Genomic DNA, 143636 nt, shown 5'->3' with positions numbered 1-143636 from the left:
GTTCTGGGTTCACTCTCTCCCACTGTCTAGGCATAAAATACCCTCCTGGGCTCTATGACCAATAGGGCCTATGAATTAGCCCCTCCCCCAGTCTGGCTTTGTGTCCACTTTTTCTTTTAAAGAAAAAAATATAAAGCATGTGCTTTAGGAGCTGGCAAGATGGCTCAGTCCATAAAGAACTTGCCACACAGGCATGAGCCCTTGAGTTCGGGTCCCCAACACCCAGGTAAGAGCCAGGCATGGTAGGGCCACCTGTAAGCCCGGCCCTGGGAAGTCAGGAAAAGGAGGACCCCCAGGATTTTCTGGCTAGCTCAGCTAGCTTCTGTGAGCTCTGGGGTCCGTGAGAGAAAATGGAGTGGAGTGTGGTGAAGGAGATTCCCTATGTCCACCTCTAACCTCCACAGCACACACCGTGCCCACACCCATGCACACATGCGCATGCGTGCTACAAATATATGCATGTATATGCAAAAATACCTGTTTAGTTTGAAATAACTATAGTTATAAGAAATGTGACAAAGATTGGTAACTCGTTTTCCCAGAGGGGACAGAAGCACAGCACAATGTCACAGCGAGGAAATCGTCACCGAGGCTCATGGTCTCAGGAAGAAGTCCCCGTGAGGACGGTGACAGCTTGTGGCGATTGGCTCGAGCGGTCCTAGGAGAACCAAAGCGTCCTGGTTGCTGCTGTGGACGCATTTTGGGGTGCACTCGCCTGTGCGTGACCTGTGTGTTTCATCCTCTACACATGCCACAGCTGGAGAGATGTAGCTTAGGCGAGGAAGGGTTTGTTTTGGCGCACAGTGAAGGGGATATGGTTTATCATGGTGGGGAAGCCACGAAGGTGGAAATGTGAGGCAGCTGGTCACAGTGTGTCTGCAGTCAGGAAGGAAAGAGAGAGAGAGAGAGTGAGAGAGAGGAATGTTGGTGATCAGCTGGCTTCCTCCCTTTCCCCTTTGTATTCAGGGTGAGCCCCCAGCCCATGCAACGGTTTCATCCATGTTCAGAGTAGGTTTTCTCTCCTCAGCCAGGCTTCTCTAGAAACATCCTCACAGACAGTCTCCTAGATGATTCTAGAGCCAGTCAAGTTGGCAGTGAAGACTAACTGCCACATTGTCTATCTCCACTATCCTATCATCGCAGGTATGCTAGGGAGACATATTCGGGCTTACGTGGTATATGGCTTGGACCACACTTTCATTGACGGAGACCCTTTCAGGTCCTGGATGTGGAAGGTGTCCAGTTTGTCCTTCTTGCCTCTGAGTAGTAGTCCATGGTCCTGTGTTTACCGCTCACCTGGGAGGGGTTATTTTGGGTGTCTTCACTTTTTGGCTACTATAAAAATAAATGTCTATTACACATCTACAGAGAGCTTTGTTTGTTTGGTTTGGGTTTTGCAAGGTAGGGTTTCGCTGTAGTCCAGGGTTACCTGAAATTCACCATGTAGTCTCAGGGTGGCCTTGAATTCATGGCAATCCTCTTACCTCTGCCTCCCAAGTGCTGTGACTAAAGGCATGCGCCACCACGTCTGGCTACAGAGTGCTTTTTGTATGAAGAATTTGATCACTCTGGGTCAAATGGTGAAGAGTGCCATCAGTGGACCCAATGACAAGCATACGTTGGGTTCTATAAGAATGGCACAGAGCTGGGCATGGTGGCTCACCCAGTCCTAGCACTTGGGAGGCAGAGGCAGGAGGATCAGGAGTTTGAGGTACACAGTGAGTTCAAGGCCAGCCTGGGCTACATGAATAGCCTGTATTTAAAAAAGAAAAATAGGAGAGAGAGTGGGTTGGAGAGATTGCTTAGTGGTTAAGGCACTTGCCTGCAAAGCCTAACGACTCAGGTTTGGCTCCCCAGTACCCACATAAAGCCAGATGCACAGTGGCGCCTGTGTTTAGAGTTTGTTTACAGGGGTTAGAGGCACCAGCATGCCTACTTTTTCTCTCTCTCTCTCCCTCTCTCCCCTCCCTCCTTGTAAATAAATAAATAAATAAATAAATAAATAAATAAATAAATAAAGTTAAAAAATGTAAAAAAGAAAGAAAAAGGGAAGAAGGGAAGGACTGGGGAGAAGCCATAAACTTGTCCAGGGTGGTTGACTATTTCACACCCCACCAGGAGTACACCAGTGAGGTGACCTGGGTTCTTCCCCCGTTGGTCAGCATGTTGTGTAGTCCTTGCTGTTTACTTTATCCATTCTGGTAGGCTGTAGTCTCCATCATGGCGCATGTTTCTGGTATAGCTGTCACTCACATTTGCACTGTGAAATATGCACATCTTCTGCACAATGGGCTTTACTAAGGTGCTCTGCAAGTTCTTATATTCTAGAAGCAGGACCTCTACTGGATGCGTAGTTGCAAATATTCCCCCTGGTTGGCAGTTTGTCTATTCTGTCCCCTAACCAGATCTTTTACACCTGCAGTTGATCCATTTGCCCCTTTTTGATTCTGTGTTGCGTGTTGGATCTAAGACCTCTGCCTAACTAGGCCTCAAAGTTTTCTCCTTCACTTGATCTAAAAGATGAGTTTCAAGTCTTATCTCTAAGCCCATGATCTACTTGAGTTGATTGTGGTGTGAGGTTTGAGGCAAAATCCCCTCTATTTTTTTATTTTCCTATGGATTCTTGCAGTTTCACTGTGCTCTGTGTGTATATGCATTCATGTGTGTGTATGCAGTTGTGTATGTACAGTACGTGTGTGTGTGGTCTGTGTGTGTGTACAGCATATGTGTGTATGTATAGTACATACATGTGTGTGTGGTCTGTGTATGTATAATATATATATGTGTGTGTTGTGGTCTGTGTATGTATAGATATGTGCATGTGTGTGTACACGTGTGTGTGTGTGCATGCACGTGTGGAGGTCAGAGGAGAGAACACTCTCTGGCTTATTATTGCCTTGAGCCTCAATCTCTCATTGAACCCAGAGTTGACATTTTTTTTTTCAGTCAGGCTGACTGACCAGTGAGCCCAGCAATTTTCCTGTCACTGTCCCCTTTCACAGGACTCAGGGATCAGACTCAGCCCGCCCGAGGCCCTCGTGCTCATGAGGCAAGTGCTGTGACCTGCTACGCCACTTCCAGCCTGGGGCTTTCAGTCCCTGATGCCCAGGGTTGGCTCTGAGGAACCGATACCCAGGCAGGACTTCTGGTCTTGCTCATCTATTTGCTTCCTCAGGAGCCCCACGCTATCACGGGGGTTTGGCTGATCAGAAGTGAGACATTCTTGGATCACATAACTCAGTAACGGAACACTCTCGCTGTAATTCCTGCCTGGCCCCACTAACAGGGTTCAGAGGATAAGGTGAAAACGTTTGAGAAATCAATTTATGGTTGGAGAGCCCACAAAGAAGAGTGCGTGCTTATTTTGACACAAGCCATGCCTATGTGTGGCCATGCGAGATTGGAATCCCACGAGGTAATTTTCACTCTCTATATTTACACAGATCTTTTTCCCAGAGTGTTTTCTCAGCCTGCCTTCCCCCTCCTAGGTGTTTATTATCTTCCATCAAAAGCATTGAACCTCTTAGCCTTCTATCCACTTACCAAATAAATTAGCACTTACGAAACATTTTATTTGTGCACACAGTGAAAATAAAAGGGGGAAGCAAGGTAAAAATCACAGATATTGCCGGGCGTGGCTGCGCACAACTTTAATCCCAGCACTCGGGAACTCGGGAGGCAGAGGTAGGAGGATCGCTGTGAGTTCGAGGCCACCCTGAGACTACATAGTGAGTTCCAGGTCAGCCTGGACCAGAGTGAGACCCTACCTTAAAAAACAAAAAAAAATAAAAATAAGCACAGATATTAACAAAAAGAGTTAGAAATGGGATCAGCCATTCTTGAACAATTCTTCTGTAACTGCATACATGTCCCAGAGCTAAGCAGGTCACATAGCAAGTGCTTGTGGGGACCCTAACCTGCCTGGTAAGTACTCTGCAGTTCAGACTGACTTTTCCAAACCCTCCTTTCAATCTCCCTGCATTGGCTCTGCTTCTGAAGACAGACACAGCTTGGTTAGATTCACAGTTACTGACTGTGTGTGTGTGTGTGTGTGTGTGTGTGTGTGTGTATTCTCTGATGCTGATTAATGCATTACAAGTCTGAAGCTGCAGGTCAGTGGTGGAGCTCTGGCCTCCTTGCACATGTGAGGCCCTGGTTGCATTCTTAGCACCACACAAACAATCAATGGTTGGGTTAATGCATTAATAAGGAGAGAGGAGCTTGTTGGAGGGACAGGATGGTGTGACAGGGCTTCATGGCACATTCCTCCCCATAGGGTAGCTTTGGGACACCAAATATTCGTAGAAGGTTCCCGATGGGATGTGCCTCTGAGCTCAGGTAGCACAGCGTGTCTCCCATCTTTTGGGGAGTAGCCCGAAGCATCTGACTACTGGAACCCCCTTAGTCACACTTTTCCACTCCAGGAAACTAGCATGGACCCTGGCTATGCGTGCGTCTCGTCTCTGTGCCCCCAACATCTACTCCCAACATGGCCTCGCCCAGCTGATTGGGATTCTGCTGACTGAGTTACCACCTCAGCCCCCATGGCATGTCCAGCTGGTGTTGGTGTGTACCCATATTCTGCATCCAGCTCACCGCTGGGGGACCTTTGGAGGTCCCTAAAGTTTGCTGTCTCGGTGGCTAGTTATGTCTTGGGGATTTACCAGCTCTGCTCCAGTCTCTTACAAAACCTGTCAGTGCACCCCCCGTGCCTGGCACAGACGGACAACTGTTTCTATGGGTGCTGGTGTAGTAGGCTTTCTGAAATGGAAAGTTAAGACTGTGAAGAGAGAAAGCTGGTTGTGCTTATGAAACTTTCACTATTTCGGGCTTGATGGATTTCCAGGGGTTCACACAAATACCCTGGCCTTGGCAGTGGGGCAGCAGCAGAAAGAAACCCAGGCCAAGAGGAGAGCAGCATGGCCAGTCCTCCCCAGCAGCCAGCCGTGACTTGGAGCACACCACCTTCCCTTGCCCGTGCAGACCCCAGCTTCAACATGGAGTGTGACCCTGGAACCAAATGTGGGGGAGTCACAGAAAAACTGGTAACACTAAAAAGCTTCTGAACACATGATAACTAAGAGAAAAATTAAAAATCCAATGTGTAACGAATCTAGGACTAGGGAAGCACCCATCCATCTTGCATGGTGAAAGCTCACTGCAGCCTTGGTTGTGAACACACAGTGAGCTCACTTTGCACTGCATGTGCTGACACACCACACCACCAACCAGTGCCGTCTGAAACACACTGGTTCTCATTTAAGACTCGCATGGCATCAGCTGCCGTGTTTTTACTCTATATATACCAAGTTCCCTGCTTTTATAGAAACAGAGCTGTTTAGTCACACAACAAAGACTTTTAATACGTTCCTGCTATCATTCCTCAGTATGTGACAAATTAGCACATCTTTGAATTGCGCTATAAAGTTTGTTTTCATATGTAGAACGTATGGTGTGCATTGCTATGCATGTTCACGTGCATGTGGGCACATGTATGTTCACACAGGTATGCACATGTGTGTGGCGGACAGAGGTCCATGCTGGGTGTCTCCTTTGGTGGCTCCTCACCTTATTTACTGAGACAGGGTCTCTCCATGAATCTGGCTAGCCTGGCTGGTCGACAAGCCCAGGGCTCTTCCTGGCCAGCATCCCCAGAGCCACTTGGGAGGCAAGGGCTTCACCCATCTTCCCTGCCCTCAGGAAGTTTATGTCAAAGTTGCCATTTGAGTTGCTGACTTTAGTTTCATTAAAAAAAATAATCTGTCTTGAGAGTAGGACAGAATTCTAAGTACTTCCAAAGTGTCCCTAAACATGATCCTGCCATTTGTCACTGTGTGCTCATGCAAAGTAGCGTTCTCAGCGTAGGTGGGTATGACCTCAGAACAGCCATCGGGTCTAAGGGCTGGAGAAATAGCTTGGCAGTTAAGGCACCTGCCTGCAAAGCCTAAGGACCATGGTTCAATTCCCCAGGACCCACATAAGCCAGATGCACAAAGTGGTGCATGCATCTGGAGTTCATTTGCAGCAGCTGGAGGCCCTGGCATGCTCATTCTCTCTCTCTCTTTCTCTCAAATAAATAAACAAATAAATAACTATTCTTTAAAAAAAAAATAACAGTCATTGGGTCTGAAGGAAATCAAGGATGCTCTAGTCCTGCAGGACAAAATACTGAACTAGGTTTTCTGTTCTTTTTTTTGTTTTTTAAGGTTTAGAAAGATTTTGTTAGATGGAGAGAAGGGAAGAAGAGGCAGTACCAAGTGATCTCCCATGAGGGACAAGAGAGGGGTGAAGCCCACATGGGAGCAGGAGCCCCCTCCCCTCCATCTCAGCCCAGGAGAGGTTCACCAGAGCTGGGACCTGGAGGTTTAGGAGATTGGAACAGCCAAAAAGAGCTCAGCTAGGCTAGGGTGGTATAGACATGAGCCACCACATTCCAGTTTAAAATAACTTTTTATGATCTTTATAATTAATTATCAGTACATGATTTATTTGCATATTTGTATACCTATATTATTACCTATAACTTGGGATCCCATAAAAAAAATCTGTAGGTTGCAAAAGGGTTGGGAGTGAAGAGGTTTAAGAGGCTCTGTTGCCATTGCTGAGGCTCTTTGTTTCCCACCAGGAATAGATGGTAAGACCCTATTGCTAAAGATTCCACATATTTGGCCTGCACAGTTATTGAGAAATCCTACTGAAGCTGAGCTGAAAACCTCCTCCATGTTGGCCAGCTGACAGGAAGCTGGAAAAAAAGCTATGCTCTCCCATGCATGCAGCTCCATGGGAGAGAAAGAAATCACCAGAGGAGATAAACAGCAGTGGACACTGCAAGCCTTAAGTTTGGCCAGCCAGGCCAAATGAACCAATGGGTGCAATAGTGGCATGTCTGTTATGGGGAAAACCAACCACTCTCTCATTTGACTGGAGGCCCGCTCCATGGGAGGGAATACATCCCTAATACTGAAAACCTACAACTGGGATAGTCAGGAGCCCTAGGGGTATAATGTCTGCTGGTGTCTGACTAAATGTATATACTATGCTCACCCAACTGCCCGGTAAGCACTTCTCTTAAGGTTCATACCCACATATTAATGCTACTCTCACTTTTGGTTAGAGAAGCTTCTCTTTTCAGATGAGGTGACCTTGGGATGACTCAGAAGGCAAAAGAAGTGACAGAGGAGTGCTCAGCACTGAAACATCTCTATCACACCTTTCCGAGGCTCAGGATCCATTGCGGAAGACGTGGCAGAAAGAATGTAAGAGCCAAAGGAAGGGTAGGCCTCCTTACAATGTGCTCTTCCAGACACAAAATGGCCTGGATATCCATGATCTCATAGTGCCTGACACTACCTACCCAAGACCATCGTAAGAGGAAGAAAAAAGAGCATGACACCAAAATAAAAGCAAGACTGATTGAGAGGCAGAAGGGGTATGATGGAGAGTGGAGTTGCAAAGGGGAAAGTCGGGGAGGAGAGGAAATTACCATGGCTTATTGTCTGTAATTATAGAAGTTGTCAATAAAGAAAAAATTTTTAAGTTGCTCAAAAACAATAAATTTTTTAAAAAAGCTCTGCTGCAGAGCACTGAAGTGGGGAAAGTTAACACCCGCCCTGCAGTAGCAACACCAGGTATCCAGCAAGCCTTTCTTCAGTGGATTGGTCTTTGGTCCACCTGGCTATTTCAAACTCACAAGCCTCTTGGTTCGATGTTCAGCATCTCCCCATAGGGCCCACAGCAGCCTCCAGGCTGCACAAGAAAGAGCCCAGCAACTCAATAAAGGCTTCAAGGTAGCTCAGGAGGGTACGCTGTTCTCCAGGGCAAGCCAACCTCCTTGTGGCCTGAGGGCTCCATGGCTCTCAACTTCCTGACCTTATGACTAGGAGCAAATGTCATAGCCTGGCCTTGCAAGCAAGGCCTTGAGGGAGAAGAAGGAATGCCTCAGTGACCGCAGCTGGGATGGACCCACAGCAGCTTAAGGAGCACCCGGGGACGTCTGTGCTGCCTGTGGCTTTGGTAAGAATGGACTCTGAAGTAAGCACAGGGTTCCACTGGGCCTAAAGAACTCCTGCTGTGGACTCCTGATTCACGATGGGGATGTTCATGGTGGCCCTGCAGGACAGACCAGGGGTTTCAGAGCCTCTCATGTTGTCTTTATGTCTGAGGTTTTCAGAGTCCAGAGCAGGCTCAGGAGGAGTCCTGCGCCCCATAATTTGGCTTGCATTGGACTTATTTCCTCATGGTAGTCTTCCAGCAGGACTCCCCCCACCCCACAGATGGAGCCATGCAGAGATGCAGATCCCCAGCCAGAGCTCCCTCCCCCCCAGACAAGTGTAAAGTACGTTACTGCTGCTAATACCATTGCTCCTATAAATGATCTATCTGGCAAGCAATCTGGGGTGACCTTTTGAGACCACAGGAATATCCTGTTCCCAACAGCCTGCCTTTACTCAAGCTTCAGTGGGACCCTCACCCACATGGATCATTCACCAGTGGACCACATGGTGACTGTCAATCCAATTTGTCTTTCTTTCTCCTTAGTTGACCCTGTCCCATAAAGGAGACCTGCATCCCATCCCGTTTTTAAAGTATTTTGCATTTCACATCATCCCAAATTTGGGTGCTGGGAGTCCTTATTAAAGCTATCATTCTGAATGTCTCGGTGTTTGGCACACCTCTCTTTCTGAGACAATTTTCAGATGTTTTCCACTGATTTTATCATTTCTATGCTCTGGACCTGGAATCACCATGTACCCTTTGGTGGAGATTGGCATTTAGAACCCCAAATCTGGGTGTGAGGTGGGTCTAGAGTTCTTCCCCCTCCCAAGTTGTTTATTCAGACATTTTGTCACAGCAATGAAAACTACCAGTGCACAGTGTAGTCTGTTTTCTGTTGTTATAACAAAATCCTTGAAACAAGTACTTCATTCAGAAATGGGGTTTCTTTGGTCACAACTCTGAAGCCTCAAGAACCTAGACCAGCGGCTGACCTGCTATAAGCAAGGGCCTTGGGACAGATGGCCTCACAGTGATGGGGCGGCACCTTGAACAGGGATTCAGGGCAGGTGCCAGACCCGATTACAACTCATTCTCCCTAGAACTAATCCAGACTTAATCCATTCATGAGGTGAGAGACCCCATGACCTAATTACCTTCTATGGGGGCCCCATCTCTCAGAGGTCTTCCCACCTCAGCCACCACACTAGGGACAAAGCCCGGGCTCACACACCTCTCAGGGACATCCCACATCCAAGCTATGGCAAAGCCGGCATCTGCTGGGTGTTCAAACTCGCCGGGCATTTGTGACTGGTGAGTAGGGATGGGGGTGACTAGCGAGGAGCTTCACGAGGGTGGGCAGCTAAAAGCATCTGGGGTGTGGCCATTTCCCTCCGGTTGCTTTGCCATTTCTCCTGAGGAATTGAGTTGCAAACTTTGGACCAGCATTTGTCAGCTCAGTTGTTAGTTTAATGTTTATTTTTCCTCAAGTGTAATCATACATATTAAACTAATGCCTAGCAAATTCCCCATTTTTAAACATTGTAAAAAGTTTCTTTAGTTGCGATTCAAATAATGCTGACCTCTCTGAGGAGTTTCTGTCCAGAAAAGCTGAACGGGCAATCAGATTAAAATGTCAGAGCGAGTGAAAACACCTTCCCTGCCTCCAATACTCAACTCTGCTCCCGGTGCTGCTGTTTAAACCTACCTAGCAAGGCCTCTATTCATCACCCTGTGTTTCCCTGGAAACCATTGATAAGATTTCAAAACACTTCAAAACAATATAACCGTTCTCCAGAGATGTTTCCTCAGTTGCCCAGGAAACCACAATCTCTTTTTGGCTTCGGGAATGAAGAGAATGGGGCAACTCCCACACTGCAGGCGAAACTGAATCCTCAGGACCAGCTCACCTCCAGGATGTGGGATTCCCAGCTTGGGGCCCTGGCATTTGTACTACAGCGTCTTGTTACTCACTGCACGGGACAGAGACCAGAGCCCTGTTTGCAATGTCCCCCAGCACAGCTGGAGATGAAACTTCTAGAAAATGCATGGCCTCGCACCTGTCCCCCCCCATCTTTCCCTCTCTCCCTCTCTCTTTCCTCACTGTCTTCCTCTCTCTCTTCAATTTCCTCTTTCTCCTCAGTTTCTTGCAGTTGTCCAGATAACCTCTCGAACCACACATGCAGGTCTCCACGGCTCCATCGCACGTCCTGGCTACGGGAGAGGGGGTGGGTGAGAGTCAGGGGAAGGGCTATACAACTGGGGATAGAGAGTAAATTCAGGGGTGGCCTCTGGGTAAGAAGCGTGCCAAAGCCACTCAGAGTTGACTCTTCCCGGGGCTGGAGTTATTTGGCTTCTGGGCTCCAGTTCTACTTGGCTGGTGCAGCTGGAGATGCCAGGATGGGTCCTGGGCCCAGATCACTGAGGAGCGGCCCATAAGCCCGGCTGGGGGAGGCTGGAGCTAAAGACCTGGATGGGGAGGGGGCCAGGGGTGAGTGGAACAAGCCCTCGGAAGGTGCCTGGTTACTGGCAGGAGTGGGAAGAGTCCAGCCAGCATTATGGGAGGCTCCTCTGGGAAAGAAGCTACTAGCATGGGTGCTCCTGGGATGGACTCAAGAAGAACATTCCAGAAGGAGTGGGAGGCTTTGGTTTGCATCCAGAAGGTGAACCGGCCCCTGTAACGGATGATCACACTGGTTAGAGAATGTGCAAAGGGGAAGGGGGAAGAAAGCTGCAGGCGTAACTCAGCCTTCGTCTGTTCTGATGAGTTGGACTCGGCTGGGCTGTTCCCTCCAACCTCTCCCTAAGGGTCAGCCATCAGTGTGTTAGGAAGCGGGGACTTTGCTGCCTGGGAGTGTGGGGCTGCTGGGCACCGACAGGACCAGGAGGCCACCTGCCCAGAGAAGGAGAGATCGCTTAGAAATGTCCAGGTGACATGTGTTTAGTTTCTTGCAAACAGAAGGAAGGAAGGGAGGAAGGCCCTGTGAGCTGGAACGACAGCTGTCTGGAGTGCAGCCTGGACTTCAGGCTATGGAAGCTGCGTGGGTCCCCGGGTTAATGGACTGGGTCTCTCTCTGCTGGCCAGGGGAGCTTCCTGTGGGGAGCAGCAGGGCCCCCACACCCAGGAGGAGTTGGCTTAACAGTTCTTGAATGTGGCTCTTTCCTTTGGAAAAAAGGCGGTACCTCTCTTCCACCAGGGGTTCAGGGAGAAAGGCCCAGGGTGTAGTTTGGGCTGTCTTTTCCACATCTCTGCACATGAAAACATGTTTCCCGGGGGCACAAATATGGACTTGTAAGATGAGCCACGTGCCAGGCTCAGGTAACAAACATGGGCACCCACCTTCTCTTATTTCACAAATTTTGTGGATCTTTCTTTCTTTCTTTCTTTCTTTCTTTCTTTCTTTCTTTCTTTCTTTCTTTCTTTCTTTTCTTTCTTTCTTTTCTTTTCTTTTCTTTCTTTCTTTCTTTCTTTCTTTCTTTCTTTCTTTCTTTCTTTCTTTCTTTCTTTCTTTCTTTCTTTCTTTCTTTCTTTCTTTCTTTCTTTCTTTCTTTCTTTCTTGTGCAGCCAAACCTGTAGGTCACGGCTCCTTAGAGGCAGCTGCGTTTCTCTGCATGGAAAAGGAGAGAATTTTTGCCCTAAAACGAGAAGCTTGTGTGGCAGCAGGTCACACGACCTATGGCCTCCTCACAATGTCAGTCCTGAAATCTCCCCTTTCCTAGGCCTCCTCCCACCCCCGCCAGCTCTCAGACTATCTCCATTTACAAATAAGCTAAAACCTAACAGAAAACGGCTGGACCCCATCTACTTCTCTGACAGCTGGCTTTCCGCGCTTCCCCTCCCTACTCGACTTTGCGAGGAGACCTCTCCACCTTCCCCATTCACATTCCTTCTTCCTCCCGGGTTGGACCGTGTGGCAATCAGCCTCGGGTGCGCTGAGATGAACTTCCAGACCAGGCACAGTTATGGAGGAAGGGATTCAATTGAAGCTTACAGATCCAGGGCAAGTTCCATAATGGCAGAAAAAGTTGGCCCGCTCCTAAAAAAGGCCAGGCCGACAGAGAGAAGCCACAAGCCTAAAGGCCAAAAGCCACATAGCACAGCCCACTTCAGGCACACTTGGCATATCTTTAGATTGAAATCTGAAACCTACCTCCTCACCTTAAGATCCGCCCAGTGACCCCAGGTGTGGCTGCAGAGGTAAACTACAAACTAATGAAACACTGAATATATTGGGGGTGGGGGATCTATCCAATAGATTTAAAGCCATCGCACACTGTAAACTGTATTTACTGGAATTTCAGAGGTCCCCACAGTCTTGACCAACTTAAGATAGTAAGTTCTATAAAATCAGTTTAGTTAAATACTTCCAACATATAAAGGCACAGAATAAGCATTTTTAACAGGTATAATATATAGCAAGGAGAGACTAAAACAGTGCAAGCTCAGCCACCATCAAACATCAAACTTCTGTAGTTCAAGTTCAATATAATCAGAGACTGATAGTCTTCAGAGTCTGGTACCAATTTCTGTTGCAGACAGCTTCAGGTTTGCTGAGATGAACTTCCAGACCAGACACAGTTGTGGAGGAAGGAATACCTATTGAAACTTACAGACCCAGGAGAATTTTCATAATGGCAGAAGTTGGCCCCTTCCTAAAAAGCCACACGGCACAGCACACTTCAGGAACTCCAGCTAGGCACACTTTGCATATCTTTAGATTGAAATCTCAAACCCACCACCTCACCTTCAGCTCTGCCCAGAACCACCATCTCCAGCCAGGTGGCTGCAGATACAAACTACAAGCGAATAAAACACTGACTATATCGGGGGCCATCTGTTCAAAGTACCACAGACCCCAACTGCTGTTGTGAACACACTGTGTCAGAAATGTAAACAAACACTGTGACTTTCCACAGTATCTGAACTTAATGAACTAGCAATAAGTTCACAAGGTTTAGTGGTTCTGATGGCCACAATGTGCCTGATCCTTCCACTTTCCTCGTTGACCCTGGCTGAGGCATACTGGTGGCTTTCTTCCAAACTTAATTACTAATGTCAACTCCAGGTCACAGAGAAAATACATTTTTATGTATGCCTCTGTGTAAGTTATACAGTGACTACCGAGGGTTAAAAAAAGCAGTTCCAAAGAGGCCAGAGAAGCGAGAGTGGGAAATCTGAGAGAAATGTAAAAGCCCCGTATGGACAAGATAACCTGCTTCTGGAGAAGCTATGACCGCTGGCCTCGGAGAACCATCTGGTGGCAGGATCAGACCTGAGCTGCAGGAGAGGCAAAAGGAAGGGCAGGACGGACACAGATAAACGGATGGATGGGCAGACGGATGGCAGGTCCGGATGTGAGGACAGGCAGACAGGCAGTGAGTAGGCAGTGCCAACCATAGAGACGAACCTGGCTGAAGCCGCCAGGGCAGTGGAGAGTTCCTCAGAGGACAGCTTGGCAGGGGCCATCCCAGTGCTGTGTCCACGTCTCTATGGGGTCCAGCTGAGGGAGTTATACCATCTCTCCAGTCGCCTGTGTCCGGTAAGTTCTGGGGCTTCATTTTTCTCATATGATTTTATACAGCTGTGTGTCCTACAGCCCCAATTCAGTCTCATAAATTTATAAGAGTCATTTATCAGCCATATGGGTGTTGCCAAACAGATGGTGCCATTAATGTGTCCACTCTCAAAATGGGGTGTGGCAAAAAGCTGCTTGTAAAATGGAGTGCCTGTGGCCGAGGAGTCTAGAGAAACCCTGCTGTCCATGATATGGACTTATAGCAGGATCCTGCCCGGCCTCCACGGCTCCCTTGAGCTGGACGAAGCAGTCCTTGAGCCCAGCACACCCTGGCCAGTGGTCCATGGATGACCCATGTTGGCCATTTCTTAGTTACTTGCTTTCAAGCACTTGAGAAGTCACCACCCAAAGTGGCTCCTCCCCTATGTCTGCCGTCTTCAGCCCGCACGTCACCATCACCTTAGTTCCAGGTCTGCCGTCCTCTCACTTTCCTGTGTATATCACGTTTATTACCTTGATATGTAATCCTGAGGTGTGTTCATGCGTCCATCCTTCCGTGACTGGCATGAGCAGTGTGTGTGTGTGTGTATGTATGTGTGTGTGTGTGTGTGTGTGTGTGTGTGTGTGTGTTAAGGTCACAGTGCAGTGGTGAACACTCCAAGGTATGTCTCCTGAGTCTGTGTCTCTTCTTTTTTTTTTTTTTTTGGTTTTTGAAGGTAGGTTCTCTCTAGCCCAGGCTGACCTGGAATTAACTCTGTAGTCTCAGGGTGGCCTTGAACTCACCTCCTACCTCTGCCTCCCAAGTGCTGGGAGTAAAGGCGGGCGCCACCACGCCTGGCATTTTTTTTTCCTTTTTAAAATTACTTTATCTGGATCTACTTTCAGAGCACACATACTCATTGTCCTCAGGAAATGCCCAGCACCGCATCTCCTCCACCTGTAGTCCTCAGTGCCATTTTTGTGAGGCGCACACTCCGTCACATGGGTGAAATCGTTTCCCTACGTCCTACTACCGAACATGTCCTTTCTTCCAAAACGGAGTCTCGCAATCTACTAGACGTTGCAGACGCTGGCACTGTTGAGGGACTCAGAGGTCTCACTGACCAGTGACTTGTAGGGAGGTAGTCTTCCCCTGGTGCTGGCATTTTAAGTTTAATTTAACCACTTATGGCATCTGGAATGGTTTTATCCATCCATGTACAATAAATTCTATTTAACTTCTTTTTTCTTTTTTGTTTTTTTTTGAGGTAGGGTCTCACTCTAGCCCAGGCTGACCTGGAGTTCACTATGGTGTCTCAGGGTAGCCTCGAACTCACAGTGATCCTCCTACCTCTGCCTCCCAAGTGCTGGGGTTAAAGGCGTGCGCCACCACGCCCGGCTTATTTAACTTTTTAATTAACTTACCCATTGCTAGGTTTCCTTATGGCTTTCTCTTATACCTGAGTCTTGGTTGATGTCCCCCCCACCCCTCAATGAAGCCATTTACCCAAGCTTACTACCTGACGCAGGGCGATACACACAATTTTACCATGGGGTTCTGGTGCCTCACTGCCTCAGTACGCAGGCCCATGTCCCCTTTCTTTCTACCTGCCTGCAGCTCACTGGGAACTCAACAAGTGAAGCCATGGTTAAGCCTGGTCCCCACTACCTCCACTGCATTGGTGCCTCTGTGGGCTCCTGGCTAGACAGATCTGTAAACAATGAGTTGTTGAAAGACAGCTGTTTTTTTCTAGAAGGGGTCAGATAGTTCAGGATTTCTCCCCACATAATAGATACCAGATGAGGTCAAGCATGGTGCTACATTCCTGTAATACCAGCATGCAAGAGGCAGAGGCAAAAAGGTTTTGAGTTCTATCTATCAAGTTTGAGTCCAGGCAAGACTATATAGAAAGACCCCGTCTCAAAAAAAAAAAAAAAAGTCAGTTGAGAGAAGAAATATGAAGAAAAAAAAATCAAAGTGGAGCTCTCCAGATGTTTGTTGCTCAGAACAAAACTTCTCAGAGGAGCAACACCCACCATTTTACTATGCTCATGGATTTTGTGGGTGAGGAAGTTGGGCAGGCAAGAACTGGTGACATCTCTGTGTATGAAAGGCCTTGAATGACTAGAATCTTCTGGAAGCTTCTTCACTTATATCTGGTGCGTAAGCTAGGGTGACTAATTGTCTGGGCTCAGCTGGGGTTCCAAATGGCTTTCCTGGGAGTTGTGGTCCTCTCACAGTAATCAGATGCTTATGGGAAATCAGGATTTCAAGAGCGATTGTCCCAGTGAGCCAGACACCACATGACTGTCTTCCTGCCAACGTCAGATGTTGCTTGGCATTCCTTGTCTTAAAGCTTAATTATTTACGTGTGTGTGTGGGGGGGAGCATAAGTGTGTCATGTAGAGGTCTGCCCTCTCCTTCCACCTTTTTTTAAAATATTTTATTTATTTATATATTTATTATGAGAGAGAGAATGGGTGTGCCAGAGCTTTCAGCCACTGCAAGTGAACTCCAGACACATACACCACCTTGTGCATCTGGCTGTATGTGGGTACTAGAGAATCAAACCCCAGTCCTTAGGCTTTTCAGGCAAGTACCTTAACTACTAAGCCTTCTCTCCAGCCCCTCCTACCCTCTTTGAATCAAGATGTTTTTTGTTGTTTTGGCTGCTGCAAATACCAGTGTAGCTGGCCCATAAGCCTTAGGGTTGTCCTGACTAAATCTCCCACTGATGTAGGTACCGTGAGATCATGGACATGTGTGCCACTTTCCATCTGGCTTTATGTGGTTGGTGGGGGTGGGGGGGGTCAGGCTTGGGTTGGCAGGCTTTCCAAGCAAACATCTTTAACCACTGAGCAATGTCCCTAGCCCCTGGCCTCACTTTTGCTGGAGTCCATGAATAAAGCCATCAGGACTTGGGTTCAAAATGAAGGTCCACAAATGCATGACCAGATGAGAGAATAGCTAAGTGTCATTTTTCCCAAGCCAGTGAAAGTCATGGTGGGGCCCTAGTGAAGTGGAGGTGGGTGGAGCAGTGGCCCAGCCTGGAAATCTCTGAGGCCTTGGAGGCCATAGTTATGCTCTCACAAGAACTGGATCCCACATCTCTATTCTGGCCACATGAGGACAGAAGTACCACGCTTTGAGTGTGTCCATCAGAGTTTTGTGTGTTCACACCTTGGTCCCCAGCGCAACAGAACACAGGTTATAAGGCCTTTAAAAATGAGTAGCTAGAGTAAGGTCGTCAAGTCACTGTGGCACCATGATCATAGGAGATCAAGACAGTTCTTACAGGACGACAGAGAACTCTCCGTAGAGTGGGTCACAGCTGGGACTGGTGACACAGGCCTGTGATCCCAGCTGGTCAGGGGCTGAAGCAGGAGGACAGGCCTGTCTGGGCTACAGAGTGAGTTTAGGTCAGCCTGGAAAACCCTCTTAAACTTTTAAAAGATAAACACAAGGGCTGGTGATACAGCACAGTGGTATATAGCTCCTGCTTATCATGTGAGGAGACTCGGGTTAAAACCCCAGCACCACAAGTTGAGAGAGAAAGAGAGAGAGAGCAAGAAATGATGAGTGCTGTGAGGTCATACACATGCGTGGACTCCTTCTCTATTATCCATTTCCCCTTCCTGTTTTATGCCACGTTGGGAGGCAGCTAGATGGCCCTCACCAGAGGCCAGACAGACAGGGCTGCCCGATCTTGGTCGTTCAGCCTCCAGAACTGTGCGTGAATGAGCCTCATTTCTTTATAAAGTGCTTAGCCTTGGATAATTTTCACAGCAATGTAAAATGAACTAATACATGCAGAGAAAGTTGTTAAGTGACCCCATGGCTCATTCTTCAGTATTGTCACAAAGTGTCATTCGGCCTTAGGAGTTCCTTCCTTCCTAAAACTTTAGCCAGCAACAACCTATTCTAATGGGAAGGAAGAATATCTTCACAGTGATGGTAAATAGCATTTGGGATCCCCTGGCTTCTTAGCTGGAGAGAAGAAAACCTCTTGGGGAGCGGGCTGAGGACAGGCACGGGAGAGGGAAGAGCAGGTGGGACCTTGAGTCCCGGAGCAGGAACAGTTCAGGGTTTAGTTGTGCTCTTTCTTTCTGTCTTTCTTTTTTGGTGGTGGTGGGGGGAGAGTTCTTCAAGGTAGGGTCTCACTCTAGCCCAGACTGACCTGGAATTCACTATGTAGTCTCAGGGTGGCCTCGAACTCACCATGACTACCTCCTACCTTTGCCTCCAGAGTGCTGGGATTTAAGGCATGTGCCACCATGCCCGGCTCCAGTTGTGCTCCTCTTGAGAGCCGTGTCTGGATACAGACCCAGTGTTGGGGACAGTCCCCACCTTCTTAGCATCTCAGTCTCCCCATGACCCCCTCCCCACCACTACCCGGTGCTTCTGCCTGTGAACGTCCACGCATCACTGCCATGATCTATGGTGGCTCCATCCCTGGCCACTCACCACCAGAAAATCAGGTGATTCTCTTCAAATCAGTGGATCAAGTAAGCCCAAAACACATCAGCTAGCCTGGTGTAGCTGCACATGCCTGTTGCCCCAGCACTCAGGAAGCGTATCCCAATCCATAGACACATGGATCCCAAGTTTGAGGCCAGCATGAAATGCATAGCAAGTTCAAGACCACCCTGGGGTACATAGTAACATGCTCTTACAAAAAATAAAATCCCTTGACCACAATTTGGCATGTGAAGCACCTCTCTGAAAGAGAAACAGATGTGATGACTTTCTCAAATCCTCCAAGTCCTTAGGAGATACCATGGCATATTCTTCTTTCCTTCCTATGGAATTTCTTTCTTTCTTTTTTTTATTTTAGAGAAAGAGAAACAGAGACAGAGCATGAGAGAGACAGAGAGAGAGAATTGGTGCGCCAGGGCCTCGACCATTGAAATTGAACTCCAGATGCTTGTGCCACCTAGTGGGCACGTGTGACCTTGCACTTGCCTCACTTTTGTGTATCTGGCTTATATGGGATCTGGAGAGTTGAACATGGGTCCTTAGGCTTCTTAGGCAAGTGCCTTAACCACTAAACCATCTCTCCATCCCATCCTATGGAATTTCCAGGGGGATTTTTTCAACATTTTCTCCAAGAAAACATACATGATTTACTAAAACACTTTAATATAAAAATATTCTGATGGCTGGAAAGATGGCTTAGCAGTTGAGGTGTTTACTAGCAAAGCCTAAGAATTCAGGTTCAATTCCCCAGTACCTATGTAAAGCCAGATGCACAAGTTGACACATGCATCTGTAGTTCTTTTGCAGTATCAAAAGGCTCTGGCATACCCATTCTCTCTCCTCCCTCCCTTTCTCTGTAACTGCTTCTCTCTCTCTCTCTCTCTCTCTCTGAAATAAATAAATAAATAATAATAATAAAAATATTTTGAAACAAATGTCCCTTTGTTGACATGTAATTCTCTCTCCAGATGTTCCCACCTCCCTGGTCTATGCTACTCTCTAGGCAGGGCCAGGGTTCCACCTCCCTGGTCTATGCTACTCTCTAGGCAGGGCCAGGGTTCCACCTCCCTGGTCGATGCTACTCTCTAGGCAGGGCCAGGGTTCCACCTCCCTGGTCTATGCTACTCTCTAGGCAGGGCCAGGGTTCCACCTCCCTGGTCGATGCTACTCTCTAGGCAGGGCCAGGGTTCCACCTCACTGGTCTATGCTACTCTCTAGGCAGGGCCAGATTATGCTACTCGTTAAGTCATGCTGGGGTTCCAGCTGGCTGTGCTTGCCTGTGTTCATTTCAGACAGCCAGGGATATGTCTCTATGTCTTGTCAGTATGGCCACAGGTTGGCCGCTCCAAGGAGATATTAAGACACATTTGCTTTAAGGCTTTTCACTCTAAAAAGGAGCATGGAGGAGCAGAAGTGCCTCAAGCCAGTAAACCAACTTGGAAGGGGACATTTTCTTTTAGGTCAGTTTTCTCACAAACGTCCCCTGTGCCATCACAACTCTTATCCTGTCCTAGAGAAAGGATCCCATAATGGCAACGTGGATAGAGACAAGCTCACATAGTGCCACTAAACTTGCCCTCCCCGTCTGGTGTGTGAAGCTTTTCCCCTCAGGAGACGTGAACACAGATCTGTTCACCCAAGGCAGGGCACAGACAGCAGCTTGACGTATGATTGCCCCAAAGCCGGCTTAAGGAGTTTAATAAGGGTACTTACAGGAATGTGGAGGACACCCACCCCCCAGAGCAGACGTACGCCCAGGCCGTCTCCAACCTCCTCATGGCTGCTTCAAGGAGCTCTCTGTGTCTCCCTTGGGGTCCGAGTGAGGGTCTACTTACAGAGCACGGAGACCCCAAAGCAGCCATCCCACCAAGAAGCCTCATTCCAGTGTGTGACAACTCTCCATGACCACACAGGGGGAGCTCATTGTCCCTTGATCTTTTACTATCTATATAACTCTATCTCCCCTGAGGCCACCAGACCTCCAGTACCATTGAATACAGGCTGGCACAGGGCATGCCTGAGATCGCAGGCAGGGTTCTGGCATTTTTCCCCACGCCCTTCTTTCTATGGAGGAACATCACCAGGCCCAGCCTTCCCTCTCTCTTCTCATGAGTTGCCCCAGATACTTATGATAAAGCTAGAAACAGTTGTTTACTGCCTTTAACGTGGAGACATTTGCCATGCAACACTGCGATATCGATGGTGGCAGGTGGGAAATGTATATCGATTTGGTGGCTTTGCAGCCAGCTCCTGCTTTTGTTATGACTTTAGCAAGTGGCATGCAGAACCATGATTTTGAAAGTGTCATCTTGACTTCGAAAGCAGACCTCTCAGCAAGGAACTGGGGCCTAGGGTGGGTATCCTGTACCTACCTGCAGCCTGGCATGTGGGGACAGTTTCTCAGAGCCATGTGTGAAATGTTTCCTGCCTGACATCATCCAAAGGGATGATGGGAAGGTGTTGCAGTCCAGGTTTGCATTGCTGGTAGAAATCACCCAACCAAGAGCAGCTTCTGGGAAAAAGAGATTTATTTTGGCTTACAGGCCCGAGGGGAAGCTCCACGATGGCAGGGGAAAATGACGGCATGAGCAGAGGATGGACATCACCCCCTGGCTAACGTAAGGTGGGACACAGCAACAGGAGGGTGTGACAAACACTGGCATGGGGAAACTGGCTATAAAGCCCATAAGCCCGCCCCCAACAATACACTCCCTCCAGGAGGACTTAATTCCCAAATATCCATCAGCTGGGAACCTAGCATTGAGAACACCTAAGTTTATGGGGGACACCTGAATCAAAGCACCACATTCCAACGCTGGCCCCCATAAACTGATATCCATACATGATGTAAAATACAATGCATTCAGTCTGACTTTAAAAGTCCCCATAATTTTTATCAATCCCAATGATGTTCATACATCCCCATAGTCCAAGATCTTTTAACTGAGCCGTAATACCAAAAAATAACCTCAAAAAAACCAATAATGGCACAAAATAAATATTCACACTGCAATAGATGGCATTGGGCATAGCAAAGAAACATTCAACCAATACAAGATTTAAACAACTGGGAAAACATCAAACTCTGTAAGCTTCAAGTCCAGCAACTCTAGCCAGTGACAAATCTTCAAGTCTGATAATTCTAACCAGCAACAAGTCTCTGGCATTCCAATTCCGCCCCTCCAGCTAGGCTACTCACAGTCCTGGGAAACTTCATCGGGGCCGGCAGCTCCTCGGCAGCCATCTCATGGTCCCAGCAACTCCTCTGGGTCTCCACTGCAAGCCACGGTTCATCCTCATGGCCCCATGGGGTCTCTATGCAGGCAACCAGCAAACCTGCTTCACACTGCCCATAGCCATTTCCAAAACACAAGACTGTGTTGCAAACTCAATGACCCTCTTTCCAGCATTTCTTATACTCCACGATACCAGGTAGGTGCCAATTTGTTAATCCAGGGGGGGATTAAAGCAGACTTTGAAGAACAGGACTCCTTGAGCACTCAGGCCCCTTCAAAAGAGTCTACACTCTTCTTGTTGCCCCAGCGCAGGTCAGCTAGCCCAGTCTCATAGGTTGTAATCTCTCAGTTGCAGCTGAACAGGCAACAGTTCACCCAAAATTTTTTCTTTCTGTGCCATGTCCCTCTGCTCACACCAGTTCATTTCTACACAAAGCAACCCTGCACAACTTCTCAGGACATGGGCACAAGAGCAAGCTTCTCACACAAACTGCTAGCCCAGTCCAGGCATAGCTTTTTCTCACCCTCATAAGCCAAACCTCACAGTCCATAGTTCTTACTGCCTTCAGGTCTTGCAGCTCAGACCAGAATAGTCCATCAAGCTGTACTTACAGCACTGCAAGGCATCTCTTAGGCCAAGGTTTCAAATCCTCCCACAGTCCTCTTGAAAATCAGCTCCAAAAGGCCGAAGCCACATAGTCAGGTTTCTAGCAGCAATCCCACTCCTTGGTACCACTTTACTGTTGCAGTCCGGTTCGTATTGCTGTTAGAAATCACCCAACCAAGAGCAGCTTCTGGGAAAAAGAGATTTATTTTGGCTTATAGGCTCGAGGGGAAGCTCCATGATGGCAAGGAAAAACAATGGCATGAGCAGAGGATGGACATCACCCTCTGGCCAACATAAGGTGGACCACAGCAACAGGAGGGTGTGCCAAACACTGGCATGGGGAAACTGGCTATAAAGCCCATAAGCCCGCCCCCAACAATACACTCCCTCCAGGAGGCCTTAATTCCCAAATATCCATCAGCTGGGAACCTAGCATTGAGAACACCTAAGATTATGGGGGACACCTGAATCAAACCACCACAGAAGGGAAGCTGAGGAGCCACCAGAGACCAAAATGCCAAGAAGAGGCTTGGTGAGGAGGATGGTGGAGGAATCCTCTGGACTAACAAGCCAGCCCCTGAGAGACATTTACCAACCAGTCAGCCAACTATGTCCTTTTTACAGCTATCAGATATCAGCAAAGACAGTTTAATGTTATTCTGAGGAAAGCTTAAACCATTAGGTGAGAAGCTGATAGGAAATTAATAGATGGATCTGGCTGACAGCCACCAATCTTGCTCATTAATCTTTGCATCGCTGCCGTGCTTTGAATGTGGCTTGCGTTTCCACTGTGGTTAAAGGCTTGGCCTCCAGAGTGGCGCTGTGGGAGGTGGGCAGGTAGGAGGCACTTAGGTCACTGCGGGTATGACATATTTCTTGTGCAACTTATGGCTGTGCTTCTGAGAAGCTTGCTATGAAAACCTCATCTGAGTTATCTCTATCCCCCCTTCAAGGTTTGGGGGACAATGGGGAAGAGTGAGCAGAAGCAACGTGAGAGCCAGAGGATGGGGAGGTGTGCTGTGGAGCACTCTGATTCAGGAACAACGTGGCTCTTGCATTCATGGGCTCAGTGACTAATGTAACCTGTGTAACACACATACAATATTGGGCCCATCAATATTCTGTCACAGGCAATGGGAGAGAACACAAGGTCCCTATCCTTATCTAAGGAGTTATTTATTGGCAGTAATGGTGACTGGCAAGTGGGAGACTTTCTGCATTAGTAGGAAGCATATGTTCTGGTCAGTGCCCATGCATGCACCGGTGGGTCACACTCACATAAGAAAAATAAAAGACTTCAAAGTAGAAGAGAAGCTGGTTGGGAAGAAAGGATTCCGTGGAAGGGGGACAGGAACTGGTTTAAGAGAAAGTAATGGGAGGGGGTTTTGATGAAAATACATTATATTCTGGCATAAAATTGTCAACAAATGTAAAAAACCTTGCCCATCCTGTCTCTTCTCTGCTGTTTGAAATGCGACATGCCCTATTTGTACTGCCGCTGGTGACGTGCCTTGACCAGACAGAAACCAAAGCAGTCACCAGTCTTGGACTCCTAACCTCCAAAGCTGTGTGCTCTAAGTAAACCACGTTTCCTTCATAAGTATCCTGAATCGGGGATTTCGTGACAGTGACAAAAAGCTGGCAAGCGCAGCCAGCAAAGGTGGGACGGCCAGACAACGTGTCTCCTCACAGCTGGCAGAAGGAGCGTCACAAGGCCATCTGTGAAGCACTGCCTTCTCTCACTGAGCCTGAGCCTGAGCCTGCACAAGATTCTCGGTTCACCACAGGACACGGTATGGACAGAGCAAGCCTAAAAACTTCCTCAGTCACTTGTCCAGCCAAAGCCAGTGGTGTGACTAAGGACTTGGAAGTGGCCAGATTGTTTCTAACAATTACTGGCGAGGATAATCCAGAACGTGGGAATGGAACTGTTAAGATGACAAGAGAATTGGAAGACATGACTGCAGAAAATTCAATGATACATTAGAGGCAATCAGGAAAATAATGATCAAAGTTGGTCATTAGGTAATACTAAGGAATTATTACTAATGTTTAAATGTGACAGTAGGGTGTGTGTGTATAATTCTTTTGTTTTGTTTTTTTCAAGGTAGGGTCTCACTGTAGCCCAGGCTGACTTGGAATTCACTATGGAGTCTCAGGGTGGCCTCGAACTAACAGTGATCCTCCTACCTCTGCCTCCCAAGTGCTGGGATTAAAAGCGTGAACCACCACGCCTGGCTATGTGTAAGGGTGGCCTTGAACTGATGGCAATCCTCCTATCTCTGGCTCCTGAGTGCTGGGATTAAAGGTGTGCACCACCACACCAGGCTAAAACATTTATCATTATACATTTGTAAATTTCCTACAATGAGCATTACTATGATTGAGCAAATATTATTAATGATTCCTGGACAATATTTGTTTTTAATTGGACAGTCTATCCGGGCAAGATGAGAGCAGGGCTAGCTCATGGTGCTGACATGGAACCTTGACATGGGCACCAAAGTGCAAAAAGGTTCTGGAAACACAATCTGGTATGTGGCTTCGCAGTCATGTGCCTTCACCACTACACCATCTCTCCAGCCCATGTGGCTTGTATCTTTGAAATCCTGACACACTTAATGAAAATGAGGGGCATGTGGAGTGAGAGAAAAATGCTTCTGTTTGGACATGATTAGATGGGTGTGCCAACAGTTCTTCAAAATTGTGAACACGAACCACTTCACTCCACTGAGGTGACTAGAAGGAAAGCCATCATGTAAATGTCGGCAGCACATGAAGCTGTAGCCTGTGTGCACGTGTGATGGGAAAGGGAGACATTCCATAACACAGGTGTCGGCAGCACAGGAAGCTGTGGTCTCATGTGATGAAACTGTAATCCCGTGTGACAACGCAGTAGCCCCGTGGGATGACACTGTCATTCCGCGGGATGACGCTGTAGTCCCATACGTAAGGATGAAGGGCAAGAAAACTGGTCCAGCTGCTGTGAAGACCGGTACATCAGTTCCTCACAAACAAAACCAGAACCACGCAGGAGCGGTGGTCCCACATCCAGGTCTTTACCCAGGCAGGGTCTGCACAAGGTCTCAGCACTCCCAAGTCCATAGCCGCATTGTTCATGGTACCTGAAAGGCTGCTGCATCCAGAGGTGACTGAGCGGGTAAACCAAAGTGTTCTCTCCCAACAATGCAAGATCATTCAGTCTCAAAAAGCTGAGAAGTGTCGATGCTTCATATTCATTGTCAAATGAACGGATTTCAGAGGTATTGTGGTAGAAAAGAAGCCAACTGTTGAACTGACTCACTGAGTTACTGTAAGAATTAATTGCTGAGGAGCTAAACTTATCTTTGTCAGCAGATGGAAAAATCCCAAAGAGAACTGTCCAGAAAGGGCCCAGAGGAATGATAAGAAGGAAAGACAGTTTGGGCTAAAACAAAGTAAAATGGAGTTCATTGTTTGGGTGGCCTGGCTACAGAAATGATTGATGTGCAAATTGCCACATCTTCTTTGTTCACTTACCCCTCCCCTTGGCTATGAAGACTGTGAAATGGAAATAAAATCTCAGCTCAGGACCAGAGCTTCTTTGGAGGGAGGGCTACCTCAAGCTCATTGACCCCCGAGGTAATAAACTCCCCTACTTTCACTTTTACTGATGTTGGAGTGGTCTTTCTGGTGAATTTCTACAGTAGTTCTGAACATGTCTGTGAGAGTATTTTCACAAAGGTTTAATTAACTGAGGAAGAAAGACCCACCCTGGGTGTGGGTGGTGAGACTGAATAAAATCTTTGCAAATGTGGGGAGAGAAAACCAGATAAGTGCCAACTTTCTTTCTCTGCTTCTTTTTAAAAAATATTTACTTATTTGAGAGAAGGGGGTGGGGGAGAGAATAAGAATGGGCACACCAGGGCCTGTAGCCACTGCAAATGAATTCCAGATGCATGTGCTACATTGTGCATTCTGGCTTTATGTGGGTCCTGGGGAACCAAACCTGGGTCTTTAGGCTTTGCAGCAAGTGCCTTAACTGCTAAGCCATCTCACCAGCCCCTTCTTCTGCTTCTTGGTGTGCCACATGAGAGCAAGCTCCTCCATCACGCCTTCATCATGATGGACTACATGCCCAAAACGGGGACAAAAATAGGCCCTTCCTGCCTTAAGTTGCTTCTTGTGCTAGAGGCAGCCCATGCAACAGGATATTATCAACAATAAGGAGGGAGAACGGTATGGGCAAAGGCCAAAAACTCTATGTTGGGCAAATACGACTTATCTATTGGGCTTGGTGTGCATACCTATAATTCCGGCCCTTAATTGTTAGAGACAGGAGGATTGCCATGAGTTTAAGTCCAGTTTTGGACTTACTAGTACTAGATCTGCTGGACCTACATAGTAATTCCAAAACTAAAACCAAACCAAACCAAAAAAAGCCCCATAATGTGCCTTTCATGTGAAATTTTATAATAAACTAAATTAATAAGGTCTCTATTACTGCACAGGACAAGAAGGGCCAAGCATGGAAGAGCTCACCTGTAGTTCTTGTCCTCCAGAGGCTGAGGCAGGAGGCTTGCCTGGGCTACATAGAGACACTCTGTCTCAAAAACACAAATTCAGCCCAGCCTAGTGGCACAAGCCTTTAATCCTATCCCTCAGGAGGCAGAGGTAGAAAGATTTCCGTGAGTTCCAGGCCACCCTGAGACTACATAATGAATTCCAGGTCAGCCTGGACTGCAGCAAAACCTTATCTTGAAAAGAAAAAGTAAAAAAAAAGAAAAGAAAAAAAGTCCCACAAATAGAAACAAACAAGGTTGTCTGAGGCTTGAAAAGAGGAAGGAGGTGGACTGAAAGTGGCCACAGGGCCTCTCTTTGATAATGAAATTAATTGGTATTTTGGTTATGTAGAAGTTTCCATGGAATATGTATTCGTCAAAATACAACAAACAGTACTTGTAAGTGGATCTATTGTATTAAACGTAAATTATTCTTCAGCAAAATTTAATGACAAAAATAAATGCTAAAGCCATTAGGCATGCTATGAAAATACCTAAGATGTGTTTCTGAGTGTTTTGTGTAGAAATATCTTTGTTTCTCCTGTGTAGAAACCCAAAAGTGAAGATTTTTATCCTCAATAGTCTTTTATTAGATTTATTTCTGAATGTTTTGTTTTTGTGATATTGTAAACAGGATTACTTTTTTTTCAATTTTTTAATTGTGTGCTGCTACATGTAAAATGATAATGTGTTTTAGTAAACTAACTTAATATCATCTGGCTATGTAGAACTCATTAATTAGTTCTAGTAATTAACCAATAACTTCTCCAGGAATTGCCCTGCAAAGCACTATAATGTTTACAAATAAGAGCAGCTTAGTTCTTCATGACTTTTCTCCTTTTTTACCTTATTATGATAGCTAACATCTCTGGTTTGATGTTCAATATTAAGTGGTGGATGCATGCATCCTTGCCTCATTCCCAGTCACAACAAGGAGACAGTTCAGTCTCTTACTAAGTGTGACAGTAGCCGTCAGCTTTCAAAGATGCTTTATTCATTGACTTGAAGAACTTACTAACTGTCCCAACCTTTCTGAGAGCTTTGTATCAGGAATTAACATTACACTCTGTGAAATGCTTTTGTTGGATCTATTGCAATTATTTTGTAAATAATTTTGTAAATCTAGTCAATTATAATATAGGTTTCTAAATGGCAAGGCAACTGTGTATTACTGAAATTATTATTACTTGGCTGTGGCAACCTTATTTTTCTTCCTGTGCAACTAATTTCTCTATTGCTTTTAAAATGTTTCCCTTTATCACCAACTTTCAAGTGTGTGTATGTGTGTTGGTATGCATTCATATGTGTCTGTGTGCCTGTGTGTGTGCCTGTGGTATCACTGTAGATTAGATCTAGGTATAGGTGTGTGTGCACGTGGTATAACTGTAGATTAGGTATAGGTATAGGTGTATGTCACTGTGTGTGTGCACATGTGCTGTGTGTGTGCATATGTGGCGTAATGTAGATTAGGTATAGGCGTAGGTGTGTGTGCATGTGTGGGATAATGTAGATTAGGTATAGGCGTAGGTGTGTGTGCATGTGTGGTACAATGTAGATTAGATATAGGCGTAGGTGTGTGCATGTGTGGTACAATGTAGATTAGATATAGGCGTAGGTGTGTGCATGTGTGGTACAATGTAGATTAGATATAGGCGTAGGTGTGCGTGCATATAGGTGTGTGTGCATGTGTGGGATAATGTAGATTAGGTATAGGCATAGGTGTGTGTGCATGTGTGGTACAATGTAGATTAGATATAGGCGTAGGTGTGTGTGCGTGTGTGGTACAATGTAGATTAGATATAGGCGTAGGTGTGTGTGCATGTGTGGTACAATGTAGAATAGATATAGGCGTAGGTGTGTGTGCATGTGTGGTACAATGTAGATTAGATATAGGCGTAGGTGTGCATGCATGTGTGGTACAATGTAGATTAGGTATAGGCGTAGGTGTGTGTGCATGTGTGGTACAATGTAGATTAGATATAGGCATAGATGTGTGTGCATATAGGTGTGTGTGCATGTGTGGTATAATGTAGACTAGATATAGGTATAGGTGTATGTCTCTGTGTGTGTGCTTGTATGTGTGACATCGCTGTAGCTTAGATAGTATAGGTACAAATGTAACTGTAAATTAGCTGTGGATATGGGTCTATAGATTTGGGTGTGACTTTTCTTACCATGATTGAGGTTCTTCAAGTTTCCCGAATGCGAGAGCTTCCTCAGGATGGAGACTAGCTCAGCCATCATTCCCTCCCACACTGCTCAGCCCTACCTCCTCCCAGACTCCCTTTCCTGGGACTGTGGCTGTCTGTACCCTGAGCTACTTGCTATCATGCTATGGATCACTGACACAGCTTTCTTCTCACAGTCTTTTCTGTCTGGTCTTGGTCTGGGTAGTTCCTATCTTACAGGTCCACCTGCCTTGTCATCCCGAGTGTCTCGTCCAACTACCAACTCATCACCAATACAGGGAAAGATGTGGGTTTTTTCCCCTTTCATTTTACTTTTCTCTTCAAGCTCTATTCTTCTATTCTAGTTTCTATTTCTTTCCTCACTGTGTTATTGTTTTTCATGGAATTCTTAGCATTGTTTCAGACTTCTTGGGCGGGTAGAACAAACAAATGGTGCCTTCTGAACTCCCAGACAATGAATCCTCACAGTCTGGAGGCTGGAAGTCCAAGAATAAGACCCCTGGCAAATCCACTGTCTGCCAGGGCAGCTTCCGGGTACACAGACAGCCAGTTGCCTTCCTTACCCTCCTCCCAGGGCAGCAGAGCTGGGGTATTGTTTGCCTCTTGTAGTAAGGTCAGCCACGCCGCTCATTAGTTCTACCCTCATGACCTAATAATTACTTACTAAAGGCGTCACCTGCCAATTCTATCACAACGACGATCTGGCCGTACTATGGTGATCTGGGGGACAGGGCAGGGCATACACAACTGGCCTCTGCAGGTTCACAGTAGCTGTTTTTAAAGTCCTTCCTGGCTGAGTCCACCATTGCTCCATCATCCATGCCATTTCTATTTCTGTCCCAGTGGCTCATTTTTGTCCGGGATGTACGCTATTGGCCTCACACAGCTGGTACGGGACATCGTGAATATTACGCTGCAGAGCATCCATAGTCCATCATCTTCCCTCGATGACTCTTCTCCCTTATTTTCTCCCTTAACCTGGACCTTGTGCCATTTTTCAATTAGACTGGCTGACTAGCATCTCCAATCCTTTCTCCTGTCTCTGCACCTCTCCTCAGCACTGGGGTTATACGCATGCACGGCCACACCCAACTTTTTACATGGGTGCTGGGAATCAAACTCAGGTCCCCATGCCTGCATGGCAAATGCTCTTACTTACTGAGCCATCAGCCTGCACCCTTGAGCCCCTCATAAGGGGTGATTTTCTGTGTAGCTCAGTCCACTTGTACCTGATAGCACAGCATTTAGCTACTTTGGCTCCTGCTGCAGTCAGGTCTGCACTGCTGGTGGAAATCACCCAGCCAAGAGCAGCTTGTGGGAAAAAGAGGTTGATTTTGGCTTACAGGCTCCAGAGGAAGCTCCACGATGTCAGGAGGAAACGATGGCATGAGCAGGCGGTAGACATCACCACCTGGCCAACAGCAGGTAGACCACAGCAACAGGCGAGTGTGCCAAACACTGGCATGGGGAAGCTGGCTATAACACCCATAAGGCCACCCCTAACAATACACCACTTCCAGAAGGCTTTAATTCCCAAATCTCCATCATCTGGGAACCAACCATTCAGAACACCTAAGTTTATGGGGGACACCTGTATCAAGCCATCACAGCTCCCTAAACCCTGGCTCTGGACTGCAACTTGTGTGGCCTTCTTGAACTCTCTCTCTCTCTCTCTCTCTCTCTCTCTGCTGTGGGCCAGAAAACACCTCCCGGCAGAACTCACGCTAACCCTGGCATCACCCCATTTATGCCCCTTCTCTCAAAACGCTTTCCTAATTTGCCTTCAGGTTTGAAAACTGCTGGTCCATAGGTCTTGCCCAGTGTTTTACCTATCACAACAAGCAAAGTCCTGATTACACCAGAGACTGGAGGCAAGATCCAACTCTACAATTACTTAGAAAAAAAAACAAATTTCGGCCCTGCCCGGGACCCCGAGTGCACGGTGACGTCCGCGGGGATGCACACTCCGCTTCGTCGCTGGTCGAATGCAAGCCTCCGCGGGACAGCCTCGGGTGCAGGCCTGGTGTGAGCTCCTACCTGGACAGATGGAACAATGCAGAAAGACACCAGCCCACTGCTGCCTTTACATTATTTTGGCTTTGGCTACGCAGCTCTGGTGGCTACTGGAGGGATCATTGGCTATGCAAAAGCAGGTTTGATCGCGGGCGCCAGTCTGCTCACGGTTGCCAAACTTGGAATTAGTTTGCTGAGCACACCACATCCGTAAGTCACATGCCAGCTTGGACCCAAGAAGAATTGAAAATCTCCAGACTTCCCCTATTTTCCCTGAATCAAGAGAAAGATGGGCGGCGCTGACAGCTTTACACATCGTACTTACATAAGCCAAACAACAAAAATGACACTGAACTTGGTGGGGGTGAAATGAGCCATTAGTATTACAATTATAGCCTTTGAGAGGTGGTGAGCATCTGACGTAAGATTCTTTCATCTGACGTTGGATTCTTTGAGGGTGTTGTCGTCCCCTGGCTGTACCAGGTGATGACCACACTGCAGGCTCTAAAAGCCTAATGTCCTGCCCAGAAGAACAGTGCGAGAAAAGACTTTTGGTGAAATTTAGGATGTATGCTTTTTGCTCATCTGAGAGCACAGCCCTACTATGAAATTATATTAAATGAAATATCAGTGAAAATAAAGTGTACCATAAATTAAAAAAATTTTTTCACCAGTCCAGAAGCTTCTACTAAGTGAACTGCAGAAGAAATGGGGACCTAATGACAAGCAGTGTTTTTCAGGCAGACTGGGGACATGAAGGAAGACTCGTGTTCATGTCTGTGTTTCTTTTTTTTTTAATTAATTAATTTATTTATTTATTTGAGAGCGGCAGACACAGAGAGAAAGACAGATAGAGGGAGAGAGAGATCATGTCTGTGTTTCTTCTTCAGGGTTATTGGTGCAGGAAGGAAAAGATGGGATGACAGGGGAAAACAAAAAAACCAATATAGGGAAGGGAATGTGCTCATACAGACAAGAAAAACTTCTAAGAGAAACTCAACCTTTACAATACACTGCAAGTGAGTGAGCTGTGTGCTCGTGGAAAAAAGTACCAGCAGGGCCAGAAGATGCCCCAGGACCCCCAGGCTCGGCCTGGACTGGCCACTGCGCTGCCCACAACAGGGTTTGAATGTTGAGCTTGGTGTTGGTATAAAACCACTTTTACTGAGTATGAGTTTGAAACAAATGGCTCTATTCAAGAACAGTGAAGGAAGACAGAGAAGGGACAGTAGAGTCCCCAGGCATTTCCTGTGAAGGACACTGCCACTCTGCTCACTTCCGGCCCTCAGGGTGTGCCCGAAGCAGCACCCTTGGGTGCTGGGGAGCTTTTTGCTGTTTTGTCATCCCCCGTCGTTCCTTCCTTTCCTCCCTACCGAGCTGGCCCTGAAGAAGCAGCCCAGTGAGGAGCACCAGCCATGGCAGATACGAAGTCACATCTGCCTTCAGGGTGGGGACGCTCAGGCCAACAGGGAGACAGGTGCTGGGGGCCTATTATACGGCAGAGTCCCCCAGACTGAAAACAGCAAATAGCTGTTGAGAGCTTTATCAAGAGGAGCTGAGACTTGAGATTGGTCCTGTTGACATTCTCCCATAGAATGAGGGGTGTGGGAAGGGTCATTAGACCCCACTTCAAACCTCAGGTGTCCTCTGTGCCAGGTGTACGAAGTCCTGTGGCCTCAGAAGAAGATAGTAGATAAGGGAGCTGGGCAGGGTGGCAACTCTGTTAATCCCAGCTCTGGAGAGGCAGAGGTAGAAGGATCGCTGTGAGTTCAAGGCCACCCTGAGACTACCAAGCAAATTCCAGATCAGCCTTGGCTAGGGAGAGACCCTACCTCAAAAACAAAAACAGAAACAAACAAAAACCATCGAACATATAAAGGGTAAAAGGTAAGAACAATGAGCTCTAACTAAAGTGGCCATGGGGGGTCGTCACCCATGCTGGGATGAGACTTCTTGGTGGTACGGCTGCTTTGGGGGTTCCACACTCCTGCAATCAACCTCTCACCCTGCTTTGTAAGTAACCCCAATAAACTCATTGGTTCACTAAACTGGTATTGGTGCAGTCATACTTTGGTCTTTGTGGTGGTTTGATTCAGGTGTCCCCCATAAACTTAGGTGTTCTGAGTGCTAGGTTCCCAGCTGACAGAGATTTGTGAATTAATGCCTTCTGGAGGCAGTTTATTGTTGGGGGTGGGCTTATGGGTGAGTGTTTGGCACACTCCCCTGTCACTGTTGCCCATCTGATGTTGGCCAGAGATGGTGTATACTCTCTGCTCATGCCATCATTTTCCCCTGCCATTGGGGAGCTTCCTCTTGAGTCTGTAAGACAAAATAAACCTTTTTTCTCCACAAGCTGATCTTTGTCAGGTAATTTCTGCCAGCAATGCAAACTTGACTCTAACAGTAAAGTTTGTAACAGAGGAGTGGGATTGCTGCTAGACACCTGACTATGTGGCTTTGACCTTTTGGAGCTTATTTTCCAGAGGGATGTAGAAGGATTTAAAATCTTGGCCTAAGAGATGCCTTGCAGTGCTGTAAGTACAGCTTGATGGACTATTCTGGTCAGAGTTGGAAGACCTGAATGCAGTAAGAACTAAGGACTGTGAGGTTTGGTTTATGAGGGTGAGAAAGAGCTGCACATAGACTGGGCTAGAAGCAGTTTGTGTGAGAGACTTGCTGTTATGCCTGTGTCCTAAGAACTTGTGCAGAGTTGCATTGCATAGAAATGGATTGGTATGAGCAGAGGGATATGGCACCAAAATGAAATCTTTGGGAGGAAACTTCTGCCTGTTCAGCTGCAACTGTATGAGAGATTACAACCATTGAGAGTGGGCCAGCTGACCTGCATTGGGACAACATAAAGAATGCACACTCTTTTTGAAGGGGCCTGAATGCTGAAGGAGTGTCCTGTTCCTCAAAGTCTGCTTTATTCCCCTTGAATTAATAAATTGGCACCCCACCTGGTATTATGGAGTATGAGAAATGCAGGAAAGAGAGGGTTATTGAATCTGCAACATGGTCTTATGTTTTGGAAACAACCATGGGCATGTGAAGTAGGTCAGCTAAGGATTGCCTGCATGGAGACCAGATGGAGCCTTGAGGGTGAACCATGGGTTGCAATGGAGACCCAGTGGAGATGTCCGGACCACAAGATGGCTGCTAAGGAGAGCTGCCAGCACAGGATGAAGTTTTCCAGGACTCTTAGTAGCCTAGCTGGAGGAGTGGAATTGGAACTCTAGAAACTTGTTGCTGGTTAGAATTATTGGACTTGGAGACTTGACTAGAGTTGTTGGAGCTACAAAGTTTAATGTTTGCTCTGTTTAAATCTTGTGCTGGTTATTGGCTGAATATTTCTTTGCTATGCCCAATGCCGTTCTTACAGTGTGTTTATTCTGTGCCATTATGGGTTTATGTGTGTGTGTGGGGGGGGATTATTTTGGTATTATGGCTCAGTCAAAAGATCTCGGACTATGGGAATGTTTGAATATCATTAGGATAGATAAAACCTATGGGGACTTTTAAAGTTGGGCTGAATGCATTGCATTTTACACCATGGATAGTTATCAGTTTGTGGGGGCTGGGGTGGAATGTGGTGATTTGATTCAGGTGTCCCCCATAAACTCAGGTGTTCTGAATGCTAGGTTCCCAGCTGATGGAGATTTGGGACTTAACGCCTCCTGGAGGCAGTGTATTGTGGAGGGTGGACTTATGGGTATTATAGCCAGTGTCCCCTTGCCAGTGTTTGGAACACTCTTCTGTTCCTGTTGTCCATCTGATGTTGGCCAGGGGTTGATGTCCACCCTCTGCTCATAGTATCATTTCCCCCTGCCATCAGGGAGCTCCTTTTTGAGTCTGTAAGCCAAAATAAACCTTTTTTTTCCCCACAAGCTGATCTTGGTCAGGTGATTTCTGCCAGCAATGTGAACCTGACTGCAACAGACTGTCACCCAAACCCTATCTGGGATGAAGGGGTGTGTTTGCATCTCTCAAGGGGTAAAGTTTCTCGGAACAGGGTCCCAGGACAGCTCTGTCAGCAACGCTGAATGGAGGAATCGCTGGCTTCCAGGCCAACACAAACAATGAGATGGTTTCTCTTCATGTCAGGGTTAGACTGACTTTTCCTTTGCTTGGCTCTGGGAATGTACACATAACTCAGGAAGGAAAAGCAGCCATAGGTTTTTTTTGTTTTTTTTTTTTTTTCAGAGCAAAATAGAGGAAATGCTGCCAAAGGCCATAAATCTCCCCTTGAGACTAAACAGAACCTCTCCCGAGCTCCTTGGAGTCCACGGCAACCCTTCGTTTTGACAGACTTGGGCTATAAAGCTAGCAGGTAATGGTGTCTGAACCAGACTCCTGCAGGTGGCTTTCCAATCGCGTACATTCAGGTCTAGAGTACGAAATGGTTTTATAGACTATGTCAGACGTTGTGTTCCACTAAGCAGCTCCAAGCAGAGCCAAAGGTACTGCTTAAAAGGTACATTATGAAAGGTGACAGACAGCAAGCAGGCTGCGTTCTGTAAGGAGGAGAGTCTCCTGGCAGCACTGGCCAGGGCCAGCTTTTGCCTTCTGAGAACTTGGATGATGGAGACACGCACCCCTCGCTCCCTTTCCTACCTCTCCCTTCAATCTCACTCCCTGCCTTTTGGAGAGGAGGCCTCATGCAATCCAGGCTGATTTCCACTCACTACGTAGTTGAGGATGACCCTGAACTTCTGATCCTCCTGCTTCCAACTCCAGAGTGCTGGCATTACAAACATGCACCGCCACGCCTGGTTTATGCAGGGCTGGGGATCAAACACAGGGCTTCCCGCGTGCTAGGCAAGCATTCTGCCAACCGAAAGGCATCCCCAGCCCTTCCTTTGCCTCTGCCCAGCCCTTCCTACCACGATGTTTAGTCTGCTCATCCCTGACTCCTATACGGGCCACCAGGGCTGAAACAGGAAGCAGAGCCAGGTGGGACCCCACCCAGTCACTCTGGTGTCCAGATGGAGAAGTCAGGAAGTGAGGTCACTTCTCAGGGAGTTCGGACGGTTTCACAAGTGGACCTGACCCCGGGGCCAGCGACAGGCGAGCTGCTACAGGAGTCGTCCACTGCAAGGGGACGTGTGAGCAAAAAGGGGAACGCTATCTCCGTGGAAGGGGCCCCCACCTTGTGCTGCAGGGTGGGGTGGGATTCCCAGGACCAAGGGCAGCTGCCAGCATGCGTTTTCTCAACTGTGACCCTTGCATTGAGCTCTTGGTCCCCTCAAGGTCCTGTGGTGGGGATGAAAGGCAGTCGACAGACATGCCTTTGAGGCCTGAGTTATCCTGATGACACACCCTGGCCACCTTTTATCCAGCAAATGCTCGTAGGCTGACCTCATGGCACGGCAGCCAGCTGGGTACATTTCTCACTCTGTAACTATTTTTTTCTTTTTTTGTTTATTTATTTGAGAGCAACAGAGAAAGAGGCAGATAGAGAGCGAGAAAGAATGGGTGTGCCAGGGCCTCCAGCCACTGCAAATGAACCCCAGGAGCGTGCGCCCCCTTGTGCATCTGTCTAATGTGGGTCCTGGGGAAATGAGCCTTGAACCGGGGTCCTTAGGCTTCACAGGCAAGCCCTGAACCGCTGAGCCATCTCTCCAGGGCCCTCTGTAACTACTGATGCAGCTCCCACAGGAACATGCTTAAGCTGCACAAGGGATTCACGGAGAGTGCCGACATGGTCCATAGAAGCAGAGCGCGTGGAAGGTGCTGCCTGATGGTACTTCAGAGCCATGGCAAACAAGAATATTCACGTTCAGGCAGCTCAGATCTCCATTTGTCCTCAGAACCTTTATGAAAGGACTGACGTGTCCTAGAATTACAGCTTTTCAGCTAGCTCACAGCTATTCCTCTAGGTGTGTGAGAAACATGAACCAAAGGCATTCTGGATTTAAACATGCTCTCTTGTGGGCTGGAGAGATGGCTTAGTGGTTAACACACTTGCCAGCAAAGCCAAAGGATACAGATTTGATTCCCCAGTACCCACGTAAAGCCAGATGCATCTGAAATTTGTCTGCAATGACTAGAGGCCCTGGTGTGCCCATTTTCTCTATCTGCCTCTCTCTCTTTCTCAAATAAATATTTTATCTTGGGGCTGGAGAGATGACTCATTGGATAAGGCACTTGCCTGCAGAGCCTAAGGATCTGGGTTTGATTCCCTTGTACCCATGGAAAGCCAGATGCACAAAGTGGTACATGCATCTGGAATTCATTTGCAGCAGCTGGAGACCCTGATGTGCCCATTATCTCTCTCTCTCTCTGCAACTAAGTAAATAAAAAATTTTAAAAGGCCAGGTGTGATGGCACATGCTTTTAATCCCAGCACTTGGGAGGCAGAGGTAGGAAGATCGTCAGGAGTTCAGGGCCAGCCTACATACTGAATTCCAGGTTAGCCTGGGCTAGAGTGAGACCCTACCTTGAAAAATCAAACCAAAAAGAAATGAAGAAAATGTTATCTGACATAACAAAGAAAGAGAAGTTGTAACCTGCAGCTCTTCTGTGGTTGTTTTTCATGACCAACAGGTCAGGCGTTCGCATGTTTTGAGTTTCCTCTGCTAGAAACTGGGCAATCTTACCTTTGTTCTTAGCCTCCAAGGATGGACTGAATAAATTTTCCCTCTGTGCACTGCATTGCAGCCTAACATTTCCCATCGTGCTCAGGACAGCCATTATCTCATCAGAAGAGGGCATTTAGAGGCCACAGTGTCCAAGGGCATTTCTCAAAGATATAGGGCTTTCAAATTAAAAGTCTGTGGTTAATAAAAGGAACATGAAGGACTCCAAGTTACAGAGTTATCTTGTTTATATTTAATTTAAAATAGTTTGTCAGACCTGGTGGCAGGTGCCTGTGATGCCCGTGGTGGGGAGGCTGAAGCAGGAAGATATCCTTGAGTTCAAGGCCAGGTGAGACCTGTCTCATAAAAAAATAAAATAAAATAAAAGACTTCTGGTAAAATATTACCAGTGAGTGAAATAGCACGTTGCACAAATTTCCCAGGAAAATAGGCCTAAACTGTTACCAGAGGAAAGAACGGCAGCTCCGTCTAGAAGTTCGCTGGTGGTCTGATTGGCACATGGGACTTCGGACTGTTGGCATTGTGTGTGACAGGTGTGGAGGTGGCCTCAGTAGGCTGGCTGCTGTCATGGAGAGAGAAGTCTTCAGTGTGAAGTTGAGACAGGAGCAAGAATCAGTCCCTTCATGGGACATGAATTCTGTTGGTGGAGACTTAGCGCCTTGGCACTTACTCTTCATACCCTAGACACCTGTTTGGTCACTTGGGGGACACTTACTCTCTTCCTCTCTATTCTGACTTCTACCTTCAAGAAAAGCAAGGGGTTTTGTTATGAGGAGTAAGAATGGACACCTGCCTTCTGGGCAGGCTCACCTCACGGAGTGGCTTATTGATCACACAAGTGGTTGGAGATAGGCTATACCCAGAACTGGAACTCTGGCTATGCCTACATGAATCATATGTGTATGTATATGTATATGTATATGTATATGTATATGTATATGTATATGTATATGTATATGTATATGTATATGTATACACACATGTGTGTAGGTTATATATACATATATATATAGAGAGATATTACATATATGTATAAATATACATATATATATGTGCATATATATATATATATATATATATAGAGAGAGAGAGAGAGAGAGAGAGAGAGAGAGCATATTATACATATTTTTTCTTTTATTAGAGTGTTCTATGTTAGGCATGATGGAACACTCCTGTATAGTCCCATCCCGGAGGAAGCTGAGGTGGGAGGGTTGCTTGAGCTCTCAGGAGTTTAAGAACAGCTTGGGCAACCCAGTAAGAGCCTGTCTTAAATAAGTAAGTAAATGGATAACGAATAAATAAATAAATACTAAGTACAGCAAGATAAAAATAAATAAAACCATATTTGCTTTCACCAGGAATCTTTTGCAGTCAAGCATTGGGCCACTACATGTCTGCTATGGGGGAAACCAACTGCTCTGTAACTGGACTGGAGCCCGCTCCATGGGCGGGAACACATCCCTGACACTGACATATGAGCCCCTGGAGTGTCATACCTGCCAGCGTCTGGCTCAATGCATATATACGATGCTCACAAAACTGCCCAGTAAGCACTTCTCTTAAGGTTCATACCCACATATTAATGCTACTCTCACTTTTGGTTTGAGAAGCTTCTCTTTTCACATGGTGGTGACCTTGAGATGACTCAGAAGGCACTGTAGTGCCAGGAAGAAGTGACAGAGGAGTGCTCAGCACCCTCTCTCTCACACCCTCCAAGGCTCAGGGTCCGTTGCGGAAGAGGTGGCAGAAAGAATATAGAGCTAAAGGAAGGGTAGGACTCCTTACAACGTGCTCCTCCTGACACAAAATGGCCTGGATACCCATGACCTCACAGGGCCTGACACTACCTACACATGACCATCATAGTAGGAGGAAAAGATGATGACATCAAAATAAAAGAGAGACTGATTGAGAGGGGGAGGGATATGATGGACAGTGGAGTTGTGAAGAGGAAAGTGAGGAGGGGAATTATCATAATTTATTGTCTGTAATTATGGAAGTTGTAAAAAAAAAAAACTTGGCCCATTGACTTTTGCTTTGTGTGCCAGTGCACGTGTGTTAGGCCAGCAAGGTCTGGCCTCTGGAAGAACTTCCACACTGGGTTCGAGGCCAGTGTCCAGTGCATGAGGTCAGCAAGATCCGGCCTCTGGACGCACTTCCACACTGGGGCAGAGGCCAGTGTCCAGGCCCAGTGGATGCCCTAGTCCGCCCTCACCAGCGCATGGCCGAAAGCAGAACCACACAAGTCCTCCCGAGCGCCCGGCAGGCCCAATTTGCCTCCCATTCAACTCCATGTTGGGCCTTTCTATACCAGCAGAAGGCCCGGTGGTTTGTGGTTACATTTCAGAAATTCCCTCCTCCCCAGGTTCTCTCACAATCCAGAATAGCCTCCGGCCCAGCCCTGCCTGTTGAAATGCCATGGAGCCAGGCCAAGGGCCACTGCGGGCAGGTCCTCTGTTCCCCTGTAAGAAAAGACAGTGTTGGTGGGTGGCCCATCCCTTGTCCCTCTTCAGTCCACTTGCCTGGAAAGTGGACCTAAAGCCTGGAGGGTGAGCAGTCACCTCATCCACAGGACAAAGCCACATCCTAAGGGTGGCTGAGAGTGGAGTGCAGCAGGCATGGGAAGGTGGTCCCTAGCGTAGACCCCTCAGCCTTGGTAACTGGCTAGGGGAGGAAAACGAGTCCTTTCTCACCGCTGCCCTTCGTGACTACACAGTCCTGGTGGCTCTCACAGAAATGAGCGTACGTGCTCATTGAGACGCCTGGGTAGGAGTCAGGGTGCAGGGGGCCCGCACCTCACTTTGGCTCAGCGTGTGTGGCCCCACTCTATTCTGGCACGTGTCACCCCTGGAAGAGAGCCTGCATTTTCCTGACATCTCTTCTCCAGTTCTAGCCTGTGTGAGACTATGAATAGCTGTGAGCCTCCTGTTCAGAAGATAGTGGCCAAATTAACTTAAAATGCATGCATCATTTGCGGTTTCATAGACCCTGTAAAACCCACGCAGGGATCCTGGTTGGGGAAGAAATCTTGTTCCAGGCACACCCAATCAACTATAATTATCTGCCTGTATATGTCCACTTTGTTGATTAACAGTATGTAAATTAGATACTTTGATCTTTAATTTTGCAAATTGGGGTGTTTGTTCTATTTCTTGGGTACTTACAGTCAATTCCAAATTGGTTTCATTTTATAAATTGCTGTCTGTGATACCTACAGGGTTACAGAAATAACACAGACTCGAGGAAGATGGTAACCACACAGAGGGCTTCAGTGGAAACTGGGTCCCTCAAAATCCTGGCCTCAGCCCTACAGTCATTTCTCTGATGTCATTCTAGAAATGCTTTCTGGCTAACCCTCCCCGATTTCCCTGTATTATACATGGGGGAGTTTTATGCTTACCATCTGCTTTCTTCCTTTGCTGTATCTTAAGAAAGCCTTTCACCCTAGTAATAAGAGACCACTTGAAACTGCGCTGTAGTCCACAGGCAGCATCTTGTGGCAAACCTCACAGACTGGAGTTCGTGGGAGGCGGGATGATGGAAGCCTCTGGGCGATGGCAGGCTGAACTCAAAGCCCCAGGGGCAAACTGTCTCACCACACTGCCTTGCCATCACCACCATGGCAGCAAGGAGCGTGGAAGAGTCAAGTTCGAACGGCTTCCATCTTCCCTTCCAGGGCTGGTGGGCTCTCTCCTGGTTGGTCCTGTGTGTTTCGCCTCATTTGCATTCCATCAACCAATCCAGGGTCTCTGCAGCCCCTGTGCCCCGCATCCCCAACATCACACTTGCAGGGACCTGCTCCGCTCCAGAGGCCTGTCTGTGGGAAGACATTTTCGGTGGGAGGCCCTGGCTCTACCTCAGGGCTTACTCCATTGTCAGAGGGAGAATTATTGCCTCTGCCTCCTGAGACCCATTGCTCTGGCTCCTGCTTTAGTAAGTCCCCTTTTGGCTAGCACCCCAAAGCCCTTTAAGGGCTTTAAGCTGTGACACTCAACAGGAAACTTCCAGCTTCTGACTTGTCTCAAAGCCTGCCAAAGGCTTTGAGCTGTACCATTCCACGGGACTCCATGTGGCCTCTTGGGCCCACCCACGCACCAACCATTCAGAGTTACAACACTGCCTGGCATCGCCTCCTGGCTGGCATGCCACCACACTGAGAGTTCACGCTGTCACTGCTAGTTTTGAGTTGTATTCCCACGTGAATAAGCCCTCGTTCACCATTTGCTGCTGTCGGTACACTTCATTCTTCGGGGTAGAGAGACAGGAACCTCACAGCATTGGCTACAGCAACGGGAGCCAGGCTGCCCGAGTTGAGCCCTCAGCTCCATACTTCCTAGCTGTGCCCGTCTGGGAAAGTTTCTTAACCTCTTGGTGTCTCCTTTCTCATCTGTGAAACATGGGCAATAATCACACCAACCCCATACGACACTGCAAGGATCAAGTGAGCTTCTATCTCTGAAGTGTGAGCACCATGATGGCGCAGAGTTAGGACTAGACAAGCGTCCAAGGCCACTGTTAGTCTCAGTGCCTGGGAGTAGAACTTGGAGAGAGAACTGCTTTGTGCAGTAGCAGACTGCCCCATGTAAGAAGGCGGGCCTGTTTCGGAACCCTCCTTAACCCCTGTGCAAGCTCACATGCGCACATGCACATGCACACGCACACACGACATTCTCATATATGCACTAGTTCCTCCCAGAAACAGCTTAGAACCCACCCCCTGAGCCTGTCTAGGTACCTCTACAAAGTCACAACTTCGGGCCCATGAGATCTGAGTACCCACAAAGCCCATCTGCCCATCAGTGCTGCCATGGACACTGAGGGGGTCACTTGTGTCCCTGCAAACAGCCTGACCATTCTTGAATTCACACCCTGGCCCAGCCTCCCTGACCTGGCCTGGAGCACACAGTCTTCTGGGCATTTCTAGCAAAGGAGGTGTGGTCTGTTACTTATAAGGGGGTTTATTTCTCAGCGGGGACTGCCCAGGGTTCCAAGCAGAGTTTGCATTAGAGCGAACTGCCAGGGAACAATGGCTTGGGTTATAATGAAAGCTCTGAGGGAGGTGGCTGAAGGGGGACCATGAGAGAGGTCTGCAGTGGTTGAAGCCACAGATCCCCCGCACCCAGCCCTCCACCCCAGAAAAGGAAGTCATCTCTTGCTGTCTTGTCCCGTGTCTTTGCATGGCCTGAAGACTTAGCTTGTTCCACACATTGAGACTTCTGATGATGTGATGGAAAGCTACATGTGGGTTCCTAGGCCCCACAACAATACAGTCAGTAGCCTGGGGAGACCTTGTAACCTGCCTTTGTGATGTCTCCTGGTGGGTCTTTTATCAGGCAATCCAAGGACTATATTTAGAGAAACAGGCTAGCAGTCATATCGACTGTATTTTAAAAAAATGATCTCAGTTGAATTATTTCACTTCTCCACGTTACTAGGCCTAGTAGCCAAATCTGTCTATGGGTGGAAGAAAATATATGGGAATTCAAGATAACCATTGTATTTCAACCATGGCCCTGCTGTGACCTGACTGACTTGCAAAATGCCCAAATAAAGTCAAGTGTCATAAACAGCTGACAGCAAAGAAAAGCATGACATTGTGGAGACTACTTGGAAGTAGTCCTATTAGTAATGACGTCAGAGCTGGAGCGGTTGCTCAGAGTGTAAAGGGCGGTCATGCAGGTGTGATAGCCTGAGATGATCTGTCATCAATTTCCAGAACCTGCGTAAGCAGCCGGGGGGACAAGCATGTCTGTAACCCAGTCCTGCAGGAAGCAGAGACCAGAGACTCTATAGGGCTCACTGGTCAGTCAGAGACTCTGTCTTGAGGACATGCGCTGATGGGCATGGTAGTTTGGGTATGATAGTGTAAGGGTATGGCCCCATAGACTTAGGTGGGTTTTTAAATATTTTATTTATTTATTTAGAAGCAGAGAGAGATAGACAATAGACAGAGAAAATAGGTGTGAGGGTCTCCAGTCACTGCAAATGAACTCCAGACGCATGTTTCACTCTGTGCATCTGGCTTTACCTGGGTACTGGGGCATCGAACTCCAGTCTTTAAGCTTTGCAGGCAAGTGCCTTAACTGCTAAGCTGTCTCTCCAGCCCAGATGCAGGTGTTTTATTACAATTAAACTTGTGGGCTAGAGAGATGGCTTACTGGTTAAGGCACTTGCCTTTAAAGCCAAAGGACCCAGATTTGATTCCCCAGGACCCACATAAGCCAGACACACAAGATGGCATATGTGTCTGGAGTTCCCCTCCTTTTCCCTGCCCCTCAAATAAATAGCTGAAAACAAAGTATTTTTAAAAGAATTAAACTTGTAACTTTGGTCTCCAGCTCCCTCCTCTGGCTGGAGGAGGTGCCACCGGGGAGGGCCCTGGAGTCCAGCCCTCAGGTGTATTTGGGAGCAGATCTGGATCCAGCCACGTGTGTGGAGAGAGGAGTTTGAGCTCCAGCACTTTTGTGTGTGTTCACATCTGTGGTGCCGACTGCTGGTGGTTTCTCTGTCTGCTTGGACCTGTGAATGGGGCCGAGCTTCTTCCACCAGTGAAGGAACTTCCCCCTGGATTTATAAGCTGAAACGAATCCCTTTCTCCCATAAACTATGTCTGGTTGGATGTTTGTCCCAGCAACGTGAAGCTCACGATGACAAAGGGGGACACACAGCGCTTTCCTCTGCGCTCCATGTGTGCACGCATTAGATGCACACACAAACGCACCACGCGCACTGCGCATACTATACACACACAGAGATAATAAAAATACAAATAATGGCAGGGATAAACTGCCCACTCGAAGTGAAACCTGAGACAATGCAAGGCTGCGCCATTCAGAGAAAACTGTCTGACTGACTACATTGTGGATCTCCAGTAACGCTTTGAGCAGAATTTTGGACTGTGGCACATTCATGGAAAAATGGAATTCTTTTCATTGGGTCTGAATTTCTTAATGGAAAACACATTTGTTCTTGTTTGGATAGCTTGAGATAGCCTATGTGTGGCATGGTGACAGCAGCCATGAGAACGTTTCTATGTGCTTTGTACAAACCTAATATTTGAAAGCTGATAGCTCTCTCCCAGGTCCTGGGAAGCAGGCATCAACCTCCAGCATTGGTGTAAATTATTTTTAACTAGGTCAACGCTCCGAGTCACTCAGCATACATTCATCGCCTCTCCTGTCTTTAACTTCTCATCTTATCCGTTACATGGAGAACGTGATAATTAGGAATATAGGAAGGTGCAGTCCAATGCCTTGGAGGACGGCAATCTGATTTTCCTGGGAGGTTCTGAATGCGTAGTTAAATTCTTAGGAATTTGCCAGCTACACCAAGAGTCCATCTCCATAAGGCATTTCTGTATGCCTGCACATGAGAGCGTCTGTGGATTGCAGGAACACAAGCTGTTAAACTGACTTGTCAGTGTGGATTTTACTATAAATTCCTCATTGTGTGTTGTTGGTTCCAACCAGGCTGGCAGTTCAACATGAAAGTGACTGAATTGTCAGGATCACTTTCCTCTCAGGCAGGAAGGCGGGCAGTGGTGCTGGGTTGCCAGGCAACCATGCCCCCACTCCTGCCCCCTTCCTGCTTGTTTGGATGTCAGGCCAATGTTCAGGGAGGGTGGAGGTGGAGCTGACCCAAGGTCATAGACTTTATCAGTGCGCTCACACTTGCTGTTCACACCTTCATGGAGGATCTGCACCCTGGGTGTGAGCTGATTTTTGCACTTGGAGTGCAGAAACATATGTGGGTGTGTGAAAACTAAAGCAAGCACTTGTCATTCCAAAGTGTGAACTTCAGTTGAGCTAAATATATGTAATATTTTAGTGGGAAGGCCAGTGAACTAAAACGAGGAGACACAGAACTTTCTAGAAAACTGTCTAGTCTTTCCATATAAAACTCATGCTTTCTTAAGAAAATAAAGCATACCACCAAGTAGAGACTACATTCAAAGGTCTTTGGGACCAATGCCTGGCCTCCATTTTCCAGGAGGAACTGTCTGCAGTGGAAACTTAGTTATGGATCAGAGAACTGACTGCATGTGAGTGGATTGCACAGTGACATCCTACATACCCAGTTCAAATTCTGAGCCAACTCCAAGCAACTACCCTGCTGTGACACAGAGACCTGGGTTATATTTATGGCAAGGGCAGAGGACTATGGAAAAGGAAGGGCCTTTAGCCTGAAGGGGACACCTGGGAAAATGCCCACAGAGAAGGCCGACTTTCAGAGCTGAAACCCCAAAACAGGCCAGAAGTCCAAAGTCAAGGTGCTTAGGCACTTGTAACAGCACTTAGCCAGGGCTAACTGTTCCCACATCTTTTGAAAGGAAGACTGGGGCATTCAAGGGAAGCCTCTCATCCACTGTTAAGATGCCAAGTATCCAGAACTGCCCTGATGAGAAATGGGCCACTGCGGCAGGCCTGCCAAGCACCTGGCCAACTTCCAGAGCCACATGTGTCCTGCTGACACTGGCTGGGTCAGCCTGCCCATCTTGGAAAGCTTCACACTTCTAATTGGCTCACCTCCTCCTTCCATCATAGGCTTCCAAGTCAGAGCTCTTCTTAAAGGAGGCTGGCCACTTATGTTTAGCTGCAAGCGAAGCCAAGAGTTCATGTTGAGGGTTTCAAATACAGGCAGTGCAAGGCCCGATCCAGGCCACCCTTCCAGGAAGGAAAAAGATGTCCCTCAGTACAGGGAGCCACAGCCAGCCAGCTGTGTCTTCTCTCCTGTGGTCCACAAGCAAAGTCCTGGAAGGTGCATGGTGTCTGCCATCAGCCAACTTCTGCGTTGCCAAGTAAGGCATGTGAAGAGCTGTCATCACAGCAGTCTGCTGTCACTATCTGTCCCCAAACCAAAGATGACATTTCAACACCAAAAAGAAATGAAGGGCTTCATCTCAGGTTTGAGACATTTGCCCAAATGTGGCTCAGTAAGAATCACAATGCACTGTACCTGTTTCTCTCTCGTTTATGTGCCCTGGGACTCAGTGACCTGTAAGGCAGGCACTGCTCCAGAAGGCAGCAAGCTAAGCAGAGAGGACACACGGTGGTATTTCAGGAGAAATCTCCCAGTGGCTGTGTGGAGGAAGAGCTGGGGACAAGCTGGAAAAGCAGCTTCAGGGTGAGATGTTGGCGTGGTGGCGGGTATGGAGAGGGGGCAGAAAGGAAGGTGGCTGAATCTGACCCTTAATGGCCAATGTGGTGGAGGAGGTAGTGAGGGGAAAGGGCCTCAGAAGTGGTCCAGCACCCGGTAGCTTACTTCTCACTGGCTTTCTTGCAGTCTTTTACACTCAGGGCTGAAGTCATTCAGTTCGGCCTTAAATTTTTCTGTTTGGAGCTGAAACACAAAACAAGCCTCTCTCCTCATATTTATGTTCTCAGCTTTCCCCACGCCCACAGCCTCTATCATACCTCCTTCTCCCCACTCTCCAGGATGTCTGGGGCCCCCGGTCCCGAAGCTTTGCCCTAGTCTCAGGGGCTGCCAGCCGCCTGCCCAACCCAGCCCAGAGACCGTGGTGTTCTGGACTCCCACATCTCCATGGCTCTAAGCATTCCTGAGCCTCTTCCCGTCAAGGAAGGCCATCCAAGGCCACCTTTCTTCTGACCAGACTGCAGACTGCTAGAGTCTCAGAGCTCCCTACCCATCACCCTCCCCTTACCAACTAGCCAAAACTCAACAGATCTAGCCAAACTGGCTCCTTCTTTGAACATTAGCCTACACCTCTACAAGGCCTTCCTTCCATGGGGCAAGTTGCCATGTCCCCAAGGGCATGGGCGGAAAAGCCCAGGGGGCATTCTCTCTCTCTGGCCCTTTTCTGAAGTGTGGGGTTCCTCGATCTGTCTCTGTGTCTCTCACTGTCCCTGGCTGTCCCATGCATGTAGCTAACTCTCCTCTTATCTCTTCCCTCCCTTTCTGGCTCTCACCCAGCTCCCCTTCCCTGCTAATCCACCTCCAATGCTCCCATTTCCTTGCCCTCCCTCCTCCTGAACCACCTTGCCCCAGTGACCTATGCCAGTGGCAACCGTCTCATGGGCAGATCAGTGTGTTGGCAGCCACCAATGCCCTCTCCTGCCCTTTCCTTGACCCTCTCCCTCTCTCCTGAAAATCCCACTCTGAGCCAATAATACATTCCCTATCCCCAAGGAAAAGGTGTGCTCAGTGCTCTGCCAATGAACTCCAGATGCATGCACCATCATGTGCATCTGGCTTACATGAGTACTGGGGAATTGAACCTGATCCTTAGACTTTGCAGTCAAATGCCTTAACCCCTAGGCCATCTCTCCAGTCCTTTTTATATTTATTTTATTGTTTTAAATATCAGCAATTTTAAAGCAATGTGGAATTGCTTTAATCAACTTCCATAGGAGGTATGCTTCTTTCAGTATGAGGAAAAATTCTATCTTCATTTTCATCAGCTTCTGAGCGTTAGCATTTCCTTCAAAAATGCATGGAGGCGAGGAAATGTTACAGATCTCCTGGGGACACCATGTTGACACCCTCAGACTTCTATGTCCAGGGTGTTTTGCAGATCTCTTGATGCCCATCACTGTTAAGGGTCTGGTCCTGGGAAGTCCCTTGTCACCGGTTAAATGTCTGTTGTTGGCGAGACCTCCATCACTGTGTAGAGTACCAGGTACTGAAGAGACCCCATGCCCGTGCTGAGTGTCTGTTGCAGAAGCGACCTCTACCACCGTGTTGATGGGCGCACAGACTTCTATCACTGTGTGTCTGGTCCGGACAAGCCCTCCGCTGCTGGGCTGAGTATCTGCTGAGGGCAAGCCCGCCGTTACTTTCTTAAGGGGCTGGTCCTATTGAAACCTCCATCACTGGGTGTTTGATGCAGAAAAGACATCCTACTAGCCTATGCTATTTAATGCATAAAGATCATGTTGTTGTATCACAATTAAAAAAAAAAAAGCGTTCGCAATGCTTTCCCAGGCTTTATTACATGAACTCATGTAATTTGAGGTATCTGAACTTCTCATGGCAGAAAAAGTTGAAGTGAGTTCATTTCGATCTATTGAACAAGACACATTTTATGACAGCATACCATGGATTCAACTGGTTCTCCTTGTGCCAGAAAAAGAATCATTAATCAACACGCTGTTCTTGGTGTGTACTTCCTGCCCTATCCTTGCAACACCTTCTTGACCTGTTACAATCTGAGCTATTTTTGATGAGTTTACACCTATTTTTGATGTTGGTGGAAACACAGCAAGAAGGCCCTATCATCCACTTCAAGCCAAAACCGCCTCAGGTTCTGACATGTACCGAGACCTGGGGTGCAGAGGTGACAGGGCCCTCGTCATCAGCTCAGTGTGTCAGACTGCCAGGGAAAGGAGAGGGTCACGGATTGGGGAACAAGGACTCCTGAAGGTAGGCCAGGTGTTGGAGGCCTGTAATGCCCGGTACTGAAAAGGCTGAGGCAGGAGACTCAGGAGTTCCTGCCAGGGCTACAGAGGGAGTTCAAGGCTAGCCTCGGCAAGTAACATCCCATTTCAAAACTTAAAGGAGCTTCTTGGATTGAGGGAGGCAGCGAGGTGGGTCATACTGCATCCAAAAGACACACTTGAAGTCCTAAGCTGCTACTGAAGACAGCACCTTTGGGGAGTAGAGTCTTTACAGGTACCACACTGCATCATAGTAGGTCCAAAATCCAGCGACTGGCATCCTTACAAGGAAAGACCTAGACCCGTGGAGTCACGTGACACGTGCATTCTGGACTTCTGGCCTCGAAACTGCAGAGGACACGCTGCTTGTCCGTGGCACGCTGCTAGGGCTGCTGTGGGCAGGAGGCCTGGCTTGGGCTGAGGGGTGCTTCAGTGGGAGAGGACGTTCCTGTTAAGTCACATGTCCCTTAAGGAGCTCCAAGTGCAGCGTGGGCGTGAGGACTCCAGCGGGCATCAGCCGGGTCTCCTTTACTGTCACAAAAAGCAGAGGCACAGCCCCGGAGGAAGGTTTACATGTTACTGGAGGACTCACTCCACGATTGACAGAGGCCTGTTCACCTCATGGCGAGGGGCAATAGCAAGACAAAGAGCCCGTCCCAGAATTCCCTCCAAGAACAGGCCCCTCACCTGGCTCCCTCTCGGCAGACAGCGCCCCAAAGGAGTTTCCACCACCTCCCAGCAGCACTGCGCCCAGGAAGAAGCCTTCACACAGGGCCCCGGGGGGTGAGGGGGTGGCAGGCGATCAAGACCCTAGATCCAACAGGAAGCAAGAGCGTTAATGCAGGCAGAGCAGCGCCCTTCAGCATTCACCAGCCACAGCCACGCGGACGGACGCTCAGCCTCGTGTCCATGGTTCCTGCCCAGCTTCCCCGGGGTCAATGCTGGGGTCTGCAAGGTACACACTGTCCCTAGGTCTGACCTCCCTCTCAAGCAGGCTCTCCACAAGTCTGGCTCCTCCCGGCACCTCTAGTTGGGAGTTAGCCCCCCCCCAGTAGTTCCTGCCCTCCACACCCCTTCTGCTCCTCCAGCACTGCACCCCTAGGGCAGGTCTCTGCGGCTCACTGCTCTCTGCGGCCAGGGTTGATTCCAAGCATAGCAGATAAACAGCTGAGTCATAAACCCCATCCTGGGAACTGGCGGTGCAGGCCAGGAACAAGGCCAGCCACTGACCTGCGGCCTTTGGGTGCCCTGTGCAATGTTGACCCCAATCAGGATCGTGATGACTGAGGTACCATTCAGGAGCAATTAGAGTTCAGCAAGAGACCAGATGCCCTTACCCTGTCACTCAGGTGACTGTTAGGGGCATAGAGAGTCATACTAGGTTTAACTTTTGTTTTATTTGAAGTCTGGTGGGCACAGAAACACACACACACACACACACACACACACACACACACACACACACACACACCGGGAGAGGGAGAGAGAGAGAGAGAGAGAGAGAGAGAGAGAGAGGGAGAACAGGTTAAATTATCCAAATAAACTTTACTGCAACTTTTGTAGAATTTAATTTGTGCTACAAGACATGTTGCATAGGAAACTATTTAAAGCCCCTGAGGAAAAAATATCCATGGTTTAAGGTGCAACTGGTTTTGTTTCTTCTTTGGGGAAAGAGGTGGGAGGTGATCTCTGGGTAAAATGAAGGCAGAGAGAGGAGTGGGGCCGCAGACTTAAGGTCATTTCTGTGACGGTCGGGAAGCAGGGCGGTGCGAGCGGGTTCTTGCAGCCTAAGTGTCTAGTGTTCGCTTTTGAGTCTGTTCATCCTCAGTGTCTCAATCAGTAGCTTTATAGCAACATAACAATGTTTCAGCCCAACCTAGGTGACACACTGGTTAGACTAAGTAATCAGCATGTGTCAGGAATGCAGTGGGAAGAGCACTAGATTCTGGATTGGAAACTGTCCAGCACCCCAAGACAAACAGCCTGCCCATCGCCAGGGTGACCTCACTGCTGAGGATCAGGGTTCCGCTTCTGTCCCCTGCTCCCTCCCCCAATGCCACAACCACCCGGCAACGGTGGATGCCAACACAGTCAACAGAGCATGGGCTAAGGTGACCCACAAGCCTAGAGGGCTCCAACACCAGCCTTTGGCAAGCTCCTGACATCACGGGGCAAAGCTGTGTTCAGGAAATGCCCTCCCCTCCCCCTACCTGTACTACACAAAACTCAGGTTCCCATGGGCTCCGTAATTCCCAGGAGACATGGGTGGACCGGGAAAGGAGAAGGATTAAGTGTGGGCTGAAATGAAATGTGGCATTTGGCAACGCCAGTGGGTGACATTGCTTCGAAGGCTACCCACAAGCTCTGTGGTGGACACAGGGAGAGCCCCTGCCCCAAGGAAGGTAGCATTCAGTGGCCCGGAGCAGCATAGTCACCCCCCTTTAACACTAACTCCAGCTGCTTTCTGACCTACAGGCAGAAACATCTTGGTGGCATTCACCTGTCACTGTGGGGGCATAATTGCCAACAGGGCTTACCGAGTCACACGGCCTGTGGTGGTCGCTGCCTACAGCAAGGGACGAAGTAAGGAGGGGTGGGACCTTGGGTGACCTTGGGGAGGATGGGTGACTGTGAGATCCACTGATGAGCACCCGCCAGCCAGTCCACAAGATTTGCCACAGGTGACGAGCGAGTGGAAAAGGCCCAGTGTGGAGCCAGCGCCTTTCCACGGCGAGTGGTGAGACGCAAAGTGTGGCTGGGGGTCAAAACGCCCGCGGCCTTTAAATACCTATGTACATGGGTAACATAATTTACAAAGGTCATCAGACAACAGAAAAAACCTCAGCAGCATCTGGCTACTAAGGAGTTTTAATAACCATTATAGTCCATTAAAAAATTAGATACCACCTTTCTCATGTTCCCTCCCCAGTCTTTTGTAAAAAACAACAAAAAAAAGTGATTTTAAAATTAACTGTACACTTCAACCAAAAGAAAGCAACTTGATTGGCAACAGTCTGCAGTGGAAACCCCGTGTCTCTGGATGGAGGAGAGAGGGGTGGATCTTCAGGTGTCCGTGGTCCCTTGCAGCCATCCCACTGTGTCCCCTGCTAACGGCACAGTCCCCGGGATGGAAGGGAGGTCAGCTGAGGGGTCCGGCTCGGGCTCCGGCTCAGATCACAAAGTCGTCATGGTCCGCGGGGCTGAAGGCGGCTGCTCGCAGGATGTCTAGCGAGTTCACCAGGATCAGGGTCCCGGTGAGGTGCCTCCAGCGCTTGGTGATGGGTTTCTTCATCTTGTCCAGGCCTGTGTGCAGCTCCTGGATGACGTCGCGGTAGCTGTCCCCGATCTGGTGGCTCCAGGTGAGTAAGAAGTCATAGGCAGGTTTCCACATGGCCTGGTGAGGGGAGTTGCAGGAGAGAGAAGACAGGTTAGAGAGCTGCAGGCTCCTGAGTGACAGGCACTCAGAGGGGCAGCAGCAGGTCTGGCATCGGGCAGAGACCGAAGCACCAGTGAGGACTTCCCCTTCCTTGGTTTCTATACCCACCTGTGCCAAGTATTAGGAACAGACCATGGGAAGAGAGGGTGCCCTTGACACCTGGAGCTTCCCGCACTGGCTTCCAGGAAGCAAAGCAGGCAGAGTCACCTCCACAAACCCGGTGACAACCTCTGAGCAAAAGACTCGACCACACCGGCCTTAAGTCAGACACCAGAAACTGAGCCAATGTGGGGCCTAAGAGGCCCGGATGAGGACGGAGCGCCAGGGCTGCTCACACACGCTTGAGCTGTACGGAAGGCAATGCAGAATTCACGCTGGGGATGGTGGCAAGTCTTACTTTGCCACTCAGAAGAGTGAGACATTGCCTCAAAAAAAAAAAAAAAATCAGCAAAGAAGGGCAGGCAGCACTCCTTCCTAGCTCATGGTGGGGAAGAGCCCTGCCATCTTTTACACCAGAGCTCCTAACCGAAGATCTAAGAACCATTAGACTCAGGCTGTTTCCACTTGACAGGGCATGACCTGTGTGGGCACAAACACTTTATTTCCTCTTATCCTCCAGGAATGGTATAAAGTAGCATATGGGTCCAGGGCGCTAAGGGGCAGGGAAGTAAAGTCGCCAAGGAGCAGGCGCCCCCCTCACCTCGCTGTCCACCACCCCATTCCTGTCACGGTGGGGAGACTCGTAAGCATCCATCTGTTGCTTGGAGACCTTGGCCAGTTTCTCGGCCAGCTCCCTCCAGCGCTGTGCCACCTCAACGGCTGTGGTCAGGAGCACGAAGTCTTGGATGAGCCTGACCACCAGGCCCTGGCAGTCCATTTTCAACAAGGCCTGAGGGAGAAGCACAGTGTGAGGTGAGACAGGGGCCTGGTCTTCAGGCAAGGCCAACCTGTAGCAGATGTTACTGATCCCGGGAGGTCCAAGGCCTGTGGGATGTCCCGGGTCTCCTGTCCAGTGGGACAGCTCACAGGAAGGAAGAGATGAAGACTGCTCAGAATTCACACTGCAGGACCCCAGAATGTAACCTGACTTGGGAGCAGGCCTCTGCACATGTAGCATACCAAGTTAGGTCATCTGAGTGGACGCTTGGTAACCTTTATAGAGCCACCCCTCTGGAGTAGGGGCTGCACTTGCCTCCCTTTCCAGACAAAGTATGGGGAAGTGAGTCTCAGGATGGCTCTGGGCATCCTGTCCCATGGCCCTTCACTATGTCAACCAAGCATGTTTGTGTTGCAGATAGCAAGACAGACACCTGCATGTGCTGGGTGACTGTCTATGTCCCCACAGCTAGAGAGGGCAGAGAGGTAGAGACAGACCCCAGCTTTCTGAGGCCGAGAACATTGGGCTTTCCATTCGGTGGCCCCTGTGTGACATCAAGAGTTGAACCAGACAGGGGCTAGAATAATGGCTTAATGGGTGAAGAGCTTGCCCTGAGTTTGGATCCACAGCACCTATGTAAATGCAGGGTGTGGCAGCGAGAGCCTGTAATCCTAGTTTGGGGGATGTGGAAACAGGGGGATCCCCATGGAAGGCTAGCACAGTCTGGCAGCATTGGTGAGGTCCAGCCCTACAGAGACTAGTCTCAGTAAATGAGGTGAGCGCTGTTGAGGAAAAATACCGACACTGACCTGTGGCCTTTATGCACACCCATACACATGTGCACATGCACCCAGGCACACATGTGCCCAACTATGTATGAACATGCACACACACACACACACACACAAGAAAAAGTTGAAAACAAAATTATGGCTTAGGTGGTTACAGGCCATTTTTGACTACTTATAAATTTCAGAAGGTGTTTGAGTATGATTTGAATTTTCATATATTTAAAGAAATAATTTTGAAGGAAATCAGATTTGATTAGATTTGCATTCCAGCAGGAAAAGGGACTACACATGAACCTGGTCACATGGATGGGGTGGATGGGGATTGGCAGGAAGTGAAGGTTTTAGATTCCTTGGTGTGGTGGGAGCGGAGGGACACGGGAGGCAGGAAGAAGTCCTCTAGTATGTGTGCTGTTCTGGAGGGAATGGGGTGCCGGAAGGCTTGGCACAAGTCACTCAACCACACCAAGCAACATGAATGTGTGCTCAGAGGCCTGGCTCTGGAGGTGGCCTGCCTTACCAGGTGACAACTTATCAAAGTCACCGGCTGCTGATTCAATGTCTGGCCGGAGTGGTCAGAACCATTCTCCCCAGGGGCCCTGGGCACAGCAAACAAAGGTCCTGGGAAATGCAGGCCCTTCTCTGACCCCTGGCTGGGCACTGCTGAACAGGAGAGCCAAGGCCCTGGCCAGGGCAGCCATGTTTCCATTTCCATGGGTGGTTGATGAATGAAAGGATCGGGTGCTTCTGACGCCAGGAATGAAGACGTCTTTCACTCACTCTCCAACTCTGCTTACACCACTCTGACTGAGCCTGGCAATGGTTCTGTTTTCTCCAAAGCTGTCCACACCACCAGGGTAATGCACTCTTTTTTTTGTTTTTGTTTATTTTTATTTACTTATTTGAAAGTGACAGACACAGAGAGAGAGAGGAAAGAGAGAGAGAGAGAGAGAGAGGGAGAGAGACAGGGGCAGATAGAGAGACAGAGAGAATGGGCACACCAGGGCCTCCAGCCACTGCAAACGAACTCCAGATGCATGTGCCCCCTTGTGCATCTGGCTAATGTAGGTCCTGGAGAATCAAGCCTTGAACAGGGGTCCTTAGGCTTCACAGGCAAGCGCTTAATCGCTAAGCCATCTCTCCAGCCCACTTTCTTTCTTTTTTAACTGAGAATGAGCGAGCGAGAACTGGTGTGCTAGGGCCTCTAGCCACTGCAATCAAACACCAGACGCGTGTGCCCCCTTGTGCACATGTGTGACCTTGCACGCTTGCATCACTGTATGTCTGGCTTATGTGGGATATGGAGAGTCCAACATGAGTCCTTAGGCGTCACTGGCAAGCATCTTAACTGCTAAGCCATCTCTCCAGCCCAAAGTAACCATTCTTTAAAGGGTGCGTGTTGGGGGCACACAAGTCCTAGCACTGGAAACTGCACTCCAAGAGGCATCAGCTCTGGGGACTCCCACCCTGGGCATAGCTTCCTCAGGTACAGGCAGATATATCAGAAAAATCCAAGAAAATAAAGCACAATACTGATTTCAGATACAATTTCCTTATTGTCGGAAAACTATGATTTAAGTCAGAGTGACCAGGTTTCAGTTTCTAAAAGGACAGATTGGAATTTGTAGCTCTGTGGGCCACAGGGTCTTTGTTCCACTTTGTAGCTCTGCAGACATTATCTCAAAGCAGCTCTAGGTCTGGAGAGATGGCTCAGTGGTTAAAGGTGCCCAGCACATACGTACAGCCACACACAAAGTGGCACATGGGCCTGTGATCCCAATATGCCTTTAAGCAATTGGGAACAGAGCCAGGAGGATCTGCAAGTGCGTGGGCCAGCTATAGTGGTGCATGCACAGCAGCCAAAAGACAGCGGAGACCCTGTCCCAAGTAAGGTGGAAGGAGAGGACAGACACTCCAAGCTTGCCCTCACCTATACACGTGCTGTGGCATGTGTACACACACACACACACACACACACACACACACACACACACACACTCAGAGCGAGCGAGCGAGTTCCAGCTATTGGGGTTGGAGAGATGGTTTAGCAGTTTAGGTGTTTGTCTGCGAAGCCTAAGGATTCTGGTTTGATTCCCCAGAACCCACATAAGCCAGATGCATTAAGGGAGCATGTGTCTGTAGTTTGTTTGCAATGGCTGGAGGCCCTGGTATGCCAGTTCTATCTGCCTCTCTCTTTCAAATAAATAAATAAAATATTTTTTTTTAAAGAGGAACACCACCTTTTTTAAAAAAAAAGCAGTTATGGGCTGGAAAGATGGCTTAGTGGTTAAGCGCTTGCCTGTGAAGCCTAAGGGCCCCGGTTCGAGGCTCGGTTCCCCAGGACCCACATCAGCCAGATGCACAAGGGGGCGCACGCATCTGGAGTTCGTTTGCAGTGGCTAGAAGCCCTGGAGCGCCCATTCTCTCTCTCTCTGTCTGCCTCCTTCTCTCTCCGTCTGTCGCTATCAAATAAATAAATAAAAATTAAAAAAAATATTAAAAAAAAAAGCAGTTATCTGTGATTGGGAGACCAAAGGGCAAGGCTGTGACCCAGTAAGGTGGCATTTACAAGTACAGGTGGCCACAGGCCTCACCTCAGCTGTTGGCTTATTTAAAAGACTGTAAGAAAGCCAGTGCGATGGAATTTCAGCTTTTATGATGTGTTTGCTCCACTCAGCCTCTTCCCAAGGTACTCAGGTCCAGTGAGCTCTCCTACACACAGGACCATGGTCAACAGCTGATGGCTGGCTGCCTCTTGCCCCGGATTAATAGCATGGCTCAGGCTCTGGGACCTCCTGGAAGGGACCTGTCTTGAGATCAGCAGTGGGGTAGGGTAATGGTCTTCTACTTGGTGGGACAAGGTGGGCTTCCTCATTTACTGAACTGCCCACGCCATCCCTCTGACCCCGACTCTCCCATTCTCTCACTAGCCCCCATGTCCATTAGCTTCTAGGAGTTTGGGGCACCTCACTCTACTGCTGGACTGAATGGCACCTATACAGACCCAGCCACCCTTATTTCACAAAGGACTTTGCCCAAGAGCCCACAGCAGTCCTTTTCCTTAGAACTCAACACCACAGCCTAATCGACAGTAGCTCAGACATGACCAGCGACCTCTGGAGGCCAGAGCATGGCTGAGTTCTTGGCAGTGGCTCCAAGCAGTTGTGCCAGCTGGCCAGACCCCTTTCACTATCCACTCAGGGCTTCTGGCCACCATGGTGGTTTCAATCCCTGCTCTTCTCCATCTCCAGCTGGCTCCCTGCCACCCCCTCTCGGTGACAAGAACAGAGACCATGCGTCCCATTCACGGCACTGTCCCAAAATTCCTGGGACAAATTCATGTGAAAATGCACTTCCACTAGAGCTTTTTCTCAGAAAACTCCCCAAGAACATGAAGTGTACAAGATGTGTCAAAGCATTTTCGTTTTACTTTAATTTTTTGGTGTGTGAGTTTATACAGCATGTGTGGTGTGATGTAATGTGTGCAGTGTATCCGCGTGTGCATGCAGATGCATGTGTCCTGCACCCATGTTGAAAGACCAGAGGACAGGGTCCGTCAACTGTCTTCATTTTGCTCATTAACCCAGAGCTATCTTTTTTTTTTTTTTTTTTTTTTGCTTTTTTTTTTTGTCAGCAAGCCCTAGTGATTTTCCAGTCTCTGCCTCCCATAGGACAGGGGTTACCAATCACACCCAGCTGCTTATGAGGACAATCAGGAATCGAACATGGGCGCTCTGGCCCTCCAAGGCCCTTACGCTTGCACATGCCCACACTCTGGACTGCTGAGATGTCTCCCCACACATCATGACAGGTTTATAGCACTTTTATGTCTTGCCTTGAAGTTCTCCCCTTCAGAAGGCCTCCCCAAAACCCGGACGCCAGACCTCAGGCTTCAGAAGTTAAGTGGGGACTGACTTAAGGACTTCAGCAACAGCAGCGGATGGTGTCAGAGCTTTGAGAATATTTTCTGTTCTGGGCTAATGCCAGCTCCACAAAAGTGACACCTGGTGCTTTTCAGCCCCTGGGGTGGGCCTGTGGCTTACAGACACAGACAGAGAGCTCGGACAGGTACAGCACACAGAGGAGCTGGACTTGGGAGAAACGAAGCTGCCAGCTTCCTTCCTTCAGCCCACAGCAAAACCATCAGTGCCTCCATACCACTTGGCAGGACCGTGACACACACAGAGCTACCCGAGTGCAAGGTGCCATGGAAAAGCAGACTGTGGCAAAATCCTACAAGATCCAGTAACTCCGGTGCCCGGTGCGTGTGCTCCAAGCTCAGCAGGGGTAGTTTCCTCTGGGAGACAGTGAGTGCGCAGGGCTCCCTCCGCTCGGCCCTGGCTGATGACACTGTCAATGTCAAGGCAAAACAAACAGCTGCTTTCATAGCAACGACAACCAACCACCCGTATGCAGTAACAGCTATACAAGCCCACAGGCTCCGGCCAAGACGCAGTGGGTCACAGTGGCAGGACGCAGTATCGCAGACCCTGCCTAGAAGGTGTTCACAGTGTTGAGAGAGGGGACACACTATTCTTGGGTTGCAACAGGCTGCCAGCCAGTGTCCCACACCAGCTAAAACAATGGAAGGGGTGAATGGCAGCAGAGACAAGAAGTCTGGTGACCAGGAGTGGACAGAGGACTTAAGCCCGTCACCCACCCACCCATGCATTCACTCTCACTCACTGAATGGGAGGAAGGGGTGGCTAGGGCAGGGATGAGCTGGCGTGGACAGGACATAAAGAAAAGGCCACACGGCTGGGCGTGGTGGCGCACGCCTTTAATCCTAGCACTTGGGAGGCAGAGGTAGGAGGATTGCTGTGAGTTCGAGGCCACCTTGAGACTACAGAGTGAATTCCAGGTCAACCTGGGATACAGTGAGACCCTACCTCAGAAACTCCCCCGCCAAAAAAGGCCACACAGGCAGGAACATGCATTGCCTTGTGGGGAGATGGGGATAGCGCTTATGGGGGAGAGGAAAAGGGGATGAGACTCCAGGCTTGGTGAGGCCTTTCCCTCCCACCCTGCATGGGGTTCATGGCACGCCTGCTTCCCTCACACAGGGTTTTCAGAACCGGGGTGCTAATCACAAGAGCTTAAAGATGGAAGTTGAGCGGTGATGCCGCAGGAAACCTGACTGACCAGTGCTTTTGAAAATGAAGCATGTTCCCAGTGCTGGGAGAAGTCAGCCACGGTTTGTGGAAGCTTGGGGACCAGTAAAATTCAGCTGCTCGTGTGGTGATGATTACGGTGGCCAGGAGAGCACCACAGGGCCAGGCTCCCTCCACTACGCGACTGTGCTCGCCCAGGGCCACGTTCTGACCAAGAACAGGCTGCAGCCCTTTCTCTGAGCAGGAGGGCGGTGGGGACGGGCCTGGGCTCACACGACGATCCTCCCGCAGACAGAGCCAAGGAAAGGGCAGAGTCCTCTCCAGGGTCCCCGTGCTGAGGGAGAGGCTGAGCACTGAAAGCAGTCAGAAGGGCAGGGGGATAAACTCGCCCTCCGTGACATGTGCTTGAGGGAGGAGCTGGGCTGTGGGCTGCCGCCTGCCCACTCAAGGGGAGCAGCCTCAGCGGCAGGAGGGAGCAATCGATACGATTTGTATTTCATGAAATTAGCTCATTCCTCAATCGACAGGCAATGTCGGCTAAAGTCTCCCCTGGGAGCTCCAAACGGCAAGGAGGCCAAGCGAGCAGGGCTCCATGACTTCCCAGAAACTGGTCGCCTAAAAGGCCTGAACCACACATTGGAAATGGCTGAAAGGAGGGACCTGTGTTAGCTCCATGGGTGACCCAAACGGGCTGCCACTCAGTTCCAGCCTTTGGGGGCAACCTGGCTTCCTCCTCAGTGAAACCAAAGACCAAGATCCCTTACCCCTCCCTGGACCTCCTGACTGTCCATGGCCTGGCCTGTGCAGTCTTGGGTATCTGTTCTACGCTTTTGGTGGTCTTACTGCCACGTGGCACTGTCAAAAGGGTCCCATGCCCTAGTCCGTGCCAGACAGTGTCACACCCTCTGCAAACAGGCTGAGCCACAGGACACTGCTCTCGGGTTCCCAGGGGCGCAGCTGAGACCCACCCCAGACCCACCTGCCCATCCATCTGCCTTGGCCACCCAACCCAACGGTGACGCGCAGAGGGGCCGGGAGAAGCCCAGCCCTTGGAGCAGAGGCCGGGTGAACGCTCACCATCACCAGCTCCTTCTGGAAGGACTTCCGGTCTCTGTGGTCGGGGTTGTTACAGTCCTCCTTCAGCTTCTCCAGGACGGATGCGACGCGCTCGGGCTCGCTGTCCAGGTCGGCTCGGCAGAAGGCGGTGAGCGGCAGGTTCCCGTAGCCCAGGGCGTCGGCGAAGGCGCGCCAGTTGCTGACGTTCTCCATGAGCAGCGTCCGCACAGAGGCGTAGATGTAGGTGAGGAACTTGCAGGGCCGCAGGATCTGCTCCAGCAGCACCGACGTGCTCAGCTCGGGCCCCGGGACCGCGCTGGGCCTCACCTTGCCCACCACCAGCACGTTCTTGGCGTGCACCAGGCCCACCTTTCCCTGATAGTAGCCGATGTACCACTCTTTGGTCCACAGCTGCCCCTTGAGCCGGATGCGCTCCTCGCTGAGCAGGGCCACCGTGTCGCCCTTCTTGTACTCCAGCAAGTAGTGGCTCTTGCTCTGCCGCACCACCGTCTTGAGCAGCTTGCCAAACTTGAGGCTGGACACCGGGCGGTCCTGAAACGTTGGGTACTTGGTGGTGGCAACAAAGGGAGACAGGATGATCTTCCCGACTTCGTTCTTCTTGAGAAACCGTCTCTGGCCAGACGGCTTGATGGCGCTTTTAGGGGGTGGCTGCGGCGTCTGGACACAAAACTGAGTAAGGATGGCATCCTGGTCGTCCTTGACCTGCACCCTGAGCGTGAAGTCGGACAGCTCGTTGGGGTTCTGGGAGGTGATGGGGAAGATGAGGCGGCTCGCCTTGCCCAGCTTCGTCTGGAAGCCTCTCACCACTTTGGCTTGCTCGGTGGCCTTGACTTCATAGTTGGTCATGTTGGAAAACATACAGACTTTGAGATCCTGGGGTCTGGACAAGATGAACTGGTGTTTGCCCCACAGCTGCAGGGCCACAGGGGCAGGGCTGGGGGCCTGACGGGTGACCTCAGTGACCAGGAGGGTCTTGGGGGCACAGTCATGCCCAAAAATAGTCACCACCGTCTTGAAGGACGGGTGAATGTGTTTGGGACCGTACAGCCCCACGGTGACCCTCTTGTTGATAAAGTCCCACACGGTAGACGGGTAGAGGATGCTCGGGCCATGCGCCACGATGGCTAGGTACATGCAGGGCTCCAGGTTATCCAGCTGCACCTGGACAGTGTCCCCGTAGCTGTAGGTGAGCGGGATGGGCACGTAGGGCCCTTCCTTCGAGTCGCTCCTCAGGCACTGTAGGCCCACTGTGCTTTTGCTAAAAATGTCACTCTTCACCTCTGCGGACACCTTCACCTCCAAGGTAAGGAAGGTGTTGACCTCCAGGTTGCTGAGCTTGACCTCTACCAGGGGGCTGATGCTGCTGGACCTGTCACTGTTGAGTTCCAGCGGAGGGTCCAGCAGAGCTTTCATGGAGATCTGCTGTGTGTCCCCAGGGGCTACGTGGCCCTCAGGCACGTGGATGCTGATGTTGGTGTCTGGAAGTTGCACGGAGCCCCCAGAACTATCCAGCTTGCACACAATATTGGTCTCCACCGCTTGAGTCTGGCCCCAACCTGGGCTTTGACCAAGCAGGTCCAAGTCGTGGCAGGACCGGGCTAGCTTCCGGTGGTTCAGCCAGGCGGTTCGGAAATCCTCCCGGCTCTGGAACTGCTCTGGCGCAGGGGACTTCAAGCCCGAGAAAAAACTAGATGTCTCAGGAGTGTCAGACTTGGCTTGTAGGACGGAAAGCTCCGATAGGCTGTAGGAACGTTTGCTTCTGAAGAAGGGGTTGTCCCGCCTGACCGGCTGCTCCACGTGGGGCCCGTTGGTGGCTGGAAGCTCATCGAAGGTGTGGCCGGTGCTGCTCGTCGTGGCGGAGCTGGATTCAGTGAACGAGGACGCGCCCGTGTCGAAAAGCAGCAGGTCGACGGTACTTTTGGGATTGAGCTCATCCAAGCTGGGAGGCACATTTCCATTCAGAAACGGGTTTGTTTGGACCCCGTTCCAGAAAGGGTTAGTACTGTAGGCTCTGCCTGATTCTTTCTGGCCATCTGTCCAGCCTCCCAGCAGGTCCAGCTCTTTGGCAGCTTCGTCCGGGCTGTCCGGGAGATTGTCGATCATGCCGCTGTCGCTCAGCGTCGAGTTCCGGTAGTTCAAGGGCTGCACGTAGGAGGAAGGGATGTAGCCCATTTCCGTGGTGTTGTGCGCGTACCACCACTCCCCACCTGACGTATCCAGGACGTAGAGGTGGTCGCCCTTGGAGAACTTCAGCGTGGTGAAGTTGGTCGGGCAATAGTCCCTGATGGCAATCACCTCCTTCGCATTTCCAAAAGGCGTGGGGTTGTCAGCTAGCAAGGCACTGGGAGAAGGCACTGCACAAAACACAAAGAGACAGGGTGAGGCCAGGACCCTGGGCACCACGGGACACTGCCAAAGCCAGGGGAAGGGGGACTGAGAAACAGATGGCAGCGTGATATGGTCACCAGCCCAGCCAGGGACCAATGGGAATTAAGGAAGGTGACCTTCCGCATCATTCTAGCTGGCCATCAACTCACTACTGAGAGCTCTGAGCCTCTGTCACCTGTTTACTTTCCAACTCAGTCTTGTGAGGCAGAGGGATGCTGAAACACGTCCTCCAACCAGTGCAGAAAGGCAGGCTGCCATTGGGAGCTGACACTTCCCCGTGTTCTGAACATCTCACTAGGACCAACTTGGCTATCTAACCTCTTGTCAGAACTGTCACCATGATTTGAGGGAGACTGGATGGGAAGTAATTAGAAAACAGTGACCCTATGGGCTAGGTGGCCCCACTGCATGGGAACGGGAAAAGCAGAGCATCCAGATTTCAGTGGCACATAGGAGTGGTGGTGGTTTGATTCAGGTGTTCTCCATAAACTCAGGTGTTCTGAAGCTACGTTCCCAGCTGATGGAAATTTGGGAATTAACGCCTCCTGGAGTGAGTTTATTGTTGGGGGGTGAGCTTATGGGTGTTATAGCCATTTCCCACTTGCCAGTGTTTGACATACTCTCCTGCTGCTATTGTCCACCTTATATTGGTGAGGGGGTGATGTCCACCCCCTGCTCATGCCATTGTTTTCCCCTCCCATCGTGGACCTTCCCACTTGAACCTGAAAGCCAAAATAAACCTCTTTTTCCCAGAAGCTGCCCTTGGTTGGGTGATTTCTATCAGCAATGCGAACCTGACTGCAGAGGAGTTCAGTCCCGATTCTCTTTTAGGATGGAACACAGGAATGCAAGGGTGGGTTCCCAACTAGCCCCCATTCTCAAGCTTCCAATTTCAACCCATTCTTCACTCGGGTGTGTCTTCAGGTGATTTCTGGGGCCACTCTCTTTTGACTTGTCTTAAATGATCATTCAGTTGCAGCATGGGAAGGGACCCACCCAGCATGGGAAGGGACCCACCCAGCCTTGGCAGTCAGAAGTTTACGTCTGATCATGGAGTGTTGCTATTCAACACTTGTCTTGGTAGACTGAAAAACTCCCAAGACTTTAAGATGACTCCTGTTAAATGTAGCTCTTGACATCAAACCATGCATGTTACCAGTGCAGAGAGCCACTGCAACCAACAGCCATGGCAGAGAGAAGGCGTATGATTTGAAAACTAACCATGTGTTAACATCTACCTCTCTCCAAGTGAAAAATTCTTCAGAGATGGAAGAAAGCTTTTTCTGATGGAAACATATTGCCCCCTGAAGAAAAGCCCCCACCATGACTTGTTTACAGCTTACAGATAATGAAGCCTCCTAAAGAAAGCTGAAAGAAAAATTTGGCGGGGGGTCAGCTCAAGTGACTCTATATCCTGTTCAAATATGTGATTAAGTCCACAGACATCTTCTATGAAACTGGCTGCCCCAAAACTATTTCCTGCCAGGTCCCTTCTTGTTTGAAAGGAACCAATGAAAGTTCAATTGTATTGCTTTGGCAAAGCTTAGGCAGCCGACAGGGAGTCTTGCCACGTAGTCATAGGCTGCAGAGACAAGCTTGGCTGGCTGAGGATGGAACTGGGCTTTGGAGCCTCCTCTCCAGCCCTCTGAAAAAACTATCGCCAAGCTCTGCCCGGGTTGTGGGGGGGTCCCTGGTCCCTGCCTATGGGATCACCAGACCTGCTCTTGAAATGGGGCCTTTGGAGCCCTGCAGCCACTGGAGCCCACAATTCTGTCTAAGGAAAAAAGGGCATCATCCTCTGGGAGCTGATGAGAAAAAAATGAAGTGGATTTAGTGCCTGGCACAATAGTGACTGGCACAGTGGTGATCAGCACAAGGTCAGTCACAGGGTCACATCTATCCCCCAACTTCATTTCCACAGTGGTGATCAGCCCAAGGTCAGAGTCACAGGGTCATATCTCTCCTTCCCCCTCACTTCATTTCCACAGTGGAGATCAGCCCAAGGTCAGTCACAGGGTCACATCTATCTCCTCACTTCATTTCCACAGTGGTGATCAGCACAAGGTCAGTCACAGGGTCACATCTATCCCCCAACTTCATTTCCACAGTGGAGATCAGCCCAAGGTCAGTCACAGGGTCATATCTATCTCCTCACTTCATTTCCACAGTGGTGATCAGCCCAAGGTCAGAGTCACAGGGTCATATCTTCCCTTTCCCCTCACTTCATTTCCACAGTAAAGATCAGCCCAAGGTCAGTCACAGGGTCACATCTCCTCTCACTTCATTTCCACAGTGGTGATCAGCCCAAGGTCAGAGTCACAGGGTCATATCTCTCCTTCCCCCTCACTTCATTTCCACAGTGGTGATCAGCCCAAGGTCAGTCACAGGGTCACATCCCCTCTCACTTCATTTCCACAGTGGTGATCAGCCCAAGGTCAGAGTCACAGGGTCACATCCCCCCCTCACTTCATTTCCACAGTGGTGATCAGGTCAAGGTCAGAGTCACAGGGTCACATCTCGCCTCACTTCATTTCCACAGTGGTGATCAGCCCAAGGTCAGTCACAGGGCCACATCTCCCCTCTCACTTCGTTTTCTTAGTGGTACTTACTGCAGAGCAAAGGGAGGTCTTTAGGACATGACTATGAATGAGACCCATGGTTTGTTTCTGTGGTGACAGGGAGGCAATGGACATGAGACGTGATAGAGAGTGGGCAGAAACTACCCTTAGGGCTCTTAAAGCCCAAGGAAGTTTGTGAAAGAGGCCTGGGCCAGCGGTCAACAGTGATGTCTCTGCTAGGGTCCCCCAGGTCACAGCGCAAAACTGATGCAGGCTTCAACGAGTGTGTTGGGTGACATCCAATCCAGGGAGGAGAGTTGTCGCCAGGAGGGAAGTGGGGCTAAAACTAAGGGAGAGGGGTGCTAGTGATGGCATGGGAGTCAGGGTTAGGACAGTGGGGGGGGGGGGCAAATCTCATGTCACTGAAAAGATGGGAATGAACAAAGGACAGCAGTGACAGAGGGCACAGCAGGGAGCGGGGATGGCCCAGCTTTCGCTCTGGACGGCAGCTACATGAACAGTCGATGGACAGATGGACAGGAGGAAAGCTCAGTCAGTGTATGTGACAACAGTGTCACATGGCATGGGATCCTTGGGTCTAGGAGCTGGAGCCTAACAGGAGCTCCTGGCTGCTCCTCTTAGCCCTGCAGCTATAGTGCTTCCCCAGGGGAGCGGTCACAGAACGACCTAGAATGAGGGGCTTAGCCTCTTCAGGGCCAAGTGTTCCCAGCACAGGGGAAGGTTAGATGCTATATGTAAGCATTCCAACTGGCATGAGGAGAAGGGTCCCCAGAGTCCCTGAGCACCCTGGGAGGGACCCTGCTTTCCATGGTGTGCCTCAGGGCAGAAAATGGGACGAGAGACAGTTCAGCTCAGCAGGAGGCCAGGGGGCCTGTGCATCTGATGTGGGGCTTTCATGGTGGGCGTCTTCTATGAACCTGGAATAGCTTTGTGGAGAAAGTGGGGAGAAGATCAGGCTGGGTCAGAGGACACAGAAGTCCTTCACCCCCACTTCGAAGGCTCCTCCTCCATAGTAATATAACCTGTTTGTTTCCTTGATACAGCTACCAGAATTAAAAATGAAACCAACTGAGAATTATCCCGAGCTTTGCAGGCATTAAAATCTTGTTAGAATCGTAAAACTATGTCCCTATTAAAGTGCCCTGGAATAACTAATTCCCTTACAGTAATGCTTTCAAAATCAAAAAAAAGCAATTAAGCATGAATTGTGCATAGCCTAAAATATACCAATGTAAATTGTTTCAACTTTACCAAAAGAAAGACTATGAATGTCTTCACTTAAAACTCCAAGCACTCTCCCTGAAGGAGAGACTCACTAATGCATTTCACGCCACACCTGGCTCCTTCCCTGAGGAACCTGGGGTGGACTGTGGATTAGATTCCTTGTGGATGACACCCTCCACCAACTGCTGTCACGGGGCATCACTGCCCCTGCCCCCACATGTCTGCCCAGGGACATGGGGACAGAGCTTCTATCCCAGAAAATCATTCTGAACCCCTCTTAATGAGTTCTGAGGAGCCCTGCCCAAGTTGGCAGCTACCTTGACTATAATACAGAAAACTCCCTAGATGTCGCCAAGTCTGGGGTACTGAATAATTCGTTTTCTATCCCATGGCCTAAGTTTTTCTGCAGGCAAGACATTATTTAGGGCAGAAAAGTTTACAGTATTATGGCTAGAGCACACACTCTGCTTGATACACACACCAGGAGGCTGAGTGTGACAATGCTGGCTGGACCATGGCCCAGGTCACTCCCTGGCCTTCAGCACTATGCTCTGGGCAGTTTTGGTATAACCTGAGGACCTCTGGCCCTGAGTGACCTCAGTATTCTCAGATGTTCTCCACTGGTACATCAGCTTCTCCCCAAACTCGATCAAGGCTGTTTGCTTTTGGGACACGTACTGTTTTAAACAATTCGTCACTTGGGAGGCAGAGGTAGGAGGATCAGAGTGAGTTCGAGACCACTCCAAGACTACATAGTGAATTCCAGGTCAGCCTGGGCTAGAGTGAGACCCCACCTTGAAAAACCACAAAAGAAAAAAAAGTTCCGCTTCTTGCCAGTTCTCTGAGACCCAGCACAAATCACAGTTAGAACGATGCACAGAGTTGCCAGTATAAACCGGGCCTGGCAGAGGAAGGTGCCAGGGATGAAGGGCATGGGAACAGCGAACCAAGGAGAAGGCTGCACGCGCACCCAGGTGCAGTGGGGGTTCCCGCAGGGGCCCCTGGCTGGGTTCTACACACACAGTTTGTGTCGAGGGTAAAGGAGCAGAGAGAATGCTCGCTCACTCGCTCTAGGAGGGGTAGGGGACACCGGTGACCATTCCAACTGGTGAGCTGTAGGCGCTGTGAGTGACACACAGGTGACTACGGATGCTGGGAGAAGGCTGATGAAGGTGACCAAAATGTTGTCACTCCAGCTGCCCCAGGTACCAGGGGGAGTATTCAGGAAACTGACATGGCCCAGTGAGGTCAGGGTAGACTTCTGGGAAGACAGTGACAGTCCGGGATCTGTGTATGTATGTGTCTTAAAGACAGGTTTTCTCAATAGCCCAGTTTTGTGAGGCCAATGTCAGCCAACTAGGGTGCTTAAACACTGGCCCACCTTCCAGTGCAAGGGTTTGCAGAGGCCACGTATGTATGTATGTATGTATGTACGTATATGTTTATTTGGACAGGGTCTCAGGTAGCCCAGGCTGGCCTCAAGCTCACGATGTAGCCGAGAATGGTCGTGAACTCCTTAGTCTTCCTGCCTTCCAAATGCTGGGATTACAGGCACTGCCAGCCCACCTGGCTGCTGATGGTTTTCATATGACAACATAACCTCGCCATCTTGCTTACCAAGTCAATGGCTGGTCTCACGCACCAGGGCAGTGCTCAAGAGCTGTGGCTTAAAATATCCACTGCGGAACCCCTTACAGAAAGTCTGGTCACCTGGCCCTTCTGCGTTTATTCCCAGGACTTCATCTGCTTTCCACTGTCCTCTTCCCTAGAGTTTTGCAATGCCAAATTTCCTTGGTCACCAAACTCTTGAGGAAACAGAGAAATTGTATGGAAGGAGCTTGAAAATCAGGACATTCCAAACCTCCCTATGCACCCAAAATCTAGCTTGAGCGGAACTGTTCCTGGACCAAACTGGCAGGGCCATGAGCTTTCAGAGGCAAAATTTAATTAGCGAACGTGAAGCGGGTCCCTCATAAAGCAGAGAAGATCCCTGGCACTGGAAGCCCTCAATACCCCAGGCTCCTGGCTGTCAGGGACTCGCTCACCTTTGACATCATTAAAGCTAGTCTCTGAAAAGCCCTCGCTCAGGTCAATCAGGGTCCCCTCCGACTTGCACCGAGGGAGGCCGCTGGAGTTGGCCGCTCGGATCCGCTGGGCCGCCATCCTGAAACTCCCGGGTGGGCGAGGCTGCTACGGTCTCATGTCTCCGCCGCCCGTTCCAGCAGCGACTGAAGCTTTTGTGTCAGATGACCACGTGGCACAGCGGTGTCAAATTGGCAGTGGGCTTCTTCCTGAAAAGAGAAAAAAAAATTCCCTTGAGCAAGTGGAGCATGGCTTCCAGAATAGTTCTATGGGAGAGGGAATCTTCTTTTTTCCAGACCATTCCAGTAATGAGAGGCCCCATTTCATTTCTCCTGGCCTGGGAGCAGAGTGGTACTCACTGCCAGGACTCTGTGCCCACTCTGTGCTATCTCACTGGCCCACTGGGCATGCACAGCCACTCTTCCTGGGCACAGTGAGGTCTGTGAAATGTGTCCCGGCACCTGGCTGGTCATTCACTGCAGTTAAAGAGGACAACACAGAGCTGTGCGGTCCATGCTGTTACTTCCAGAACTCAGGGAAGAGAATCAGCTTGTCTGTCCAGAGTGGCGGGTCCCATGGGAGAGGCAGCTGTGGGGGACTTGGCACCAGAAGCAGGGAGCCAGCGCAACATGCTCCTGAAGCCCTGCTGCACTGGCTCAAAAGGATGCTCCCTGTCACTTCTAGAGTCCCCAGACCAGCGTAGAAAGCTGGTACTCAGGCCATCAGGTACTTGATGCATACCTTATCGTAGGACCCTGGCACACCTCGATTCTCGAGCTTGCAGGAGAGGTCACTGCGGAAGGTGCCTGCTTTGGACGGGCAGACAGGGCTAAAGCTAGTGGGGAGCAGGTTCTAGGTGCAAATAAGGTGACTGCCTTGGAGCAGACCCTACACCAGAGACCATGGAAGGGAAACAGGAACAGTTGGTGCCTCCGCTGGCCACGGCTGGCATGTAGCACTGGGACTTGACAGCAGGCAAATTGTACCCCAAAGTAAGTGGTATGAGTTCCTCATGCCTTGGTAGCTCCATCTATAAATATCTGGAAATGGGCCTTCGGACCCTAGTGTGGTTGAATAGGGGAGAACCTGACTGCTCCTCAGATCGAGTGGGTTCAGATGCCAGTCTACCCAGAGGCAGGCACAGTCAACGGGACTGACGGGCCAGATCCCCTCTGAAGGAGCCCCTCCCATTCCATCATCCATCTGGGATGTGGAACATGGTACCCTGCAACCATTGGACGTGGTGACCAGAGTGGCTCTTCGTAAGTCGGCACACACAGCTGGACAGAGGCCTGGCGATCCCTAGGAGATGGTTTTGCTACAATTAAGCAGTCCCCGCCCCATAGGAGCTCCACTGAAGACAGCCCAGCCACCGCCAAAGCAGAAAGGAAGGTGAAGTCAGGAGATGTAACTTTCTGTGAGAGCTGAGGGCATGCCTGACTTGTGCTGGAGGGGTCAGTGTCACATTCCCACTGCCCAGTCCAGAGCTGCTCTAAGGACCTGTGAGAACAAGGGAAAGATGCTTTGTCCTGGGACACTCAGCAGTATTTACTGTCCGGACCTGTTCTCCTCTGGTGACTTTAGCTGAAAAAACTAAAGTCTAAATGGGCACAACAGGGGACATTTGTGCCAGCTCTAGGGCCCTTCCTCAACCTGGAAAAGCTATGGGCAGAGGTTTGTTTTGGCTCCCACGCACGTGGCCTAGATGTACTGAGCCAAAGGGAGCTGGGACAGAGGTCCTGGAGAGCTTGGGCGGCTCTGGAGAAAGGAAAACAGGGCAAGCACAGACTAGGGCTGGACGGGTCGGCTCCAGCTTTCCCTCTGGCCCTCTGCATGGACCCCGGTCTTCTCCAAGCCCTCACTCCAGCCTCACCACTCCTTCCCCCAAACCTCCAGGGCTTGCTGGTTGCCTTTAAGAAAGCCACATGGGTCAGCTTTCCCAGCCCAGCATGGCGAGACTGCACGGGTCAGCTATATCTGCACCTTTAGGACTGTGGACCCCTCCACTGCATGTCCATGCTGAACATGCACCTACCACTTCTCAGGTCCACCTGGCCTGCAATTTTCAGATCCCTTGGCCCAGCCTGGTGCTCACCTGGGCTTCAGGAAACCCCTGCACTTCTTTCCCTCTCCTCCCTCAGCTCCACCCACCTTCCTAGAGCCCAGCAGGTTCCAGCACGACTCATTGGCACCAGCCTCCATCGGTACAGAGCAAGGTCCCCGGCCTCCCATCCTAGTCACCGAGCACCACACTCTTCCTGCTCATTCACTGCCGTCTCAGACAGGTGTCGCGGTCACGGCAGACGCGGCAACTTGCTGCGTCAAGAGCGTGTGACGGGGCTGCGAGATGGCTCTGAGGTTATGAGCTCACGAAGGGCTACGGAGGAGGCTCCGCGGTTAAAGAGCTCACGAAGGCTCACTGCACTGTTCCTCCTATGTACGTACACATCTGAAAGGCCCACAGGAAAAGATCTTCAAAATCAGGACAGTAAGGAGGAAGCATTCGATACGAGGCAGGAGTGCGTTGTATGGTACAGGAAAACCTAAGGAGTCATAAATCCCAGTGCTGGGAACTCTGGGCGCCTCAAGCTTAGGTGGACACAGCTGGGCTCCCCTAGCTTGACAGATGATTGGCACCCATCTGTCCTGGGAGTGCCTATAAAGGGCCACACAGGTGGCTTGGGTTTCTCGGCTCTAAACCCACCTCATCCCCAGCCTTTACCTGTCACTGACAACTGCATTCCACCAGCTAAACAACCAAAGGAACACCTTATCCATTCCTCCCCGGGTTTCACACACGCACACAGCTCTACCATCAGAATGCAACCTCCAGTGCCTGCCGTGGCTGCCTTGTCACTGCAGAGTCCCGAGCCACGGGGTTTTCACGCGGGCCTTTGTGCCTGAGTCCTGCCCTGAGGAAACCACTGACACCCCAACCCAAAGAAGGCACAGGACAGGGGTGTGTCTGGGGCAAAGAAGGTCTCATGGCTCTGGGCGACGGGGCAGGAACCGGGAGCCAGCGAGTGGGCACGTGGCGTGAGGGCTCCTGAGGGCGGTGCCAGAGTATCGCTAATTCCGACTGTCTGTCTGTGGTGTGCTTCCAGTGTAGTTCCTGAGAGCTTCTCTCAACTCCTCCGCCTTCATACCCATGGAAGGAAAGCTCACAAGCAAACCACCCTCTATGGAGGAAGGCTCTGCACTGTACCTGGCACCATTGTAAAGTCTGGGGTGGGTGGCTGCCTGCCCTGCTCAGTGTCACCTGAGACGGTCATGCACAAGGCAGAGGGGCAGCCAGGTCTGAGGTGCCCACTGCACGCAGCCTGTCAGTGTTGAGGAATGGATGACCAGGGTAGATGCCCAATCCACCCTGCTGTGTGAGAGAGAGAGAGAGGGAGAGGGAGAGGGAAAGAGGGGGGAATGTAAACGTCCCCCCAGGGTGCTTCGCTCCCCACCTCGGGTTAGGCTCAAGACGGCCACTCTCCGCGGCTGAAGGCAGCCTGCAGAGGATCGTGTTCATCTCATCATAGTTTTATCCAATTCAACCTGTTCCTGTGGCTGCTGGCTGTAGCCTCTGGATGAAATCTCACTACATTGGCCTCCCTCTTTGTTCCCCAAGAAACAAGAGTACCAGAGGAGTCTGGTTCCCTGGGGTCACTCTGCACCGTCTCAAGTGGCCACTCTTGACCACCACGACCTCGGCACCCTGGTGCTCATTCCCACGAGGACAGCAAAGCTACAGGAATCTGCTCCATGCCTGAACCTGACTGGCCGCCCGGGCACTGCCCAGGAAGGACACAGCACAGGGCAGTACCCAGCACAGCCTGTGGCGGGGAGGGTGTGTACTCAGACACTTCCTCCTGAGATGGCCGGTGCTGCTTGCATCTCAGTGGACAGGCTTCTCGGAGACAGAAGGCCACTTGCTCATCTTTCTGTCCCCGCCCCCCCCCCCCCCCCCGCAGCGGGAGCAAGCAAGCTGCTGCCTGGTGGCCTCTGCGGTGCTGTCCCTTCTGTGAGGACAGGGGATGGCCTGAGGGTCCACTTAAAGGAACTTACAGGAACTGGGGACCAGACTCCCATGCCAATGTCCATTTCGAATGTGTCGTGATCGGCTATTCAGAGCCTTGTACTCTGGAGGTGGAGACAAGAGTGAGTCTATGTTCAGAGCCATGACTCAATCTGATGAAGGGGCATCTCCCACAGGGTCAGCTTAGCGAACATCTTTGAGCACTGGCTTCTCAGAGTAAGGTTCCGTGTTCACCACGAGACAAGGGCAAGAGGAGGCGGGATTTAACACTGAGCACAGCCGGCAATGGATAAAATTCCTGAGATGAAAATTTCCTTCCTTCCAGGCTAGCCCATGAATCACAACCAGGTATCTCAAAAGCAGTAATCTAATTACTGACCCAGGCGTTGTGGTGAAGGAGGACAGAGCTCATCTTCAGGACACCGAGGACGCAGTCACAGAGCTTCTACTCGTCAGCGTGTATTGTTATTAGAGGGTCCTGGTGCCCTTAAGATTCATTTCTCTAGAACACTTAATGCAATGTAAGACCCATACAACACAAGGCCGAGGTAAACTCACAAAGCTTGCCACAAACTATCATTAAGCTTTTATTTTATTTTTTAAATTATTTGAGAGAGTGAGTGAGAAAGGGGCAGATAGAGAGAATGGGCACTCCAGGGCCTCCAGCTGCTTTTTGTTTTTGAGGTAGGCTCTCACTCTTGCCCAGGCTAACCTGGAGGGGATATGTTGGGAGTGGAGTTGTGAAGGGGAAAATGGAAGAGGGGAGGAAAATAACATGGTTTATTGTCTGTAAGTATAGAAGTTGTCAATAGAAAATTTAAAATACATATTCTTAATTTTCTTATAGTTTTATCTTTCATTTTAATTTAAAAATATGCTTTATATGTGCCTGAGAGATGGCTTAGTGGTTAAGGTGCTTGTCTGCAAAACCTAAGGACCCAGGATCAATTCCCCAATACCCACATAAAGCAACATAAACATAAACATAAAAGCAACAATAACAATGAAGTGTGTGTGCGCACGCACGCGTGCACACATACGTGTCCTGTGAGACTACTGCCTGATGATTCTGTGGCGTCTACAGCTGTATGAGCACACGCATGCCTTGTTCTAGCAGTCAGGTGATAGCTTCATGTCACAGTTCTCACAAGGTGGCTTGTCAAGCAGCATGGGACGGTATCTACTGTTATCCCCAACCCAGGGGACTATCATTTTGCATCCTTTGCTCAATCACATTTTCAAAGCTCATGTGATCCGCTGTCACGTTCCCCCACTCCACTGCCCACACTTGCTCGCTGGCCGCTGGAGGACTCCGTCATGCAGCATGTGGCTCTTCCCTGCTTTGTCCCCTGCGTGCACAGCACGACCTCTTTTAATGAGGAATTTGATGAGTACTTCACATCTATTTCCCTTTACTTTAACTGGTTTGTGGGCTGACATTAATGCACAAAGTATTGATTTTGCTTCCCAACGAGAACTTCACAAAATCAGTTAGCAAAGAGCTGAGTAATTACTCCTGCATGGCGTTTCTAAACCACATGTCCCCTCCTAACTAATATGACGTCCCCTTTGTGCGTTTAATATGTGCAGACAAGAGGGTTTGCACTAAGGCCACTCTGTGTCACTAGTCTGCCAATTTGCATAACAGTATCCACCCTCCACCATGACATTTCACCATGCAGAATGTCTGGCTTCCATGGCCACCCTCCTTCAAGATCCTTAACTGGCTGGAGATGGTTCAGCTGGTAGAGTGTTTGCTTCACAAGGAGGAGGACCCGAGTTCAATCGCCAGAGCCCAGGTTTAAAACTGAAAAAGCCAGTTGTGCTGGTGCATGTCTATAAGCCCAGTGCCAAGGGGTGGAGACAGGGGTCTCTGGGGCTCGCCAGCCAAGCCTAACTGGTGAGCTCCAGGGCGGTGAGACCCTATCTACCGGAGGTGGACAGGACATCTGAGGGCGGCACCTTAGGGAGTCCTCTGGCCTCCACACCCGTGTGCACTCACATAAAACACACAGATGCATTAAGTTCTATTTAGGACTGAACATGAACACACACACACACACAAATGGAATCACACTAGAATTTTTTGGCATCATTTTGCTATTACCTTTTCTTTTGATTTATTTAAATTTCTGTAAAATTCAGGTAAACAAATATCCTCACAAAGCTCCTGTTCAGTTCTTTCAGTCCAAAAAGAGCCACAAACAGTAATAAGGAAAACTCGGTGACCAGATTCCAATAAAACTTTAATATGCGTCACATTCATCATTTCCAAATAGAAATCATACCTTGCCCTTTCATTTAGGAACCCTGGTCTTTTTGTTTTTGTTTTTTCGAGTTAGGGTCTCACCCTAGTCCAGGCTGACCTTGAACTCAGGGAGATCCTCCTACCTCTGCTTCCAAGTGCTGGGATTAAAGGCATGCACTACCATGCCCGGCTAGGAACCCTGGTCTTTAAAATTAAATCTTTGGGATCAATGCAGCCTGGGGACACGGGGGCTCAGCGTGCTCACCTGGAAAGGGAGGCACCTGATTCGTGGGACACTTTGGGGAGCAGCCGCTTCTGACAGAATGTGGAGCAGGGCAGCTAGTGGGAAAATGGTCTCTGTCAGTCCTGCCACCTCAGGATGTCCCCTGGGCATCTCCCCATCCTCAACCCACCAAATCCAGCTGGCACCACCCTCCACACATTTCAGCCGGACCTCATCTGTCCCTTGCTCGTGGAGAATCACCTGGACTCCAGCAATATCCTTGGAGCAAGTGGACCTTTCCAGCGACTAGGTCTCCAGAGGTACTGAGGCATGCTGAGAACTAACCCTGGTGCCTTCCTGAGGGTCTAACCGCCCTGCTCTGCTTAGTGTGTGTCGTGTAACTCCTTTCTGGCCAGGCCCCTTGCCCTGGGGCCCTCTGGCAGGCAGCTCTGCCCCCAGAACCTTATTTGGAAGAGTTTCTGGCCCTGAGCCACAGGTCAACATCACTGTAGGAAGGTCACCTGACCACTCACCAGTACAGCCTTACCCCAGTTTTGTTATCTTTCTGACACTTTGCTCAACGGCCTTCTTCAGGTCCTCCAGCCTATCTCCAGAGCTCTCTGAGCAAACTTGGCCCCTAATGTCCACCTCAGCTCAGTGCTGTGTAGGACAGCCACTCAGGAAGAAAGGGAGTGTCACTGGAAGACAGCCTCCCCCACCTGCTCACACCCCCTCCGGGCTCCCACCCAGTCTCCTCGAGGTTCTCTGCTGGAAACTTACAAACTGCTGAGCCACTCAGGTGAATGTTGCTGCTGCTCACAAACTTCGGGAGCTTTGTCTGCCAAGGTATGGGGGGGTGGGGGGGGGTGGCTGAGGACTTGCTGTCCACTGAGGGCAGCTGGTGCTGGGAATGAGGTGGAGGGATGGAGTCCCTGGTCACTACATCTAGGATCGTGCACAGGCCCAGAGGTGGGACGTGGGAACACACTGGCTCACTAGACTAGGGCGGCGTGGGGACTGTACTGTTGATTCGTTGCTCCCACCTCTAGAAGCTCAACACACCCAGTCCACGCAAGCCCCCAGCTTCTTGCACAACAGTCATCCTTACCCTCCCACCCTGTCCCCATCCCAGACACCTGTACACCGGGGCCCCCAACCCCATCTATGAGCTCTCACTTGCTCCCACCCACGTGGGCAGCAGAGATCTGTCCATGTACCCAGAACTAGAGCCCAGGCGGCTTCCTGCTCAAGGTGACTTTAGTAGTCTGGTGCCCTGTTGCTTTTGGATCCTACAGATCCCACATGCATCACTGTTACAACCAGAAAGAACCAGAAACCTGTGTGAATACTGGCAACTGGATATGGTTCAACCTAAAGTCCACACGCTCTAACAGTGCACAGTGCAAATCTATTCAAGACCTCGGGGCTGTGATTCTGCAGAGACACTTAAAGCAAGGGCAGCTTCCTCACCCCACTCAAATGTGTCCCCTGACCCGAGCGGTACCCCCATGTGACCGACAGCCGTGAGCGTGGAGAGCCCATGAGGCCACCTGCCGTGACCCTGCTGCACCGAGCCCACTCTGGGAGCGGCACTGCGCCATGAGGCACCGGCCGCAAGGGCTCTTCGCAGGATCATTCAGGGTGCCGCTGCAGGCTGAGCGCTGGTGCAGCTCATTCTCAGCTCACAGGTTAACGTTACCATTCCTCCACCCACCCAGTACTCTGCACCCAACTGCTGAGGACCTGGGGAAGCTGCCAAGCAGACCCGCCTGCCCTGATTACCCTGAGCGGACCACACTAAGTCTGAGGGCTCTCGGAGGTTCAGGGGGAGTTTAGAAGCCTGAGCTCCACAATGCTGGGATGAACATCCAAACCAGACACAGTACATGGGAGACAGGGGTTTATTCAAGCTCACAGGTCCAGGGGAAGTTCCGCAGTGGAGAAGAAGCTGCCTCCATCCATGCGAGCAAAGAGAAACCAGGCAGCCGGCAAACACTAGAGGCTGCGGCACTGAAACGCGGAAAGCCAGACCGCCGAGCTCAGACCTCCCTGCACACCTTTGGGCTGGAATTCCGAGCGGATTCCAAACACCCCTGTATGTACCTCACGTCCACCCCTAGTGACACCTCCTCCAGTCAGGTGGCTGGAGACCCAAGTTACAAGTTTAATAAAACACCTGATTCTCTTTCTCTCTGATATATGATTGGCTGGAGAGACGGTTTAGTAGTTAGGCCACTTGCTTTCCAAGCTTAACGACCCAAGTTTCGTTCCCCAGTTCCCACATAAAGCCAGATGGAGAAAGGGGCACCTGCACCTGGCGTTTGTTTGCAGCAGCTGGAGGCCCTGTAGTGCCCATTCTTTCTTTCTCTCTGATCAGAGATAAAATAAAAAAAAACAAAACAAAAAAAAAAACAAAAAACACTTGAGTCTATGGGAGACATACATTCAAACTACCACAGGACACAAGCTATCCTTGCATCTCAAAAACTCTCTGGAAAGGGGTCACAGGGCCACAGGACAGCATTACTCACATGCCTGCATGCTCGGTGGCCGAGACCTCTCTGTACATCATTTACAGCGATTTCACACTGCATCTCTCAGCTGTGTAGCCCAAGAGGCAGCCAGACCCCGGTCCTATCAGCCAGAGAGATGGACAGAAACACTGGGCGTACATGTCAGGTAGCAACTTAACTGCTAAGCTCAGGCTAGGACCATGGGCCTCCGGAGAAGGCAGGGTGCATCCAGCGTGACAGAGCTCAGGTACGGGCCTCTGGTTTTCTCCCCCAGGCGCTCTGCGCCAGCAGGGAACACGCCTTGCATTATGTGGCCCTCCCACCTCCCATTGGCCAGGGCAACACAAAGGATTAAGTGGACGTGGGTTTTTGAGGTGCCTCGTTGCTGACTGACTTCTTCATTCTACAGTCACCTTGTAAAGTTGGAGGACATTCGCTGAGCCTTCCTACCATCTGAGATGGTTAAGGACCTGCCAGCAGACTTGGACGTAGAGGAATGCGGCCGTGGAGGTGTGAGCGGCACCCGGGCCGGCAGGCGGCGAGTCAGCCTAGAAAGGCCGGTTACAGTCACGTTCATGGAGTGAGCTGACCGGTGTCCTGATCTCTAGTACTGTCAATGGGCCCACATGAAAGGAGTGCACATGCAGGTGACCAGGTGACGATGCCATCAGAGTGGCCCTAATCCAGTTTGACCAGCGACCCTGTAAGCAAAGGTAAACGTACACACAGATATGAATAGAAACATAGAGAGATGACGGCCAAGCCCAAGCAAAGGATGCCTGTGGTCCCAGGAGTGGAGACACAGGCACGTCCTCTTGCCTCGCTGCTGAAGGAACCAACTTTGCCAACACTGGGTTGGACTTCTGGCTTCTAGAAGAGTCTGTTGGTGAAGTCACTGTTGTACTGTGATTCCATTCCACATGGCATTGTGGGATCAATGATGGACTAGATGTATGATGTTGGTCTTATAAGATCACATCACCCAGAGATGCCACAGCTGGCCTGGCTGGTATATGCACCCTCCACATGACATTCACACAAGGACCAATGACACTTTCCAGACCTGCCCTCCTTCAGTGGCACACTACTTGGCGGTAGAAGCCACAGGAAGCCAGCATAACTGGCCCAGAGGCTCAAACTGAAGCCAGTCTGGACACACCCATCTAGAGAACAGCACTCCCACTTCTGGGCCCCTGGTGGCCCTGCTCCTTGGCGTGTGTCTTCCTGTTTCTGTCACATCTGATACGAGGGAAACTCTAGACACAAACATAAGACTCTGACACCGAGGGCAACATTCCAGCTTATGCCCTCACTTTCTGAACATACTTTCCTAAGATCCAAAACCCTTGCTGTCTGCAGGCACATTCCTGAGAGATGAGTTCCACGTCGACACGCAAACAGTAATTACACCTCTGTTCCCCGGAGTGGGGATTAAAATATCCTGCTGAATCACCTCAGGAGCCATGCAGGGCATTTAATGGTAACCAAGGGGCTGGGCCTTCGGAGCTGACTTCACAAGGTGCTGCAGCCGTCTGCCCACTGTGATTGGCTAGGAGAAAACCACACGGATATAAACCAGGATGGGGTGTGGAAAAACCGCACCAGAGAATGTGCCCCTCAGCCCTGCGGGTACAAGCAGGGGAAACTCTTCTCTTGGATCCTGTCAGGCCCACCTAGCTGGAGCAAGATGGCCACCGGTCAAGAGAACTAGAGCTGGGGAGCTGCTTCTCACATTAAGGCATGTGCCTCGTAAGCAGGAGGGGCTGAGTTTGCACCCCAGAACCCCCGGATGATGCCGAGGATGGTGACATACTCCGGCACTCCTAGTGCTAGGAAGGAGGAGACCGGAGGATCCCTGCGGCTTGCTGGCCAGTCAGTCTAGCCTAACTGGCGAGTTCCAGGCCAATGAGAGACCCTGTGTCCAAAGAGGGAGATGACATTCTTGAGGATGACACCTGAGGTTGTCCTCTGGCCTCCAAGCACATGTGCACACAAGTACACACACACACTGGCACTCATACGTATGCCTTAAGAAAATACAAGTGACAAAGGACCCCCTTGGCCACTGCCCCGCAGTGAAGGTGGACAGAGGCACACAGGAGGGAGCTGGGGAAGCGCGTCAGGCAGGCTGAGGAGAAAGCCAGGTGGGCTGGACAAGAAGTCATCCCCTCACTGGCCACCCAAGTCCCAGCAGTCCACACTGAGGGTCTTGATGTGTCTCCCTTCCAGCACGAATCAAGTCTCACCAATACTGATTCACCAAGAAGCAGCAATTCTGGCAAGAGGCCTGGGGCAGGAAAAGTGTTTGCAAATAAACATTTTCATCGCGAGCAGACCCACACCTGTCTCCCCGCCATGGGCCCGCGGTCCCCGCAGCGGGGTGATCAGCAGGCTGCGTACCGCAAGGCCCTGCCGGCGTGCCCGCCTCCTTCCAGCATCACAGCCCAGACACAGCCGGCTCTGTGCCGAGTCCTGTGTGGTCTTTGGTGCTGTCCTTGGCTTCCCGGCCTGACCCTCAGCGAATTACTACACCATAGCCAGTGTCCTCCTCTTCCTTGAAGCAAGTGGGATCGAGCTGGAGGACAGTGTAGAACGAAGAAGGAAACATGGGTCTGGAGAAAATGAGCACTGGCAGGGGCACAGGTCACAGGCTATGAACAGCCCTCCCTCACAATGCAGGGAGACACATCCCTTCCCGACACCGAGGCGTGAACTCCCCCAGGCTTTCTGTAGGTACACACGTTCTTACACACAGGCATATGGGAACAAGGGGAAATCAGTGGGAGGCTCTGCTACCATTCAGACAACATCAGGGAACAAGTCCGTCACCAGTGTCCTTCTCAATGGTGCGCGTAGAACTTGGTCAGCACAAATGCTTGTTGGGGACTGGTCACTTGCTATGGCTGTCCATCACTCACCCATGCTGAGTGCAATTCAAGAGGGACCCTGGTGACCTGTCTGAGGATGTCCAGAGCCCCATGACACCCACGCTGCAGCAAAAGGAAAGTTGCCAGAGTTCATGAAGGGTCTTTAAGCCAACAAGTCTTTAGACTGACGCCAAGGCTGTGATCAGAGGCCCTGCGCCCTATCTTTCCAGTAAAAGGACCTAATCGCCCTGGAGTTGCTGTGGCTTCATTGCAAGTCTCTCTGGCCACACTGGAGTCCTGGCTTGGCGAGGATGGGGTCTGTCCTTGGGTCATCTCTGCACCTGTCAGTGGCCGGGCTCTGCAGAATCAGCAGCAGTGATCTGCACACAAGGCCACCAGTGGTGTGTGAACATGACTCCTTGTGACGCGACTGATGGTGAGGAATAAACCCCACGACCAAGTGTGTGCAGGCCCAAGCACTCTAGCAGGGAGCCCCACCCCAGTCCTGACGGTCACTGCAACCCTGGGAGCTAGGACACTCAGCAGCACCTGGGTGTAGGGTGGACAGTGACCCACGTGGTTACATAAACTAATTTGCTGAAGCAGCGGAACCCGTGTAACAGAGCCACACCTCCGCTTTACAGACAAGAGGCTGAGATGCAGAGGAAACAAGCCAGCCGCCGGTCCAGTCTTCCAGCCTGTGTGTGTGGCAGGAGTTAGCCACACCAGGGCCCACTTCACTGTGATTGCTGACCCTTCCCCCCCACAAGCAGGTGAGCACAGAGCCTGCACAGAAAGGGGAGCCTGCCGAAAGGAGGGGGGCTGCACAGAGGGAGCTCAGCCACCCGGCCGGGCAGGAGGCGGTGGTGCTGAAGATAGTCATGTAAGAGTAGAAAACACAGTGCGGGGATCTACCTCTGCTTAAACCCCACAAAAGGCTGGTTGTGAAGAGTTCAGCTCTCGGCCTTGGGAAAGAGTCATATGCAAATCAGCTGGTTTCTGGACAATCTCAGACAACACAAGCTGGTCCCTTCACCTGCCTGTCTGGTGAAGGTCAGCTGGAAGGCCAGTGGGTTTCTGCAGACCGGGGCAGGGGTGATGGTGCTGGCTGGGCAATCAGCTGGCAGGCAGGTGTGTCTGCCCTAGCTCCTCTCCTCAGGCAAGGTGTCTGTATCCTGGCGAGCCCTGTGGGAACCCCCATTACAGGATGGGGCCCAGTGGTGTAAGTGGAGGGATACCTAGCAGATCAGGCAGTTTCCTTGGGGCCTTACGGGAATCCAGCCTTGTCTTCCAAAGGAGGGAGGTGCCAGGGAAGGGAGCCAGGGTGACCCGGGGCCAGAGGGCACAGCCGACCTGACTAAGGGCAGTTCTCAAAGCTTCTTTGTCTACATCTAAGAAGCACGACTAGATACAAGGGTGAGGACAGGCCCGGGGGAAGGCAGGTCCGCCACAAGGAGCAACAGCAGAAAGCAGCTCTGCCTTGGCCAGGTGCTCTGGCCCTGGCCCGTCCCCAAGGTTCCCATGCAAACTCCTGGATGGCTCTTCCACAGCCCCTCTCCCCCGCCCTCTGGACACCCACAGCCTCATGATGGCAGCCAAGCCTCCTTCCCGCAGGCTGGCCAGCCCCGCCTGAAGGTCTTCCTCCGTGCTCGGACATAAACATCCTCCATCCGCCCACCTCAAGGCTAACGGGGTTGGAACGGAGAGCGGGGGCCTTCCAGATGTGCTTCCTGCGGCACACCTTCTCAACGTCCAGCCCGCACGTTGCCCTCTCCACACCCCCTTGCTGGCTTTCAAGGGTGTGTCTTACAGGTGTCTCCCCAGCAGCCACCTTGGTGGGTTCTCCAAGCCCTCCTTTAGAGTCTTCCCTCTCCTGCCCACCTGCATGCAGGGGTCCTATACCTCCCCAGCCCACCCCTGCCTATCCTCTGGGGCATTTGCCTGAGCGCTCAGTCCCAGCCACCCTGGGGTGTGCTCCAGAAAGCTCTCAGGCTGCAAAGGAGGGGCCAGGGCGAAGTGGGGAGGGAAGTGACTCTGGACAGCAAGCCGGCTCCCTGCCTCTCCCTTAGGCTGCTTCTGCTCTCTGGCACCACTGACAGGACTGGGTGGTGGCAGCACAAGCTCCAGGCACAAAGTGACGTCACGCTCAGCTTTCCTCCGCTCCAGCCAGCCTAGCCCCGGAGCCAGGACAGGTGGCTACAGCCAGGATTAGCAGTGGAGCCCGAGGGCCGGAGCTGACAGCTGCAGGGGCTCAGCCCTCTTCCCAACCGCCCTGAGGGCCCCTCCATGGCCAGAAACACGGACAGGACAGTGGGACCCCCACTGCAGGAGCTGCTCCGAAGATGTGCTTGCACGAGAGGACCCCTCCAGCAGCACCCAGATGCCATCGCTGTGATGTCAGAGACGGGCTCACCCTTCCCCACCCTCTCGTCCTATCCGGTCTCCTGCCCTGGAGGGTGGGTGTCACCCTGCAAAGCTGGATCCGAGGCAGGGCTTAGTGAGCCTCTGACCTCTTAAGAGCCTGGAAAGCCACGGCTGCCGAAGGCCGCTCCTGGGAGCACCTAAAAGGCTCCTCAGTATTCTCCCAGCAAAGACAGCTCGTCTCAGCTGTGCCAACACCCCACAGCTCTGCTAGGAGGTTCCCACACCACTGCCTGACAGCTCCAGGTCAGCACACAGCATGCAGAGATGAGGCCAGACATGGGCCTCACTGTGACTGACCCGGGCAGGTCACCCTCGCCGCAGGGGAGTTCAGCAACAGATCACACTCTGAGGCTTAGAGACTCATGGTATACTAGGAATAGGCATGACAGAGGAAGGAGGAGTCAAAAGCTAGAGGTCTCAGAGAACTTGGCAATGAGAGGTCAACTCTTGCAAAACACAATCCCGTATTTTTTATAATCATGGAAAATGTTAATAAAAATTGAGAAAAAAAAAAAAACCCAGGAGTGCTGATATCACAAAGCCCAAGAGCAAGAAACAACCCAATGTCCGGCCATCAACAAATGAACACATCAACAAAATGCGGTCTTGCCGCACGATGGACTATTACACGGCCTCAGAAAGGAATTGTCATGCATACTACGATACGGACAAACCTCAAAGTACTGTGCTGCGTGGACAGTCCAGGCATGAAATGTTGCAGAGAGCTCCAAGTGTCCTTTGACAGGGGATGTCCTGTCACATGAGAACACCCTCAGTCACACCAAAGTCTAGGTGTGATAGAGTCAAACAATCCCTAGGTTACTCCCCAGTGCCGTAAGTGTAAGAAGAGTCCAGAATAGGCAAATCCGTGGTGGGAGGGACGGCTGAGGCGTGGGAGTGGGGACCAGAAAGAGGTGGCAGCGGCTATGTAACTTTGTAAATGTGCTGACCGTTGATTTCAAAAGGTTCATAATTATGCGATGGGAACTTTACCTCAATGAAGTGTTAAAAGTCGCCAGGTGTGGTGGTGCACACCTTTAGTCCTAGCACTCGGGAGGCAGAGGGAGGACCACCATGAGTCTGAGGCCACCCTGAGACTACCGAGTGAATTCCAGGTCAGCCTGGGCTAGAGGGAGACCCTACCTTGAAAAAAAAATAGCGACCCCGACCCCCGCGTAGAGAATCACACTCACTGAAGAGGCACAGTGCCACCGAGGCTGTGACCAGCTGAGCTAAGACTGAGTCATGGGACCCACTAGGGCCAACATGCTAAGACATGTGCGTGAAGGGATACATGTGTTGAAAGGCATGTGCACTGAGGGCACACATCTGCTCCTTGTGGGAGTGACGGGCAGAGAGAAAATGACAGCTGGTTACAGAGGGGAGGCGTCTACAAAGAGGAAAAGCTAAAATGAAGGAGGTAGGGGTGGAGGCAAGGTCCACTCCGGTGACCACCACCAGGAGGCAGTGGGTTGGAGCACACTGACCAAGTTATGAGGCTGGTGCCCCTCCCCTGCTGGCAGTGCAGCTAAATACAGGGCAGATGCCTGTGGCCTTTGGGAAGCTTTGCAGGGTCTATGTAACTGTGGCAGTTTGAATAGATGGCACCCAATATATTCAGTGTTTTATTTGCTTGTAGTTTGGATCTGCAGCCACCCGGCTGGAGGTGGTGTCAGTGGGTGGGTCTTGGGGTCTAGCCCTAAGGTGTGGTGATGGGGTTGAGATTCCAATCTAAAGATATGCAAAGTGTGCCTAGCAGGAGTTTCAGAAGTGTGCTGTGCGGGGGTCAAGCTGTCTGCTACAACACAACTCAAGCAAAACCAGGAACAGCCCAGCTGAAGGAAGGATGGGGTGTCTACAGCCCCTTGGGTATAGACAATCAACTGGATGGCTTCTAGCCTCTTGTCATCACTGTGGATTCAATACCTTTGTACCAAATCCCTGTCCTCTGCGCAGGGGACTGATCAGAGCTGCAGCGCGTCACTCATGTTACAGAAGAGCAAACTCAGGTATGGCTGAGCTGGGCTGGCAGGTGTGCTTCGGCTGCCAAGAGCAGAACCCAGGCCCAGGTGACTGGACTTCAGAGGCCAGGTTCTGCCCCGCTCCCAAGCCACAGGGAAATGAAGGAAAGAAAGGGTTCTCAGACACCGGCCACTTCTCAGCAGACAGACAGCAAGCAGCAACCCCACCCTGCAAGTGAGCCTTATGCAGCTGGGTGCCGCCCACCCACCTGCCCAGTGGGGATGCTGGCCCATTCATAAACTGGTGCCTGGGTTTATAGGATCTATGTCCCACCAGGACCCAGCGTCTGAGGACCAGACTCAGAGAGCGTGGGTCCCCTGGTGAGCTGGCCCCAGTCGCTGGGGTGCTTCCTGGGTCAACTTCAGAGAAGAACGGTGGATTGTCACTGGGAGCCTCGGCACCCACCTGAGCCTGCTCCGGTGGAGTCAGGCCAAGTTCAACAATCCACAGAAACGTAGTGCCCCAGGCTGGGCCAAGGGTTCCATAGGGACAGTATACTGACCTGCCTGCTGGCATTCACCTATCTGTGCCCCTCAAACGGAGGCCAGGCTGTAGTCATGCTCTGCCCCTCTGAAACCAAAAGATCAAAGCCACGCAAGAAGGGGCGGGGGAGGGAGCAGGGGCTCAGCATCCCAGCAGAGGCTCTTGCAGGCCCTCTCTGGATTCTGCAGCTGTGTGATAATTCCCGTGCTGAGCCATCTAGAATCTTCCTCGGCTTTCCATCATCTGGGCCCACAGATACCTGGGAGCCTTGGGGAATAATGTTGAGCTCAGCCCATTGCTGGCAGCGCCTGACCTTGGTTTAATCATTGCTCAGCTTCTTGGAGGCCCAGGTTTCTTCATGTATAAAATGAGGCCACAAATGACCACTTGGCTCCAGCCGCCTGACCTTGAGAAGATCAAGGGAGACAAACCTACCTGAGCTTTGCCACTGCAAAGAGCTATGCAAGCTGGCCTCTGGAGCAAGCGCAGGAGAGCTAGCCAGCACTGCCCACCACCCGGCTCCTCCTGCTTCCTCCCTGCCAAGTCTAGCAATGGTTGCAGATCCAGAGTCACTTAAGACCACCTCCTCTGTGATCTCCTCACAATTCTTCCTCCAATGCCACCCCAGCACTTCAACATCAAGAGCCCGTCACCTGTCTAATAACCACCTTCAGGTAAGCTGGACCAGCCCCCAGGCTGGTATTTACCCTGTGGAAGGTACCATCAACTTCCAGGGGTTGCTGTAAGACCAAGCTCCACAAGGATCTGCAGAACATCTATAAGCAGATTCCCGTGTGGAGTTACCAGAAGAGAAGCATCAACATTTTGAGGAAAGATGCTTCCCGCTGGGTTTGGGCAGTGGGTCTGGAAGGCACTCGGTCCTTCGGTGAGGACGAGACCATGCTTAGCTCTTTCTCGGGTCCCATGGGCCTCTCTAAAGCTTTCTTTCTCTTTAATATTTTATTTATTTGATGGGGAAAGAGGGAGAGAGGGGGGTGAGAGAGAGAGAGAGAGAGAGAGAGAAAGAAAGCGAGACAATGGGCGTGCCAGGGCTTGCAGCCACTACAAATGAACTCCAGATGCTTGCGTCCCCTTGTGCATCTGGCTAATGTGGGTCCTAGAGAATCAAACCTGGGTCCTTTGGTTTTGCAGGCAAATGCCTTAGACGCTAAGCCATCTCTCCAGTCCTAAAACCTCCCTTTTACATCAGTAGCTAACTACTTTTTGTGCCAAATTCTTCCGAAGTCTGACACAGGCTCTGGGATCTGTGCACCTGCAAAGGTGTACTCGGAGCTGCGGGGTCTTCGGACCCTGTGTGACGCAGGCTGGGCATCCGTGAGCACAGGATACACACACTTTCCAGACCCCAAATGCACCAGTGCAGGGAGGTGCTCTGTCGAGGTGCCCTTGGTCAGCCTGGGCTTCCATCAGCAGTGGAAGGCAGAGGTGAGGCTGACATCCAGGAAGAGGATCAAGTGAAGAAGACAGACCCAAGTGTGCTCACAGGGAACAAAGTCCAAGGCTGCTGCTGCTGCTGGGGCTGTTGGCAGGGGAGGGAGTCAACGGGGACAGAATGAGGTGGTAAGTCCACAAGTAGTCCGTGGACGACACTTGCATGCTGACAGACAGATGGACACACACACACCACGCATGAATACAAGAACCAGACACAACTCACTCAGGATGACAGCAGCCAGCCGACCCGGCAGGAAGCCAGACACGACAAAGCACAGCGAGACTCGGACCCACTGCCAGCCAGCCTTCAGGCAGGTCTTCACTTGCGGCACTGCTGAGTGCACAGCACAGCTCCACAGCCTCTGCCCGTGGGCACATGGGCCTCCCCCGGGTGCCACACACTGCCATGGCTCAGGGTGGCTCCTAACTGCTGATCCTGCTGGGAGCCAGAGGCTGGCTGCTCATCTCTTGCAATGAGGTCCCTGAGCTATGGACTCTGCCAGCAGGTCATGTCAATCTCTTTGATGGCCTCTGAGACTCCAAGGGCAGCTTGCATGAGAAAGCAGACTGGGCTGGAAGGGCAGGGACAGCGCCACCACTTGTCATATCCGATTCAAAGAAGATGCAGGAAAGATGCTCGGAGCCCTCAGTAAGCAGAGGGGGAAAGAGGCCCACCGGGGAGAAATGACTGCTCATAGTGGGGGTCATGGCAAATGATGAAAGAAGGAAGGGGGCAGGGGAGAGAGAACACACATAAGCCCAGCTGAGGATGGACACGGGCTACCTGCTGGTTTCCTGGGGATACCAACGCTGTGACCGCCTGGCCCAGGCACGCCGCCAGCCTGGATGCCCATATCCTGCTCCTCCCTGAATGGATTTATCAGCCAAGCCTGGTCTGAATGAGCCAACCCACAGCCCGTCGACACATGTGCCCTTGCTCAACAGTGAGGTGCCCAGCCAGCTTCTTCAGGAAGTAAGGAACTCCAAGCGGTCTGGACGGTGTGGGTTCTGGTGGTCGCTTGTGAGCCAGGTGCACCCTGGGTAAGCAACAAAGGCCAAGTGATGCGGTAAGAGGCGCAAGCAAAGGGGGTCAGGTTCATCCCTGGACCGCTGCGTTTCTCAAGGCCTGCTTCCAGACCCCTGTGCTTGGTCCCTGTCTTCTAGATCAAGTTGAGTTCACATCCGATTCCCCTGAGACCTTCGTGGCCTTTGGGAGGGAGACTGATGCCTGCCAAGGCCATTACTGCTAGAACGGGAGGTTTTCCGTACTTACAGAAAGGCAGCTATTTGCTTTGTTGTGAGTTTTTGTTTGTTTGTTCTTTTTTGCAGGCAGACCTAAAACACCCTATGTAGCCCAAGCTGACCTCAAACTTGGCCTCCTGCCTCTGCAGACCAAGTGCTGGCATCACAGGTATACATTGCCACACCGGGCTTTCAGGAAATCAGTTATAAGCTCTTTGCATAGGGTTTTTTGTTTTTGTTTTAATGACTCAAGAATGACATAGTCTGCTAGGTGTGGTGGTGCATGCCCTTAATCCCAACACTCAGGAGGCAGAGGCAGAGGCAGAGGCAGAGGCAGAGGCAGAGGCAGAGGCAGAGGCAGAGGCAGAGGCAGAGGCAGAGGCAGAGGCAGGAAGATCGCTGAGACTACATAGTGAATTCCAGGTCAGCCTGGACCAGAGTGAGACCCTACCTTGAAAAACCAAAAAAAAAAAAAAAAAAAAAAAAAGAATGCCATAGTCTGCAGTCAACCAACTGTAGATCAGGATCACCCAGCCAACAAGTACACCCTTGTCCTCGGGCCCCATGCAGCACAAAGACCTCTTGGAGGCATTTCCTTTGCACCAGGTACCGTCAATCATCTAGAGAGCAAGTGCAGGCTGTCCCAGACTTTCTGCAAATACAGCCCCTGTCTACAAGGATCTAAGCACCCAGGGGTCCTGGACCCACCCCTCGTCAGGTTGCATGGGGACTCCTGAAAGCCACTGCTGTGTGTCTTTGCTAAATGCCAGTCTGCTCTGCTCTGTGTGTGTGTGCCACAGTGTGTCCCTGAAGGTCAGAGGACAACTTCAGGTGTTGGTGCTTCCCTTCCATCTCCTATGAGGCCGAGTCTCTCGTTCCCATTGTTCACTCTGTTTGCCAGGCTAGCTAAGAGCTTCTGGACGATTCTTTGGTCTTGTCTCCTATCTTGCCCTTAGCTTTTGTTACATGGGACCTGGGAATCCAAACTGGGGTACTCATGCTTGATCTGCAAAGCCATCTCCTCAGCCCCCAAGAGCTTTTCCAAGTCTGAGCAGGTTTCAACACAGCATTCCAAGGCCAGTAAAATAAACAACAGTGGAATCTCTTTGCGCCTTACACCTTTCCCCCAAAGCCTCAAGTATGTTGAGAATGCCTCTCACCTGTCTGCATGGCAGCCTGTCTGTGAGGCTGGTGAGGAGAAGATGCCTCAAACAGCACAGGAGGCATCTGCGGGACACCAGCTCCCGGTCTGTCTTCCATCCAGGCTTCCCTTTACTGCCGCTGACAAGTCCTACTTCATTCAAGGGGCTCACATACACTTCGTGAATGGTCCTGCTAGGGGATATCCTCCCTCGCAGCCATTGCATGCCCAGAGCCTCCTACTCCCTACTCTTGGATCACAGATGCTGGAAGCCATGAGCCAGGCCTGACCCCGACCCACAGGCATCCCAGGGACACACTCAATCCCACCGGTCACCTGCTGGTGACAAGCAGACCTATGCACTATGCTACTGACTTTGATTGCTATGTCCGAAGGACATTTCAAAGCCAGTGTCTCCCAGCCCTGACACTGGAATCCAATTCAAAGCTCCAAAGTAGTCCCATTAGTGGTTGCTTGGGACGGTGGAATGAACAATGAGAGTAATTATGCAAGGGGCAAGGGGTAGTTTTCAAGGGAGTGAAAAGGTGTCCTACTTGGAAGCTTGCTTATACAAGACTGAAGCCGACAGGCCCCTGAACTGTATCTTTTAAAGTGGTTAACTGGATGAATTTCACCTCAAAACCAAACCAGGGGCTGGCGAGATGGCTTAGAGGTTAAGGTGCTTGTTTGCAAAGCCTAAAGACCCAGGTTCGACTCCCCAGTACCCATGTAAGCCAGAGGCACAAAGTGGTGCAATTCATCTGGAGTTCATCTGCAGAGGGTACAGACCCTGATGCGCCCATTCTCCATGTGCCTCTCTCTCTTAAATAAAAAACACATTAAAAAGAAAAAAACGAGGAGCGCACAAATTAGAAAAGTGTCTGAAGGGCAGCCCCTGTGTTAGTCAACTTCCTGTCACTGTGTCAAGTACCTAAGGTAATCACCTTAACGAGGGAACGGGCTTACTTGCGTCATTGGTCTCAGAGGTTTCAGACCATGGCCTCTAGTGTTTTGTGCCTGTGACACCCGAGAACGCCATAGTGGGGTGCATGTGGAACAAAGCTGCCCTCTTCATGGTGCCTAGACAGCCAAGAGAGGCAGAGGTGCACGTAGTCCCAAGAGCCCTACCTGGACCCCGCATGCGCTCACCGCGTCCTACCTGGACCCTTCTGTGTCCAGCCCCGTGAGCAGCAGCAGCATGCACAGGTGTGGAGGAGCTGTCTCTGACTGGGGCTACACTCCTGAACCCACAGATTCAGGCAGAACTCAAGGCATAGAGACTGAGACCCTGGGAAGTCCCACCTCATAGTGACTTTGAGGTCAATCAAGCTGTGACTTAAAGAAGCACCAAGAACATGCTGCCTTTGTTTCTGAATACAAAGTGTCACAGCCAGGGGGTGGGCTCCTTAAATACTGAGATGAATGGTGTCCGGCCCCTGACTGTCACTCAGATGTGTGCTGGCATTCATTTGCAGTCCATCTGACACCTCAGGCAGGCAAACTTGAGCTCCCAGGATGGAGACGAGCAGATGCCACTGGCTCCTTTGAGCTGGCAAAGCTACCCCACAGCATCCCACTCGGCTTCCTCTTCCCAGTAACCCTGGCACAGCACCGCAAAAAGTAACATGGGCTACCAAACAGTGTTGGAGCCAGAAAAGGGGCGCCTGCATTGATTAGGGCAGGGCCTGCTTGGCCAAGGCACACCCCCACGGTGAGACTGGGGCGAGGTGGGGACAAGGCATTTTGCTGCACAGCCCCCTGGAATCCGAGTTCATTCAGAGAGAACCAGGCTGCAGCCACCTCCGGCACCTCCAGAGACCTTGCCCCCATCTGGCCGGTGCCAGGCCCTAAGAATGTGAGGAATGTGCATGGCGCTTAGCGTGTTTCCACAGCCCAAACACAGCAGCGCCTACAGGGCAAGGGGCTGCACTTATAAGGCAAAAGCCTGCTTCCGTCCACTTCCTGGGCCTTCCTCCTTTAAACCCTGGACCTCACGGGGCCATGACCCTGGTTCTGACAGCTCTGGTATCCTTCCTGCGTTGGCAGACATTCTCTCCACCTAGTGCATGTGTGGACGCGGAAACGCAGGTAAGTCATGAAAGACAGGGAGAGACGCTGGCTGGATCCAACAAATAAATGCCAAGCAGCCTCCCTGGCTTAACAGAGGGGGCATAGGATTTAAAGCCCCGAACTAATTCTCCTTAGGGGTGGGCTTTGTTTATACCCAATCATGCTCAGAAAAGGGAGTGGACCCCAGCCCAACAGCTGCCCCTAGCGTGGCCTCTGGGACTGCAGAATCGCACTGCTGTGCTCAGTGGTCACTCCTGCTGCTGCGCGAGGAAATGGGCTCCATGCATGTGCGCGTGGAGACGCTCCCGCACTAACTCCACACGAGTCAGTGATCCTTGCACTGCTGGCCAGAGGGGGACTGTCAGCAGGGGAGGAGGTGACCCAGGGCCTCTGTACGGGGCCCCCTGTCATCCATCCTGCCCCTGACCCCGCTCAGACTTCCCCTCGGAAACCCAGGAGTGGGGTGCATCGGGTGACCTGCAGCCTTGTCACTGAACCATGGTATGGGAAACTTATAACCTCTCAAGTTATAAGAATAATAGGTCCTTTGTGCAAACACAAAAGGACAGGCCACCTGGGCTCTGTCCCATGCTGTCATAGGCCAGAACAAGCTGCTGGGCTGGTTTCTTGGTAGGACAAGAAAGGTAATTCACAGAAAGTAAACCGAAACAAGAGACCATGCTGGAAACCCACAGGGAGGAGCTTCCTTCAGAGCAGCTCAATGGATGACTGCTGACCGTCCCGTGTTGAGGACACTGGACTGCGAGGGCATGGAGACATACTTCAATATCACCAGAAGCTTCTGGAAGCTATTGCTCTCTAGCTAATCTACATGTGCACGAAGCACTCCCTCCCTCCTCCCACTTCAGCCCTGGTCTGCACACTCCAGCACTACATGCTGATGCCAGGGAGCGAGCAGGTGCCACGTGTGTACAACCTACCTGGTGGGGGTCATCAGCTTCCAGATGTCAGAGAAGGAGCCTCAGAACCCCAGCTTCCATCCAGGAGAGGAGGGAGGCACTGTGGAAAGAAAGGACAGTGTGAGATTCGACAGCCGGCTGTCCTGGAGTACCTCTGCAGCGGGACGGGAGGACGGACACTCAGGTCTCAGGACCATGGCAAAGGGCCTCTCAGAGGGGTCCTGCAGGAAAGTGATGGCAGCCTACCTCTGAGCCAGCCTGCACAGAATGACCAAGGCGGGGTGACAGACTTGCCTCTCCCCTGAAGGACCCAGAAGGTCCACCCCAGTCCAGAGCTCCTATAGGGTGAAAGGGTTCAGGAAAACTGTGTCTCAGCTCCTCCTCCTCCTGCTGCCTACTTAATCACCTTTCAGCCTCCCCAGGGCTCTGTGACAACAGGGTATTTTGCGCAGGTCACCAGGTCTGAGCCCCTCCCTCACTTGCCCTACACCTCCCAGAGCAGTAGACTAGTTGCCGACAAACTCCAAGATGGATCCCAGGCCCCACGCAGTAGTACAGTCCCCTACTCAGACCCTGGAGCGGTGGCTAAGTCCCACCACCCATGTAGCCACAGTGGGACGGAAGGCGGTCACCCAGGAGCCACCCACCCAACCCCAGCATGACTTTCCACAGCAGCAGTAGCTGAGCTGTGAGGACCTTGATGGGAACCCAGGGCCCCAGCCTGGGAAGAGAAGGTTCCACTCTGGACATCTTCCCTGCCTCCAAGGCTCTCTACCCACCATGGTCCCGAGCCGCACACACTTGCACCTGCGTCGCTAGCGCACATGGGTTACTGGGAGCACAGCCCGCGGCAGGCCTGAGTCCCTCCCTGTGTGGCACGTTTAGTGTTCGGCACACAGGTCCCACCTGCAGGGTGTCACCTCCCTCCCGTCAATGGAAAGGTAAAGTTCAGATGTTCAGACAGGCGTGTGGGGGTGGGAAGCAGAGGAAATCGCCCACTAAAATGAACTACATCTAAGCACAGGCAGCTTCTGAAGTCACAGGACAGGCAAAGCACCACTAGTTAATGAACAAGGCCATCATGAGAAAACCTTCACAAGCCCGAGAGACTGACACCCACAGGCCAAGGTGAGGGGTCGGGAGGGAATGTTCAAGAGACAAGTATGGGACGCGGTCCACCCTCAGGCTTGCTGGTGACAGGCTAGCCAGACTGCTCATGGATCAAGACCTCTGCCAGTCCTTCTGCCCACACAGACCAGGGAATCTCGCTGAGTCCACGGGAAGAAGGTCTGAAGGAGGTGGCCGCAGAGTGGATCGTGGCAGGCGGCGGGGGGAGATTGGTGTTTTACATTTTTAGGCTCCCCCAACTGGGCCAATTTCTCCTACAGTGAGAATGCATTTCTCTCTTTTCTTCCTGATTTTCAAACATTCCTCTTGAAGAATCCACCAGACCAGCACCTCAGGCCGTCCCCAGCTCTGCATTCTGACAAGGTGCCACATGCAGCTGCTTCCACGCTGGCCTGCCTGCCAGTCCAGAGAGGATGAGGAGCACTGGCCTCGGTGGGACTCAGTGTGGCCTGAAGTGCTGCAGACACCAGGCTAGTAGTCCACGGAGAGGGATGGATCACTCCCAAGGAATTCTCTCCCACTAGCCCAGAGGCCTGAGAGGAACCTCAGAAAACCACCTGGGACTGGTGTCAGCGCAAGACGGTCACTCTCAGAAGCAGGTGCCAAGTGTGCCCCAAATGGACCTTGCCCAGTGCAAAGCACCTTTCTCAGGCAGTGGCAGCAGCCAGAGCAAAGCCCTCTCTGACCCCAGTCCCCACCTCACACCACACCCACCACCCTCGGGCCTGTCTGTGAGGCGCCCTCTCCCCGGTTCTCCCCATTCCACAGGAAGACAGACTACTGGAAAAGGGGCGCAGATGAGGCCTCTGAGCTTCCCAGAAAGAGCAACCCAGCAGGGGCACTCAAGAAATAACCTCCACATGGGCAGCTGCCCACCCTGGCTGCCCAGCTCTCTGTTGCGCACAAGCTTGGTCACCACTGCCTCGGACATCCAGCTGCCACCGGCCACCTGCAAGGCTGGTGACGTAGGCAGACCTGAGAGGACTCCGCGGTCCGGCTGCATGCTGGAGGGCGAGCGCTCACCTCTCTGCGGTCATCTGAGCACTCCACGCCGTCTGCGCCTTGACTCCGCGTTTTCCCACAGGCCTGGTGGACTCTCTGGGAGTCTTCCCTCGGCCATGCGGACAGCTGCTTTGGCTGAACAGCCTTTCCTTAGGGCTCCCAACTCCCGGACGTGCCAGCATTAGGCAAACTCACTCCTGCTTGCACACAGAGGGCCAAGGCAGCCAAGCGTGGCTGACTCAGGAGTGTCCCAGTGCCCACTGAACTGTGTCCCCATGGGACTCTGCCGGGCAGCGCTGAGGAACGGGGAAGGAGGAAAGGAGGGAGGGAGGGGTGGCTAGGAGCTGCTATGTTGGGAGGTCCTGCTGCTGACAGACCTGCTGACCAGTGTCCACCTCCCTGCCTCCTGCTCTATAAGGACGTGAGTGACCTGCTAGTGGCCACCAGAGGCAGTTTCTCCCCACAGCTTCAGGAGCCCGCCCCTCCTCCACGTTCACACTGGACTGAGAGAAAACACACTTCTGCTGTTTAGACCTTTCCCTGCCCACAGCTTGTGGCTAAGAGAAATGCATCTCACATCCAACATTCTCATCTGTGAAATAAGGGGGTCTCAGGGCCCCGGCCATCTGCGAGGCTGGTGACGTAGGCAGACCTGAGAGGACTCCATGGTGCTCACCTACCTGAACTGCAGGCCAGTAAGTCCTCAGGGTGGACCACCATCTCTCCATGTCAGCCAACACCCAAGCTCTGAACTTTGTCCCCAGGCTCGCAAAAGGGGAGGGCCCCAGGGGGCACCTATGGCTCTGTCACAGGAAGGAGGACATGTGTCTAGATCAAGGTCTCTCTGGGCTGGAACTGGGTCTCTACCAGCTCCACTGCTCCCCCACGGGCAGAACAAAAGCTTAAGGCAGAGTTACACGAATTCATCTCCTGTATCAGAGGCAAGCTTTGGCCTGTGGACCAACTCTAACCTAGCTGCTTGTCTGCATAGGGCCCACAAGCACAGAACACTTACACATTTTTTAAAAATCCGGGGGAGTGGAACAAGTCAAAACAACGTTTCATGAGGTGGGGTTTGCATGGTTCAAATCTTAGTGTCCACAATGACACACACCACAAACCATGGCAGCTGACCGCCTGGCCCGCAACACTGAGGCCCTGTCCCTGGCCTTTCACATGAGTTTGCAGGCCCCTGTTCCGTGCCAGGTGACTTACGCAATAGGCACAGGGCCAGGTGACGGCCAAGCTCAAGCCAGAGTCCAACGGGCTCCCACCCACAGGTGCAGGCTGAAGGCCAGGAGTGGTGCCAAGGGGGGCGAGGGTATGGAGGGCAGGAGGGAAGCAAAGAGTGGAGGGTGTGGCCACAGGGGGAGACAGGAACTGGCCCAACAGCAACTCCAAAGTGTGTACCTGGGGCTGGTTCCAACCCCGGAGGAGAGGCAGCTCGGGCTCCTTCAGCAGCAGGTGCCTCCTACCCCACCCGCCCTGGGGCCCACTGACATACAAGACTGCTCACTTCCTTCCCTACCCAACAGCCTTCCTCTCCGTGCACTGAACCTATGCGGTCAGCACAGACAAGGGTGCTGAGACAGCACGTCTCCCAGTCATCTACTCTTTGGGCACACCGCAAGCGTCCCACCTGGAACACGCTTGAGGTCAAAGGCAGGTTCGGTGGGCACCACCTGCTGCCATCTCTCAGGGTCCCTCTTTCTGGCAGGTGGACTGCCTGGTGAAGCGTCTCTCCTCCCCCAGTGTGCTGCTCCCAGACTCAGCGACAAGGCTGTTTCCTTGGCTGTGAGCTCCAATTCTCACAGGCAGGAGCTGGTGGCCCTTGTGACGGAAATAGTCACAAATTTCCTTCTTACATACACTAACAGCCATGAGCGAGACTGCGGTTTCCATGACAGCTCGAGTGGGATACTTTGAAAAACAATAATTAAAAAATCGTCACTTGATAGCCGAGAAATGGAACCAGCCTAGATGTCCCTCAACTGATGAGTGGTTAATGAAGATGTGGCACATTTATACAATGGAGTTCTACTCAGCGGTAAAGAAAAATGAAGTTATGAAATTTGCAGAAAAATGGATGGACCTGGAATGGATTATACTAAGTGAGGTAACCCAGGCCCAGAAAGCCAAGCGCCACATGTTCTCCCTCATATGTGGATCCTAGCTACAGATGACTGGGCTTCTGCATGAGAAGGAGAATACTTAGTAGCAGAGGCCAGTAAGTTGAAAAGTAGACATAAAGGGAAGAGAAAGGAAGGGAGGAGGATACTTAATAGGTTGATATTGTATATATGTAATTACAATGATTGTAATGGGGAGGTAATATGATGGAGAATGGAATTTCAAATGGGAAAGTGTGGGGGTGAGGAGGGAGGGAATTACCATGGGATATATTTTGTAATCATGGAAAATGTTAATAGAAATTTAAAAAAAAATCGTCACTTGAAATCATGCTGTCCTACTGACCAGCACGTAAACATCTGAGGAAGTCCAGGCCGTGTTGCACAAGCCGGTATGTCCTTGTTCTGCCTCTGAATGGAAAGTGAGACGCCGTGGGCCCACCTGCAGAAGACCAGGCCCGCCAGTGGGGAGAGTTGGAAGAGCTTTGGGCATTTGACTCCTTCCATGTCTCAAAAAGCCATTCTTCCAGGCTTTGGCTCACTGTTTCACCTCTATGGCCAGTTACCCAGGACCCCTCACAGTCTGATCCAGCTCAGTTTTGGGTTCTGCCGAGAGCAAGTTTTATTTGTTTGTGTGTTTGGAGACAGGGTCTCTTGTAGCTTAAGCTGGCCTGGAACTCACTCCACAGTCCAGGATGGTCCTGACCTTCCTGCCTCTGCCTCGGGCTGAATGTGTCTGTGACCACTACCTAAGACTATGAATGAAGAAGCGGACGCAGCAGAAGCCAATGTGGAAAGGCCACACAATCAAGAGACTATATGAATGAGCAGTCCATGGAGGGGGAGCCTGGCAAAGGCAGGGGCACTGTCACAAGTCACACGGGTAGGCTTACATTTCAGGTGAGCCTGATGAATCTACTGGTCACCTGACTTCCCTCCTCACCTGTCTTCTTTTTCTTTCTTGCAAGCTTACAGACCACCAGGGGGACCAGACCTTACTTTCACTTCTTTCAAACAGAAGATAATGGGCACAGAAGAAACTTCCTCACATGTTTAGAACTTCACATTTCTCATGTCTGACTAAGTTGAGTTTAAGACTACGGTCTTACACATTAATGCCCGACAGAAACTACCAAGCTCTGAGGACTTCATTTCTCACATCTGACTAGAGCTGAGGTCTCAAACATCAATCAGCCTTAGGGCAGAACCCCAAGCCCCTGACCCTGTAGGTCAGGGAGGGCTGAGAATACATCTCCAACATGTCCCCGTAAAAAGCCTCTGGCATAACAGACTGAGAATGAACGTTTCCATCCAGAAACTCCCACACTGTCCACAAGCCTATGAGCCGTGTGGCAGACGTGCCCCGGCTCTGAGCAGAAAAGCAACCCAGGCGGACCAAGTGTGGTTGGCTTACCAAGGACAGAGACGTGCAGAGCTGGTATCAAGACCTAATGCACCGCAGAGCCAGCAACTGCGCCCGATAAACAGAGGAAACGCTCCCTGACATAGCAGGGTGCAGGGACCGGACGAGGCAGGAGGGGCTATGCAATGGGCCTAGGGCTCTGCTTCCTTCCTTCTCTCCTCCTTCCCCAACAGGTGGAAAGCCTATCCAAGTCCAGCGGTGGGAGAAGTTAAACATCCTAACTGAAGTAGAGGAAGGCAGCTTGTGGTGGGATCTTGGGAGTTTCTGCCTCTGACAAATGTGGACGAGACCTCATTTTACAGGTCAGTGTGTTGCTGAAAACTCGGGTTTCACTGGAATATCGAGTCAAATCCCAGTTCTGCCACTGGAGCCTGTAACAGGCCCATATCCTCCTCCCTCATGGATGCTGAGGGCGGTGAGTGATGAGACAGCGCCAGCATGGTCCTTGCATCACCAATGCTCGCTGCTTCTGGTCCTGCCGACCACAGCCAACTCCTGCCTCCGTCGGCCTTGCTATGTCCACTCCCTCCTCGACAGTGGGCAGTGCTCATCCGCTGACCTCTTGAGTCCTCCTTCCTACAGGTCAAATCTTTGGTGACCTTAGCAACAATGCAAGAAGCAAAGAGGCCAGGGGCCTCATGGCCAGTGGCCTTTCAATGGGATCTGAATTCCTTCCCGACTCATCTCAGACCAACAGCCTCTTCCCTCTTCAGCTGTGCAAGGTGGAAGGGAGGGGGTTGTGGCCTCCCTGGGCACTGAGGTGGCATCACAGTTGAGCACACCCAGCCAGAGCAGCAGAGCAAGGGAAGGGGGGGATAACCTTGTAATTTGTGACTCATTGGGAATTAGCTCAGTCCATTCCTTTTAGACATGGAAATAGAAAGGGAAATACTTTCAGTGGAGAACATTCGTTGGAGTCCCAAACTTGTCAAGTGATTAAACCATTCCCTATTTTTAAATATTTCCCCAAAATGGATTCAGTTTCTAAATCTCACTGAAGTGACTATAACCTTATCCAGATATACGAGGCAGTCTCCTGCTACAGAACATATCTCACTTTAATCGTTATTTACCTTCCTTTGGGGACAAGGTTTTCCTGTGCAGCCCAGATTAACCCCAAAGCTTTATTATTCCTGTCCTGCCTCAGACTCCTAAGGGCTAGGATCAGAGATGTGTGCCACCATGCCTTTTTTTTTTGCATATTATTTAATGCAATATTCCTTTTATTTTATTTTATTTTATTTTGCATGTGTGTATGGTGTGTGTGTGTGCATGTGCGCAAGCCAGGAATTGTTTGTCTCCCTTAGTCACTCTCTACTTATTCAGACAGAGGTTCTACTTGAACTCAGAACTCACCTATTTGGTTAGTCCAGCCAGCCACTTGCCTTGGGATTTCCTGCCTCTGCCTCCTGAGCGCTGGGATTACAAACAGGCCACCACGTCCCCCAACACTGAAGTGGGTGTTGGGGACCCAAACTCGAGTCCTCATGCTAGTATGGCAAGGAGTGCTTGGATAACAAATAGGCCACCACGTCCCCCGACGTTGAAGTGGGTGTTGGGGACCCAAATCGAGTCCTCATGCTGGTATGGCAAGAATGCTTGGATTACAAATAGGCCACCATGTCCCCCGACGTTGAAGTGGGTGTTGGGACCCAAACTCGAGTCCTCACTCTGGTACGGCAAGCACTCTGTCTGCTGAGTTACCTTCCAGCTCCTCGATTTTGTTTTTTTGTCTGTTTTTAGGTTTTTTGAGGTAGGGTCTCACTCTAGCCCAGGCTGATCTGGAATTCACTATGCAGTTCCAGGGTGGCTTGGAACTTGGGGCGATCCTCCTCCTCTGCGTCCTGAGTGCTGGGATTAAAGGTGTGCGCCATCACGACTGGCCTCAATTTTTTTTTTTTAAAGCAAATGAATAAAGCCGATTTGTTGGCCACTCTCTGTTGGACTGCCATACATTTTGGCAGACTTCCCAATTGTTGTCATAGGGCTGAGCAAACCCTCACCTGCCAGCTCAGGAGCCCCAAAGGGAGCTGCTACATTTTCCTCAGGGATCCCCCAATCTCTTGGTTTCAGTAAGGATAAAACGAGCACAGATGGTCTTGACTGGAACACACCTGTCCAAGGTGGCCATGTGGTCATGGGAGGAAAGTTCTAACCCCACCCCACAAGCCTCCATGGCTAGTCTCTGCACCCTGCTACTGTTCCTCATATGCATTTATCCTGACCTTGACCATGAGCAGCCTTTAATCAGGCGTGAAAGGTCAGCGCACTGCAAGCCCGGTTCTCGCTTGCATGGCTGGCGCTCATTTGGCTCCCAGCGACTTGAGATTACGGAGGGTCGCCTCGCCTGGGCCCATCGGCTCTTTCTCTTCGCCTCTGAGGCAGTGAGGCTGGAGAGGTTAGCTGAACGCTAGAGAGAAACAAGCTGGGCATGGAAGAGACGACGTCAAGACATAACGTTGCTCACATAAGTTCAGCACAAGCCTCCTCCTGCCTCCAGCTAAGGGGACCCTGGGTCTCAGGGAAGGTATGGCGTGGGATCCTGGGTGCTGAACACCTATCAGTGGGAGAACATGCTCCTCCGTGACCCCTTCAGCCTCCACACATCCTAGGACTTTCTCTCATGGTCTACGCACAACCACAGGTTGAGCCTTGAGACTCAACAAATGGCACAGCAATATGTGCCTTGCTTAGAACCATCAGTGTCTGCAGAAGACGTCACAATAACGGATGCCACACCTTCAGGGACGGACCCCGTATGAGCAGTTGCCAAGACAATCTAGACAGTAGGTATGGCCTTCTCCTATTCCCTGTTGTGGATACCAGGCCCCAGCTGACACCCCAAAAGCAGCTCTGGGCTCTACGTCAGCGCCAGTGGGCAAGCCCAGGGTGAGATCCCGTGGATCCTCACAGCACAACACAGCCTTAGTAGGCCACACGCCATTCTTTTAACAGCTGACTGTTTTTCCTCTTTCCTAGCCTACCCTTATGGTACCCCAACTCCCAAAATATCAGCACCCAAGTGTAGTCACAGGCTCTGCCTTTGGGGATCACAATCCAGAACAGACGGCTCACTGGGCCGGGCCTTTCACTCCTGGTGCTGGCGGGACAATCCCAATTTCAAGAGCCAAGCAAGTATTTTGTTCCACTAATACATTGTTTAACTCAGTTTTTCAAGGCAGGGTCTCACTCCAGCCCAAACTGACCTGAAACTCATTCTGCAGTCCCAGGCTGGTCTGGATCTCACAGCAATCTTCCTACCTCTGTCTCCTGAGTGCTGAGATTAAAGGTGTGCAGGCATCAGGGACCTCCCTGGCCAACAACTCAGTGGAAGATATCCCATCCCTGGCACTGAATATTTTCTAGCAACAATCTATGGTCCCTGAGTGTTCCATTGTCCAAAAAAGTAGGATTACATATGAGTTATTTATATCCTCTTAGATTTTGATTAGTTGTCCTTCCACTGCTGAGGCCGTTGGTTTCCCACCAGGAATAGATGATAAGACCCTATTGCCGAAGACTCCACATACTTGGGCTATAAGGCCACTGAGAAATCCTACTGGATCTGAGCTAATAATGTCCTCCATGTAGATCAGCTGACAGAAAGCTGGAAGAAGCCATTCTGCATGTAGTTCAATGGAAGAGAAATCACCAGTGAAGATACTCAACAGTGGACACTGCAAGCCTTATAGATGGCCAGCCAGGCCAAATGAGCCAACGGGTGCAATAGTGGCACATCTGTTATGGAGGAAACCAACTTCCCTCTAATTGGACTGGAGGCCCTCTCCATGGGAGGGAATACATCCCTGATACTGAAAACTTAAAACAGGGGTGGGTACTCATGAGCCCTAGGGGTGTAATGTCTGCTGTTGTCTGGCTAAATGTATATACTATGCTTATCAAACTGCCCAGTAAGCAATTCTCTTAATGTTCACACCCTTATATTAATGCTACTCTCACTTCTGGTAGAGAATCTTCTCTTTTCAGATGGCAGTGACCTTGGGACGACTCAGAAGGTATCATGGTGATGGAAAGAAATGACCTCAGTGCTCAGTACTGCAATATCTCTATCACACCTTCCAAGGCTTAGAGTCTAATGTGAAAGAGGTGGCAGAAAGAATGTAAGAGCCAAAGGAAGGGTAGGACTCCATACAACATGCTCCCTCCAGACACAAAAATGGCCTGGATATCCATGGCCTCATAGTGCCTGACATTGCCTGCATAAGATCATCATAACAGGAGGAAAAGATCATGACATCAAAAGTACAAGAGACTGATTGAGATGGGGACGGGGTATGATAGAGAATGGAGTTTCAAAGGGGCAACTTGGGGGAGAGAGGGTATTACCATTGGGTATTTTTTATAATCATAGAAGTTGTTAATAATAAATAAATAGGAAAAAAAGGTGTGTGCCACCATACCTGGCTCCATTAACACATGTATACTCAGTTAAATCTGGGGGAAAAGAGCAAAGAGCATTTATACCCCCATGGATGTTTTCTCATCAAAAATCTACAAAGTCACCATTGTTCACTCCCTGGCTGGGGACTGACATGGTTCCCAAGAGATCTGGAATTCTTGGGTGGTCCCAGGTCCTGGTACAGGTGCCATAGGGTCCCAGCCCAGTCCTGGGACCTGCCTGTCACCCATCCTGCACACAGCCCCACCTCTAATGCACCTGGAGTCACTTGCTTCTAGGGCTCAGTCACCTCCTCAGATCCCTAGACCTTGCTAAGGTCCCTACTACTGCTGTCACACACCACCACAAACAGTGGCACAAAATACTAATGTATCCCACGCAGTTCTGGAGGCCAGAAATGAAAACGAAGTCTCTCAGAGTTAGATCCAAGGTTGGACAGGTGGTTCTAGAATGCCCCACCTTTTCCCGCCCATTTCAGCTTCCAGAGGTCATGGGTGTCTTTGCCTCCCACCCTGCCAACCATCCAAAGCACACTGTCTAGTCAGTTTCTGTCATCAGGGTCCTCCATGGTCAGATTCTCTTTGCCTCCAGCTTACAAAGTGGCTCGTGACCGCACTTAGGGTTGAGGTGCTACGGTCTGGACATGAGGCTTTAGTCTCCAGGCTGGTGATGTTGAGAGGTGGTGGAGGCCTTCAGAGCTGGGGCCCACTGGAGGTTAATCATGTTATGGAGGCACCCCTGAAAAGAGAGTAAGTGGGGCTAGAGACAACAGGAGGGAGGTGGAAACAGGACTCCATGACTTGTTGGCTAGTTTGTCTAGACAAACGGGTAATCCCCAGCTTCATTGAGACTCCCGTCGCAAAAATGAGGTAAAGAGCAACTGAGAGAGGCACTCCACACTGACCTCTGGCCTCCACAGGCTCACACCTGTACACACACACACACACACACACACACACACACACACACACGCTCATACACACAGTCCTTGAACTGCTCGTTCTGGTTTTTTGTCTCTCCAGGTAACCTCTCCATCCTGAGCCCTACTAGGATGCCCCCTGCCACATGGTACTGTAGCTAAGAGCCCTTGCCAGAGCCAGCAGATACTGGCACCAGGCTCTGGACTCCGGAGAACTGTGAGCCATGGACTTCCTTTCCTTATCCAGTGAGACACTGGGTAAGCTGGGTATCTGAAGCGCCTCCAGTTAGTTGCAACTGCTGTGTCAGATAGCACTCCTGGAGGTCAAGATGCGGATCTTTAGAGGATCATGGAGGTGTGGGTGAGGATCTTTCGAGTATCATGGAGAGGAGTATGGAAGGATTGTTTGAGGATCGTAGAGGTCAGGGTATGGATTTTTCAAGGGTCATAGAGATAAGGGTGCGAGATCTTTCAAGGACTGTGGAGATAAGTATGAAAGGATCTTTCGAGGATTGTGGACATGAGGATGTGAGATTGTTCGAGGATTGAGGAGATAAGTAGGGAAGGATCTTTCGAGGATCGTAGAGATGAGGGTATGAGATCTTTCGAGGATTGTGGAGATGAGTATGAAAGGATCTTTCAAGGATCATGGAGTTGAGTATGGAAGGATCTTTCGAGGATCATGGAGATGAGTATGGAAGGATTGTTCAAGGATCATGGAGATGAGTATGGAAGGATCTTTCGAGGATCATGGGGATGAGTATGGAAGGATCTTTCGAGGATCAAGGAGATGAGTATGCAAGGATCATTCAAGGATCGTGGAGATGAGTATGCAAGGATCATTCAAGGATCGTGGAGATGAGTATGCAAGGATCATTCAAGGATCGTGGAGATGAGTATGCAAGGATCATTCAAGGATCGTGGAGATGAGTATGCAAGGATCATTCAAGGATCGTGGAGATGAGTATGCAAGGATCATTCAAGGATCGTGGAGATGAGTATGCAAGGATCATTCAAGGATCGTGGAGATGAGAATGCAAGGATCATTCAAGGATCGTGGAGATGAGTATGCAAGGATCATTCAAGGATCGTGGAGATGAGTATGCAAGGATCATTCAAGGATCGTGGAGATGAGTATGCAAGGATCATTCAAGAATCGTGGAGATGAGGGTGCAAGGAATGTTCCAGGATTGTGGAGATGGGGGGGCAAGATCTTTCAGGGGCACCATTCAGAGGACCATACATTCTATTAAAGCAGCATACCGTATTGTTCATCCCCTCATTGAGCTTCACCTGCACTCCTAACCTTCATTTATTAAAATATTTAAGTTCACCCATGTGTGTATAGGCATGCCAAGGTCTCTTCTGGCTGCCAAGGAATGCCCATCAGGAAGTTTTTCTTTACATAGGTGGTTGTGGAATTGCCTTTAAGCTAGTGAGTCCTCTCTCCAGCCCTACTCCTGACATTATATCTGTATTGTTTTCTTTCTCTCTAACCAGAATAAATGCTCTATTAAGGAACAATCATTATCCCATTCACTGAGCACCAAGAATCCCTTAGAAGGCACTCAATAATGTTGACTGGATAATTCTAGACTTCTGAAATCACGCATGAGGATACAGACGAGAGGCCCTCAAACTCTGGCTTTGGGCACGCAGAAAGAGAAGTACCTTGAACAGATCGCTAAACTTGGTACCTAGAAGTCTGGCCTTGTGGGATGATTGGAGGCAGACCCCTCGTAGTCAGAAAAGGGAGATCAGTAGCCAAACTTGCACCAGTCATTCTAACAAAGGGGTTCTCCTCATAATTTCCTTCCTGTTACAGAACTACTCTCTAGAAAAAGAAAGTAAAATCAATTTTTTCTTGCTATCATAGAGGGGTTGCTTTAAAAATGTTTCCATTACAGCACCCTTCCACATGCACTCAAAAACAAAGCAGTGACGCCCACAACAAAGATCACCATGGAAACCACTCACCTCCCTCCTGAACATCATGACTTCACCTCCCACCCTCCCCACACCCACTCCGGACTGTTTCCAAAGAACCTCTGTGCAAACAAACGGCAGCAACTGTGCCTGAATGGCAGGAAATGTAGCTGCTTTTTTCTAATTTTAACTTCTTCCAGGCATGTGTGTGTTCTGGGCACACTGGGTGAATGCTCTCCAAGCAGGAACAGCCCACATTCCTTTGCAGCCCAGCCACCACCTCCAGAGGGCCCAGAACACTCCACAGGGGGCAGGACTGAGAAAACTCTTGAAGAGAAGGCACTCCAACACCAAAATCCAATGTCACCAAATTTTAAGGATAGGGCCACAAGTCTGTGGCACAGACACCCAAGTCATAACTAGGAATGCCTAGAAAATAGTCCTGCCAGTTATCCTCCTAGGGCAAAGGATGCCCAGCGAGCCTCACTGGTTCTAAAGACCCAGGGAGGAGAGGAGCACATGATGTTAAACACTTAGAGGCCTATTTTCCAGAAAATTAAAGAAACTTCCAGGGCTCAGTAAGAAAAGAAGGCCAAAACGATGTAAAGAATCTATAAGAAGAACTAAGAACAAGAAACTTGAGTTTGTGGTTCACAGCAGCACCCATAAGAAAAACCTGTCAGCTACCATATTACATCCATCAGCAGAGCACCGAGGTAAAAGATGGACACTGTGCAGGGAGATGCAGTGTGGAGGAGGAGGGCAGTGTGCAGGGAGATGCGGTGTGGAGGAGGAGGGCAGTGTGCAGGGAGACGCGGTGTGGAGGAGGACGGCAGTTTGCAGGGAGATGCAGTGTGGAGGAGGAGGGCAGTGTGCAGGGAGGTGCGGTGTGGAGGAGGAGGGCAGTGTGCAGGGAGGTGCAGTGTGGAGGAGGAGGGCAGTGTGCAGGGAGGTGCGGTGTGGAGGAGGAGGGCAGTGTGCAAGGAGGTGCAGTGTGGAGGAGGAGGGCAGTGTGCAGGGAGGTGCGGTGTGGAGGAGGGCAGTGTGCAGGGAGACACGGTGTGGAGGAGGACAGCAGTGTGCAGGGAGATGCAGTGTGGAGGAGGAGGGCAGTGTGCAGTGAGGTGCAGTGTGGAGGAGGAGGGCAGTGTGCAGGGAGGTGTGGTGTGGAGGAGGAGGGCAGTGTGCAGGGAGGTGCGGTGTGGAGGAGGAGGGCAGTGTGCAGGGAGGTGCGGTGTGGAGGAGGAGGGCAGGGTGCAGGGATGTGCGGTGTGGAGGAGGAGGGCAGTGTGCAGGGAGGTGTGGTGTGGAGGAGGAGGGCAGTGTGCAGGGAGGGGTGGTGTGGAGGAGGAGGGCAGTGTGCAGGGAGGTGTGGTGTGGAGGAGGAGGGCAGTGTGCAGTGAGGTGCAGTGTGGAGGAGGAGGGCAGTGCGCAGGGAGGTGCGGTGTGGAGGAGGAGGGCAGTGTGCAGGGAGGTGTGGTGTGGAGGAGGAGGGCAGTGTGCAGGGAGGTGCGGTGTGGAGGAGGAGGGCAGTGTGCAGGGAGACGCGGTGTGGAGGAGGAGGGTAGTGTGCAAGGAGGTGCAGTGTGGAGGAGGGCAGTGTGCAGGGAGGTGCGGTGTGGAGGAGGAGGGCAGTGTGCAGGGAGGTGCGGTGTGGAGGAGGAGGGTAGTGTGCAAGGAGGTGCAGTGTGGAGGAGGGCAGTGTGCAGGGAGGTGCAGTGTGGAGGAGGAGGGCAGTGTGCAGGGAGGTGCAGTGTGGAGGAGGGCAGTGTGCAGGAAGGTGCGGTGTGGAGGAGGAGGGCAGTGTGCAGGGAGGTGCAGTGTGGAGGAGGAGGGCAGTGTACAGGGAGGTGCAGTGTGGAGGAGGAGGGCAGTGTTCAGGGAGGTGCAGTGTGGAGTAGGAGGGCAGTGTACAGGGAGGTGCAGTGTGGAGGAGGAGGGCAGTGTGCAGGGAGGTGTAGTGTTTACAGCAGCTGGTGACACTGATGCTGCACTGCATGCATTTCCCACGAACAACTGATATGGGCCACAAAGCCCTTCACAGGGCAGGGCTGTCCTTCAAGACCACAGGGACCGTGCAGAACAGGAAGGTGCTAACACATCACAGAACAGAGAAGCGGTTGAACTCGCCACCTACCACACAGATGCACCAAGAACTAATGAGTTGACAATAAAGACCCTGGGCTGTGTAGTTACCTACCACAAACAGAAATTGACTGTGTCTTGGTTTCAGTACCAAGTCATTGGGCTGACCCAGTTGGGTGGAGAGACTAATTCCTGGGAGCCCCGGCCAGGGCCAGGGTTTCATCAGGGCTCAGCTAGAAGGCGATGGGTCTGCAGTTCACCTGCCTGGCAGTAAGCAGCGCTCTACGGGCTCTCTGCAGGCTGCTGGAGGGAGGTCACCCTCATCCCCTGACACCTGGCTGTTTGTCACAAAAGCCAGCCAGTTACCAAGCAAGTGGCTTATGTCAGTTAATGGTAGAAGGAAATTTTTTTTTAGATAGGGTATCATGTAGCCCAGGCTATTCTTCAACTCTGTGTAGCTGAGAATAACACTGAATTTTCCCGACCCTCCTACTCCCACCTCCCAAGTGCTGGATCACAGGCGTGTGCACCGCCACTCTCAGTGTATGTGGGGCTGCGATGGCACCCAGGCTTCATGTATGCTAGGTGAACGCTCTCCCCACTGAGCCATGTCTCCAGCATGGGCCATCATAATTGTGATGATTTCGGCTGGTAGCAGATTGTGGGCAGCCAGGGGGGAGGGGGACCGCCTCCATGCACACAGAGTAGGGGTCTGTCTATTTAAGAACATGAAGACAAGTGTGATGGCTTGGGACACAGCCCTGTGTGGTACACTACAGAGAGTGATAACAAAATAAGGACAACTTAAAATGCTTAAGAGGCACTCAAAAAGATGTGGCTGGGGGCTGGAGAGATGGCTTAGCGGTTAAGCGCTTGCCTGTGAAGCCTAAGGACCCCGGTTTGAGGCTCAGTTCCCCAGGTCCCACGTTAGCCAGATGCACAAGGGGGCGCACGCGTCTGGAGTTCGTTTGCAGAGGCTGGAAGCCCTGGCGCGCCCATTCTCTCTCTCTCTCTCTCTATCTGTCTTTCTTTCTGTGTCTGTCACTCTCAAATAAATAAATAAATAAATAATAAATAAATAAAAATTAAAAAGATGTGGCTGGGGCTGGGAAGCCACGCGGGACCATCCTGGGCAGTGGGAACACACATCTTGTATGTTCCCTGGGATTCTGTAATAATCCTGCCAAATATTTTCCAATATTGTCAGTATCTACTCATGGCTTAGGGTATTATGGGTTGGTCCCTCATACACACAGCAGTGACATCAGGTGCTTGGCATGATAGGTCTCAGAAAACTCAGCCAGCTCACATCCAGCATCCATCGCATCTAGGTCACATAACAGAAGCTCTCAGCGGACCAGAGGCTGACAACAAGCCTGGTTAACCCAGTGCTCCTCAGACAAGCTCCTGGGGCCGCCAGGGCGAGCTGCAGTCAGACCCTCTTTGGCAGCTTTCTCTTCTCAGTTTCTGTAGCTCTGAGCTGGCCAGGCCAGCTCCTAGTGCACACTGAGGGCACAGAGGAAGGCTTCCTGGGTGCAGCTGCGAGGGTCCAGGGCAGGAGCCAACCACATGCTGTGTCCCAGTGGGCTGCAGGAACTCACCCAGCACAAGATGACAGTGGGAACACACAGGTAGCTGAGGACAGCCACCTGTTCCGCCTGCGAGGTGGCCAGTGGAGAGGTCAAAACAGAGCCTGGACTGGGAAGGACGCAGAACCCGGTCCCACCCCTGCCTGCAGAGGCTTGCTCAAGCCACAGAACTGCCTGGCAGCTCATCTCAGCTCGGAAAAGGGTAAAAACCATGTCCAGCTCAAAAGGCAGCCCAGGGCAGTGAACACCTACAAGACCCTTAGAACTGTGTCCAGGGCACGGTCGTGGCCGCCCCTCCCCAGTTATCTGGGAGCCAGTCAGATATGTACCACCCTGCGCTGCCAGGCGGGGCTCTGCATTTAACACTAGGCAAGTCCTGGGCAGGCAAGCAAGGTGAGAGACACTGGGCAGGAGGACACCATGAGCTGCTGGAGCTGTCCTATTCAAAAACACAACAAAACAAAACAAAACACCCTCTTCCTAACAAGATAGGAACTCAAGCGCTAGGTCCTGCGCGCACGTGCACACTCTGTACGCTGTACACGCTCACTCCCTGTGCGCTGAGTAATCTCACTGAATGGAGCTCGTTGCTGGTATGTGGCAGTGAATATTCAAGTAGTGTAAGCAGCCATCTTTGGAGGAGAGACAAACTCATCCCATTTCCCATCAACCAAATCCTAAATCACTAGCAGGATTAGTGAGGGCCTCGAGCAGGTTCCTGACACACCTGCCAATTCATTCCAAGGCCTGGGGCCCTGGGCTCAGAATTTCAGGGCAGTTTATTAATGCGCCCATTGTCCTCACCACTTCACTCCCTTTCTCAGGTTCACTCTGTAAAAAGATAATCCTTCTGCGCTTAGAATTTTCCTGCTGACTGGTGGGAGGAACGCTCACCGTAAGTGTCCCGGCCAGGAGAGAACAAAGACTCCGCTGATAGGAAGAGAGCACTGGGCTTCCCCTCAGCTCTTCCCTAACGCCCTTTTGTCTGTTCCAGGGTCCCTTCCAGGACACCACATGGCATCCTGTTGTCTCACCTTCTTAGGTTCCTCTTGACTGCGGCATGTCCCCAGACTCTGCTATTAGATGACCTTGACAGTTTTGAGGACCGGCCAGGTATTTCTAAGCCACTGTGCAGTTGGGAACTGTCTTGTGTTTTCCTCACTATTCCACTGGGATTTCATGTCACTGGTTAAGACAGCCAGTGAGGAAAGTGCCACTTGCATCGTGTCAGACTGTCAGCAGCACTTACCTCTCCTGGGGGTGACCTTGGGTCACCTGCCCAGCCTCTCTTAACCCCCCCCCCCCGCCGTGTTCAGCCCCTGTCCCCTGTCACAGGTGCCCCTGCGCTCACTGCCAGCTCCAAGTACCAGCCCTGAGAGGAATACAGACGAAGACACGCAAGCCCTGAAGTCAGAAGCCTTGGCTTAACTACAGGCAGTAAATCATGAGGCCTTTGGCTTCCTACAGGCCTGCCCTGACACCCGCGAGCTAAGCTAGCCACTCAGAACCACTGGCCGGCCAGAAGCACACCATCGCCTCAATAATAAACGCATCAAGAGGATGTTGTGACCTGTGCTTACCCCAGCGCAGTTTCTAGAAGAACCTGAAAAGGGTGCCCTGTGTACTGGAGAAGATGTTTATCATAGTGGCCGCCTCATAGGTCACATTTGAGAATTTGGAAAGCTCTGAGACAACGGGCTCCAGGTGGCATGCTCACTTGTAGCCAGATGCCTGGCTCATGGTCCACTTCTGTGAGCTTGGGTCAGGACTGCACCCCATGGGGCTCTGCAGGGAAGGGACGAATGCCTGAGGCCACTAAAACAGAAACTGATTGCATGTGGGCTAACAAGTCAAGCCACACTGTCTCCCCAGAAGCCCTCTCACAAAACTCTTCCCCAGAACGCTATGCCCACAGCCAACTGTTAGAGACCCTTCCCTCGGCACACCCACCTTCCCCTGCTAGTTCCCAGAACCCCACATAAGGCAGCTGCTCCTCATGCTGGGTGCAGCTGGCTCTGAGGAGGATACAGGCATGAGCCAAGCATACTGCACACTGCCTCTAATTGGGGTGCTGTCTTATGATCCCCATTACAAATTGCCACATGTCAAAGGCGGGCAGGGCCATGGTGAGACATGGCTCAATACCCCCGAGTAAGTAAGGGTCTGCTTAAATTCCTCTCTCCCCAGGAAGCAGCCAGGGCAGAGAAGCTGGGCAACAAGAAGCTCCGTGTTTCCCCAGGCTACGAAAGTATGTTACCAGTCTGTGGGTAACATGTACTTGTCACTATAAAATGCAGCACAGACCAGAGCTACCAAGTGTCTGTCACCAGCACACCTTCAAGACAGAAGCTAAGAATTCCATATGCCTTCTTCTGCATCCACAGAGGTCACCTCCAAATAGCACAAAGCACACAGTATCTGAAACACTCACCTGGGATCATTTTTACTGGCTCCGCAAAAACACTCCCCAGTAATCTAAGCTAACAGATGTTGTTTGCAAACGAGGAGACAATAAGCTTAGCCAAACATCAGAAGCATCAGAGAAATGCAAATCAAAACCTCAATGAACGCAGAAGAGATGGCTCAGTGGTAAGGCACTTGCCTACAAGGCCTAACGACCCAGGTTCGATTCCCAAGTACCCTCGCCAAGCCAGATACACAAAATGGTACATGTGGTCAGGAGTTTGTTTACAGCAGCAAGAGGCCCTGGTGTGCCTTTCTCTCTCTCTCTCTCTCTCTCTCTTTCATAAATAAAGAAGTAAAAATATTTTATTAAAAACAACATGGTGAGGGTTGGGGAAATGGCTTAGTGGTTAAGGCATTTGCCTGTGAAGCCTAAGGACTCTGGTTTGATTCTCCAAGACCCACATAAGCCAGATGCACTAGGGGGTGTGTGTGTCTGGAATTCGTTTGCAGTGGCCAGAAGCCCTGGCATGCATGCCCATTCTCTCTTTCTCTCAATCTGCCTCTTCCTCTCTCTCTCTCAAATAAATAAATTAATTAAATATTAAAAATTTCAGCTTTGATTTCATCACTTAAAAAAAAAGAAACATGGTGAGATACCACCACACACAAGATGATACTTACAATCAAAATTAAAATAGGGCTGGAGAGATGTCTCAGAGGTTAAGGCACTTGCCTCCAAAGCCTAAGTACCCAAGTTCAATTACCTAGTATCCATGTAAAGCCATATGAACAAGGTGGTACAGGCATTTGGAAGTTGTTTTAGTGGCTACAGGACCTGGCATGCCCATTCTCTCTTTCTCCCACCCCCTCACTGTCTCTGAAATTAATAAATAAAATATTTTTTAAGTTAGAATAAAATAACAAAATATATGCCCCTGAGATGTAGAGAGAGTGGAATCTTTGCACGCTGCAGACAGAATGTAAAGTGATGGGACCTTTATGAAAAATGCAGCAAACTCAAAAAACCGAAAACCATCTTAACATTTGATCTAGTTATTTCTCTCCTTATGTATGCCCAAGATAATTGGGAACAGGGTCTCTAAGAGAATTTTACACACCCAGGTTCACAGCAGCATTACCCAATATCCAAGAGACAGACAAATGCCCCTGGGTAGAAGAGTCAACACACAAAAGGCAGTGGAGTACGCCACAGTCCTGAAACACAGCAGATGAACCCCAGAGCCGTCACTTTAGAGAAATAGGCCAGGCGGTAGATTCCACTTGGGCAAAGACCTGGGGCCGTGAAACTCAGACAGCGCAATGGTGTATGCCAGGGGCTGGGGAGGAGGGTGGCACCAAGCTTCAATGTTTCAGGATGAGAAAGTTCTAGAGACTGTGTTATATGAAAATGTGAATGTGTGACCATGCTGAGCTGCCTCAAGTGACCAAGGTGGTAACGTGCAGGGAGAAATACTGTTGTTTTTTTTTCATATAGTTTCGACTGCAACGTGTCTGGTACATTCTGTAGCCCAAGGAACTCCTTTTAATTTGGGTCTGAGGATCCACAAAACAGATCTAAATCCATTTTTTAAGAAATGAAAGAAAGTACTCCTCCCCAATTACTTTTGGGCAGCTGAGGGGGTGATGGAGGAAGACACAGCCAGGGCCAAACGTCACACAGTAGGGTTCACAGCAAGTCTCTGGGTGAGGTGGCTACACTTGGCCATCGCCAAGGCACCGGAACGGGAGGAGCCAGGGAAGAACGGAAAAGACAAGATGAGCAGGGGGTGAGGGGTGGGGGGGTACATGGCTGATACGAGTGCAGAAAACTTCTCTTCCACCATGAGCGCCAGGCCAGTGTCACAGACGAGTACAGGAGAGGCAACGTGCAGGGGTGGAGGGCAGGCTACGTGGGCTCCTGGGCAAGCAGGGCACTGGCAGGAGGGACCAGGAGCCGCTGTGCCACCTGAACACCTCTCAGCCCAATCCCCCAAGCAAGCCTTAGATCCCACCACTGGTGCCACAGGTCTCCGCCCCCCAGACTACCCACTGGGTGTTTTCCATCCTCCCTCCCACGTCATCTGGGACCCTAGGTCTCTGTCTCCCACAGAACAGCCTGGAATGTGAAGAGCTGACGCCAGGTGAGGGACAAGAGCGCTTCAGGAAGAAGAGCAGGACTAGAGGGCTGACTCCCGTGGTTCCCAGCTCAGTGGGCAAATCGCTTGCTACACAAACATGCATTTGGATCACCAGTGGCCATATGAAAAGCCAGTGTGGTGACACAGAACTTTAATCCCAGTAAAGCTGAGGTGGAGACAGGAGGATCCCCGGGACTCAGTAGCTGGGTTGGTGGGCTTTAGTTAATACAGTGAGACAGTATCTCAAAAAACAGGTAGAAAACAGTGAAGGAAGAGACCCAATGTCAACCTCAGGCCTACACACACACACATACACATGCATGTACACCAGCACATACACATGCATCCACACATACAAACATACCACACACACATACACATGCAAAAGAAAATTCAAGAAAGCCAGGCGTGGTGGCGCACGCCTTTAATCCCGGCACTCGGGAGGCAGAGGTAGGAGGATCACAGTGAGTTCAAGGCCACCCTGAGACTACAGAGTGAATTTCAGGTCAGCCTGGGCTAAAGCGAGACCCTACCTCGAAAAACAAAACAAAACAAAAATCAAGACTTTCTAGGCAAAATGCTATCAAGGACCCACTGTTAAAATTATCCTGACATAACAGACATGCATCACGAATGAGCAAGACTGGGGGGGACGGACGGACGGACACACAGCCTCTCAGCACAGTGGAAGCGTATTTTTAATGCTTCTGCAATCAAGCTTAGAGTAAAGCTGTGTTCTCTGCCAGACAGGCAAGGCCCACGCTCACTTGTTTTGGGGCCGTCTGCTGTCCATGAAAATGATTTGATTTCCAAAGTCTCTAAGGACTCTTGTAAATCCAAAGGGAAAATAGGAAATCAAAATAGCATCCATGACTCGGGGCGCTCCGAAGCGGAGTGTGACAGAGACGCACATGAACTTCAACTCGGGATGCATGGGGTTAACGATGAGCTGTGTTTACAGACACTATGCTCCCACATTATCCTTGGGCCTTGGGTTCATCCTCAGTCAACCGGGGCCAGAACTATTTTACTCAGAGGTGTTGCTAAGGACTAAGTAAAGAGTCCGCTGCAGTTTCCGTGTCTGTCCCCAAGCCCAGTTGAATGTGGACTTGGTCTTGCTTCCTGAAAGACATGGGGGGGGGGGGAGGGCAGGCCCAATCCCTCCATGCCAGATCTCACACCTGAGCATCTACAACCTGCAAGTCCTGTCCTGGGCCCCACTTGCAGGGGCCATGGAGCGGTCGATCTGCAGTTCCCAGCAGATCTGCAGTTCCCAGCAGCGTGCTCTGACGGCAAAGGGTCACAAACAAGTCCACATCCTCAGAGGCCTAAGAGCCCAAGGTGTTCCCATAGGCCCACCTTCCCACCCGCTGCTAAGCAGTGACAGGGTGTTTTGCTGTGGCCAAGAGCACACCCAGCAGGCTTTAGCACGGGAATCACTGCGGCTCTCTAGTTCTCCACGCACAAGAGCCCCTTCCCACAGTAACCCTCAAACTCCCGACACAGCGAGCAGCCCATTTCCAGATTTGAAAAACCAACCCCCCTCAGTGTCTATGACACTGTCTTCCAGCTTTTGTGACTTCTTTTGCGGCCCGAAAACATCACAGCTTTACTCGGAGGCCCGCTGAGGCCCGCTAGCTCTCTTACTGAAACAGGTTGAGTTCAAGCTTCCTTGGTAGTGCTACACAAGACCCTCATAATCACAAGAAAAGATGAAGACGTCAAAAAACAAAAGACAGACTAACTGAGAGGAGGAGGGAATGATGATGGAGAGTGGATTTGTGAAGGGGAAAGTGGGGAGGGAATTACCATGGTTTAGTACCTATAATTATAGAAGTTGTCAATAAAAAAAAGCCTGAAAAGAGCTGAAGGGAGCTGGATCTGTGCGGGTTGAACACAGGCATCTCTCTGGTGGTCAGGGGGAGTATAAGCCCACAGCAGTATTTACATGGACACATAGTGTTCACTGTGGACTGACCACCTGCCTGGCCAGCTTCACAGCCAAGACAAAGCAAATTCAGGGCTACTGGCCAGGGCAACGGCAGCCGGGTTCCCAGGTGACTAGGGCTGCACTGACCAGGGAGAGACATATGCGGCTGGACCCCATTGCCCCTCTTCCAATTGGGTGCCAATGTGGATTAAGATATAGTCTCCACTTTTTCAGCAATATCCTCTTCTCTGTGGAACAGAAAAGTGCTGTGACTCCTTTAATAATCAACCGCAAGGTGTGTTTCCAAAGGGTCATTGGGGGCAGTAATAGTAACTTGGAGAGCTGTACAGAGAGCCTTCTTTAATCAGAAGATGAGTGTGTGAAAACAGGCCTGAAGTGAGCAGTACACCTGTGTGGGACTCACATGATATTGTGGGCAGGGAGCCAACCTCAGTTGCCAGTGGTTCCAGGGTCTTCAGGAAAGGACCCATGGTGAGATGTCACCCCCCAGCCAGGTTACCTCCCTGTCCACGTCATCTCTTGGGCAGCTCACCCCCCGGGAGGCTTACCCCCTGGCCTCTCAAGTCATGCTCACACATCTAATCAAGTTTTCCCAGTGTCCTCAGATAAAGTTCAAAGCTGATGGATGCCCAGAGGGCCTGTCCAACCAGCCACCTGCCTCTGGCATTCCTCCCAGGGACTCCTGGGACACCCTTACCACTGTGTCTCTTGGAGTCACTAAACCTCTCCGCCTGGAACCTGACTAGCCAAGCCCCACCAAGACCACTCAATGGCTGGCCTACTTATTAAGTCTTTCATGTCCTAAGCTTCTTTGAGAAACCTCCCTGACCCCTCACCCTCCCCTTCAACCTCTGAACCTTGCCCAACCCCCCCCCACACACACACACATAGACGAACACCATCTCCAGTGCTGGGTAAACACTGACAAGGCAAAGCTCTCTTTGGGTCTCGCCACCTCCTCTGCCCGCAGCCAGGTCAGGCCAGGCAACGAAGGTGTTAACTTTGAACCCAGAAGGATGGCCCTAAACCTGAGGAAGGCCTGCCTGGCACTCCGACCCAAAAGATGCAGAGCTACTGAGAGCCCAAGGTTCTGGGGGTTTACAAGACCCCCAAAGTGCTGCCTCATGTTACCAATAGGCGGATGAGTCCAAAAAAAAAAAAAAAAAAAAAAGGCGAGTGCCAAAACCACACTCAGGAGACAGGCCAAAAAATATTCCACCCATAAATTAGTTTTCCTCTCTTGCCAGAAAGAAGAAGTCCTGACACCAGACCGCAGTCTGAAACCAAAACTGGGGACCGGCTGGCCGTCAGCAGAAGGCGCAGAGAACTCCCCAGTGAACTCACAGGTCCTGAGAGTCACGTCCATGCCATTCCCAGCATGAAATCACTGCGGTCCTTCTTGTCACAGCCAATCAAGGGCCAGAGCTCACAAATCCCTACAGACATCACAGTGTGACCTGGAAGAGCTCAGGACCACAGTTCTTGAAGGGAAGCGGAAATCGCCGCTCACACCCTTCAGAGGGTGAGGGGCCCCAAGCACCTCAGCAGAAGCATGTCCTCACAGGGAAGTGCGCCCTGGATGGGGCGACACAACCCACCCCTCAGAGGCCAGCAAGAAAGATGCTCTCGCAGCAATCAGAAACAGTCCCCAGCGTCACCACTTTCTTGGGCGCTTTTTTGCACCATGGTTACACAGCCACTAACAGTCGATATGGTGAGACTTTCTACAGATTTGGGGCAAAATAAAAGTGAGATTCATTCCAAGGAGACTGTACGCTGAGAGATACAGAAGCATGCGTGAAGACATTCAGCCAAGTGCAGGTTATCATTTCAAAACTGGGAGCCGGGTAGTCCTAGAGCTCGCTCAACAAGCACGGCAAACACCCCTTGGCAAAACTGACGTCGAAAGCAGGACTGTAAGTCCATATTTATTGACCTGAAAACGTCAACAATTTTAGATAAGTGGTTTTAAAAAGCACAATACTCACTGAACAAACACAATAGTCACTGAAGTCTGCTGTGAGCCAGACCAGTGACATCTCCCTGAGTCGTCCCACTTGTTTGGAAAGTCCATGTTTACATGCAAAAACAGGTTTAAAAATCTTGGGCTGGAGAGATGGCTCAGTGTGTGGGCATGGTGGTGTCCATTTCTCTAAGTCCAGCACTGGGGAGGCAGAAACAGGATCTCTGGGACTTGCTAGCTAGCTAGCTTAACCAATGAGAATCAGTGAGAGACCCTCTCTCAAAAGAATAACATGGCAAATGACTGAAAAAGTCATGCCACAGACATCTGGTGCACGCACACACACACAGAAGCACATCCTAAATGGTATTGCTTGCTGACACAGCTTTTTCTCCTTTTACATTTTATAACATTTCCAAAACTTACATGTAACTATTTAATAAGTGCACTATGGAAACAAGTGTTTTTAAGAAGAAAACCCCCACAAGCATCCATCCTCCGGACAACCTGGTTATCTAGAACGTACAAGGGGTAGACGTAGACACAAGATACTCAGCACGGCAGGGGCGGGCACGGAGGCCTCCAGCAACGGAGAGAGAGCCCACAGTGTTCAGCCTCTCTTCCTGTTCCTCTCCTCTTCCCCTCAGGACTTTGAATAATGGAGCAAGGTAAACATGCTCTTCAAAGGTCAAATGGAACGCCCAGAGAATGCCAAACCCTGGGCCTCTGCTTGGTTCTCAGGCTGACATGCCCCATTGGCTGAGTCACCTTCCTGGTCAGGTCATCCTTACCCAGGCCACTTTCCTGGGGACACAACCGCTCTAATTACTCAATATATATATATAAAAAAAAAAAACAACTCCATCCAGTGTCCACACAAGACTCAAAAGAGGCCCCAGGTCAGACTGAAGTTCAAACTAGAACAATGATGCCACCAAATCCACAGTGACAATGCGGGGACATTTTTTTGTAACCTCATATGAAACTCCCGACTGAAGGAGATCAGTACTGGGGTCCCCATTTTATGGATCCAAAAGCTGAGGCGGGCGGTCCAAACAGAAGCCAAAGGCTGGCAGGCAGGTGTGAGGCGCCGCGAGGCCCCTCCCCCGCAGGTGAAACGGACCCAACAAAGGGCCACGCGGGGAGGCGGGAGGAGGAATTCTCAGGTTCCAGCTCTCCCAACACCCCCTCAGTGTGGTTGCAGACAATAGCCTGGTGCAAAAGCAGCGTGCCACTTAGTTCTCAGCAAGGGCATTCCTGGACAAGCCAACTTTCAGCCGTGCAAACGAGCCTGTCTCATATTTGACTGACCACAGATACAGCTACTTAGACATGTCACAGTGCCCGCCGGAAGGAAGGGCCCAATAAAACTCCGGAGACTGAAACCACAGAAAAACTCCTGCTTTAAAGCACAGTGTCCCCAAACAATGACAAGTTTTGAAACCACAGGGGGTCTGATAAAAACATAAGCAAAACTGGGTGTGTGGTGAATCTGGCAAGCTGGCTGCTGAGGGCTAACTGGTGACAGATTCTGACGTCACACAGTCTCCCATGCTCTAAAAAACCACGGAGCTGGAATGGGCTCAAATCCAAAATGTTTCCCGGTCCACTCCCTAAAGGTGAGCTCTCCAGTGGTTGCCCAGTACCATTCAGGAATGGAGCACTTTTCTTACCAACACCTTTGGTATAGATTTCTGAAATCAGAACGGAGCAGAAAAGCTTGTGTGGCTGGGGCGGGGGAGTGTGGGAGAGATGAGGATGAGAAGAAGGACGACAGCAAGAATAGAGCTGCACCCCACTTCGCCACTGTCCACTAGCACCACCAGCCACTGGGCCGCACGGGCCGGCAGCCTACATGAACTGCTCATATGCATATGCAAGCATTAGCGCCAACCAGTTATTGTCTGCTGGACGAGAACACGGCACCTTAATTTTCCGTTGACACACGCCAACAACACAAACGTACTTGACGCTGTCTGTAGAGCGGTTCTTCGGACAGAGTCTAAAATGCTTAAGTGCTCCTGTGTTTTAGGGACTCTGCTTACCGCTATGTACCCTAAAGCTATTAAAACTGCAAGCCCTCTTACGAAGAGCGGGAGCATAAATGGGTAAACAAAGGCAGGGTGAGGCTGCCTGGATTAAAAGTTCAACTGCATTCAACTCTGGAATGGTATTTGACAGCACTTATAAGTAAGCTGATTAATATTCATAAGCCAGAATTCTTAAAGCCAGAAATTACTCTGGTCACAGACTGTAAGTTTTAAACTGTCAAGATGCCTCAGAGGAGATTAGACTCATCACTGTGTGGTTAAAGTCACCACTGTGTTTCATGAGGCTAGTTCCCCACATCTGCGCTTCCCTGCACACGGGCCTACCGTGCCCAGAGGACGCAAGCCTGATAAGATGCAACTCACAGGCAACAGACATGCAAGGAAACTGAAAAGAGGCAGGTACACCCTGCAGGACAGCAACTGACCTTGAAAAGTCAGGGGAGCTGACCAGCCCAGGGAGGCTCAGCTAGGCCTGGAAGGCAAAGGTGTGCCATGAACCACCGTGACCTCAGGACAAGTAAGTCCCACGTCCCCCTGCAAGCACTCCACAAGGCTGTGGAAACAGCTTGCACATGTGTAGTGTGGAAAGGCCCCTGGGGAAGGTGTTCAACCAGCTGTCCCAGGATCTCCTCTCACCCCTTCCCTGGGACCCTCACCCCCATGGACTCGTGCCATGTCAGTCAGCTCCAGGTCCCCAGGCCCTTCTGTCCCAACCCTGGTTCCTGTCATCCTGTCTGCCTCAAGCACTGGCTTTGATCATCTTATCACTAGCCATTCCATTCTCAAATCACACGCAGAGCTCTATCACCTCACTGGGAAAGTTTACATGAGGCTGCCAGGCACCACCGCCCCCACAACCACCCCGCTGTCACCTCAGGGACATCCGCCACCTGCTCTCTCACCTTCAGGTGCTCCTGCCCCGACGTGGCCTCAGCCCACCTTCCTTCATGATGATGGGAGGCATCCAGTTCTTCCTCGCTGGGCTCCAAATCTGTCATCCAGCAGTTCATCCCTGCCTGAGACCTTGCACCTCCTTAAATGCTGCCCCCAGGGGCTTCGTCTGCCCCTTGCCAGCCAGACCTGCTAAGTATGACTGACTGGCTGAGGTTGGAGAACACCTCCCATGTGCGCTAATCACTGCCTCTAAAGAAATCTCTCACATTTTAAAATAATTTTACTGCTAATTATGACACAGAAAAGATAAGCCGCTTATGTGTGCACCGAGCTTAAGGATTCTGACAAAGGCGCTGGAGTTTCTCCATCCTTCCCTTGGACAGTCCCAGGAGGCCTGCAAGCCTCCCGGCCTCCGCTTTCAACCATCAGTTCATCACATGCACCAGAGGGTCATTTCCATCCTGGCCAGCCTTGTTACAGAAGCCAAGCAAGGGAGCTCACCACTGCCCAGGGATGGAACAGGCCCCTGAAGACAGACAGACAGCAACAGGCAGCTGGGAAAACTAACATCTTTCTGCCTCTCCCTGGAAGGCAGTAGTTTCCTCACACGCTCCTTCCACACCAGGGAGAACTTCAAAGTCGGGGTCTGTCAGGCTCAGCCCCAAGCTGCGTGCCCAACTTCTCCTCTCACAGATCCCTTCCAGAGTGGTGATTAAGCCAGGCCTCTCGGAGCAGTCAGTCATCTGGGAGCGCGGAAAAGCTATAGCCATCAAGGCCCACACCCAGACTCAGACACAACTTTGGGGAGGGGCTGGGAAGAAAGCGCATTTTAAGCACCGAGCTTGGAAGCCCTCTTGCTGGTCACATTAGGTTGCACAGTGACCTCCACGACGCCCTTTCCAGCCAGACCCAGCCCAAGCATAAGCCCGCTCCACCTGCAGCATCACCTAAGGGTCTTGGGGATGGGAGGAGAACCCAGAACACACAAGGTAAGCTGGAGCCAGATCTCACTGGGTCCCACACATGGTTAAATGTGTAGAAATGGTGCCAGCCTACGCTGTCAGCTTAAAATCGGCCAGGTGGGAGTGTTTACACCACAAGAATTGGCAGATGGTACCTTTTGGGTTCTTTGTTTTTCTACCCCTCAGCAGGTTCCCAGCACACACCTGGCTCCTGGCCTCCTACACCAGGAGTCTGGAAAAACAGGCCTGCAGACTTTCAGAAGCTCCCAGTCTCCTCAGGATGGCCAGGGGGAGAAGACAGGATAAGAATTTGGAGCCATAAAATCTTCTCAAAGAAAGGATTCTTTTCAGTCTGTTCTGAGGAGTTGGATAACAGACATACAGAGTTCTCCTGAGACAAGGCTGCCGAGCAGATAAGAATAATCTCATTAGTATGTCATTTATTTGATTGTAAAGAGGAAGGTGGAGCCCTTATCTTACATTTACTTAACAGCCTTCCTATAATCTCATTCTCGTGTGACCTCATCTGCCCAGAACACCCTCTCTCCGTGGTATAAGGGCAGCCTGCAGACCAGTTTCTGCCCGAGTTCTAACTTCGGAATCATGGTCTTCCAGAGGCACCAAACTTCACCCAGCTGGCAGACAGGGCACCGCTGCAGCAGCAAAGGGGCACACTGGCTGCCTTCTACCAGGCTGAGGTTTCACCACCTTCGGAGTTTCTAACTGTGCAAAGGAGGCAGCGGCACACAGCTCTTTCCTTGCTGGTGTCTTGGCACTCCCGAAATGCATGACTGGCCGCGATGCTGGAATCTTGCACACTGAGGTGTGAGGGAGGGCCCTGGAGCGAGCAGCCCCGGGTCCAAACCAAGCTCAGGAACACTTCAAACTACTGGCATAGAAAAGTCACTTGAATCCCTTCAGGGACAGTGTCTGTGAAGACTCCAGAGAACATATGCACAGGGGCTGGTGTCACCAGGGTCCTCAGTACGGAACTCCTAGTTCTCTCCAGTGAGACCAGTTGGAAACGGCATGCCACTTTGGGCCCTCTAAGCCATATTAGCTTGCTGCCATTGAAAGTGCTGGGTACATGGGAAGAAGCTGACTATTCTGTTTGGGATGTGACAGTTCCCCTCCTTTAAAAACATACTCTGCATTCCTTGCCTTCTGCGGACACCCATCTCTCAGGAGTTGGTCTCTGTACCCAGGGGATTGAGTTATGTAACACGGATGCCCTAGGGCACACTGAGTAGCTAGCCAGGGCCTCTGGAAGGACACTGAATAAGAAGTTGCATTGTTTCCTAAGTGTCTTAGGGCTTGAAGAATTATCCTCCTGTCACCTCTTCAAAGGGAGGGGGTGCCCATATATAAGCTTCTGTTGTGCAAGTTGCTGGGGGGCTAGGACCAGGCTAGCCCTCTGAAGGCTGGTGAAATGAGATGACCTGGGGCTACTGCCAGGGCACTCCTGGTGAACCGACCTGTCTGCAGCTCAGGCCCATGCCTGCTTGCCGGTCTGAGACCCTGCGATGAAACAGTCTTGGTGCCCATTTCCAGCACTTGGGAAAATGTCCAGGGTCCTGATTCCAAATCTCAGGGGAAAAAAAGCCAACCCAACATAACTCAGGTGTTGAACCTGAAAATAACAGGAGAAATACAAACCCCCTCTCCCCTTAGTGATCAAGCCAGCTATGGGTGCCTCCCTCAGGGAGCTAAGGAGCTGTGCCCAGGAGCTAGGCGAGAGGACAGCAAGCTAGGAACGTGGTTGCTCTGATCTCCCTAGGGTCAAGGCCTCTTCCCTGGGAGGCGTGCATACACCTCCCACACAGTTTCCAGGAGCTCCTAACTGGCCAGGACCAGAGGATTCAAACCCAGGAGCCCCCCAGGAAGCAAGGGCGTACATCTCATTCATAGTTCGTTCACATACCTTATTATCAGACTAGAAACCAACATTAAAATAAGAAGAAAGTTTATTCCAACAACCCAGAGGGAAATAATTCCAGCCTGCAGATTAGTAAACAGCAATGGAGAGATTCCAAGAAGACTCCCTTCCTCCCTCCACCCGGAAAATTAACAGTACAACTTGTGTTAACAATGACCCACTGAAGGGCGCCCCATCAACCACTTCCCAGCCCCTGCCAGAGCTCAGATCTGCTACCAGAAGGGGCCACATCAAAGTTCAGTGGTAGCAGCAACTAAAAATGAAACTATCAAAGAGTGGCCAGTGGCATAAAGACCTTGCACCCTGGCTCCTGGCTGAGGGGGGTAGGGGTGGGAGAGGGTGAGGACAAAAGGCAGTCTGTGTGGCACCTCTGTCCGAGTCCCTAGTAATTGTTCTTTAAGGACATTAAAGCACAGTGCCAGGACCTTGGGACAACAGGAAAGAAAGGAAAGTCCACAGAGGCCTCTCTGGCGTAGCTGCGGCCAGCACCGGAGCCGGTCATTGTTCACTGGGTAAACACATGAGCCACAAAACAAATCTCTGGGAAGCCAGGTTGTTCACTTTCTGCATCCTCTGGGATGCTGGCCTGGGCAGGCACGTTACTGGTCATTCTATTTTACAGAGCTGCACCACATATCAAAATGCACCTTGACTCTAGGCTAGCCACACACACTCAGAAGCCTCAGTAGGGAAGGAGGCTTGAGAACCCCAGCTCCTCCCAAGCTCCTCTGCACTTTGAAGGATTTGCCCTGCGCCAACAGGGAACTAGGAATGTACTCCTTCAGGGTCCACCTGACCTGCCTGGACCTTCCTGGGCAGCGTGGTCAGGGGGGCAGCAGACTGTTTTACTGGATGACACCACAGAGTAGCTAAGTGCTCCCTAGCACCATGAAGTACAGTCGCTGTCCATCCAAGGATGTCAAAACGCTCCGCAAACCACCCATTAGTTTTTTTATGGTGGCCTGGGAAGCAGATTGAGCATCATTACCATCATTTTTACAAGGCAAAGAACCAAAACCACAGACAGGGATGGGACACCAGGTCTCTCTCCCCATCTCTTCATCTCATCCACCGTGTGGAGAACCGCAGCCCACCGGAAGTAGACTTAAGAATAGCAGAAACAACGTGTGTGGAGAGGTCGGCCCAAAATCCAAACTTTGGACCCCCAAAGACATATTTAGAAAGGTGCGGAGCGTAGGATGCACAAAAGGGTTTTCTTTTGCTTAAGCAAGATGTAACTCAATGATTAAATCTGCAGTGCTACGATCCCCACGAATGTAAACACAGGAGGCTGGAGAGAACTGGGCTGGGCACGGCTGTTATTTCCATTCTCGGCTCTCGGCGCACACACACACATCGCTTTTGTGGATGAGAGCAAAAGTTATGCGAACTCCATCGTTGCTGATAAATCACGCAGCCCCAGTCCGCTGCGCTAACAAGAAAAGAACGAGCACGAATAAAACCCAGCACGGTGTTCGCGCTCCAATCGCACGGATCCACGAGGCTCCAACACCTTCCAGCGCCCGCCGGGCGCCCCCCCCCGCTACAGCCGGCTAGGGCCGGTGCCCGGGCCAGCGCCTCACTGCCCGGCCGGATCCACAGCGGGGACCCCACAGACAGACCCGCCCGCGGCGCCCCGGTCAGCAGCGCTCGGAGAACCGCGCTCTTCTCTCGCGGCCGAGCGGTCCCGCGCGCGCCGCCGGCGCTGTCACCTCGCGGCTGCCGGGTCACCCGAGTGCCACGCCAGAAAGCCGGGGTTTTCAATTTCGTGCTCAGCAACGGCTCGGGAAGAAGTTGAAATGTGCACTGTCACCAAGTTTAGCCAGAAACCGTGAGCCCTACCCTCCTCCCCGGGACCGCGCCAGGAGGGCGCTCCGGCCGCACCGCACCCTCCCGGAGCCCCCCGGCCCCGCGAGCCTCGCGCGCCCCCACCCCACCGCGCCCACTCCCAGGGACGCCCGCCCAGCAGTCGCCGGCTGCGGGGAGGGGACGCCCGCGGGGTGCTCGGGGTGGCCCGGGGCTCGGCCTCGCCTGAGGTGCCCAAGGAGCGAGGGGTGGGGTGTGGGAAAAGCGACGGTGCTCACCGGGCGGGCACCTGGGGCCCCGAACTCGGGCGGCGGGGGAGCGAGCACCGCCGCCGAGCAGCCGGGCCCGTAGGTCTCGGGGAGCACCACCCGCCCGCGCCGGGGCCCGCCCGCACCCCGAGGGCTCCGGCCGCCGCGCGCCTACCTGGCTCGCATGGCGCCCGCGGGTTCCTGCGGCTCTCGGGGCGTCCGGGAATCGCCGGGCCGGGGGCGCGCGCGGCTCTGGCAAATGTCCGCCGAGGAGGCCGTGGAGGCGGCGAGGACCGCGAGGAGCCTGGCGATGCTCGGCCCCCGCCCCGCGGGCGGAGAGGTGGTCCCGACCGGGGCGGGGCCGCGACGGCGGGCGGGCGGGCGGGGCCGGGCTGGGCGAGGACGGCGGGAGCGCGCCGGAGGAGACCGCGGGCAGGCGGAGGAGGGAGGGGCGGGGCCTCTGGGCGGGGCGGGGCGATCGCAGGGGGCGGGGCCGGCACGCGGCCGTCGCGAGCCTGGGGGCGGGGCGAGGGGCGGGGCAGGGGGCGGGGCTTAATGCGGGAGCAGCTGAATGCAGGGCCGGGGCTGAAGTTAGGAGCGGGGCTTAATGCAGGGGGCGGGGCGGGCTTGCGCTGCTGCGAGACGAGGGGAGACGGGGCGGGGCGGCCTGGCTGGGTTCCCGCCTCGGCTGTGCTTCTTCCTCCTTCGGGCGACGGCCGGATCTAGATCGTTCCCCGAGCCTGTCTACAGACGAGGGGTACCACCTGCTCCGGCGTGGGGCGGGGGTCCCCTTCATTCACTTCCCCCCCCACGAGCTGTAGTAGAGAAGGGCGGTGGCCGAGTGGGAGGAAGGCTGGGGGCGGCGGCGAAGTTTCAAAGCGAGATGGAGGAGCTCCGACCACCAAGGGGGGAAGGCTTCCCGCTAGGCAGAGGGTAGGACCCCAAACCTTCACACTCGCCGTGCGCCGGGCTCCGCACCCCGTGGCCGTGTGCCGGAATCCCACGCCTGGCTCCCCTCGTGAGTGCTCCCACGTGGAGTGTTCGGGAGCCGGGAGGGCGGCGGCCACCGTGCAGGGTGCAGGAGGTCCCGGGATGGGGATGGGGGTGGCCACGCGGAGTCTCCCAGGCCAGCTCCCACCGAGCCCGTCCTCCCCGGTAGCCCCGGTCGCTGATACTACCACCGATTGCATTTTGTAAGTGACTTTAGACGTTCGTCACTGTATCTGTATCATGAATTCGTCACTGTTATATCGGTATCGTGATCACATGGGGAGCGTCTGGAGCCTTGCAGTCTCCCTGGTCCCTTTGTGGTCCCCTGAGTCCTTGCACTTGGACCTTTTTTTAAAAAAAATACACGAACACTTGTCTTCTAGGGCTCGGAGGGCGGAGCTTGGTGTTCCGATCTTGGTCTCCTAGATAAGGAAGTGGACACAATTATTCCCGTGAGGACTGCTGCAGACTTGAAAAGGAAGGGCGGATTAGGCAGCAAACACTCCTCAGCAGAGGAGAGCTCCTGGGGGCCTCTGGAGACCAAACAAAGGCTCTAGGCTGTAGAGGGCTTGCCAGGAGCCAGCCTGCTGTGCTGTCTCTCTGGCAAATGGTTTTGCCTCTCTGTGACTCAGTTTCCTGTGTGAATATGGACATTAAGTATGGCATGAGAAGTCCTCGGCAGAACGCCTGACACGAGGCTCAGGCACTAAAATTGTAGCTACTAGTATTGCTGCGTCTGAACTATGGGAAAAGTGGCATCTGAAGTATTAAAAAATTAAAATAGATGGGCTGGGGATGTAGCTCAGATCCTAGAGAGCTTTCCCAGCACATATGAAGCCCTGGGTTCGCTTCCCAGCACCTCAAAAATCAGGTGTGGTGGGACACAGCTGTAATCCCTGCACTTGGGAGGGAGAGGCAGGAAGATCAGAAAATCAAGGTTATCTTTAGCTGCACTGTGAGTCTGAGGTCAGTTCTGGGATACATGAGATCCTGTCTCAAAATACAACAAGAAGCCTGAATGAGGTGGCACACATCTGTAATCCCAGCATATGAGAAGCTGAGGCAGGAGAATTGTGGGTTTGAGGACCGCTTGGGCTACGTAGCAAGACCCGGTTTCAAGGAAGGGGGAAGAAAGACAGAAAGACAATGCCATAAAGCATTGAGAAAGACAAACCAGTGATCAAAGGTACCAAAACACAAGTCCAAGAACACAGCAAATGGCCGTAAGCATGAAAACTCCTTGGCTGCCCTGATGAAGGCACTCGGGCAAAACACAAAAGCCGTGAGAAGAGAAAGCCAAGGGCAGCCCAGGCAAAGCTCAGGCCACTGAGCAGCAGAGGCAGAAGGTGCACCAAAATGATAGAACAAAGCAATGCAGCAATGCAGGCTGCAACATGAACAAACCAAGCTCCCTCACAGTTCACCCGGGGGAGCCCAGGGCACGGACTGTGGCCTCCTTGGAGTCAGACAGTGGGCAGCACAGTCATGCCTAGGGCATCGTCAAGCCAGGCTACATCCTGGGAGAGGAGCAAAGTGGCTTTTGGTATAACAATTCAAATTTTACTTCTAGATGAGCTAAGCTGGGGTGAAAACATCACATGTTTGGGTTTAAGTAGTCTGTGAACTGTTTTGTCTTGTGTGTCTGGAAGGAATGAGGTCTCTGGATTCCTGTTGAATTGATGTTTTGTCTTCCGCCAGCTTTTAATATTTTATTTATTTATTTGAGAGAGAGAGGGGAGGGAGAGGCAGATAGAGAATGAACATGCCATGGTTTCTAGCCACTGCAAATGAACTCCAGACACATGTCCCACCTTGTGCATCTGGCTTACCATGGGCACTGGAGAATCGAACCTGAGTCCTTATGCTTTTCAGGCAAGTGCCTTAATCGCTAAGCACATCTCTACCCTCTTGCCAATTTTTTTGTTTTGTTTTGTTTTTCAAGGTAGGGTCTCAACTGTATCCCAGGCTGACCTGAAATTCACTATGGAGCCTCAGGGTGGCCTCGAACTCATGGCAATCCTCCTAACTCTGCCTCCCGAGTGCTGGGATTAAAGGTGTGCGCTACCACACCTGGCTTCTTGCCAGTTTTTATGACTTGCCCTCTTAAAGGTCTCTAAAACAGAAGGAAAAAATGAGGTACTTCTAGCAATTATCATGTTCAAGCAATCAGTAAATATTTCCAATAGGAACACAGCAAAATCAATAACAGCTTCTATTAGTACAAGAATAATGCATGTTTGTTTCAAGGATTAAATGATTAGAGTTAGATGTGATGATAACCTCTAATTCCAGCACTTAGGAAAGTAAAGGCAGGAGTTCTAGATCAGCCTCAGCTAAACAGTGAGCTCAGGGTCTCAGCCGGGGCTATAGGAGAGCTTGTCTCTAAAAGTGAGCAAGAGCTGGGGAGAGAGAGAGGTTGGGGTTGGAGGAATGTGTGGAATAAATGTAAGTATTGGTACATACACTCCCTCGAGATCCTGTGGTTAAGGGAGTTACACACTGTCCACAAGCTTTTTCTAAGAGTTCACACATGGATTAATAATTGTATACATTCACATTTGTGGATCTGATCATTTGATGTGTGTGTATACTTACATATATCTCCCCTCCCCACAAAAACCCACATATATACTGAGAGAACTAGTGAGGGCTATAAACTATGGTTGCCTGCATTCAAATGCCAACATTCAAAACGGCTCTTTCTCCCTCTTGGCACCCATGTTTAAATCTATGTCAAATCTTTTCTTAATGAAATCCAATTCCGTAGTTTGGTATTATAAACGACAATCACCTCATGCTGTGGTTTGAATTGTAAAATACCCGCTGCCCAGCCACTTAGGCTCCTGTGTTTGAACTGCTGTTCCCTAGCCCGTAGCACTGTTTGGGAAGGCTGTGGCGCCTTGCAGGAGGAAGTGGATCATGTGGCCATGACATTTCAAAGCCCAGTCTGGCCTTCTGTTTGTCCCTTTTCCGGTCTGCCAGTGTGATGGCATGGCAGGCTTTCTAATCCTGCCATGCCATCTCTCTCTGAGGGACTTTACCACCTGGAACTGTAAACCCAGACTCTGCCATGAGTTGCTTCTCTGGTTGTGTGCTTGTTCACAGTGATGGAGACTGGGAACCAGGTAGTTTGCAGCTTAAGCAGTTTAGTCACAGGCCCTCGAGGACAGGAAAACTCATCAAGATGGTAGCGGCTTGCTGACTCATCAGGACACTGGCTGACCACCTGCCTTTGCCCAATTCCCGATTCCTCAAACTTCCTTAGGATCTTGGCAGGCTGCCGGCTGGTGTCCCCCCACTTCCCGATTCCGCTCAGCTTCCTTACAAAATCAACGTCCTTACAATCATGGTGGGCTCCACTTGAGCTTGCACTCTTGCCTGAGCTTTTCACCAGTCAGAGGCCCCCTCCCTGTGTGTATAAGAGCCTATCAGCTCTGTAATAAGAGTTATCACTCAGACTGCCATGCCGTCAGAGGCCCCAGCCGCCCATGGGAGCTTTGCCCTGTCTTTCTAGTAAACCTTGCCTGCCTGCCTTTCATGGATGTGTCTGTCTGTCCTTGTTCACCACACCATGCAGCTAGGAAACAAAGAGCTTTAGGGAGTGTTAGTGACCTCTGTGTATCCAACACTCTAACCCCAAAGCTAAGCCCACCAGAGCAGAGAAAGGCTCTGTGAAACTCAAAACCCACAACAAGAAAGTAACTGATACGCCATATTAAAAATAATAAAATAAAGGCCGGGTTTGGTGGCACACCCCTTTAATTTCAGCACTCAGGAGGCAGAGGTAGGAGGATAGCCGTGAGTTCGAGGCTACCCTAAGACTACATAGCGAATTCCAGGTAAGCCTGAGCTAGAGTGAGACCCTACCTTGAAAAACCAAAAATAGTAATAATAATACTAAATAAAATAAACAACTTTGCTTCTAAACAAAATAGCCAGCTGTGATTTAAATAAATTAATCATGGCAAACTAGGTCAGTTGTGTAATTGAATCTAAAGCACGCAGTTTAACTCTAGGAGTTCAGAGCTGAGATTATACTAACCCTCATCCCTTAAACTTTCTTGATTTGGAAACAAATTCTATAAATATCTTAACCATGAATTCAATCTGAAATTCAACCTAAAATGTTACGTATTTCATTGTCACAGGATGGAAAGTCTAAATTGTGCTGTTTGTGGATAAGCCTAATTTTGATGTTTCAATCTCTATAACTATATGCATTACTTTCTTAAATCGCTCTTCTTTCCCTCTCCTCTCCACTGTGAATGTGTGTGAGAGAGTGCCTGTGTGTTGGAGACCAAAACCAAGACCTCTAATATGGTAGGAAAACACTCTGCCACTGAACTATATCCTCCAGCCCACCAGTTATTTATAAATTCATTTTTAGCTTAAATATTAAGATGTTTACCTACATAATGTATATTTTGGGGTTTATGTTAATAGTGAAATGTATAAGATTCCATCCTTGTCATTGCAAAAAAAGTCATTAAAAATGTATACTTGGGCTAGAGAGATGGCTTAGCAGTTAAGTGCTTGCCTATGAAGCCTAAGGACCCCGGTTCGAGGCTCAACTACCCAGGACCCACGTTAGCCAGATGCACAAGGGGGTGCACGCATCTGGAGTTTGTCTGCAGTGGCTGGAGGCCCTGGCACGCCCATTCTCTCTCTCTATATATATATCTGTCTCTATCTCTCTGTCTGTTGTTCTCAAATAAATTAAAAAAAAAGAAAGAAAAAAATGTATACTTAAGAAAAAAAAGCAAATATCTTCCTTTCTAAAAGAAAAAAAAAATCCACAAAAGCAGAATCACCCACTTAACCTGGGTGAACACCCTCCACAGGTTTAGGCCAACAAGGTGCTCATGGCTTGACATATGAATGCTCTGGTGACTCAGGAAAGTCACTCTGCTTGTGTTGTGTGCCAGCCCCTGGCTGTGGCCCCGGGAAGATGTGTCCCAGGGAGATAGGCAGGTCTGACCTTATACTGAGGTGCTGATGTGGACAAGGGAAGGAGTCATGAAGCCTGCAGGTGGGGACAGGTGCTTTTAAAAGAACTTGAGAGGGGCTGGAGAGATGGCTTAGTGGTTAAGCACTCGCCTGTGAAGCCTAAGGACCCTGGTTCGAGGCTCAGTTCCCCAGGTCCCACGTTAGCCAGATGCACAAGGGGGCGCACACGTCTGGAGTTCGTTTGCAGAGGCTGGAAGCCCTGGCGCGCCCATTCTCTCTCTCTCCCTCTATCTGTCTTTCTCTCTGTCTCTGTCGCTCTCAAATAAATAAATAAAATATTAAAAAAAAAAAAAAAGAACTTGAGAGGGGCTGGGCAGATGGCTCCATGGTGAAGAGTGCTTGCTGCCCAAGCATGAGGGCTGGAAGCCACCAGAATTCAGTGTCCCAGCACTGATGTGAATCGCGGGGCCTGGCCATGCACACCTGACCCCAGTTCTGCAGGGCACAGAGAACAGAGAATTGTGGAGGCTTACTGACAAAGCAAAAGAAAAAAATCCCAACATCTCTGGATTTAGTGAGACTCCAATTCGAGGAAATAGGCAGGTGGGTGAAAAGAGGAAGACACCCAGCTTTCTCCCCTGGCCTCCGCACATGGGCGTATACGACGCCCACCCAAGGAGTTGTAAGGAGGCAGCGGGCTGGAGCGGGCCCTTTGGGAAGTGAAGTCAGATGCACAGGGAAAGCACTGGAGGAAGTGTGTGGTGGGCAGAACAGCAAGTGCAGAGACCCTGAAGCCCCGGAGAGCTTTGCACCCTGGAGGGACTGAAATGGTACCAGGGAGGATGAGGAGAGATGAACGAGATGGAGATGGACAATGGAAAGGCAGAGAGCTTCTAAGGGGACTGTGTGAGGAACCGAGATTCAGGAAGCCTCGGACTTTGCCCGTCCTCTGGCACTTCCCCAGCAGCTCAGAGAACACTGCCTGGTAAAGAATGTAGACAGAGGGGCCTCTGGCTTAGCAGTTAAGGCGCTTGCCTGCAAAGCCAAAAGACCCAGATTTGATTCCCCAGGACCCACATAACGCCAGATGCACTACGTGGCACATGCATCTGGAGTTTGCACTGGCTACAGGACCTGGTGTGCCCATTCTCTCTTTCTCTATCTGCCTGTCTCTCAAATAAATAATTTTTTGTTTTGTTTTGTTTCTTCGAGGTAGGGTCTCACTCTAGCTCAGGCTGGAATTTACTATGTAATCTCAGGGTGGCCTCGAATTCATAGCAGTCCTCCTACCTCTGCCTCCCAAGTGCTGGGATTAAAGGTGTTTGCCACCATGCCCAACAAAAATAAAATGTTATTTTAAAAGAATGTAATAAGACACCATCTATAGGAGAATAAATCTGAGAAAAATGTTGGGTGGCCTGTTTGCCATTCTGCGAAGCTTCTATCCTTCCAACTCTAAAATTCAAACACACAAAAACATTCCTATGGTGTCATGGTAGCTCTCGGCTGTCCATGTACCATCCAGAAAGTCCATGCAGAATCCAAAAGCGGTGCAGAAGCAAAATGGTTGGCTTTAAGGAAACTTTTAGGAATAACTGCAAATGAATGTTCATTACTTGGCACCTTTATTCACTTATGGACTTAACTAATGTGTCTGGCACGCTTACTATTGTGCCAAGAAGTGTGCTGGCGGCTGGTTGGAAGAAAATTAAATGTTCCTTGTGCCTAAGGAACATCTACCTGTAGGAACCAGCAGTTACTCTACAGTAAGTGCCTGGGTAGATGCCGGCTGTGCAGAGGATGCCTGGATTCAGCCTGGACGCGGGGGGGGGGGGGGGAGCATCCTGAGGACTGGATGATGAAGGGCGAGTATGATTTGTTAGCAGATAGAGGATACACATCCTGGACAGACTCGCAGAATCTGCATGTGCGAGGCAAGGGCATGGCAAGATGACTCCTGGGCAAGAGTGAGTGGTTTGCCACGTCTGGTGTACAGGGTGGGATACATCTGTGGAGCTGAGGAAAATGAGGTCTGACTTGCAGATTAGCCTGAATGCTAAAAAACCCTATGATGCATAGAATTCCAACTGTGCAAAGGCCAGGCCACTCCCAAGTTAATAATTTAATGTCAGGCTGCAAGAATTTAATAAATTCATCTTGCTTGGTTTGGGAACTGAAGGGCGGGGTGACAGTTCTGTGGTCTGCAGCCAGTTTTGTGATTAAGGAATAGCAGAAATACAAGGTTATTCCTGGTGGTCAGATTGGCCCAGCCCAGCACCTCGTGCTTGCATGGGGTTTTGTCACATATTATGCTTTATTTCTTGAAAAAAAAAAATCAGCACCGGGCATGTCAATATGGGTTTAGAAATAGATTTGTGCTGATGTTTTCCACCTATAGCAAAAATGAAGAAAGTGGTACAGCCCTTGTAATCCCAGCTACTCTGGAGACTGAGACAGGAAGATTAGAAATTTAAGGTCAACCACATCCAGGGTGGGCTCCAGGCAAGCTTAGACAACTTGGTAAAACTCTGTCTCAAAATTAAAACTAAAAAAAGATCTGAAGATATATCTCGGTGGTAGAGCTCTTACCTACATTCACAAGGCCCTTAGTTAAGAAGCAAGTAGGACGAGGAGGGAGAAAAGAGGAAGAAAAAAATGGAAGAGGAGGGAAGAAGGGAGAGAAGGAAGAAGAGGAGAAACTCAAACAGCATTACACCTCAAGACAATGGAAAACTGAAAACTGCAAATTCAGTGCATGTTAGAAGGGAAGAAACAATTAAGATAGCAGAAGTAACTTAAGCATAGATGAAAAGACAATACAGATGATCAACCAAATTAAGAGTCAGTTTATTGAAAAGCTGAAGCTAGCAATGCTAAGCTATAAAAACTAAGAAAAATAGAGAAGACTCAAATATATGAAACTAGAATTTAAAAAAGATAATAATTGTCATAGAAATACAAAGGATCCTGAGACTTTTTTTTTTTTTTTTTTTTTTTTTTTTGGTTTTTCAAAGTAGGCTCTCACTCTAGTCCAGGCTGTCCTGGAATTCACTATGCAATCTCAGGGTGGCCTTGAACTCACAGCAATCCTCCTACCTGTACATCCCAAGTGCTGGGATTAAAGGCATGTGCTACCATGCCCAACTGAGACTATTTTAAGTAAATGTTCACTAACAAATTGTATAACCTAGAAGATATTGACAAATTCCTAAAAACATACAGCCTGCCAAGAATGAGCCATGAAGAAACAGGAATCAGGTCAATAACACATAAGAAAATTGAACTGGTTCCCTGAGCCTTGGCGGGCAAGATAGAGATCTGATTTAGTGTTGCTTTTTCTGTACTCTCTGGATCTCTGTTTTAATGAGGTTTGAGTGACCACAGTATCTCTCACCAACTCCCTAGAACGGGTTTTCAGGCTAGCCATGAGAGCAGCGTTCATTCCACTGTTTCCCCTGTAGTGACGCTGGGCCCGGGCAGATGAGGTGGAGGTGACCCATCTCCTGGTAGAAAGTCAGCTCTCTGTGATGTAGTGATGTGTCCTTGTTCTCTTCAGTATTCTCCTCCATCTGTGACATAGAATATTCTCCAACCAAAATTGAGACTAGCTAGGCTTGGTGGCACATGCCTTTAATTGCAACACTCAGAAGGCCAAGAGGATTGCTGTGAGTTTGAGGCCAGTCTTAGACTACATATTCCAGACTACAAATTCCAGGTCAACCTGTGCTAGAGCGATACTTTACCTGAAGAAAAGATTGTAAGAGCGTCAGGGTGGGTGAGAATAACTTGAGACACCTTGTTTCCCCCATCTCAGCAGAGACCAGTTGAGGCCTCTAGGTCCCTACAATCAATACCAATATTAGTTCTAACAGGTTTTTTTTTGTTGTCGTTTTGTTATTTTGTTTTTCAAGGTAGGCTCTCACTTTGGTGGAACTTTTAGGGCTTTTCCATTTTTCTATATATGAGACCATGTCAGCAAACAGTGACAGTTTCATTCCACTTATTTTTATTTAGATGGCCTTTTCTTCTTGTCTAATTGCTCTGATAGGGGCTTTCAGTACTACTTTCAACAAAAGTGGTAAGAGTCCATATATTTATCTGTCCTTGATCTTAGAAGAAAGAGTTAGACTTAGGCTACATAGCCTTTACCGTGTTGCAATGCAAATTATATCTAATTTCTTTTCTACAGATTTTTTAAATAATAAAGATGATTGGCTTTGTCAAGTTACTTTTCTGTGTCTAGCAATAGGTTTATATAGTTTTGTTCTATACTCTATACAATGACATATCACATTTATAGATTTGTATAGATTTAACCATCCTTGCATCCCAGGGATTAAAAACTGATTGTGGTATAGAATCCTGGTAACATGCTATTGGGTTCAGTTTTCTGGTATTTTTGTTGAGGATCTTTATATTTGTGTTCACTAAGGATATCAGCCTCTAGCTTTCTTTTCCCAAGTTTTTTTTTTTTTTTTGTTTTTTTGTTTTTTTTTTTTTCTTTTTTTTCACGGTAGGGTCTCACTCTGTCCCTGGCTGACCTGGAACTCACTTGGTAGTCTCAGGGTGGCCTCAAACTCACTATGATCCTCCTACCTCTACTTCCTGAGTCCTGGGATTAAAGGTGTGTGCCACCATGCCTGGCTCCCAAGTAATTTTGATAGAAATAGATTTAAAAATTTAAAACTAGAAGCCAGGCATTGTGGTGCATGGCTTTAATCACAGCACTCCAGAGGCAGAGGTAGGAAGATTTCTGTGAATTTAAAGGCACTCTGAGACTACACAGTGAATTCCATGTCACCTGGGCTCAAATAAGACCCTGCCTCAAAAAAGCAAATTAAGTTAATAAATAAATAATTTAAAACTTGGGTGGGGACCTGGCTCAGTGGTTAAGGTGATTTTTTAAAGGCCTGACTCCCAGTGCCCACCTAAGTCAGATTCACAAAGTGATACATGCATCTAGAGTCTGTTTACAGTGGCTAGAGGTCCTGACATGCGCATATATTCTCTCTCTCTCTTTCTGTGTCCTTTTCTCTCCCTCTGCTTGCAAATAAATAAATAAATAAATAAATAAATAAATAAATAAATAAATAAAATTTTGTTTGGTTTTTTGAGTTAGGGTTTCACTGCAGTTCAGGCTGACCTGGAATTCACTATGTAGTCTAAGGGTGGCCTCAAACTCATGGCAATCCACCTACCTCTGCCTCCCAAGTGCTGGGATTAAAGTTGTGTGCCACCATGCCTGCCTTAACTTTTAAAAAATTTAAAACTTATATGGAGCTACAAAACAGTAACAAGCAAAAAGAAGAGCCAAGGAAATTATGAACAAAGAGAACAATGCCGGTACCACCACACCCATCACCTGATGTCACCATCCTACAAAGCAACAGTATTTCAAACAACATAGAAGTAACATAATAATAGACACTAAGTGATGTTACAGAATAGAAAACTCCCAAATTAACCAATGTACGCACAGTTCATTGGTTTTTGACTGTGAAGTCAAGAATGCACAATAGAAAAGCATAGTCCAGTCTTGTACAAACAGTATTGGAAAAGTTGATATACACATGCAAAAGAATGAAATTTAACCTACATCATACATAAGAATCAATACAGAATGAATTAAAGAGTTAAACATAAGACCTTAAACTCTAAAATTACCTGAAGAAAATGTTGGGAAAAGGTCTGTGACATTGATGTGGACAATGACATTTTATATTTGGTTCCAAAAGCACAGGTAATTCAACAAAATTGCACCAAACTAAGACATGCCTGCACTGTACAGGAGACGAGAGTGAAGAGGCAACATGTGCATTGGGAGAAACATTTGCAAGTCACAGATCTGATCAGAGGGCCACCTAAGCTTGTCTGATAAAGTGTTAATATCCAGAACACACAAGGAATTCAAATAACTTTATAGAAAAAATAATCTTATAAAAATAAGTAAGAAAGCTGAGTAGAGGGCTGGAGAGATGGCTTAGTGGTTAAGCACTTGCCTGTGAAGCCTAGGGACCCTGGTTCAAGGCTTGATTCCCAAGGACCCACATTAGCCAGATGCACAAGGGGGTGCATGTGTCTGGAGTTCATTTGCAGTGGCTGGAAGCCCTGCTGCACCCATTCTATCTTTCTCTCTCTCTCTCTTTCTGCCTCTTTCTCTGTCTGTCGCTCTCAAATAAATAAATAAATAAGTAAAAGAAAGCTGAGTAGAGTTTCTCAAAAATACAGACAAGAGATGTCTGAGAAATGCTCAACATCAGCAATGTAAGCTGCAGTACACAATCTGATCCATGCACACTTATCAGAATGACTACTATGAAAAAAACTGAAAGAATAGTTAGGTCTGGTGGTTTAAGCTTATAATGTCAGCTACCCAGGCAGTTAAGACATCAGGATTGCGAGTTCAAGGGCTACAGAGTGAGTTGAGAGCCAATCTAGGCAACTTGGTGAGGCAGATTCATTGCCCAGACCAATGGCGTTTATTCTCCATGTGAAATTAAACATCTCAGGTGGAGAGATGGTTTAGCAGTTAAGGCACTGGCCTGGAAAGCCTCAGGACTCAGGTTTGATTCCCCAGGACCCATGTAAGCCAGATGTACAATGTGGCACATGTATCTGGAGTTGGTTTGCCATGGCTGGAGTCCTGGTGCACACAATATCTCTAACTGCTTTTCTCTCTCTCTCCTATCTCTATCTTCAATAAATAAATAAATAGAATAGATTTTTTTAAAGCTCAACAAAAAATAGTGGCTGAGGATGTGGCTCTTGCATGCCCAAGACAGTGGGTTCAATCCCCAACACTATACTAAAAAAATTAATATGCATCATCAAAGACAGAGCAAACAAAATACTTTGATTTTGTTGATGAGCATATGTATGGAATGTATATATGGAAAACGGTGCTGAGAGTTCTCCACAAAGGGGTGTGTGTAGACCTACGTTCAGTGCAACAGTGCTCACAACAGCTAACTGTCGAACCAAGCTCAGTGTCCATTGAGAGTGGGTAAGGGCACAGCGATGCATGCTGGGAACACTATCCCGTCAGCAGAGAAGGAAGTGTTTTCATTTATAGCAAGCAGATAAAAGTGGAGAAGCCTACGCTGAGTGACATAAATCAGGCTCAGGAAAATAAAAACCACACGCCCTCACCTGTGGTCTCTAAAGATAATAGAAGACACACGAGTAGAGAATAGAATGGCAGTTATAGAAGCTGGGGTGGGAGAGAGATAATAGTCAAGATATGCAATCTCAGACAAGAGGAACTAATTGGGTTTTTGAGCTATGTTGCCCATTTCCTATTTCAAATTGCCAAGAGTAACTTTCAGATATTCTCACTACAAAAAGAACAAGTTTTTGAGGTAGATATGATAATTGCTTGATTTAGTTATTCCACCATGTATTCAAAAATCATACCATCCCTTTGTACCTCATAAATATATAGTTATAAGCCGGGCATGGTTGCGCATGCCTTTAATCCCAGCACTTGGGAAGCTGAGGTAGGAGGATTGCTGTGAGTCTGAGGCTACCCTGAGACTATATAGTGAATTCCAGGTCAGTCTGAGCTACAGTGAGACCCTGCCTTGAAAAACCAAAATAATAATAATTTTAAAAGTGTGTATATAGTTATAAATTGTCATTTTATATTAAAATCATAATTAGTGGCACTGGAAAAAATTAATTTGTATTTTCAAGTGTCAGTGTGACGTGGATGCAGATTCTTTAAAAAATACCTACTTAAAAAAAAAAGAAACTACCTACTTAAAATGTAGAGAAAACTCTTCAACATATTCACAGAGGCAACAAATTTCTGAACATAACTCCAGTTGCTCAGGAAATAAATCCACTAATCAACCACTGGGACCTCATGAAATTACAAATCTTTTGTATAGCGAAGGACACTGTGAATAGAACAAAGAGGCCATCTACAGAATGGGAGAAAATCTTTGCCAGCTATGCATCTGACCAAGGATTAATATTCAGAATATACAAAGAACTCAAAAAACTAAATAACAAATCAAACAACCCAATTGAAAAATGGGCTATGGAACTAGAGAGTTCTCAAAAGAAGAAATACAGATGACATATAAACATCCAAAAAAATTTCTACATCCTTTACCATCAGAGAAATGAAAATTAAAATTACTTTGAGATTCCATGTCAATCCTGTCAGAATGACTACCATCAAAAAAACCAAGTGACAATAAATGCTGGCAAGGATGTGGAAATGAGGAGCCCTTCTACACTGTTTGTGGGAATGTAATCTGGTACATACTGTGGAAATCAGTGTGGAGGTTCCTGAGACAGCTGAAAATAGATTGACCATATGACCCAGTTATAGCCCTCCTGGGCATATATCCTAAGGACTTGTCACACTACCTTAGAGATACTTGCACATCCATGTTTATTGCTGCTCTATTCACAGTAGCTAGGAAATGGAACCTGCCTAGTTGTCCCTCGACTGATAAATAGATAATGAAGATGTGGTACATTTATACAATGGAGTTTTATTCATCAGCAAAGAAAAATGAAATTATGAAATTTTCAGGGAAATGGATAAATGTGGAAAAGATTATACTTAGTGAGGTAACCCAGGCCGAGAAAGCCAAGCACCAACCTAGTCAATCAGAGCCTACCTGGCCTATTCCTACTCTGGGGAACAGACCTGCTGACATCACTTTATCAAAGTGACATCTTTGTCAAAGACAGTGACACATCCCACAGACCCCTCTCCACACATCTCTCTCCATATACCTGCTCTCTACAGACCTCTCTCCACACCCCCGCTCTCCATAGGACCCCTTTCCACAGCCCACCTTCTCCACACACCCGCTATCACTGTCTACAGACCCCCTTCCACAGACCTCTGTCAACACACCAGCCCTCCACAGATCTCTTTCCAGACCCCTCTCTCCACACACCAGCTCTCTCCACAAACTTCTCTCAACAGACGCCCTCTCCACGGCTCTCATGCCCTTTGAGTTTGCTCCTGGTAGGCATCCCACCAAGCTGGGAGCTCAGAGCTGTTGCTGTTACTCTTGAGTTGTCACTTCTGTGTGAATAAAAACCGCCTCATTTCATTCACCCTTGTGTCTGCCCACCTCATTCTCCCAGGTGACCAGAACATGACAGAAAGGGAAGACAATTTTGCTGTATCAGCATGACTTCTTGGGGAGCTGTGAACAAACATCTTTGGCCCCCAAAAGGACACCGACCACAAACCAAAGCAACAGTTCACCCAAGACTAGCTTGGCAAGCCAGTAAGTTTATTGAGGTTACTCACAGAGGCATGGGTGAGGGGTTTCTTACAGGAGCATGGGTGACTCAAAGACAGCTGCAAAACCCAAAGCCAACCTAGAAAGGTGGTGACTCCTGAGACGGCCCCTGGAGCTCCTTGCACAACTCAGGAACAGTCTCCTTTCCCCAGCAACTGTTTACTGCATATCAACCTCAGGGAGAGCCTTGTGAATCTTCCAACTTTCTCAACTTCTCTGAGAGGGAGTTTTTCAGTTCAGAGGAAATAGCTACACAACGCCACTGGGTTTTACTATTGTATTTACTGGTGGGCTGGACTTTTCTCTGTGAGCTATTTAAGATGGTGGAGAGAGCACATTATATTCTCTCTGTCTCCCTCCCTATTCCTTCCTTCCTCTCTCCCTTTCCTATTCCGCTTTCCTACCATCTATCTCCCTTCCACATTTCCTGCCACATGTTAAGCAGCCTTCTCCACCTCTCAGCTACTTTGGCCATATTTCTGTTTTTAGTCACCCATCTTAGATATTTCTCACTGAGAGATTCTGCATCATATGTGGGTTTCGTTTGTTTTATTTATATTTTTTTAATTTTTATTTATTTATTTGAAAGAGAGGCATATATATGTATATCATATATGTATGTATAAATATATATATAGAGAGAAAGAGATTGGGCACACCAGGACATCTGGCCACTGCAAACGAACTCTAGACACGTGCAGATCTTATGCATCTGGCTTACATGAGTCCTGGGGAATTGAACCTGGGTCCTTAGCTTCACAGGTAAGCACCTTAACTGCTAAGCCATCTCTCCAGCACTTATTTAGATTTTTTAAAACTTATTTTATTTATTTGAGAGAGAGAGAACCTGCCAGGGCCTTGAGCTGCTGCAAATGAACTCCGCACCACCTTTGCATCTGGCTTATGTGGGTCCTGGAGAATAGAACCTGGGTCCTTTGGCTTTGCAGGCAAATGCCTTAACTACTAAGCCATCTCTCCAGCCCTATTTAGATATTTTTGAGACAAGGGTCTCATGTAGCTCAGGCAGGCCTTCCATTTGCTATGTGACTGAGAATGGCTTTGAACTCCTCATTCCTCCTGCTTCTACCTACCAACTTCTGGGATTACAGGCATTTGCCACTATACCTGGCTCCATATGTGGGTTGTTTTTTTTTTTTTTTTCCACATTTAAAAGCTCTGGTGTATTCAGGGCTACCATGCATGCCATCAAAATCCCCTTATTGGTGTCTGAACCCCAGTTTTCCATTAAGAAGTCACCGTGTTGCATGTGCTTCTGTGGGAGCAGAAGCACCCAACTCCAACCATCCCCTCCAGAACTCAGGGACAACCACATGACCCAAATCAGGACATGTGACAAAGATCTAGGACTTCTGTGAACTTCAGGGAGCAATGCTACAGATGTTGGTGACCTTTGGTGTTTGGAGTGGGGAGGCTGAAAACAGAGAGGCAGGGGGAGGATGAGAAGGAAAGAGGAGAGTCCTGGAAGCAGCAGGAGTCCTGGAGGAAGGCAGTAGCAGGTGAGCCAATCACTTATGACCACAGGACCATGAGCACACTAGGGGGTGTATCAGTTACCAGTCAAGAAGCATAGGCAGGAACACATTTATTCTCATCACACAGTTCTGAGGGGAAGCCCATCATGGTGGGGAACGCATGGCAGGAGCAAGGAATTGGCATTACATCGTGTTCGCAGACAGGAAGTAGTACAAGATAGAACAGTATTAGGGCTGGACTAGAACACATCACGGCCCACACCATGGTGACACATTTCCTCCAGCAAGACTCCACCTCCTGATGGCTCCACAACTTCCCAGAACAGTGCCATTAGCTGGACAGTAAGTATTAGAACACACGGTGGCTAGGAGAGTCACTTTACACTTAAGCCACCACCGTGGGAGAGCACACTCATGCACACAGCAAACCTCTGTGGTGGGCGTGTCCTCATTCAGAGCCTGAGGCTCAGAGAACTTGCCTGACCTGGTCACAGTCACTGTGAGGCACTGCCGAGGTGGAGCTGGCCCCAGTTCTTTCCACTCTAGAACCTTTGACGTGGGAGAGGGAGGATGGCGGGGGAGAGGCAGCCTGCAGAGTCCGGGCACGAGGCTGTGTTCATTTCTTCTTTCCATCCTCAGATTTGGCTATGAAAGGGGGAGCTCATGTGGCTGAGGAGGAACATGGACATGCGTTTATGTTCACCTGAACTTCAGGCGCTTTGGGGAGAAAATTCTAAAGACAAAGGTTGGCAGTGTTCTCTCCATGGCATCAATAAAATCAAAGAGAGGGCCGAGGAGACGGCTTAGTCAGTAAAGTGCTTGCCACACAAGTGTGGGGACCCAAGTTTGGATCCTCAGCACCTGTGTAAATCCCAAGTGGACTTGGAGGCCTGCCTGGAATCTCGGCATTCGGGAGGCAGGAGATCCACGGGGCAAGCTGGACTGGCTGAGTTGGTGAGACCTCTGAGTGCAAATGAGAGAATCAGCCTCAGTAAATAAGGTGGGCAGTGAGTGAGGAAGACACCAGATGTTAACTTGTAGCCTCCACCCATGCACATTTGCACACGTATGCTCACACATGAACACCATACACACATGTACATGCAAAAAAAGAGAGAAAGAAAAGGAAAGAAATGAAGTAAAAATGAGTAACAGGTGCCGGGCAGATGCTTATTAGATGCTTAAGGACCTGCTTCTCTAGAAGCTGGTTGACACTCTTGGACAGTCCGGTCAGTCTTGACCTCAGAGAGCCCAGTTCTGGGGATACGTCCCCACGCTGTCAGCCATGCCCTTCTCTGCTCAGCCCAGAGCCCAGTACCAGCTGGCACTCTCCCTGGGAGGTAAACCCCTGAGCACTGTTCTCTTCCTGTGCTCCTGAGGAGCATTTAATTGCTTCTGTCATCAGAGGGCTCCAGCCATGATCAGGGCAGAGAACAGGTCCCAGGGAAGTGATCTGTGTCCTTTCTCTGGGTGGCTAGGCATGTAGAGAGAGGCCATTGTGGTATGGTAACAGACACGCTATCCAGACAAGCTTGGGGCTCTGTTGTAGATACCTTCATGTTGCTGGACAAAAACCTGACCAGAAGTGGGGAGGAAAGGATTTCTTTCAGGCTTACAGAATGCAGGGGAAATTCCATCAGTGGCAGAAAGAAGCTGACTCACTTGATCAGACATCAGCCCAGCAGAGAGAGAAAAACCAACAGCCAGAGCTCAAACTGGCTCTGAACGCTCCTTAAGATGGACTTAAGATCTGGCCCCAGTGACACACCCTCTAGCAGGCTAATGGAGACTGGAATTGCAAGCTGAAAATAAATAAACAAACAAACAAACAAACAAATAAATAAATAAATAAAATGCCTCAGGCTATGGGGGCGGGGGGATGCACAATCATATTCAAGCCACCATAGGCTTCTTGTCACCTTGTTATCAGAATGGAGATTCGCATAGACTGGGGATGAGAGGAGGAGGCTAACACAAGAAAGGTTCTTAGCGATGGAAGGACAAAAGCTATAAACAGTGAAGTCATTAGTCGGGGCTGGGCAGATGGCTCAGTGGATACAGAGCTTGCCATACAAGCATGTGGACCTGAGTCTGGATCCCCAGCACCTGTGTAAAAATGCCAAGTGTGGTGTCACATGCCCATAATCCCAGTGCTAAGGAGGTGGAGACTGGGAACCTTGGGGTTCAATGGCTAGTTAGTCTAGCCAGATCATTGCCTGTGG

General features: G+C 50.3%; 1 protein-coding gene across 2 annotated transcripts; it reads right to left on the bottom strand.

The window, feature by feature from the left end:
• Window positions 1-50086: 50086 nt before the first annotated feature.
• On the bottom strand, window positions 50087-124971 carry Sh3bp4 (SH3 domain binding protein 4). 2 transcript variants are annotated; one of them, XM_045147505.1, is made up of 6 exons: window positions 124888-124971; window positions 91758-91836; window positions 68068-68313; window positions 59832-62185; window positions 52679-52867; window positions 50087-51936 (listed from the first exon to the last, which is right to left on the bottom strand). In XM_045147505.1, the coding sequence occupies exons 3-6, from the start codon at window positions 68183-68185 to the stop codon at window positions 51712-51714; spliced, it is 2886 nt and encodes a 961-aa protein (XP_045003440.1). In that variant the 5' UTR covers window positions 68186-68313; window positions 91758-91836; window positions 124888-124971; the 3' UTR covers window positions 50087-51711. The 2 variants fall into 2 exon arrangements, with proteins under 2 accessions (XP_045003440.1, XP_045003441.1); XM_045147506.1 differs by lacking the exon at window positions 124888-124971 and adding an exon at window positions 93888-94021.
• Between the last annotated feature and the right edge of the window lie 18665 nt (window positions 124972-143636).

Source organism: Jaculus jaculus, chromosome 4 (genome assembly GCF_020740685.1).
Source record: "Jaculus jaculus isolate mJacJac1 chromosome 4, mJacJac1.mat.Y.cur, whole genome shotgun sequence".
In the NCBI taxonomy this organism is placed as follows: Eukaryota; Metazoa; Chordata; class Mammalia; order Rodentia; family Dipodidae; genus Jaculus; species Jaculus jaculus.
The sequence above is the reverse complement of the archived record's forward strand: the minus strand, read 5'-3'. Positions and strand labels throughout refer to the sequence as shown.

Coding starts and splice junctions, on each gene's coding strand:
- Sh3bp4 (XM_045147505.1), bottom strand. CDS start 68,185: ATGGCGGCCCAGCGGATCCGAGCGGCCAACTCCAGCGGCCTCCCTCGG. Junction 62,186..68,067: donor TAGCTTTAATGATGTCAAAG/GTGAGCGAGTCC, acceptor TGTTTTGTGCAG/TGCCTTCTCCCAGTGCCTTG. Junction 52,868..59,831: donor TCCAGAAGGAGCTGGTGATG/GTGAGCGTTCAC, acceptor CTTCTCCCTCAG/GCCTTGTTGAAAATGGACTG.